This window comes from Cajanus cajan, chromosome 3, assembly GCF_000230855.2.
Source record: "Cajanus cajan strain Asha chromosome 3, NIPB_CcT2T_4, whole genome shotgun sequence".
NCBI lineage: Eukaryota > Viridiplantae > Streptophyta > Magnoliopsida > Fabales > Fabaceae > Cajanus > Cajanus cajan.
In genome coordinates this window covers 36119261-36263439 of record NC_138519.1, presented here as the reverse complement: position 1 = coordinate 36263439, position 144179 = coordinate 36119261, and the positions used below count along the sequence as shown (strand labels likewise).

Here is a 144179-nt window from a genome sequence, read left to right as displayed (position 1 = left end):
TCAATACGGCCCGTACTGAAATCAATACGCCCGTATTGACACTTCAATACACCCGCAGCGAACTCAATACGGGCGCATTGAAATTTCTGAATTTCAATACGGCCGTATTGAAACTCAATACGACCGTATTGAAGTTCAAAAATTTCAATACGGCCGTATTGCTCCTGTAGGCCGTATTGCGCCTATTCCCTATAAATATGACGTCAATTGGACGTCATTCCACACTTTTTCACTCAGTTTTGACTCCCTCCTTGAGTATTCTGGGGTTTTTGAGCAGTGTTCTGCCCTAGAAATCTCTCTGGGAGTCGATCCGACGAAGTTCTGGAATTCCGAGCACTTAGCTTGGAGATTCGAACCTAGTCGAAGGGAAATCCTCCGGATTTCCATAGTCAAAATTTTATAGGAGAGAGCGAGCGAGCTTGTAGAGCGAGGGAACGCCAAAAAGCTTCCCAGTTTTACTCAATATATAAAAGCACGCTTCAAGAGGTTTCTTCTTAAATCCTTCCTTTTACTGCTTTCTGTGTGCATATTTAAACTGTCATCATGTAGATAGTTAATTTATAATCGCTTATAATAAATAGGGGTAATTTAGTAATTTTACGCTATTATTATAGAAATAATCTGTCATAGGGAACCCGAAAGGGGCGCTGTGGGGTGCTAACACCTTCCCCACGCGTAACCGACTCCCTTACCCAACTCTGGTTGTAATGGCCAAAGTTGATTTATAAAATCAATTGCCTTATCCCTTTTTCCAATGTTTTGAGTAAAACATTGGTGGCGACTCCACGAACCCTCCTTTTGCGAAAACCACTAATCCATGGAGGGTCCCGCTTGGGATTAACATGGATTGGTGAGCCTTTTAATAAAATTGCTCGTTTGACGAGGTCTCAGTTTGAGAATAAGTCATTCTAAGCAATCCATATTTTAAAACAAAAGAGTCCAACCATCCTTCGCGAATGCCGAAAGCCCGCTTCGGGCCGGTGGCGACAGATGGCGACTCCACTGGGGAAGCCTCGAGAGTCAGTCCCATTTAGTGATGGATTATTTTCAAAATAAATAGTCTAAAATTACTTCACTACCCCTTATTTGTATGATAACATGATTTATTATATGGCTTTAATAACTGTTGTTTGTTTAATTTCCGCAATTGTTTGAAATACAAACTGTACACAAACCTTTGCACACAACAGTTCCCTCTATACCCGGGGGCATGAGTGGTAATCCATAGGGAGTGGATGTTAGTACGGCCGGTTGATGGGTTTATAGGAGCCTATGAGACCGTTGTCGGAAAGCATCACTCAAGGTGATAACCATGAACTCGAGTCCGACAGTGCGTTGGAGCTTTCCATCGGCTTACGACAAGAGGAATTGGGTCCCTATAATGGGGGCACCTTGGGGGCCTCAGACCGGTGAGAACAGTTAGAACCACCTTGAATATGCACTTTTCTGCAGGATACCCCTACCTCGTGATTCGCTCGTGACTGTTCGTGGATGAGTGAATTGTTTGTGCATTCGTTATGTGACATTGTATGAGCATACATTTGCATTCTTTAAACAAACAACATTCCTATTCTATTAAAATAAGAATAAATAGAAATAAGGATCTTCTAGTACATGGTGTTAACATCTACCTTCATTGCATTCATATAGGTAGTTTCCCTTTTCACCCAAAAAATACAAAAAAAGATACAAAATATTCAAAGGAAAAATATGTATTTACCCAAACCAAGCAATATCATGCATCATCTTAGGAAAATCCTAAAAACATGATAATGCTTAGTTCAATAAACACAATGCATGCATATTCAACATCATCATCTCATGCATATAGATCATGGAGGGATCTAAGAATCATTCATTTCATACATCCCTCCTAGTAATTCAATAATAAACATAAATAAAAAGAAAGGATTAAATCGATGCGTATGTTCAAAAATGGATCGCACGCCGTTCTTCATCAAGTGTAAGCCAACAACCGCGCCAAGCGAGCGCACATCAACTCCGTTGTTGGTAATCAAGACGAATAAAGGGGAAGGTCCGACACCATTAAGGATCACCGCTCCAAGACCTTTCCCCTACGAATCAAATAAGGCTGTGCCGTGGATATACGACATCCACTCTTCTGCCGACAGCGATATCTCCAACATCGCTGGACTTGGGGGCATGACTAGGAGTGGCAGGATCTACACTCCCGAAGATCTTCATGATAAAACCCCCAAGAATAAAGAAAAAGAAGAAAAGAAAACCGAGGAAAAAGAATCCGAGGAGGAGACAGACGAGCTGTTAAAGTTTATCCGACAGAGCGAGTACTCCATCGTGGATCAACTTCATAGGACGCCAGCAAAGATTACGCTGTTGTCGTTGATCCTAAGTTCCGAACCGCATCGGCAAGCTCTGTCGAAAGTCTTGAACGAGGCATACGTGTCGCACACTATCTCCCAAGACGAGTTTGAGGGGATTGTTAGTCACATCAAGGCTAATGATCACCTCACCTTCATCGATGAAGAAATCCCCGCCGAGGGATCAAACCACAACAAGCCCTTGCACATCTCTACAAAGTGCAAGGAGTAGCACATCGTTAAAGTCTTGGTAGGTAATGGATCTTCCTTGAAAGTGATGCCAAAAAGAACGCTCAAGCAATTGGCAATCAAGGGAGTCCAAACGCGCCCGAGCAACATGATCGTTCGAGCTTTCGACGGTTCTAAAAGAGAAGTAGTGGGAGAAATCAATCTTCCAATCCAAATTGGACCCACTATCTTCAACGTCGAATTTCAAGTGATGGATATCACTCCCGCATACAGCTGTCTCCTCGGCCGACCTTGGATTCATGATGCGAAAGCTGTACCCTCTACGCTCCACCAGAAAGTCAAATCCATTGTGGGTGACAAGCTGGTGACTGTACAAAATGAAGATGATATACTCATCAGTAAGCCATCCGCCATACTCTATGTGGATGCAGCAGAGGAAGCTCTAGAAACCGCTTTCCAAGCATTGGAAATTGCCAATGTTGAAACGTTTCCCCGAGAAATGAAGAAGGTAGCCCATATGCTCACCAAAAATGGATACTTGCCGTGACAAGGATTAGGCAAGGACTCCCAAGGAATCCCGGAGCTACCCATTATCAAGGATAATCCGGGGAAACAAGGGTTAGGATACAACCCTAACAAAGATCAAAGAACGAAGAGGAATCAAGATCCTTCTCGACGTTCTTTAAGCCAGATCTTTAGGAAGGCCGGTTCACAAGCGTCAAGGCCGGTCGTCGTCGTCAAAATGTCCTTCTCCTTCCGATAGGGATGTATAGACTCAGTGACTATTAGAGATCACTCCTCGGGGACAGCCCGACCCCCGAGCCTCGATAGGGCACATGTTTCCGCTGCGATTATAATAAAATCATTCTTCATTAATTCTTTATTGCTTCTTTTCTTGCTTGCAATAAAATTCTAGACCACATTATTTTAACCCTGTTTGAATAAGCATAAATGAGGTTAAAATCATCTTGATAACAATAAACCCGCATCATTTTTATGTGGAAATGTGCATGACAGCTTGGAGCACCTTTTCTTGGCATCAATAAGTGCCATCATGGATAAAAGAAATCCTAAAGATAATAAGCTCGGCAGGAAACCCAAAAAGGGGATTGCGCAAAAATAAGAGCAAAAGACCCGCTAGGAATCCCACAAAAGGGTGACCTAGGCAAAAGTTAGGGTTACAAAATGAAGACAAAAACCCGCTAGGAATCCCACGAAAAGGGTGACCTAGGCAAAAATTAGGGTTACAAAATAATGAACAAAAACAAAAGCCCGCTAAGACATCACAAATGGGTGTTTTAGGCAAAAGTTAGGGCCGTCAAAAAAGAAAAAAACAGAATAAATCCATGATGGTACCATCAATTGAATTCAACAAAGGGGCTCAAGAAAAGCTATCCAAGTTGTCAAAGCACAATCATTAATAACAAAGATGTGCTTAACCTCATAAGTGTTTAAACAAACAAACCTAAACACAATAAGCCTACCTTGGCCATCCATGCTTACAAAAACAATTTTTCAAAAATAAAATAATCCCCTCTAAAACACAAACTTTTGAAAATATATCCTTTCCTTCTTTTCTCTCTTGTCCCAACGATTTTTGAATAATCTAGTGGAAACATGGAGATATAGTGGTCAATAGGAGGGTTGACACATCTTCTAAAGAAAGGGAAGGATCATTTGGTTGATGACACCAAATCTCAAATATAATACGCATCATTCCTCGGTTACAGAAGTCGGCAGCGCACAGTCCGTCTGGAGGAATGGCAAAATCTAAACACAAAAACGCATCGGTTAATTCTTTTGAAAAAAGAATCAAATAGAATAAGGTGCATCATACTGCATACATGCATACAGATGATAGGTGTACTGGAAGATCACTTATTCTCTGTTTATTGAAAAAAACAAAAAAATAATAAAAAATATAAATTTCAGAAAAAACAATGCGCCTGTACCATGTTCAGTACACCCGTACTAAAATCAGGGTTATGAACAAAATTTTCAACTCAACATGGGCGTACTGAAATGGATGCGGCCGTATTGGCCATAAAGAAATTTTCAAAGACCTCGTCATGAGGCAACTACATAAAAAAAAATAATAAAATAGGAAAAATTGCTTGTGTATGACAGCAGCAAACAAAATGCAAAGATTCAGAAAATCAACAGCGTCATACAAAATAATTGAGCCTGGAGAGGCTTGCCGAAAGAATACTCTCAAAATAACTGAGCCTGGAGAGGCTTGCCGAAAGAATACTCTCAAAATAACTGAGCCTGGAGAGGCTTGCCGAAAGAATACTCTCAAAATAACTGAGCCTGGAGAGGCTTGCCGAAAGAATACTCTCAGAATAACTGAGCCTGGAGAGGCTCGCCGAAATAATACTCTCTCAAAATAACTGAGCCTGGAGAGGCTCGCCGAAATAATACTCCTTCAGAATAACTGAGCCTGGAGAGGCTCGCCGAAATAATACTCTCTCATAATAACTGAATTTAATTTCTTTAGCACTTTTAATTTCTGTACAGCAAAAGCCAAAAACATAAAAAGGCAAAATACAGAAAAAGCCAAATCAGAAGAAAAGGCAAAATAAAGAAAAAGCCGAAAATAAAAAAGGCAAGGATATAGAAAATCCAACAAACAGTTTGTATAGAATAACTAAGCCTGGAGAGGCTTACCAAAATAATACTCCACATCCTCCACAGTATGCAGAATAACTGAGCCTGAAGAGGCTCGCAGAAATAATACCCCCCAGAGGGAACCTCAACTCATGCTCTTGGATTCAAAATCCCCAGCAAGAGCTATCAAGCAAGATCGTCAAAATCCCCAATGGAAGTACGATCTCCCAAGTAATATATCCAAGTCAAAGGACTTCAGACTTCCTTAGTGGAAAGTAGCTCTCCGACTCAAGCATTGAGTGAGGCTAAGCCTGTAGAGGCTTCCTAAATAATACTCTCCCGATCAGACAGAATAATTGAGCCTGGAGAGGCTCGCAGAAATAATACTCCCTTCAGAATAACTGAGCCTGGAGAGGCTCGCAGAAAGAATACTCCCTCAGAATAATTGAGCCTGGAGAGGCTCGCAGAAATAATACTCCTTCAGAATAATTGAGCCTGGAGAGGCTCGCAGAAGGAATACTCCCTCAGAATAATTGAGCCTGGAGAGGCTCGCAGAAACAATACTCTTCCTTCAGAATAGTTGAGCCTAGAAAGGCTCGATTCCCCAGAGATATCTCAAGCTTACACTCACGGGCCAAATTCCCCAGTGAAAGCTATCAGAATGCGATCAGCGAAATCCCCAAAGGAGGCCTGATCATCCAAGAAAAATGTCTAAGGACTTTAAACTTCCCCAATGGAGGATAGCTTTCCAACTCAAAAGCGATGAGTGAAGCTAAGCCTGAAGAGGCTTTCTAAATAATACTCTGGGATACATAAGATCCCTCATTCCCCAATCGCCTACTCAGAGGCATCCCTGCAAAAAGAGAAAAATCAAAAATATCAATAACCATTCCCCAAGCGGAATTTGGCACTCAGCCGAACACTGAACTTCAAATCCTCAGTCGCCTACTCAAGAGGCACCCCTTCAAAAAGAGAAAAAATCGAAAAGATCAATAATCATTCCCCAAGCGAAATCCGGCTCTCAGCCTATCATTGAACATCAAGATGATCTGCCTAACAGAAGAGGCCAATCACAACCAATGACAAAATCCCCTGGCGGATAACAGCCTACACAGAGGCAACAAAACCCAAAAATTAAAAAGAGTTACCCGAATAAGGATAACCGGGATACTCCACCTACGTCAAAAGGACGTCAGCCAAACATAAGGCATTGCTCAACTCAGAGAGAAAGAGCATCTGTGTCTATACCCCAAGGAGTCAGAAATTCCCCAAGGGTACCAACAATGCAATGCAAGTTGGGGCACAGGAACCTGTGAATGACTGCACACCCCCTAGACGGATCCCTGCGTTATCCAGCCCTCAGTGGCACAAAAATCAAAAACAATCGTCGAAGCAGCATCGTGGACTGTGGAGACAAAATCAACATCCAGAATCCCCAGCGGATAACAGCCTACACAGAGGCAGCAAAAAAAATCAGAAAATCAAAAAGAGTTACCCGAACAAGGATAACCGGGATACTCCACCAACGTCGAAAGGACGTCAGCCAAACATAAGGCATCGCTCAACTCAAAGAGAGAGCATCTGTGTCCATACCCCAAGGATTCAGAAATTCCTCATGGGTACCAACAATGCAAGGCAAGTTGGGGCACAGGAACCTATGAATGACTGCACATCCCCTAGACGGATCCCTGCGTTATCCAGCCCTCAGCGGCACAAAATCAGAAAAAACTGTCGAAGCAGCATAGTGGATTGTGGAGACAAAAATCATCTCAAAACCCTGGAGAGGGTAAACTCGCATTGCCGAAGTGATCAGAAGACACGGACGCAGTCCCTGGAGAGGGTAAACTCAGCTGCCGATGTTAAGACGCAGTCCCTGGAGAGGGTAAACTCAGTTGCCGATGTTAAGGCGCAGTCCCTGGAGAGGGTACACTCAGCTGCCGATGTTAAGACGCAGTCCCTGGAGAGGATAAACTCAGTTGCCGATGTTAAGGCGCAGTCCCTGGAGAGGGTACACTCAGCTGCCGATGTTAAGACGCAGTCCCTGGAGAGGGTAAACTCAGCTGCCGATGTTAAGACGCAGTCCCTGGAGAGGTAAACTCAGCTGCCGATGTTAAGACGCAGTCCCTGGAGAGGGTAAACTCAGTTGCCGATGTTAAGGCGCAGTCCCTGGAGAGGGCAAACTCAACTGGCAAATGTTAAGCGGCAGAGCCTGGAGAGGCAGTACTCAATCATCAGGGTGATGTTAACACACTGGTGTCTAGCTTCCGGCTCGGGCGTCGAGTGAGGCTAGGTCTGGAGAGACGGTACTCAACCATCAGCGTCATCAGAGGTGCGTTGATGTCCAACTTCCGGCTCGGGCGTCGAGTGAAGTTGACCCTGGAGAGGGTAAACTCAGCTACCGAGGATGTCAGAAGCGCCGAGGTATGCACCCACCTGGAGAGGCTACTCAACAATTTTCCGCCGGAAGACATTACAAGTCAGAAGGTCGGCACATCACCCGGACAATTGGGTCAACTCCTTTACTTATCAGCCGGTACACCAAAAGGCCGTCCGACTAAGTAAAGGGGGGGCAGCTGTAGACCCCTAAAATTGTCCGGGTCGGAAATAAAGCTTGAAGACTCTCGAAGACTGAAGGAAAATCAGCCAGAAGGACTCCTGGAAGGCCCTAGGAGGGTTCTCTGTAGGTCTAGAGGTCTTAGAATAGCTCAAAATAAGGAAGTGGAGGGAATGAAGCCCAATACGGCCGTACTGAACTTAATACGGCCGTATTGAATCTTCAATACGGCCGCAGTGAACTCAATACGGCGTATTGAAGTTTCTGAAACTTCAATACGGCCCGTACTGAAATCAATACGCCCGTATTGACACTTCAATACACCCGCAGCGAACTCAATACGGGCGCATTGAAATTTCTGAATTTCAATACGGCCGTATTGAAACTCAATACGACCGTATTGAAGTTCAAAAATTTCAATACGGCCGTATTGCTCCTGTAGGCCGTATTGCGCCTATTCCCTATAAATATGACGTCAATTGGACGTCATTCCACACTTTTTCACTCAGTTTTGACTCCCTCCTTGAGTATTCTGGGGTTTTTGAGCAGTGTTCTGCCCTAGAAATCTCTCTGGGAGTCGATCCGATGAAGTTCTGGAATTCCGAGCACTTAGCTTGGAGATTCGAACCTAGTCGAAGGGAAATCCTCCGGATTTCCATAGTCAAAATTTTATAGGAGAGAGCGAGCGAGCTTGTAGAGCGAGGGAACGCCAAAAAGCTTCCCAGTTTTACTCAATATATAAAAGCACGCTTCAAGAGGTTTCTTCTTAAATCCTTCCTTTTACTGCTTTCTGTGTGCATATTTAAACTGTCATCATGTAGATAGTTAATTTATAATCTCTTATAATAAATAGGGGTAATTTAGTAATTTTACGCTATTATTTTAGAAATAATCTGTCATAGGGAACCCGAAAGGGGCGCTGTGGGGTGCTAACACCTTCCCCACGCGTAACCGACTCCCTTACCCAACTCTGGTTGTAATGGCCAAAGTTGATTTATAAAATCAATTGCCTTATCCCTTTTTCCAATGTTTTGAGTAAAACATTGGTGGCGACTCCACGAACCCTCCTTTTGCGAAAACCACTAATCCATGGAGGGTCCCGCTTGGGATTAACATGGATTGGTGAGCCTTTTAATAAAATTGCTCGTTTGACGAGGTCTCAGTTTGAGAATAAGTCATTCTAAGCAATCCATATTTTAAAACAAAAGAGTCCAACCATCCTTCGCGAATGCCGAAAGCCCGCTTCGGGCCGGTGGCGACAGGGCTTAGTTTGGACTTCCTTTGACTAGGGAATATATCTTTTCTCAAGTGAAGCCAAACCCAATCCCCAACTTCAAAGGTTACCTTTTTCCTCCCTTTGTTGTTGTACTTGGCATATTTTTTAGTTTGTTTTTCAATTTGGCTCTTGACTTTTTCATGATATTTTCTTATAAATTCAGCCCTATATACTCCTTTTTTTGTGGTACAAGGAAGTAGTATTAGGGAGTGGGATCAAGTCAAGAAGGGTAAGGGGATTAAAGCCATATACAACCTCAAAAGGAGATAGGTTAGTAGTCTTGCGGACTACTCTATTATATGCAAACTCTATGTGGGGGAGGCATTCATCCCAAATTTTCTTGTTCCCTTTCAAAATGACCCTTGACAATGTGGATAAGGAACCTATTCATTACTTCAGTTTGCCCATCGGTTTGTGGGTGGCAAGTAGTGGAATAAACAAGCTTTGTTCCTAGTTTTTCCCAAAGAATTTTCCAAAAGTGACTAAGGAACTTAGCATCCCTATCTGACACAATAGTCTTGGATAACCCATGCAAACGGACCACCTCTTTAAAGTAAAGTTTAGCAATATAACTAGCATCATTTACTTTGTGGCATGGTATAAAATGAGCCATTTTGTTAAAACGATCCACAACCACAAAGATTTGGGTCGTTGCGAGACCAAGCACAAAATCCATACTAATGTCAACCCAAGGGGAGCTAGATATAGGAAGAGGGGTGTAGAGTCCATGAGGCATTACTCTTGATTTTACTTAAAGGCAAGTGATACACTTAGAGCAATGCCTTTGAACGTCCACTCTCATGTGTGGCCAATAAAATTTAGATTTCAAAAGACTCAGGGTTTTATCAACCCCAAAAATGGCCCATGAGACCTCCCTCATGACTTTCCTTAACCAAAAGCTTTCTAATGGATCCTTGGGGTATACAAAGTCTTCCCATTTTAAAAGGTACCCTTCAAGAAGATAAAACCCATCAAAAGGCTTTTGGAGGCATTTGGTGAAGGTGGATTGGAAATCTTGATCATCCTCATACAACTCCTTTATATTATCAAAACCAAGAATTTGAGACCCCAAGGAAAAGAGTAATGAGTGCCTTCTAGATAAAGAATCCACCACCACATTATTCTTTTCCTTCTTATATTTGATAATATAAGGGAATTGCTCAAGATATTCGACCCACTTGGCATGTATTTTGTTTAACTTCCATTGCCCTTTAATGTACTTAAGTGACTCATGATCGATGTGTATGATAAATTCCCTAGTCACTAAGTAATGCTCCCAAACTTGGAGGGCTCTAATAAGGGCATAAAGCTCCTTGTCATAGGTGGGATAATTCAAGGTGGCCCCATGAAGTTTTTCACTAAAGTAAGCAATGGGGTGGCCTCCTTGTAGTAACACGACACCTATGCCAAAACCGGATGCATTGCATTCTAGCTCAAAGGTTTGAGCAAAGTTTAGAAGGGCTAGAATGGGTGCACTGATGAGCTTTCCCTTAAGATCATTGAAAGCTTTTTCTTGGGCTTCACCCCAAATGAAAAGAACATCCTTCTTAACAAGCTCATTAAGAGGGGATCCAAGTGTGGATAATTCTTTGACAAATCTTCTATAGAAGCTTGGTAAACCATGGAATCTCCTCACATCTCCCAAACTTTTTGGGGTGGGCCAATCTTAGATGGCTTTTATTTTCTCGGGGTCAACTTGCACTCCGTCTTTGCGAACTATAAAGCTTAAAAAGTTCACATTCTCTTTACAAAAGGTGCATTTCTCCAAGTTGGTATAGAGGTGGTTGTCCCTAAGAATTAGTAAGACTTCTCTTAGATTTCCAAGATGCTTATCTAAGGATTTGCTAAAAACTAGAATGTTAATAAAATAAACAACTACAAATTTCCCTATGTAATCCCTAAGTACATGATTTATTAGATGCATGAAGGTGCTAAGGGCATTGGTGAGACCAAAAGGCATCACTAACCATTCATACAAACCAAACTTGGTTTTAAAAGCGGTTTTCCATTCATCACCCTCTTTGATTCTAATTTGGTGATAACCACTCTTAAGATCAATTTTGGAGAATATGATGGCCCCATGTAGTTCATCCAACATATCATCTAGCCAAGGGATTAGTGCCTATATTTTATGGTAATGTTATTGATGGCTCGACAATCTGTGCACATCCTCCATTTTCCATCCTTCTTAGGCACCAAAAGAACTGGGATGACACAAGGACTAAGGCTCTTTTGAACCCATCCCTTTTTCAAAAATACCTCAACTTGAGTTTCTATCTCTTTTTTTTCTTAGGGATTAGTCCTATAGGCGAGCCTATTTGGTAGACTTGCTCCCGGAATGAGGTCTATTTGATGCTCTATTCCTCTTAAAGGCGGAAGTCCACTTGGAACCTCTTGAGGAAATAGATCATCAAATTCTTTGAAAAATATTTGGACCTCTTGAGGTAGAGACTCAAGTTCATGGCTAGTAGTAGTGAGTTTCTCTTTCAAACAAAGAAGGTATAAAGGTTTTTCAAGCAAGAGTGTTTTATTAATATCATTTTTGAGAGATAAGTGACTCTTGTGAACAACTTTTTTAGAGGGAACACTTGCCTCTAAACTTGATACCTTTTTTTTCCCTTTCTTTAGTCCATGAAGGATGACCTTTTTTTTTCATTTTTTGATTTTTGCTTTTGTTTTCTTTATTTTTCCTCTTCTTCTCTTTTAGCCTTCATTTTGATTTGATCCTTACTCACTTGAGAAGGTGATAGAGGACACAAAATGATTTTTTTTCCCAAGTGTTGGAAACTTATCTTATTGGTGAGGCCATCATGGATGGTTTTTTTTTTATTTTTATTTATTTATCAAATTGCTAAGGCCTCCCAAGCAAAACATGACTAGCCTCCAATGACACTATATCACACAAAACTTCATCCTTATATTTGCCAATGGAGATTGGTATGTTTGCTTGTTGGTTGACTACAATTGCTCCTCTCCTTCCATGGTTGTAAATGAAGTGTTAAAGGGAGACACCTTGCCCATGATCTAGGCTCACCAAAGGTTAGACAAAGGATAGTTTATGGTGGACAATGGGTGATAGGCGTGAAATGGGTGTAGGGTGGCGGAAGTGTTTGGGTTATGGTGTAGGGTTGCTCAAGGTTGGCTCACTCCAAGTGTAGATGGAGGCCACTATAGGTTTCCTACTCTCCAAGGGTGGAGATAGGAGGGGGTTAGACGAATCCAACCTAGTGACTAAGGAAGAGATGTTGAGGCATAAAATGCTCACTCAAAATCTATATAATCCAAAGTATTTACAAGGTGTGGAGCATTGGGTATTTATAGGAGGGGAGGCATCTAGGGTTGCATTTGGAGTAGGCAAATGCACTCCAAATGAAATGCAAATGAACCCTAGATGCAACTTGGTGGCCAAGGATGGAATCTTTGGGTTTAGATTGGCTATATATAGGTGCATGATAAGACCATGCAACCTTTTCCCTCCACTTGGGCTTAAGCCTTTCTAACACCAAAAATAGACCCAATGACACCAAAAACATGCGTCACCCTCTAATTAACACCCTAGCCCAAAATTAAAATCCCTAATCATCTAGAGCACCCCATAATACAAGGGTAAAATGGGAAATACAAAAGAAAATAAATTCTATGTCCTAAACACCCCAAGGGTAAAATTGGCAAATAAAATAAACCCTATACTAATGAGGCTTAGGATAGTACTAATACTCTATGATCATGAGGAGAGTGTCCCTTGGTGTGTGAACTCCCTCCTCCTCTTCAACTCTCCTAGCCATGAACCAAGTGATGGGGCCCACATGTGTATTCAAGGATGGTCCTCCATCATCCCCTCCTTCTTGAGAAGCATCTGTCCTCAGATTAGAATCTTCATCCAAATCCTCAGCTCCTAAAAATGGTGTGAGATCACAAACATTAAAAGATGATCTAGTGCCATATTAAGAAGGAAGGTCTAATTTATATGCATTGTCATTTATTCTATGAAGGACTTGCAATGGTCCATCTCCCCTAGGGTTTAGTTTTGACATCCTTTGAGTGGGAAATCTATCCTTCCTCAAATGAAGCCAAACCCAATCCCTAACTTCAAAAGTGATTTTCTTTCTTCCTTTGTTGTTGTATTTGGCATATTTTTGTGTTTGTTTTTCAATTTGACTCTTGATCTTTTCATGATATTTCTTAATAAAATCCGCCCTAGATACTCCTTCTTTGTGAAACAAGGAAGGGGTATTAGGAAGGGGTAATAGATCAAGAGGAGTTATTGGGTTAAAGCCATAGACAACTTCAAAGGGTGAAAGATTAGTAGTCTTATGGACTACTCTATTGTATGCAAATTCTAGATGGGGGAGACAATCATCCCATGTTTTCTTATTGCCTTTGAGGAGTACCCTTAACAAAGTGGATAGGGATCTATTTACTACTTCGGTTTGACCATCGTTTTGAGGATGACAAGTAGTAAAATAGAGAAGCTTTCTTCCTAGTTTTTCCCATAGGACCTTCCAAAAGTGGCTAAGGAACTTAGCATCCCTATCGGACAATTGTTTTGGGTAGACCATGCAAACGGACCACTTCCCTAAAGAAAAGTTTAGCTATATAGCTAGCATCATCCACTTTGTGGCATGGTATAAAATGAGCCATTTTGCTAAAACGGTCCACTACCATAAAGATGGAGTCAAATCTCCTTTGAGTCCTTGGAAGTCCAAGCACAAAGTCCATACTAATATCCACCCAAGGGGAGCTAGCTATAGGAAGGGGGGTATAGAGTCCATGAGGCATTACTCTTGATTTAGCCTTTAAACAAGTAATGCACTTAGAGCAATGCCTTTGGACATCTATTCTCATGTGTGGCCAATAAAATTTAGCCTTTAAAAAACTTAGGGTTTTGTCAACCCCAAAATGGCTTGTGAGACCTCCTTCATGACTCTCTTTGACCAAAAGCTTTATAATGGATCCTTGGGGTATGCAAAGTTTTCCCATTCTAAAAAGATACCCCTCAAGAAGATAGAATCCATCAAAAGGCTTTTGGAGACATTTGGCATAAGTGGCTTGGAAGTCTAAATCAAGCTCATACAATTCCTTTACATCATCAAAGCCAAGTATTTGTGTTCCTAAGGTGGAGAGTAAGGTATGCCTCCTTGAAAGAGCGTCGGCTACCACATTGCTCTTTCCCTTCTTATATTTGATGATGTAGGGGAATTGTTCAAGATATTCCACCCACTTTGCATGCCTTTTATTCAACTTACCTTGCCCTCTAAGATACTTGAGTGACTCATGATCGGTGCGAATAACAAATTCTTTAGTCACTAAGTAGTGCTCCCAAACTTGTAGAGCTCTTGTGAGGGCATAGAGTTCCTTGTCATAGGTGGGATAATTCAAGGTGCCCCCATGGAGTTTTTCACTAAAGTAAGCAATGGGGTGACCTCCTTGAAGTAACACAGCACCTATGCCTAGACCGGATGCATCACATTCTAGCTCAAAGGTTTGATCAAAATTTGGTAGAGCTAGAATGGGTCCATTGGTGAGTTTCTCTTTTAGGTTTTTGAAAGCTTGTTCTTGGGCTTCACCCCAAAGGAATGGTACATCCTTCTTAACAAGCTCATTAAGAGGGGATGCAAGTGTGGAGAAGTCTTTTACAAACCTTCTATAGAAGCTAGCTAGGCCATGAAAACTTCTAACTTCTCCAACACTTTTTGGGGTGGGCCATTCTTGGATAGCCCTTATTTTCTCGGAGTCAACTTGTACTCCCTCTTTGCCAACAATGAAGCCCAAAAAATTTACTTGTTCTTGACAAAAAGTACATTTTTCAAGGTTGGCATGTAGACCCCTAAAATTGTCCAGGTCAGAAATAAGACTCGAAGACTATCAAAGATCAATGGAAAGTCAGCCAGAAGGACTCCCAGAAGACCATAGGATGACTATCTGTAGGTTTAGAGGTCTTAGAGTAGCTAAAAATAAGAAAGTGAGAGGAGTGGAGCTCAATACGGCCTCTTTGGAGCTCAGTACGGCCCGTATTGCATTTTTGAACTGCAATACGGCCGTACTGAAACCAATACGGCCGTATTGATGTTTTTGAAATTCAATACGGCCGTATTGAATTCAATACGGCCGTATTGAATTCAATACGGCCGTATTGAAGTTCAAAACTTCAATACGGGCCGTATTGACACCAGGGGCCGTACTGCGCCTCACCTCTATAAATAAGACGTCATTTGGACGTCATTGGACACTTTTTCACACTTCTTGGACTCTCTCCTTGAGTATTCTGGGGTTTTTGAGCAGTGTTCTGCCCTAGGAATCTCTCCGAGAGCCGATCCGACGAAGTTCTTGAGTTTTGAGCATTTAGCTTGAGAATTTGAACTAGTCGAAGGGAAATCTTTTTGATTTCCATAGTAAAGATTAATTTTTAGGGAAGGAGCGAGCGAGCGTGTAGTGGGAGGGAGCGCCAAAAAGCCTCCTAACATCTGTTTAGATATATAAAAGCACGCTTCAAGAGGTTTTTCTTAAAATCCCTTCTTTTATTGCTTTCTGATTGTCGCATATTTAATATTGTCATCATGTAGATATTTAATTTATAATCGTTTCTAATAAATAGGGGTAATTTAGTAATTTTACACTGTTATTTATAAAATAATCCGTCATAGGGAACCCTAATGGGGCGTTGTGGGGTGCTAACACCTTCCCCGCACGTAACCGACTCCCTTACGCAACTCTGGTTGTAATGGCCAAGGTTGATTTATAAAATCAATTGCCTTAAATCTTTTTCCAATGTTTTGAGTAAAACATTGGTGGCGACTCCAAGAACCCTACCTTTTGCGAAAACCACTAATCCATGGAGGGTCTCACTTGAGATTAACATGGATTGGTGAATCATTTAATAAAATTGTTAGCTCGACAAGGTCTCAGTTTGAGAATAAGTCGTTCTAGCAATCCACCATTTTCAAAACTTAAAAAGAGTCCGACCATCGTCGCGAATGCCAAGGTCCGTTTCGGCGGGTGGCGACAGATGGCGACTTCACTGGGGAAGCCTCGAGAGTCAATCCCATTTAGTGATGGATTATTTCCAAAATAATAGTTTAAAATTACTTTATTACCCCTCACTTGTATGATAACATGCTTTATCTATTTGGCTTTAAATAACTGTTGTATGTTTAAATTCTCGCAATTGTTTGAAATAAAAACTGCACACAAACCTTTGCACACAACAGTTCCCTCTATACCCGGGGGCATGAGTGGAAAGCCATAGGGAGTGGATGTTAGTACGGCCGGTTGTTGAATGGGTCTATAGGTGCCCGTAGACCGTTGTCGGAAAACATCACTCAAGGTGATAACCATGAACTCAAGTCCGACAGTGCGTTGGAACTTTCCATCGACTTACGATGAGAGGAATTGGGTCCCTATAATGGGGGCACCTTGGGGGCCTCAGACCAGTGAGAACAGTTAGAACCTCCTTGAATATGCACTTTTCTGCAGGATACCCCTACCTCGTGATTCGCTCGTGACTGTTCGTGGATGAGTGAATTGTTTGTGCATTGTTTATGTGACATTGTTTGAGCATACATTGCATTCTTTAAACATATAACATTCCCTTTTAAAATAAAAATAAATAGGAATAAGAATCTTCCATTACATGGTGTTAACATCTACCTTCATCACATTCATATAGGTAGTTTCCCTTTTCACCCAAAAATACAAAAAATAATAAATACAAAATACCCAAAGAAAAAAAATAAAGAAAAATGATATTTATCCAAAACCAAGCAATATCATGCATCATCTCAGGAGCATCCCGAAAACATGATAATGCTTAGTTGAATAAACACAATGCATGCATATTCAACGTCATCATCTCATATCATGCATTCTTATCAAAGATCATGGAGGGATCTAGGTTTACATTTCATACATCCCTCCTAGTAATTCATTAATAATAGTAATAAAAAGAAGGGATTAAGCGATGCGTATGTTCAAAGAATGGATCGCACGCCATTTGTTATTAAGTGTAAGCCAACAACCGCGCCAAGCGAACGCACATCAACTCCGTTGTTGGTAATCAAGACGAATAAAGGGGAAGGTCCGACACCGTTAAGGATCACTGCTCCAAGACCTTTCCCCTACGAATCGAATAAGGCTGTGCCATGGATATACGACATCCATTCTTCTGCCGACAGCGATATCTCTAACATCGCTGGACTTGGGGGCATGACTAGGAGTGGCAGGATCTACACTCCCGAAGATCTTCATGACAAAGCTCCCAAGAATAAAGGAAAAGAAAAGGAGAAAATCGAGGAAAATAAAGAATCCGAGGAGGAGACTGACGAGCTGTTAAAGTATATCCGACAGAGCGAGTACTCCATCGTGGATCAACTTCATAGGACGCCCGCAAAGATTACCCTATTGTCGTTGATCCTAAGCTCCGAACCGCATCGGCAAGCTCTGTTGAAAGTCTTGAACGAGGCATATGTGTCGCACACTATCTCCCAAGACAAGTTTGAGGCGATTGTTAGTCACATCAAGGCTAATGATCACCTCACTTTCACCGATGAAGAAATCCCCGCTGAGGGACCGAACCACAACAAGCCCTTGCACATCTCTGTAAAGTGCAAGGAATACCACATCGCTAAAGTCTTGGTGGATAATGGATCTTCCTTGAATGTGATGCCAAAAAGAACGTTCGATCAAATGGCAATCAAGGGAGTCCAAATGCGCCCGAGCAACATGATCGTTCGAGCTTTCGACGGTTCTAAAAGAGAAGTGGTGGGAGAAGTCAATCTCCCAATCCAAATTGGACCCACCATCTTCAACGTTGAATTTCAAGTGATGGACATTACTCCCGCATACAGCTGTCTCTTCGGCCGACCTTGGATTCATGATGCGAAAGCTGTTCCTTCTACGCTCCACCAGAAAGTCAAATTCATAGTGGGTGACAAGCCGGTGGCTGTACAAGCTGAAGATGACATACTCATCAGTAAGCCATCCACCATACCTTACGTGGATGCAGCAGAGGAAGCTTTAGAAACCGCCTTCCAAGCATTGGAGATTGCCAATGTCGAAACATTTCCCCGAGAAATGAAAAAGGTAGCCTCCATGCTCACCAAGAACGGATACTTGCCAGGACAAGGACTTGGCAAGGATTCCCAAGGAATTCCCGAGCTACCCGTTATCAAGGATAATCCGGGGAAACAAGGGTTAGGATACAACCCTATTAAAGATCAAAGGACGAAGAGGAACCAAGATCCTCCTCGACGTTCTTTAAGCCAGATCTTTAGGAAGGCCGGTTCACAAGCGTCAAGGCCGGTCGTCGTCATCAAGTGCTCTTCTCCTTCCCATAGGGATGTATAGACCTGATGACTATTAGAGATCACTCCTCGGGGACAGCCCGACCCCCGAGCCTCGATAGGGCACATGTTTCCATTATGATTATAATAAAATCATTCTTTATTATTTCTTATTGCTTCTTTTCTTGCTTGCAATAAATTTCTAGACCACATTATTTTAACCCTGTTTGAATAAGCATGAATGAGGTTAAAATTTTCTTAATAACAATAAACCCGCATCATTTTTATGTGGAAGTGTGTATGACAACTTGGAGCACCTTTCCTTGGCCTCGACAAGTGCCATCATGGATAAAAAAAGAAATCCTAAAAACAAAAAGCTCGGCAGGAAACCCAAAAAGGGGGCTGCGCAAAAATAAGAGCAAAGAACCCGCTAGGAATCCCACAAAAGGGTGACCTAGGCAAAAATTAGGGTTGCAAAAATGAACAAAAACAAAAGTCCGCTAAAACGCCACAAAAGGGTGTTTTAGGCAAAAATAAGGACAATCAAAAAACAAAAGAAATCCATGATGGTACCATGAGCCGAATTCAAAAAAAGGTTCAAGGGAAGCTATCTAAGTTGTCAAAATCACAACGTCAATAAACAAAGATTTTCTTAACTTCATAAGTGTTTAATCAAACAAGCCTAAACACATAAGCCTACCTTGGCCAACCATTCTTACAAAAACCATTTTTGAAAAAATAAATCCCCTCTAAAACACAAACTTCAGAACAAAAATATCTTTCCTTTCTTTTCTCTCTTGTCCCAAACGATTTTAGGATAATCTAGTGGAAACATGGAGATATAGTGGTCAATAGGAGGGTTGACATGTCTTCTAAAGGAAGGGGAGGATCATTGGGTTGATGACGCCCATCTCAATATAACACGCATCATTCCTCGGTTACAGAAATCGGCATCGCACAGTCCGTCTAGAGGAATGGCAAGATTCAAACAAAGAAACGCATCGGTTAATTCTTTTGAAAAAATAAATCAAATAGAATTAGGTGCATCATACCGCATACATGCTTACAGATGATAGGTGTACTGGAAGATCACTTATTTTCTGTTTATTGAAAAAAACAAACAAAATAACAAAAAAAAACAAAAAAAACAAAAAAACAAAAACACAAAAAATATAAACTTCAGAAAAAATAATGCGCTCGTACCATGTTCAGTACACCCGTACTAAAATCAGGGTTATGAACAAATTTTCAACTCAATACGGGCGTACCGAAATGAATACGGCAGCATTGGCCATAACATCCACACCAATACGGGCGTATTGAATTCAATACGGCCCGTATTGGCCCATTCTCATTCATCACAACATCTTCATTCCTCTGCATACTTCATCTATGAATGTGTTTGAGATCCCTCCAACAGAAAAAGCCGAAAAAAACGACAAAAAAGGCAAAAATTCAGAAAATCCAACAAATGTACAGAATAACTGAGCCTGGAGAGGCTTGCCGAAATAATACTCCCCAAGAGACATCTCAGCTTGCATTCTTGGGCTGAACAGAAAATCAACAAATTATACAGAATAACTGAGCCTGGAGAGGCTTGCCGAAATAATACTCCCGCATCATACAGAATAACTGAGCCTGGAGAGGCTTGCCGAAATAATACTCCCCCATCGTACAGAATAACTGAGCCTGGAGAGGCTTGCCGAAATAATACTCCCCAAGAGACATTTCCGCTTGCACTCTTGGGCTGAACAAAAAACGTACAGAATAACTGAGCCTGGAGAGGCTTGCCGAAATAATACTCCCTCATCACACAGAATAATTGAGCCTGGAGAGGCTTGCCGAAATAATACTCCCACAGAATAATTGAGCCTGGAGAGGCTTGCCGAAATAATACTCCCCAGAGACTTCTCAGCTCACACTCTTGGACCAAATCCCCAGTAAGAGCTATCAAAGCAAGATCAATAAAATCCCCCAATGGAAGCAATGATCATCCAAACGAAATATCCGAGTCAAAGGACTCAGACTTCCTCAGTGGAAGATAGCTTTCCAACTCAAGCGAAGAGTGAAGCTAAGCCTGCAGAGGCTTTCTAAATAATACTCTGGGATACATAAGATCTTCAATCCCCATTCGCCTACTCAGAGGCACCCCTTCAAAAAGCAAAAAATCAAAAACATCAATAATCATTCCCCAAGCGGAATCCGGCACTCAGCCGAACACCAAACATCAAGATAATTCGCCTACTCAGAGGCACTCCTTCAAAAAGAGAAAATCCAAAAAAGATCAATAATCATTCCCCAAGTGGAATTCGGCATTCAGCCAATCATTGAACGTCAAGATGATCCGCCTAACAGAAGAGGCTAATCAAAATTAATGACAGAATCCCCCAGCGGATAACAGCCTACGCAGAGGCAACAAAACCAAGAAAATCAAAAGAGTCACCCGAATAAGGATAACCAGGATACTCCACCAACGTCGAAAGGACGACAGCCAATCATAAGGCATCGCTCACCTCAGAAGGAGCATCTTTGTGTCTGCACCCCCAAGGAAACATAATTTCCCAGTGGACACCAACTACACAATGGAAAGTTGGGACACAAGAACCTATGAGTAACTGCACATCCCCTAGACGGATCCCTGCGTTATCCAGCCCTCAGCGGCATCAAAATAAAAAACAACCGTCGAAGCAGCATCGTGGACTGTGGAGACAAAATCATACCACAGAATCCCCCAGTGGATAACAGCCTACACAGAGGCAATAAAACCAGAAAATCAAAAAGAGTCACCCGAATAAAGATAACCGGGATACTCCACCAACGTCGAAAGGACGTCAGCCAATCATAAGGCATCGCTCACATCAGAACGAGCATCTTCGTGTCTGCATCCCCAAGGAATCAGAAATTTCCCAGTGGGTACCAACTACGCAATGGAAAGTTGGGACACAAGAACTTATGAAATAACTGCACATCCCCTAGACGGATCCCTGCGTTATCCAGCCCTCAGCGGCATCAAAATCAAAAAACAATCGTCGAAGCAGCATCGTGGACTGTGGAGACAAAATCATCGCAAATCCCTGGAGAGGGCAAACTCACGTTACCAAAGTGACCAGAAGCACCGAGGTACGCAGCTTCCGGCTCGGGCGTCGAGTGAAGCTGACCCTGGAGAGGGCAAACTCATGCTACCGAGGTCGTCAGAAACGCCGAGGTATGCAACGAGCCTGGAGAGGCGACGACTAATACTCACCATACCCCGTCGTCAGAAATACAGAGGTATGCAACTTCCAGCTCGGGCGTCGAGTGAAGTTGACCCTGGAGAGGGCAAACTCACATTACCAAAGTGACCAGAAGCACCGAGGTACGCAGCTTCCGGCTCGGGCGTCGAGTGAAGCTGACCCTGGAGAGGGCAAACTCATGCTACCGAGGTTGTCAGAAACACCGAGGTATGCAACGAGCCTGGAGAGGCGACGACTAATACTCACACTACCCCGTCGTCAGAAACACGGAGGTAGGCAACTTCCAGCTCGGGCGTCGAGTGAAGTTGAGCCTGGAGAGGCGGTACTCAGCTACCAAGGTTGTCAGAAACACCGAGGTATGCAACGAGCCTGGAGAGGCGACGACCAATACTCAACCTGGAGAGGCTACTCAACAATTTTCCACCGGAAGACACTACAAGTCGGAAGGGTGGCTTATTCCCCGGACAATTGGGTCAACTCCTTTACTTGTCAACCGGTACACTAAAAAGCCGTTTGACTAAGAAAAGGGGGGGCAGCTGTAGACCCCTAAAATTGTCCGGGTCAGAAATAAGACTCGAAGACTATCAAAGATCAATGGAAAGTCAGCCAGAAGGACTCCCAGAAGACCATAGGATGACTATCTGTAGGTTTAGAGGTCTTAGAGTAGCTAAAAATAAGAAAGTGAGAGGAGTGGAGCTCAATACGGCCTCTTTGGAGCTCAGTACGGCCCGTATTGCATTTTTGAACTGCAATACGGCCGTACTGAAACCAATACGGCCGTATTGATGTTTTTGAAATTCAATACGGTCGTATTGAATTCAATACGACCGTATTGAAGTTCAAAACTTCAATACGGGCCGTATTGACACCAGGGGCCGTACTGCGCCTCACCTCTATAAATAAGACGTCATTTGGACGTCATTGGACACTTTTTCACACTTCTTGGACTCTCTCCTTGAGTATTCTGGGGTTTTTGAGCAGTGTTCTGCCCTAGGAATCTCTCCGAGAGCCGATCCAACGAAATTCTTGAGTTCTGAGCATTTAGCTTGAGAATTCGAACTAGTCGAAGGGAAATCTTTTTGATTTCCATAGTAAAGATTAATTTTTAGGGAAGGAGCGAGCGAGCGTGTAGTGGGAGGGAGCGCCAAAAAGCCTCCTAACATCTGTTTAGATATATAAAAGCACGTTTCAAGAGGTTTTTCTTAAAATCCCTTCTTTTATTGCTTTCTGATTGTCGCATATTTAATATTGTCATCATGTAGATATTTAATTTATAATCGTTTCTAATAAATAGGGGTAATTTAGTAATTTTACACTGTTATTTATAAAATAATCCGTCATAGGGAACCCTAATGGGGAGTTGTGGGGTGCTAACACCTTCCCCGCACGTAACCGACTCCCTTACCCAACTCTGGTTGTAATGGCCAAGGTTGATTTATAAAATCAATTGCCTTAAATCTTTTTCCAATGTTTTGAGTAAAACATTGGTGGCGACTCCAAGAACCCTACCTTTTGCGAAAACCACTAATCCATGGAGGGTCTCGCTTGAGATTAACATGGATTGGTGAATCATTTAATAAAATTGTTAGCTCGACAAGGTCTCAGTTTGAGAATAAGTCGTTCTAGCAATCGACCATTTTCAAAACTTAAAAAGAGTCCGACCATCGTCGCGAATGCCAAGGTCCGTTTCGGCGGGTGGCGACATGGCATAGAGATGGTTGACTCTAAGAATTATTAGAACTTGCCTTAGATGTCCAAAATGTTCATCTAAGGTCTTACTATATACAAGGATGTCATCAAAGTAGACAACCACAAATTTTCCTATGTAATCCCTAAGAATATGATTCATTAGGCGCATGAAAGTACTAGGGGCATTAGTGAGGCCAAAAGGCGTCACTAACCACTCATATAAACCAAATTTGGTCTTAAAAGCGGTTTTCCACACATCACCCTCTTTGATTCGAATTTGGTGATAACCACTTTTAAGGTCAATCTTGGAAAATATGATGGCCCCATGCAATTCATCTAACATATCATCTAGCCTAGGGATTGGGTGCCTATATTTCATTGTGATGTTATTGATGACTCTACAATCAGTGCACATCCTCCATTTGCCATCTTTCTTAGGCACCAAGAGAACGGGGACGACACAAGGGCTAAGGCTCTTTTGAACCCAACCCTTCTTCAACAAGTCATCAACTTGAGCTTCTATCTCTTTGGTTTCTTGAGGGTTAGTCCTATAGGCGGGCCTATTAGGAAGACTAGAACCCGGTATGAGGTCTATTTGATGTTCTATTCATCTTAAGGGTGGAAGTCCACTTGGAACTTCTTGAGGAAATAGGTCATCAAACTCCTTTAAAAGTTTTTGAACTTCATGAGGTAGAGACTCAAGCTCAGTGGCAGCAAGTGTCTCTTTGAAATAGAGAAGGTACAAAGGTTGTTCAATCAAAAGTGCTTTTTTGATGTCATTTTTAAGGGATAGAGCACTTTTGTGAACAACTTCTTTAGAGGGGACACTTGCCTCTAAAATTGGCACCATCTCTTCCCCTTCTTTATTATTTGGGGAGAGGTCTTTTTTTTCTTTCCTTTGTTTTCTACTTTTTTTTTCTTCTCCCTCTCTTTTGACTTTCATTTTGAGTTGGTCCTCACACACTTGAGAAGGTGATAGAGGACACAACACAATATTTTTACCTAAGTGATGGAAACTTATTTTGTTGGTTAGGCTATCATGAATAGTCTTTTTATCAAATTGCCAAGGCCTTCCAAGTAGAATATGACTAGCATCCAATGGCACTATATCACATAAAACTTCATCTTGGTATTTGCCAATGGAGATAGGTATATTCACTTGTTGATCAACTACAATACCTCCCTCCTCATTGATCCATTGTAATTTGTAAGGTTTTGGATGAGGTATAGTAGTTAAAGCTAGCTTATCCACTAATCTAGTGCTACAAAAATTGCAACTAGATCCACTATCCACAATGAGAGAACAAGTGTTTTCTAAAACCTTGCACCTTGTATGAAACAAGTTCTCTCTTTGGGATTGATCTAGGTCAGTAGATTGGTTTCCAAGAAGCCTTCTAACCATTAACAAGTCTCCTTCACAAGGGTAGATTTCTTCCTCGGACTCTAAGATTCCTTCTTCATCACTTGAAGAAGAAGAAGTAGCTTCATCAAGGCTACTATAGTGGTCTTGGCCCTTTAAAATCATGGTTTTCTTTGTTGGGCATTGAGAGGCAATGTGCCCTCGACCAAGGCACTTGAAGCACTTGATGTCACTTGTCTTAGTTTCTTTGGAAAGTTTTCTTTGAGAGGTTTCCTTTTCTTTTTCTTTAGGAAAAGAGTTGGAAGAGGGACCCTCCTTCTTGAAACTCTTGGAATAAGATGGAGTGGAGTCTTTTCTAAACGTTTTCCTTTTGAGTTGGTGCTCCACTCTAGAACAAAGTTGAACAAGTTCATTCAAATCTCTATATGGTAAGAGTTCAACTTTGTCTCTTATTTCAAGGTTAAGACCACTTTGGAATCTTGAGATGGTAGTCCTCTCTTCTTCCCTTATCCCAGCCCTCATCATGAGTAACTCCATAGATTGCCTATATTCTTCCACACTAGATGACCCTTGTTTCAATCTTTGTAGCTTGTCCATAAGCTCACGATCATAGTATGGAGGAATATGCCTCCTTCTCAAGGCACTACGGAGCTCATTCCAATATTGAATTGGAGGCTCATGGTTTATTCTTCTATCTTTTTCTAAGGAGGTCCACCAATACATGGCATGCCCTTGGAAGCTAAGGGTTGCCAAAGAAACCTTTCTCTCTTCACTCACTCCATGGAAAGCAAATAATTTCTCTACTTTCATTTCCCAATCCAAATAAGTTTCAACATTGTCTTTGCCATGGAATGGGGGAAGAGTGATGTTGGGTTCCCTATTGGAAGACTCCCTATGTCTATGGTGCCTTGGGGGTCTTTGGTAGTAATCATCATTGTGATGACTACTATAGAAGATATCACTTGGAGGTTGGGTATGATGCCCTTCCTCCTCATGAACACTTGAATGAAACATATGCCCCTTGCCTTTTGAGGATTTAGGAGAAGTGACTCTTGGTTTTGAACCACTAGCCTCTCCTCCCACAACTAGTCTTTCAAGCAACCTTTTTATTTCCTCATTATTTTTTTCAAACTCTTTTTCTTTTCTTCTCAACTCTTCCTCTCTTTTTATATTTTCCTCTTCTTTTTTTCTTAGGTACTCTTTTAGTTGCCTAAGTTCATCCTTAACACTAGACCTAGTACTACAAGAGTTATGACCATGTACACTAGAATGATCACTCATCTTTGATAAAAAAAAAAGGTTTTCACAAAGTTGTTTTCAAAAAGGTTTGAAAAAGTTTTCACAAAGAGTGAGTGATAAAAGGTTTTCAAAAAGGTTTTCAAGGTGCAAGATAGGTAGGAAAAGGCCTAAGTGTACAAAGTGAACTATCAAAGGGAGGTGGACTACTAGGAATCACTTAAAAACCAAGCCTTTTCAAGTAAAAATCACAAAGCCTTTTCCACTTTTCTCACAAAACAAGTTGGCACAACAATAAAGTGTGTGTGTGCACGTTACCCCTAGTAGGCAAAAGCAAGCCTTCTAAACGTAATTGGAAGCAAAGTTAAAACCCTAACAATTATACTACCAAAAACTATAAAACATGCAAAAGGAAAGCACTTAAAACATACTCTAGTCGAAGTCCTAGGTGAAGGTTTTCTAATCACCTTCAACTACACGAACTAAAACCAAAGTGAAGAGGTTTAGAAATGGCCAATTACAAACCAAAAAATGAATGAAACCAAGGCCCAAAACACAAGAGGCCGAAAAGGAAAAACAAGTAAAAATATGAAAAGCCAAAAAAATTCTAGGTCTTCAACTCCTCCACTTGGGTCCCTTCACAATGAGAAAACTTGTTAGTCCTCTCCAAGTGTTTAAACACTCCTTTTGTGTGGTTTAAATCCCTCCAAAGGCTAGGTTTGGATTCGGTTCACTCCTCCACTCAAATCCACCAAAGGTGTGCTAGTTTGCTAGATAGGTTCTTCACCTACAAACAAAATGAAACCAACCCAAGAGCAAGAGTCCAAGAAAATAAAAACTGAAAATGCACAATTTGGGGAAGGCTAAACTCAGAGAGAATTGATGGAGACAAAACAAAAGAGGCCAAAGAAAAGACAAACTAAAATTAAGACTCAATAAAAAGGAAGCACACAAAAGAGTAATCCTAGAATGACACTAGAATGGATTAGTGTTTAGTCCACTTGCTTAAGTCTTTTAAGTGATTCGGTCCAGCCACTCTTAAGGTCTCAAAATAGGGTCAAAATGTCACAAGTCCAACTCCCAAATGCTTAGGTAAAGGTCCAAGTCCACAAGTCTAGCAACAAGTCCTTTTTGGTCCAAAATGTTTTTTTTGATACTTTTTTTTTGTTCTATTTTCACGTCAATTTTTTTTTTGATGTTCCTTGGGTCCAATTTCTTTTCTTTAATGTTCAGCCCATTGTTGCTTAGGTTTTGCACTTGTGGGTGGGAAAAAAATTAGGTCAAATTTAGGAGAAATAGAAAGGAGACAAGTGGCGTATTTTTAGAGGTGTTTAGGGTATCTTTTGAGTGGAAAATGATTTGTACTATCTAGTACAAGTTGTTTTGCACAATTTTTTCAGCACACCTCTTAGATTCTTTTAGGGTTATTAAGCATCAAATAAAGACCATAACAAGTGGAATGCAAGGGAAAAGTGGACAGCAATTTATATGCATGTGCAAGGAAGCATTTTACACATGGAAACTCAAAAAAAATTCAAGGAACATGCTAGAACTAAGTAGCATGCATGAATGACTCCTAGATGGTAGCTAGATGTCACGCCCACTACATATCATGCAATATGGTATTTTTGGTTCATGTATTCATGCAAAGGTGTTTGGCACATACATGGAATTTTTTTTTTGTAGACAAAATATAGGAAACATAAAATATGACAAAACTTAGGTGGATTAAAAAATTAAAAGCATGTTCATATGAGATTCAACCTAAAAAAATAGAAAAGCATGGCAACACCTAACAATGGCAACCTATAATATTGAAGGAAGGTTCACAAGGAACAAGAATATGAACCACAAGCATTCGGCCACACACAAAGAAAGACAAAGACCGAATGGAAGACACAAAGCTAGAGGTTACCCTTGATGAACCTTGGGCTCTAGATACCACTTGATGGAGTCCCTCCTTCCATGGTTGTAAATGAAGTGTTGAAGGGAGAGACACCTTGCCCATGATCTAGGCTCACCAAAGGTTAGACCAAGGATAGTTTATGGTGGACAATGGGTGATAGGCGTGAAATGGGTGTAGGGTGGCGGAAGTGTTTGGGTTATGGTGTAGGGTTGCTCAAGGTTGGCTCACTCCAAGTGTAAGTGGAGGCCACTCTAGTTTTCCTACTCTCCAAGGGTGGAGATAGGAGGGGGTTAGACGAATCCAACATAGTGACTAAGGAAGAGATGTTGAGGCAGAAAATGCTCACTAAAAATCTATATAATCCAAAGTATTTACAAGGTGTGGAGCATTGGGTATTTATAGGAGGGGAGGCATCTAGGGTTGCATTTGGAGTAGGAAAATGCACTCCAAATGAAATGCAAATGAACCCTAGATGCAACTTGGTGGCCAAGGATGGAATCTTTGGGTTTAGATTGGCTATATCTAGGTGCATGATAAGACCATGCAACGTTTGCCCTCCACTTGGGCCTAAGCCTTTCTAACACCAAAAATAGACCCAATGACACCAAAAACATGCGTCACCCTCTAATTAACACCCTAGCCCAAAATTAAAATCCCTAATCATCTAGAGCACCCCATAATACAAGGGTAAAATGAGACATACAAAAGAAAATAAATTCTAAGTCCTAAACACCCCAAGGGTAAAATTGGCAAATAAAATAAACCCTATACTAATGAGGCTTAGGAGAGTACTAATACTCTATGATAATGAGGAGAGTGTCCCTTGGTGTGTGAACTCCTTCCTCCTCTTCAACTCTCCTAGCCATGGACCTAGTGATGGGGCCCACATGTGTCTTCAAGGATGGTCCTCCATCAACACCAAATTGGAGCTTGAAGATTTTCTTTGTTCCTTTATTCCTTTCTTTTTGCTCCAATTTGTGTTGTTTTGATTGGGCCACTTGTATCTTGGTCCTTATTCATTCAACTGGGTTGTAATCGGCCTCTTAAAATAATTAGTTTTAGTATTAGTTTCGTTTAGTACTTGTGGAAGTGTCTTGAAAACCCCCAAGGTCACTTCAAGCTTCCACCCTAGGACCACCGACTAGTATACGCTTTATTGCTTTCCTTTAATTGTTTTATTTGTTAGCATAATTCCTTAGGTTGTTGTATGTTCATTTAGAGGCTTCCAAATTTTCCTACTAGGGGTCCAAACACACACTCACTCTTGTTGTGCTAAATTATTTTGTGAGAAAAGTGAAAAGGGGCTTAGTGATTTCTACTTGGAAAGGCTTGGTTTTTAAGAGATTCTTTGTAGTCTACCTCCCTTGATAGTTCACTTTGTGCACTTAGGCCTCCTATCACTATTCTTGCACTCAAAAATCTTTTGTGAAAACCTTTTATCACTCACTCTTTGTGAAAATATTTTCAAGAAACTCTTTGTGAAAACTTTTCTTGATCAAATATAAGTGATCATTCAAGTGTACTTGGTCAAAATGCCCATAGTAGTAGACATAGTCTTAGGAATACATAAAAAGAAAAGAAGAAGAAAGTAAAAAAAATAAAAAAAAATAAAAAGGAAGAATATAAGAGAAAAGTGATAGAAAATGAGAAAAACAATAAGGAAATAAAAGAGATGCTTGCAAAGCTAGTCATGGGGGGAGAAGTTGGGGGATCCAAATCAAGGGTTCCCCCAACTAGGTCCAACAAAGGAAACGGGGTAAGAATCCCTAGAAGTGAAACTGAGGGTAGTCAACACCCTACAAACCCCCCAAGTGATAGGCATTATAGTAGTCATCACAATGATGATTACTATTAAAGGCCATCAAGAACACAAAGACCAAGAAAGTCTTCCAATAAGGAACTCAACATTACTCTTCCCCCATTTCATGGCAAATACAATGTTGAAACATATTTAGATTGGGAAATGAAAGTTGAACAACTTTTTTCTTTCCATGGAATAAGTGAAGAGAAAAAGGTTTCCTTGGCAATCCTTAGCTTCCAAGGGCATGCTATGTATTGGTGGACCTCCTTGAAAAAAGAAAGAAGATTGCATCATGAGCCCCCAATACAATATTGGAATGAACTCCATAGTGCCTTAAGAAGGAGGCATATTCCCCCATACTATGACCGTGAGCTTATGGATAAGCTTCAAATGTTGAAACAAGGGTTATCTAGTATGGAGGAATATAGGCAACAAATGGAGTTACTTACGATTGTCGCCACCGGCCCGAAACGGGGCTTTCGGCATTCGCGAAGGATGGTTGGACTCGTTTATTTGTTTAAAAAAATGTGGATTGCTAGAATGACTTATTCTCAAACTGAGACCTCATCAAACGAGCAATTTTATTAAAAGGCTCACCAATCCATATTAATCCCAAGCGGGACCCTCCATGGATTAGTGGTTTTCGCAAAAGGAGGGTTCGTGGAGTCGCCACCAATGTTTTACTCAAAACATTGGAAAAAGGGATAAGGCAATTGATTTAAAAATCAACTTTGGCCACTACAACCAGAGTTGGGTAAGGGAGTCGGTTACGCGTGGGGAAGGTGTTAGCACCCCACGGCGCCCCTTTCGGGTTCCCTATGACAGATTATTTTTAAAAGAACAATATAAAATTACTAAATTACCCCTATTTATTCTAAGCAATTATAAATTGACTATCTACATGATGACAGTTTAAATATGCACACAGAAAGCAGTAAAAGGACGGATTGAAGGGAAACCTCTTGAAGCGTGCTTTTATATATTGCAAAGAACTGGGAAGCGTTTTGGCGTTCCCTCGCTCTACAAGCCCGCTCCTCGCTCTCCTAGAACAAAATTTTAACTAAGGGAATCAAAAAGATTTCCCCTCGACTAGGTTCGATCCTCAAGCAAAATGACTCGGGGCTCAAAAACTTCGTCGGATCAACTCTCCCAGTGATTTCTAGGGCAGAACACTGCTCAAAAACCCCAGAATACTCAAGGAGAGGGTTGAAACTGAGTGAAAAAGTGTGGAATGACGTCCAATTGACGTCATATTTATAGGGAATAGGCGCAATACGGCCTACAGGGGCAATACGGCCGTATTGAAATTTTTGAACTTCAATACGGTCGTATTGAAGTTCAATACGGTCGTATTGAAGTTCAGAAATTTCAATACGCCCGTATTGAGTTCGCTGCGGTTGTATTGAAGTGTCAATACGGTCGTACTGACTTCAGTACGGCCGTATTGAAGCTTCAATACGGCCGTATTAAATTCAGTACGGCCGTATTGGGCTTTTTCCCTCCACTTCTTTATTTTGAGCTATTCTAAGACCTCTAGACCTACAGAGAACCCTCCTAGGGCCTTCGAGGAGTCCTTCTGGCTGATTATCCTTCAGTCTTCGAGAGTCTTCAAGCTTTATTTCCGACCCGGACAATTTTAGGGGTCTACAGCTGCCCCCCCTTTACTTAGTCGGACGGCCTCTTGGTGTATCGGCTGACAAGTAAAGGAGTTGACCCAATTGTCCGGGTATTGTGCCGACCTTCTGACTTGTAGCGTCTTCCGGTGGAAAAATGTTGAGTAGCCTCTCCAGGTGGGTGCATACCTCGGCGCTTCTGACATCCTCGGTAGCTGAGTTTATCTTCTCCAAGGTCAACTTCACTCGACGCCCGAGCCGGAAGTTGGACATCAACGCGCCTCTGATGACGCTGATGGTTGAGTACCCGCCTTTCCAGGCTTAGCTTCACTCTTTGTTTGAGCCGGAAGCTAAGTACCTTTGTGACGACGGTGAACGGTGTGAGTTTCGCCTCTCCAGGCTTAGTCTCGCTCTTTGTTCGAGCCGGAAACCAAGCACCTTTATGACGACGGTGAGCAGTGTGAGCTTTGCCTCTCCAGGCCTTGCTTTGCTTGTTGCCCAAGCTGGAAGCTGTAAGTACCGTCTCTCCAGGCTTAACTTCACTCTTTGTTCGAGCCGGAAGCTAAGTACCCTTGTGACAACGGTAAGCAGTGTGAGTTTTGCCTCTCCAGGCCTTGCTTTGCTTGTTGCCCAAGCTGGAAGCTGTAAGTACCGTCTCTCCGGGCTTAGCTTCACTCTTCGTTCGAGCCGGAAGCTAAGTACCCTTGTGACAACGGTAAGCGGTGAGTACCCCTTTTCCAGAGATAGCTTCGCTCATTGCCCGAGCCGGAAGCTGCATACCTCCGTGTTTGTGACGACGGGGTAGCGTGAATATCTCCTTTCCAGGGATTTGTGATGATTTTGTCTCCACAGTCCACGATGCTGTTTTGACGGTTGTTTTTCGATTTTTGTGCCACTGAGGGCTGGATAACGCAGGGATCCGTCTAGGGGATGTGCAGTTACTCATAGGTTTTTTGTGTCCCAACTTTCCATTGCGTAGTTGGTGCCCACTGGGGAATTTCTGATTCCTTTGGGGTGTAGACACAAAGATGCTCTTTCTGATGTGAGCGGTGCCTTATGATTGGCTGACGTCCTTTCGACGTTGGTGGAGTATCCCGGTTATCCTTGTTCGGGTGTCTCTTTTGGTTTTTTGATTTTGCTGCCTCTGTGTAGGCTGTTATCCACTGGGGGATTTTGTCGTTGATTTTGATTAGCCTCTTCTGTTAGGCGTATCAGCTTGACGTTCAATGATTGGCTGAGAGCCAGATTCCACTTGGGGAATGGTTATTGATTTTTTTTATTATTATTATTTTTTTTTCTGCAGGGATGCCTCTTGAGTAGGCGACTGGGGATTTGGGGATCTTATGTATCCCAGAGTATTATTTAGGAAGCCTCTACAGGCTTAGCCTCACTCGACACTTGAGTTGGAGAGCTATCTTCGCTGAGGAAGTTTAAATCCTTTGACTTGGATATTCTGCTTGGGTGATCGTACTTCCATTGGGAATGTCGTCGATCTTGCTTTGATAGCTCTTGCTGGGGATTTTGAGTCCAAGAGCGTGAGTTGAGGTTTCTCTGGGGAGTATTATTTCTGCGAGCCTCTCCAGGCTCAATTATTCTGAGATGTGGGGGATGAGGAGTATTGTTTCGGCAAGCCTCTCCAGGCTCAGTTATTCTGTGCAAACTGATTGTTGGATTTTCTGAATCTTTGTATTTTGCTTGCTGCTGTCATACACAAGCAATTTTCTATTTTTCTATTTTATGCAGTTGCCTCATGATAAGGTCTTTGAATGTGCAACTAATGTGTGTGTGATGCACAAATGCAATTCAATTTTTTATTTTTGTTCATTTATTTAGAAAAGTGAGTGGCTCTCCCTATCCTCTTCTTCTTGGAGGACTTTCTGTCATTGACGCGAGGGAGTATTTTTGTGAGCCTTTATGCAGGAGATTATGGATTTTACGGGAACCCCTCCAATTTTCTTTTATTGGCCGATTATTAAGAGTTTCGTACAATTTTTAGAAACATCAATTTAAAGGCATAATCACATGGTCAAGAGAGAAAAGAAACAAATGGATATTTTATTGATATTCACAAATGTTTATACAGAAAGATTTACAAAAGGAATTTCTGAAGAATGGCTGGCCAAGGTAGGCTATACATTTTTGGCTTAAACAATTATATCTGTAATTGTCGCTTTTCTCGTTCCCCTAATCGTTTTGGGTGAGATGCCTGAGCCAGGAGTGTAGATACTGCAAGACGCTTGCTTCTAGAAGATTATCACTTGAACCGCCTTTCGGTTTTCGGTTCAAGTGATCGTTGCTTGCTTCACTTTTTGCGTCTTATTCTTTTGCCCCTAATTTTTGCCTAGGACGTGTCCTAGCGGGGATAATTTTGCCTTTGTTTTGCCTAGTACCCTTGTACTGGCGGGCTTTTTGTCTTGCCCTAACTTTTGCCTAGGATGCCCTTTTTGGGTTTTCATCCCAGCGGGCTGATGCAAGCAACGTCTTCAAGCATAATACTTTTTTACCACGTCAGCGTTGACTGGGTATCGAAGTTCTTCTCCGTCCATGTCTGTGAGAATCAATGCTCCTCCGGAGAAAGCTCGCTTGACTACATATGGTCCTTCGTAATTTGGGGCCCACTTTCCGATTTTGTCCTTTTGAGCTGGTAGCAATTTCTTCATCACTAGCTCTCCCTCATGGTAGATTCGAGGATGGACTTTTTTGTCGAAAGCCTTTTTGATCTTCCTTTGGTAGGCTTGACCATGGCATATGGCGTTCAGTCGTTTTTCTTCGATAAGGTTCAATTGGTTGTATCGACTTTGAACCCATTCTGCCTCGGAAAGTTTTGCTTCCATGATTACTCTCAGAGACGGTATCTCGACTTCAACCGGCAGAACTGCCTCCATTCCATAAACAAGGGAGAATGGAGTAGCTCCTGTGGATGTACGTACTGAAGTCCTATAACCATGGAGAGCGAAGGGTAGCATCTCATGCCAGTCTTTGAATGAGACAACCATCTTTTGTACTATCTTCTTGATATTCTTATTGGCTGCCTCGACTGCCCCATTCATCTTTGGTCGATATGGGGAAGAGTTATGGTGCTGAATTTTGAACTCTTTGCACAGCTCTTCCACCATCTTATTGTTCAAATTGGATCCATTATCAGTGATGATTTTATCAGGAATACCGTATCTGCATATGATATTCTTTCTGATGAAGGATGTTACCACCTTTCGGGTCACATGAGCATACGATGCCGCTTCTACCCATTTGGTGAAATAGTCAATGGCCACAAGGATGAACCTATGTCCATTGGATGCCTTTGGCTCGATGGGTCCAATAACATCCATGCCCCACATTGCAAATGGCCATGGTGAAGCCAGAACATTGAGTGGCGTTGGTGGGACATGAATATTGTCGGCATATGCTTGACACTTGTGGCATTTCCGGACGTATTGGTAACAATCCTTTTCAAGGGTCGACCAATAATATCCTGCTCTGAGGATTTTCTTAGCCATTGCAGGCCCGGGAATATGGGTACCGAAAACCCCCTCATGTATTTCTTTGATTACATTTTGAGCTTCGACTTGGTCTATACATCTCAACAAGACCGAGTCATAATTCTTTTTGTAGAGGGTTTCTCCAATCAACAGAAATCCCATGGCCCTTCTTCGGATATGCTTTTTATCATTATCACTGGCCATATCAGGATATTCCCCTTTCGACAGATATTGTTTGATATCATGGAACCATGGATGATCGTCAACAGCTTCATCTATCAGTAGGCAGAACGCTTGCTTATCATGCCGCCGGATATTGATGATGGGCATTTCATGCTCCTTATCCAAGGCGAACATCGATGATAGTGTAGCAAGGGCGTCAGCAAACTGATTCTCCTCCCTTGGAATGTATTCAAAGATGACACTTTGGAAGAATTGTGTCAAATCTTTGATATGCTCAACATATGGTATCAGTTTAGGATTTCGGACTTCCCAGTCACCTCGCAGTTGGTGAATGACTAAAGCCGAATCCCCAAATACTTTGAGCTTTAGGATACCATTGTTGATTGCTGCTTGGATTCCTAACGCGCAAGCTTCGTATTCGGCCATGTTATTTGTACAGTCGAAGTTGAGTCTCGCCGTCAGGGGGATATACTTTCCTTGTGGGGAGATTAGTACTGTTCCAATCCCCTGTCCAAGCATGTTGGAGGCTCCATCAAAGTACATGGTCCACGTATCATCCTTAGGATCTTCATGTTGTATACTCATTATATGCTCATCGGGGAAATCATCCTGAAGGGATTGATAGTCATTGGTCGGCCCGTGTGCTAGGTAATCAGCTAAGGTACTACCCTTGATGGCTTTTTGTGTGACATGTATGATGTCAAATTCTGATAATTGCACTTGCCATCGGGCAATCTTCCCAGTGATTATTGGTTTGTCGAACACGTACTTAATTGGGTCCATTTTGGAGACCAACCAAGTAGTATGCCTTATCATGTACTGCCTGAGCCTTTGTGTTGCCCACGCTAACGCAAAGCAAGTCTTTTCTAATGGCGTGTAGCGGGTTTCATAATCAAGGAACTTTTTGCTCAGGTAGTAGATGGCTTGTTCTTTCTTTCCAGTTTCGTCCTGTTGCCCTAGCACGGCTCCCATGGACTCATCAAGCACTGTCAGATAGAGGATTAATGGCCTTCCCTCGACAGGTGGTACCAATATTGGTGGATTGGCCAAGCACTGTTTGACCTTGTCAAAAGCTCGTTGACAATTCTCATCCCAAGTTTCGGAATGATTCTTGCGCAACAGCTTGAATATTGGTTTGCACGTGTCAGTCAACTGTGCGATGAACCTTGCGACGTAGTTCACCCTGCCGAGGAATCCTCTAATTTCTTTCTCAGTTTTAGGAGGAGGCATTTCCATTATTGCCTTTACTTTATCGGGGTCCACCTCTATGCCTTTTTCACTGACGATGAACCCAAGAAGCTTACCCGACCGAACTCCGAAAGTACACTTAGCCGGGTTTAGCTTAAGCTGATACTTACGAAGCCGATTGAATAATTTTCTCAAATATTGGATGTGGTCCATTTCATCTTTTGACTTTGCGATCATGTCATCCACGTATACTTCAATTTCTTTGTGGATCATATCGTGGAATAGAGTCACCATCGCTCGTTGGTAGGTGGCACCCGCATTTTTAAGTCCAAAAGGCATCACCCTGTAGCAGAAAGTTCCCCAGGGTGTAATGAAAGAAGTTTTCTCGCGGTCTTCTATATTCATCTTGATTTGATTATACCCCGAGTATCCATCCATAAAGGAATAGAGTGTGTTTGTGGCGGTGTGATCCACGAGTGTATCAATATGTGGCAAGGGAAAATCGTCCTTTGGACTGGCACGATTCAAATCCCTATAATCAACACACACTCTAACCTTCCCATTCTTTTTGACGACTGGCACAATGTTAGCCAGCCATTCGGGATACTGGGATACAACCAAGAATCCCGCGTCCAATTGTTTTTCCACCTCCTCCTTAATTTTTAAGGACCATTCGGGCTTGATTCGTCGAAGCTTTTGCTTAATAGGTCGAAACCCCTCTTTTAAGGGCAACTTGTGTTTGACAATGTTGGAGTCCAACCCGGGCATATCATGGTACGACCATGCAAATACGTCCTTGTATTCCCTCAATAATTGAATTAATTGCGTTTTTATTCCATCACTGATACGGGTCCCAATATTGACCTCTTTCAATTCTTGACCCTGCCCCAAATTCACGGTCTCCAATTCTTCTTGATTCGGTTGGAGTAGACGAGCTTCTTGATCTAGCAGTCTTTGCAGATCCGGAGAGATGGTCTCCTCGTCACTGTCCAACTCAACCCATTCACCCTCGGCTTTCGGATCCCGGTCAGAGCGAGCAATCACAGACATAATTATTTATTGGTTCTGTTTAGGTTTAGAGTTTATTAATATAAATGAGAGAGAGAGAATAGAACAAAAATGCGAGAATAATGTGTGAAAAATGCCTTTTTATTGATATATGAGTGTAAAACTGTACAAAACCCTTTATTTACATGAAAAGGTCCTCATGATCTCGGGTACTGATCATGAGTCCCTAAAAGAAAAAATGTGGAGGGGCCCTATCATGGCTTGCCCTTCTCTCTACTCCTGCTGCGGTAGAGGATTCTTGCTCACGTCGGGCGCCGTCGAATCGAAAGTGACCCATCCAGCATCGATAAGGTCTTGGACCTTATACTTGAGAGTTCGGCAGTTCTCCGTTGAATGCCCCTGTGCCCCCGAATGGTATAGACATTTGTCTTGTGGATTGTACCAATCGGGGTAGGGTGGATTCACCTTCTTTGGTGGAATGTAAGCTATAAGACGCGCCTCTACTAGCTTCGGCAGGAGATCGCTGTAAGTGGTCGGAAGTCTATCAAACTTCTTCACAGAGTTGTTTTGCGATTTGCCTGACTTCGAAGCGGAAGAAGACGGAGCAATGGTTACAGCGTTGACTCCTCCTTCTTTCTTCTTCCCAAAGGCCTTCTTAGCTTCATATGATTGGGAAGGCTTAGCCAGCTTCCCACTTTTAAGTCCTTGTTCCACCCTTTCTCCTATGGTGATGATGTCCGAGAAGAGTGTCGTTGTGTTCCCTATCATTTTATCGTAATAGGGACCAGTCAACGAGTTGATGAATAAGGACACCGTCTCCTTATCCGACAGCGGGGGCTCTATCTGTGCCGCCAACTCCCTCCAACGTTGGGCGTACGCCTTGAAGGATTCATCGTTCTTTTTACTCAAGGCTTGAAGATCAGACCTATCGGGTGTTAGGTCGATGTTGTATTTGTAGCGCTTGAGGAAGGCGTCGGCCAACTGCCTCCATGTGTGTACTAGATTTCCATCTAGCTGCATATACCAGTTGAGTGCAGTTTCAGCTAAGCTCTCTTGAAAGCAGTGGATCAAGAGCTTTTCATTTGTGGCATATGCAGCCATCTTGCGACAGTACATGGTGAGATGACTTTTGGGGCAAGTCGATCCCACATACTTTGGGAAATCCGGCACTTTAAATTTAGGAGGGAATTGAATGTCCCTCACTAAACACATGTCGGCGGCATCCTTAACGTCAAAGTCATGCCCCTCCATAGCCCTTAGCCGATCCTCGAGGGCATGGAATTGTTCCTTTGAGACCTCGGGCTCTTTTATTATAATTCCTGCCCCAAGGGGTACGGCGTTTGGAGGATCTTTTTCATGCTCTTCCTCCTCTCCCTCATGATGGGACCCATGATCACTATGATGAGAATCATGGATGTTGTGATGACGCATGAGTTCCATCATTTGCGCCATCTGCTCTTTAAGCTGTGAAAGCTCGGTTGTGAGCTTCTTGTTTTGCTCCTCCAATGCTTCCATTTTCTTGATTTTCCGTGCGCGCGTAAGGACAGAGAGATGACCAGCCACTTTCTAAAATGAATGTTTAGTTAGTTTATTTTATGGAATGAATACACTCTTTAACATGAGCTTGATAAACCTCCATCTTTAAGGCGCTGCCTTTTTAAGACGGAATTTTACCACCCTTCTTTATCTATGATTTCTCCCCAACGGAGAATCTCTATAGTCATGGGTCTCTTTCACTCATGTCAAGAGGTATTGGTGATCCTAAAATGTATGTTTTCATGAGGATGCATGATGTCTTATTGGTAATGATGTACATGCTCCTCACTTTTATTATATTTTCACACATGGTCTTTCCTCTCATGTCATGGTTTTTTATGCATGGGGATTATTTTTAGACCTTATCACGAGGTTATTTATTAATGCACAAACAATTGCACATAAGCATTTACACAAACAATTCACTCATCCGCGAACAGTCACGAGCGAATCACGAGGTAGGGGTCTCCTGCAGAAAAGTGCATATTCAAGGAGGATCTAACTGTTCTCACTTGGTCAAAGGCCCCCAAGGTGCCCCCATTATAGGGACCCAATTCCTCTCGTCGTGGGTCGATGGAAAGTTCCAATGCACCGTCGGACTTAAGTTCATGGTTATCACCTTGAGTGATGCTTTCCGACAACGGTCTACGGGCACCTATAGACCCATTCGACAACCGGCCGTACTAACATCCACTCCCTATGGTTAATCACTCATGCCCCCGGGTATAGAGGGAACCGTTGTGTGCAAAGGTTCGTGTGCAGTTTTTATTTCAAACAATTGCGTAAATTTAAAAATACAACAGTTATTAAAGCCATATAATAAAACATATTATCATACAAGCCAAGGGGTAATGAAGTAATTTTAACTTTTATTTATTAAAAATAATCTGTCACTAAATGGGACTGACTCTCGAGACTTCCCCAGTGGAGTCGCCATCTGTCGCCACCGGCCCGAAACGGGGCTTTCGGCATTCGCGAAGGATGGTTGGACTCGTTTATTTGTTTAAAAAAATGTGGATTGCTAGAATGACTTATTCTCAAACTGAGACCTCATCAAACGAGCAATTTTATTAAAAGGCTCACCAATCCATATTAATCCCAAGCGGGACCCTCCATGGATTAGTGGTTTTCGCAAAAGGAGGGTTCGTGGAGTCGCCACCAATGTTTTACTCAAAACATTGGAAAAAGGGATAAGGCAATTGATTTAAAAATCAACTTTGGCCACTACAACCAGAGTTGGGTAAGGGAGTCGGTTACGCGTGGGGAAGGTGTTAGCACCCCACGGCGCCCCTTTCGGGTTCCCTATGACAGATTATTTTTAAAAGAACAATATAAAATTACTAAATTACCCCTATTTATTCTAAGCAATTATAAATTGACTATCTACATGATGACAGTTTAAATATGCACACAGAAAGCAGTAAAAGGAAGGATTGAAGGGAAACCTCTTGAAGCGTGCTTTTATATATTGCAAAGAACTGGGAAGCGTTTTGGCGTTCCCTCGCTCTACAAGCCCGCTCCTCGCTCTCCTAGAACAAAATTTTAACTAAGGGAATCAAAAAGATTTCCCCTCGACTAGGTTCGATCCTCAAGCAAAATGACTCGGGGCTCAAAAACTTCGTCGGATCAACTCTCCCAGTGATTTCTAGGGCAGAACACTGCTCAAAAACCCCAGAATACTCAAGGAGAGGGTTGAAACTGAGTGAAAAAGTGTGGAATGACGTCCAATTGACGTCATATTTATAGGGAATAGGCGCAATACGGCCTACAGGGGCAATACGGCCGTATTGAAATTTTTGAACTTCAATACGGTCGTATTGAAGTTCAATACGGTCGTATTGAAGTTCAGAAATTTCAATACGCCCGTATTGAGTTCGCTGCGGTTGTATTGAAGTGTCAATACGGTCGTACTGACTTCAGTACGGCCGTATTGAAGCTTCAATACGGCCGTATTAAATTCAGTACGGCCGTATTGGGCTTTTTCCCTCCACTTCTTTATTTTGAGCTATTCTAAGACCTCTAGACCTACAGAGAACCCTCCTAGGGCCTTCGAGGAGTCCTTCTGGCTGATTATCCTTCAGTCTTCGAGAGTCTTCAAGCTTTATTTCCGACCCGGACAATTTTAGGGGTCTACAACGATGAGGGCTAGAATAAGGGAAGAAAAAAGGACCACCATTTCTAGATTTCAAAGTGGTCTTAATCTTGAAATAAGAGACAAAGTTGAACTTTTACCTTATAGAGATTTAAATGAACTTGTTCAACTTTATTCAAGAGTGGAGCATCAACTCAAAAGGAAAAGTTTTAGAAAAGACTCCACTCCCTCTTATTCCAAGAATTTCAAGGAGGTATCCTCTTCCAAACCTTATTTCAAAGAAAAATAAAAAGAACAAGAAAAAGAAAAATCTTCTCTTAAAGCTCCTTCTAAAGAATTTGTCAAGTGACATCAAGTGCTTTAAGTGTCTTGGAAGGGGACATATTTCTTCTCAATACCCCACAAAGAAAACCATGATTTTAAGAGGCCAAAACCACTATAGTAGCCTTAATGTAGCTATTTCTTCTTCATCGACTTCAAGTAGTCAGGATGAAGCCATAGATATGGATGAAGAAATCTTACCTTGTAGCGAGACTTACTCGTGGTTAGGAGGCTTCTTAACAACCAAACTAGTGATATTGACTAATATCAAAGGGAGAACTTATTTCACACAAGATGCAAGGTTTTAGAAAATACTTGTTCTCTCATTGTAGATAGTGGGTCTAGTTGCAATTGTTGTAGCACTAGATTGGTTGAAAAGTTAGCCTTAACTACAATACCTCATCCTAGACCTTATAAATTGCAATGGATTAAGCAATTTTTGTAAGGTGGAATGTGTCTTGTACCATGTACTAATTTGGTGCAAATTTTTTCAGCAAACATACACACATTCTTAGCAGATTTTTTAGCACCAAAACACTACTTGGTTGTCATTCAAAGGACAAGGGATGATCATGTAATGATGAGCATGTAGGAGTGGCTAACCATGCATGTATAGGAGACAAATCCACATGGAATTCAATAAACTTTTGGAACATATCATTAACTAAATAACATGCATGAGTGACCTCTAAGAAACATGCAAATTTTGGCCAGCCACCTAGAAGGGAAAACATGCATCATTAATTTCCATGATACATGCATCAAGTGAAGGTATTATGCACATATTTTGTATTTGGGTGAAAAGGTGAGGGGAAACACAAACTTTAGACAAAACTTGAACAAATAAGGATTAAAAGGGGTTCATAAAGTGTTCATCATGTTCTTGAAAGAAAATTTCCAGCAAAGATGATAATGAAGAAAAACACACAAGAACCTATTTTAAAGGAAACTTAGAGCACAACATGGAAGGCTCATGAACCAACAATCAACCACTCAACAAGAAGAAAATATTTTAAGAAATATTTGAGAGGATAACATCAAAACATATGATAATACATAGACATGACAAGAAACTTTTAAAAGACACAAAAGAGAAAAGACAAGTTACCCTTGAAGACAACCATGGCTCTTGATACCACATGATGGAACCAACTTCTCCATGAGGGCTAGTGGTTGATTCTTTCTCTTCTCCAAGGTTGATATGACATGAATGGTGATCTCTTCAAGGGAATGGAAGTGGTGGAGATGATGTCTAGGGAGGTGGAGTATGACGCTAAAAATAGAGGAGAGGAAGGGGAGGTGTTTGGTGATGTAGCTCCTTTAGGCTGGCTCACTTCACTTAGGATGATGAAGGCCAACCAAGGAAGACCCAAGCTCACTCAAGGAAGAGAGTAGAGGATAGGGGGCCGTGGAGTTCCTAGGGGGCTAAGGAAAGAATAAAGAGGCACAAGGCTCACTCAATATCATTAATTTCCAAAGTGGCTACATGGTGGGTAACCTAGAGTACTTGTTGAGAAAGAAAGGAATCTAGGGTTTCTTGGGAGCATTTGGCTGAAAATTCCAAGTCCAAATGCACCCTAGATGAGCCCTAAATGTAGACCAAATGAAATGGCTCTCATTTTTCCTAAAAGACTAAAGTACCCTTAGGTTTAGAAAAAGAAAGAAATGGACTATGACCTTATAAAATAAGGTTTAAGTCCTAAAATAAATCCTAGGACTAATTTTGCCCCATAATACAAAGGCTAAATAAAAATACAAAATAAAATACTAATATCTAATGTGCCCCAAAATACAAGGGCAAAATAGGAAAAAAAAGCAACAAACTAAGGAGAGGGCTCAAAATGCACACACATGATGATCATGGCTTTTGGTGTGGTGCGCTCTTCATCTTCCTCTACTCTCCTAGCCATGGACCTTGTGATAGGCCCTATATGATGCTTTAAGGATGGTCCTCCATCAATTTCATAGGCTGGTGAATAGTGCTAAATAGTGCATAAGTTTTCCAATTAATTGAGATTTTTGGTTTTGATAGCTAGACTTGTTATTTTTGCTTCAAATTTTGTGTGAACACTTCTTTCAACCTATATTTTGTGTAAAAAATCTCAGAGGCACTTATAGTGGTCCTGATTTGACAAAAAATTTTGAAACTAGTTTTCAATAAAACTTTAAACTACCATAACTTTTGTTCTGGTTATCAGAATTGGACATATTATATATGCTTTTTGGGGTAGGAAAATGAGATCTATCCCAGTTAGATTTTCAAAAAAAGTTCATTTACTATTTTTTTTTCTAATTTGGAAGTTTTATTTCCCTATTTTTTCAAACTTTTCATAAGTTTTTCATATAGTTAGACTTGGAATTTTGCATTGAAATTTTTTGCGGTAGTTTTTAATGATTTTAGCATGATATTGGTGAATTAGTTTTGATGTTTTCTAAGTTGTCATGGAAATTCCCATTTTACCCCTATTTTTCACGTATCCTATTGCATGTGTTACATGTAGTGCATGACTAGGAGCAATCCAGGCTTTTTGCATCCATTTGACCCTGAGATTGATAGGACATTCCATAGACTACTTAGAGAACATATAATTCAACCTTTACATAGTGATAGTCATAGTGATAGTGTGAGTGTTGCATCAGAAGTTGATTCAGTTCAAACAGAAAACATGGGTGAGCAACCTTATAATGAACCTCGTGATTTAACATAGGAGAGTTTGTGCATTCAATATCTTGAGGAGGATGTTCCTTTTGTGCTTAAAATTGGACTGATCCATTTGTTGCCCAAGTTTCATGGTCATGCAGGTGAGGATCCACATAAACATCTAAAGGAGTTCCACATTGTCTGTTCTACCATGAAGCCTCTTGATGTTCAAGAGGACCACATTTACTTGAAGGCATTTCCAGATTCTCTAGAGGGATTTGCTAAAGAATGGTTGTATTATTTAGCTCCTAGGTCCATCACCAACTGGGATGATCTTAAAAGAATGTTTCTAGAGAAATTCTTCCCTGCCTCGAGGACCACTACAATCAGAAAAGATATACCAGGGATCAAGAAACTTGGTAGAGAGACCTTGTATGAGTACTGGGAGAGATTCAAGAAATTGTGTGCAAGTTGTCCTCACCACCAGATTTCTAAGCAGGTGTTGTTGCAATATTTTTATGAGGGGTTGAATAACATGGAGAGGAGTATGATAGATGCTGCAAGTGGTGGAGCAGTTGGTGACATGACCCTAGCTGAAGCTAGGCACTTGATAGAAAAGATGGCTTTCAATTCTCAATAATTCAGGGCCAAAAATGACAATTCAATTGTCATTAGAGGAGTTCATGATGTGGCCACTGATGCAAATAGAAAGCTGGAGAGTAAACTTGATGCATTGGTGAACCTAGTGACTTAACCGCTGCAAATTAAAAGTCAACATCTATAGCAAGGGTTTGCGACATTTGTTCTTCAAAAAATCATCATACAAATTTTTTCCCTTCTTTGCAACAGTCTGGAGTAAATGAACAACCAGAGGCCTATGTTGCAAATATTTCCAACAAACCTCTTGTCCAGCAAGAACAATAGTAGAGTTATGATTTTTCCAACAACAGGTACAATCTAGGTTGGAGGAATCACCCCAATATTTGATGGTCCAACTAGCATCAACAACAACTATCTCCTCTCTTCCATAACAATGTTGGTCCCAGTAGATATGTGCCTCCACCTGTCCAACAACAGCAACAAAGACAACATGATGTTCATGCACCTCCACCAGCTCAACCTTCTACTTCTGAGCCTTCATTGGAGGAGTTGGTGAGGCAAATGACCATTCAGAACATGCAATTTCAACAAGAGACTAGAGCCTCCATTTAGAGTTTGACAAATCAGATGGGTTAGATGGCCACTCAACTCAGTATGGCAAACAAATTGACGTACTAGTATCTGCAGCTTCACCTGCACATGAGCCTACACTTGAGAAAGAGGCCCCTGCAGGTAGTAGTTGAAAATCTAATTCAAGTGGACCTTCTTCCAGTGCACATAGTGGCAACTTGCAGCCTCCTATCCCTTTTCCATTTCCACCAAAACTAATTCCAAGAAAAACGATGGAAGAGGTGGATAATGAGATATTGGAGACCTTCAGGAAGGTGGAGGTGAACATACCTCTACTGGATGCCATCAAGCAAACTCCCAAATATGCTAAGTTCCTGAAGGAGTTATGCACCCACAAGAGGAAGCTAAAGCATGGGTAGAAATGTTTCAGCATTTATAGGTAAATCTGTTCCACACATTCCTGAAAAATGTAATGACCCAGGTACATTCTGTACACCTTGCGTTATTGGTAACAGTAAATTTGAAAATTCCATGCTTGATTTAGAAGCTTTAATTAATGTCATGTGTCTATTCATTTTTAAATCTTTGTCTCTTGCATGTCTACAACCTACGGGTGTGGTCATTCAGTTGGCCAATAGAAGTGTTGCCCACTATCGTAACCCAAAAATTTCCGATCTTGCAACTAATGGTTTAGATATCCTTTTTAAGTTCTCATCAATTAAGGAACGCCCAGACACCAGACTAATCCTTAATTAATGGTTTTTGAAAATAAGTTCATGGAGTCGCCACCAATGTTTTACTCAAAACATTGGAAAAGGAAAAGATTTTTAAAAGTCCAATAATGGCCTTGATAACCAGAATTGGGTTCGGGGGTCGGTTACGTGTAGGGAAGGTATTAAGCACCCCTACAACGCCCTAAATTGGTACCCTATGATGAAGATAACATAACAAGAATTAATAGTTTAAATATTTAATCCCCTTTATTAATGATTGTTTACATGAAAAATAAATTACACGGTGAACCCCTAAGATATCTACATAATTACGTTTATTATAGTAATAAATAAAATAAAAGAAGAGAAAGATAGAACAAGAGATTGATGAGTAATACCTCGTAACAAGCTTTATTAGATCTTCAACTATGGAGATTTTAGGTTCTTTGTGGAAACCTTTCACACTACAATGCCTCACAAAATCTCAAGAAATACAAAAGAGATGGAGAAAGAGAAAAAAAAGAGAAATTTCGTGCTCTAAGGAGTCTGGACGAAATTTTTGAGGTCCCTGAACTGTTGGCTGAGATTTTCTATTTATAAGCATCAGATGTGGGCCGGAATGGCCCGTTCTGGATTCGGAACGGCCCGTTCCAGATCCGAACGTTATGCTGTATATTTGTACCTAGAACGGCCTGTTCTGAAATCAGAACGGCCCGTTCCGGTGAACCAGAAAGGCCCGTTCTGATTTCAGACCGGCCCGTTCCGAGGTACAGATTTTAGACCATTTATTTAGTTTGGAACGGCCCGTTCTAGTCTAGAACGGCCCGTTCCAGATAACAATTTTTAGGCCATTGAGAAGCCTTGGAACGGCCCGTTCCAATTCGAGAACAGCCCGTTCCGGACTTGAGAACGGCCCGTTCCGGGCCACTAAAAAAAGTTAATTTGGGTTTTTGGGCCCTTTGATGTCCTATCTTGTTTGTATGCCCCCTGGACGAAATTGGGTGTCTACAGCTGCCCCTCTTTACTTGTCCTTTGGAATAACTGTGTTGTTTTTCCAAAGGCAAGTAAAGACGTAGACATTTCGTCCGGGTCTTCTCTTTGTCTCTTTGGTGTTGGTGCTTCTGCACTGTTTCCCTTAGATAGGTGCATTTGTTCGTATCCTCACCTTTTATAGCAGCCGTGTACTCTATTGGGTAACAAGGCTGACAAACTGTACACCTGGTCTTTAGTCTTCGAGTAGAAGCTGCATTTTCTCTTTTGTGATAATGTTCCTTTATTTGTTGCTTGTTGAAGAGGGAGTATATTCTGAGCTCAGCCTCTCCAGGCTGGACTGATATTTAGGGCTTCAGCCGGCCCACTGATGGAAGCTCGACGACAATCCCGATTTTGACTTCGAGGAACTCGGCGGTACCCTCGTTGTCGTCCACTGATTTGAGAGGCTCGACGACGGCTCTCAACCAAGTTGGGCTGATTTTAAGGCTTCAACCGACCTACAGTGGGAGCTCGGCGGCATCCCAATTTTGACTTCGAGGAACTCGGCGGTACCCTCGTTGTCGTTCACTGATTTGAGAGGCTTGACGGTGACTGTAGACCCTTAAAATTGTCCGGGTCGAAAATAAAGCTTGAAGACTCTTGAGGACTGAAGGAAAGTCAGCCAGAAGGACTCATGGAAGGCCCTAGGAGGATTCTCTGTAGGTCTAGAGGTCTTGTAATAGCTCAAAATAAGGAAGTGGAGGGAATGAAGCCCAATACGGCCTCCCAAAAGTTCAGTACGGCCGTATTGAACATTTTGAACTACAATACGGCCGCACTGAACCCAATACGGCCGTATTGAGGTTTCTTGAACTTCAATACGGTCGCACTGAACTCAATACGGCTGTATTGAGGTTTCTTGAACTTCAATACGGCCGTATTGTAGTTCAAAACTTCAATACGGGCCGTATTGACTCCAGGGCCCGTATTGCGCCTGTTCCCTATAAATAAGACGTCATTTGGACGTCATTCAACACTTTTACACTGAGTTTTAACCCTCTTCTTGAGTATTCTAGGTTTTTTTGAGTAGTGCTCTGCCTAGAAATCACTCGGAGAGTTGATCCGACAAAGTTCTCGAGTTCTGAGCTTTTTTGCTTGAGTCTCGAACTGAGTCGAAGGGAAATCCTCCGGATTTCCATAGTTAAAATTTTCTAGGAGGGAGCGAGCGGGCTTGTAGAGCGAGGGAACGCCAAAAAGCTTCCCAGTTTTACTTGAATATAAAAGCACGCTTCAAAGGTTTCTTCTTAAGACCTTCCTTTTACTGCTTTCTGTGTGTATATTTAACTGTCATCATGTAGATAGTTAAGTTATAATTGTTTAGAATAAATAGGGGTAATTTAGTAATTTCGCACTATTATTTTTAGAAATAATCTGTCATAGGGAACCCGAAAGGGGCGCTGTGGGGTGCTAACACCTTCCCCACGCGTAACCGACTCCCTTACCCGACTCTGGTTGTCATGGCCGAAGTCGATTTTTGAATCGATTGCCTTAAACTTCTTTTTCCAATGTTTTGAGTAAAACATTGGTGGCGACTCCATGAACCCTTCCTTTTTATGAAAACCGCTAATCCATGGAGGGTCCCGCTTGGGATTAACATGGATTGGTGAGCCTTTTAATAAAATTGCTCGTTTGACAAGGTCTCAGTTTGAGAATAAGTCATTCTAGCAATCCATATTTTTAAACAAATAAAAGAGTCCAACCATCCTTCGCGAATGCCGAAAGCCTGTTTCGGGCCGGTGGCGACAGATGGCGACTCCACTGGGGAAGCCTCGAGAGTCAGTCCCATTTAGTGACAGATTATTTTTAACAAATAATAGTTTAAAATTACTTCATTACCCCTTGCTTGTATGATAACATGTTTATCTATTTGGCTTTAATAATTGTTGTATGTTTAAATTCTCGCAATTGTTTGAAATAAAAACTGTACACAAACCTTTGCACACAACAGTTCCCTCTATACCCGGGGGCATGAGTGGAAAGCCATAGGGAGTGGATGTTAGTACGGCCGGTTGTCGAATGGGTCTATAGGTGCCCGTAGACCGTTGTCGGAAAACATCACTCAAGGTGATAACCATGAACTCAAGTCCGACAGTGCGTTGGAACTTTCCATCGACTTACGACGAGAGGAATTGGGTCCCTATAATGGGGGCACCTTGGGGGCCTCAGACCATTGAGAACAGTTAGAACCTCCTTGAATATGCACTTTTCTGCAGGATACCCCTACCTCGTGATTCGCTCGTGACTGTTCGTGGATGAGTGAATTGTTTGTGTATAGGTTTATGTGATATTGTTTGTACATTAATAATAAACCTCGTGATAAGGTCTAAAGAATAATCCCCATGCATGAAAAAACCATGACATGAGAGGAAAGACCATGTGCGAAAATATAATAAAAGTGAGGAGCATGTGCATCATTACCAATAAGACATCATGCATCCTCATAAACCATGCATTTTAGGTTCACCAATACCTCTTGACATGAGTAAAAGAGACCCATAATTATCGAGATTCTCCGTTGAGGAGAGATCATAAGTCAAGGAGGGTGGTAACACTCTGTTTTAAAAAGGCAGCGCCTTAAAAATGGAGGGTTATCAAGCTCATGTCAAGAGCGTATTCATTCCATAAAATAAACTAATTAAGCATTCATTTTAGAAAGTGGCTGGTCATCTCTCTGTCCTCACACGCGCGCAGAAAATCAAGAAGATGGAAGCGCTGGAGGACCAAAATAAGAAGCTCACAACCGAGCTTTGATAGCTTAAAGAGCAAATGGCGCAAATGATGGAACTCATGCGTCAACATAACTTCCATGGATCAAGCCACAGTGACCATGGGTCCCATCATGAGGAAGAGGAGGTGCATGAAGAAGAACCTCCGCACGCCATACCTATTGGGGCTGGAATTATGATTAAAGAGCCCGAAGTTTCAAAGGAACAATTCCACGCCCTAGAGGATCGGCTAAGGGCTATGGAGGGGCATGATTTCGATATTAAAGATGCCGCCGACATGTGCTTAGTGAGGGATATTCAATTTCCTCCTAAATTTAAAGTGCCAGATTTCTCGAGATACGTGGGATCGACTTGCCCCAAGAGTCATCTCACCATGTACTGCCGAAAGATGGCTGCATATCCCACAAACGAAAAGCTCTTGATCCACTGCTTCCAAGAGAGCTTGGCTGATACCGCGCTCAACTGGTATATGCAGCTAGATGGAAATCTAGTACACACATGGAGGCAGTTGGCCGACGCCTTCCTCAAGCGCTACAAATACAACATCGACCTAACACCTGATAGGTCAGATCTTCAAGCCTTGAGTAAGAAAAATGATGAATCTTTCAAGGCGTACGCCCAACGATGGAGGGAGTTGGCGGCACAAATAGAGCCCCCGCTGTCGGATAAGGAGACGGTGTCCCTATTCATAAACTCGTTGACCGGTCCCTATTATGACAAGATGATAGGGAACACGACAACACTCTTCTCGGACATCATCACCATTGGCGAAAGAGTGGAACAAGGGCTGAAAAGTGGGAAGCTAGCTGGGCTTTCCCAATCATTTGAAGCCAAGAAGACCTACGGGAAGAAGAAGGAGGGAGGAGTCAATGCCGTAAATATTTCTTCATCTTCTTCCACTTCGAAGTCAGGAAAGTCGCAATTCACCCCTGTGAAGAAGTTTGATAAACTTCCGACCACCTACAGCGATCTCCTGCCGAAGCTAGTAGAAGCCAAACTTCTAGCTTACGTTCCACTAAAGAAGATTGATCCACCTCACCCCTATTGGTACAAACCGCAAGACAAATGTCTATACCATTCGGGGGCATCGGGGCATTCAACGGAGAAATGAAGAGCTCTCAAAAATAAGGTCCAAGACCTTATCGATGCAGGGTGGATCACTTTTGATTCAACAGCGCCCGACGTGAGCAAGAATCCTCTACCAAAGCAGGAGTAGAGAGAAGAACAAGCCACGATAGGGCCCCTTCATATTTCTCTTTTAGGGACTCATGATCAGTACCCAAGATCATGAGAACCTTTTCATGTAAATAAGGGTTTTTGTACAGTTTTACATACATATATCAATAAAGAGGCATATTTCACACATTATTCTCTTTTTATTCTTTTCTCTCTTTCCCCATTAACATTAATAAATTCTAAACCTAAACAGAACCAATAAAATAATTATGTCTGTAATTGTTCGCTCTGACCGGGATCCAAAAGTGAATGGGTTGAGTTGGAGAGTGATGAGGAGACCATCTCTCCGGATCTGCAAAGACTGCTAAAACGAGAAGCTCGCTTACTCCAACTCGTCAAGAGAAATTGGAGACTGTGAATTTGGGGCATGGCCGAGAGATAAAAGAGGTCAACACTGGGACCCTTATCAGTGATGAAATAAGGACACATGTTTCCACTATGATTATAATAAAATCATTCTTTCTCATTGCTTCTTTTCTTGCTTATAATAAAATTCTAAACCACATTTTTTAACCCTGTTTGAATAAACATGAATGAGGTTAAAATCATCTTAATAATAATAAACCCACATCATTTTTATGTGGAAATGTGTGTGACAACTTGGAGCACCTCCCCTTGGCCTCGACAAGTGCCATCATGGATAAAAAGAAATCCTAAAAACAAAAAAGCTCGGCAGGAAACTCAAAAAAGGGGACTGCGCAAAAATAAGAGCAAAAGACCCGCTAGGAATCCCACGAAAGGGTGACCTAGGCAAAAGTTAGGGTTACAAAAAATAAACAAAAATAAAGGTCCGCTAAAACGCCACAAAAGGGTGTTTTAGGCAAAAATAAGGACAATCAAAAAACAAAATAAATCCATGATGGTACCATGAACCGAATTCAAAAAGAAAGGTTCAAGGGAAGTTATCTAAGTTGTCAAATCACAACGTCAATAAACAAAGATTTTCTTAACTTCATAAGTGTTTAATCAAACAAGCCTAAACACATAAGCCTACCTTGGCCAAACGTTCTTACAAAAACCATTTTTGAAAAATAAATCCCCTCTAAAACACAAACTTCAGAATAAAAAATATCTTTCCCTTTCTTTTCTCTCTTGTCCCAAAAGATTTTAGAATAATCTAGTGGAAGCATGGAGAAATAAATCTAATCTGAACAACCAAATGGTGGAAGAACTGTGCCAAGAATTCAAAGATCCAACACAACTCTTCCCCATATCGGCCAAAGATGAATGGGGCAATCGAGACAACCAATAAGAGCATCAAGAAAATAGAGCAAAAGATGGTTGTCTCATTTAAAGACTGACACGAGATATTACCCTTTGCTCTTCATGGTTATAGGACTTCAGGAGGCAGTTCTACCCGTCGAAGTCGAAAAACCTTATATAAGGGTGATCATGGAAGCAAAACTTTCCGAGGCAGAAAGGGTTCAAAAGCCGATACGACCAGTTGAACCTTATCCAAGAGAAACGGCTGAACGCCATATGCCATGGTCAAGCCTATCAGAGGAAGATCAAAAAGGCTCTTGACAAGAAAGTCCACCCTCGAGTCTACCATGAGGGAGAGTTGGTAATGAAGAAATTACTACCAACTCAAAAGGACAAAATCGGAAAGTGGGCCCCAAATCACGAAGGACCGTATGTGGCAAAGCGAGCTTTCTCAAAAGGAGCATTAATCCTCATAGACATGGATGGAGAAGAACTTCGATACCCAGTCAACACTGACGTGGTAAAGAAGTACTATGCTTGAAGACGTTGCTTGCATAGGCCCGCTAGGATGAAAACCCAAAAAGGGCATCCTAAGCAAAAGTTAGGGCAAAATAAAAAGCCTGCCAGTACAAGGGTACTAGGCAAAACAAAGGCAAAAATTATCCCCGCTAGGATACGTCCTAGGCAAAAGTTAGGGGCAAAAGAATAAGATGTAAAAACAAAGCAAGCAACGATCGCTTGAATCGAAAACCGAAAGGCGGTTCAAGTGGTTATCTTCTAGAAGCAAGCGTCTTGCAGCATCTACACTCCTGGCTCAGGCCGAAGCAATTAGGGGAACGTAAAGAGCAACAATTACAGATATAATTGTTAAGCCCAATGTATATAGCCTACCCTGGCCAGCCATTCTTCAGAAATTTCCTTCTGTATATCTTTCTGTAAAAAAAAAAAAAAAAACATTTGTGAATATTAATAAAATATCCATTCATTTCTTTTCTCTCTTGACCATGTGATTTTGCCTTTAAATTGGTATTTCTAAAAATTGTACGAAATTCCATTAATAATCGGTCAATAAAAGAAAATTGGAGGGGTTCCTGTAAAATCCATAATCTCCTGCATAAAGGCTCACAAAAATACTCCCTCGCGTCAATGACAGAAAGTCCTCCAAGAAGAAGAGGATAGGGAGAGCCACTCACTTTTCTAAATAAATGAACAAAAATAAAAAATTATATTGCATTTGTGCATCACACACACATTAGTTGCACATTCAAAGACCTTATCATGAGGCAACCGCATAAAATAGAAAAATAGAAAATTGCTTGTGTATGACAGCAGCAAGCAAAATACAAAGATTCAGAAAATCAACAGCATCATACAGAATAACTGAGCCTGGAGAGGCTTGCCGAAAGAATACTCTCAAAATAACTGAGCCTGGAGAGGCTCGCCGAAATAATACTCGTACAGAATAATTGAGCCTGGAGAGGCTTGCCGAAACAATACTCCCACAGAATAATTGAGCCTGGAGAGGCTTGCCGAAATAATACTCCTACAAAATAACTGAGCCTGGAGAGGCTTGCCGAAATAATACTCTCTCATAATAACTGAATTTAATTTCTTTAGCACTTTTAATTTCTGTACAGCAAAAGCCAAAAACATAAAAAAGGCAAAATACAGAAAAAGCCAAATCAGAAGAAAAGGCAAAATACAGAAAAAGCCGAAAATAAAAAAGGCAAGGATATAGAAAATCCAACAAACAATTTGTACCGAATAACTAAGCCTGGAGAGGCTTACCAAAATAATACTCCACATCCTCCACAGTATGCAGAATAACTGAGCCTGGAGAGGCTTGCAGAAATAATACTCCCCAGAGGGAACCTCAGCTCAAGCTCACGGAAAAATCCCCAGCGAGAGCTATCAAAGCAAAATCGACGCAATCCCCAATGGAAGTGCGATCATCCAAACAGTATATACAAGTCAAAGGACTTAACACTTCCTCAGTGAAGATAGCTCTCCAACTCAAGTGTTGAGTGAGGCTAAGCCTGCAGAGGCTTCCTAAATAATACTCTGGGATACATAAGATCCCTCATTCCCCAATCGCCTACTCAGAGGCACTCCTTCAAAAAGGAAAACCCAAAAAAAGAAAAAAAATCAATAACAATTCCCCAAGTGGAATTTGGCTTTTTAGCCAATCATTGAACGTCGAGCTGATACGCCTAACAGAAGAGGCTAATCAAAATCAACGACAGAATCCCCAGCGGATAACAGCCTACACAGAGGCAGCAAAAATCAGAAAATCAAAAAGAGATACCCGAATAAGGATGAACCGGGATACTCCACCAACGTCAAAGGACGTCAGCCAAACATAAGGCATCGCTCAATTCAAGAAGAGCATCTGTGTCTACACCCCAAGGAAACAGAAATTCCTCAATGGGTACCAACAATGCAATGCAAGTTGGGGCACAGGAACCTATGAATGACTGCACATCCCCTAGACGGATCCCTGCGTTATCCAGCCCTCAGTGGCACCAAAATCAAACCGTCGAAGCAGCATCATGGACTGTGGAGACAAAAATCATCTCAAATCCCTGGAGAGGGCAAACTCACATTGCCAATGTCGTCAAGAACACGGAGGCAGACCCTGGAGAGGGCAAACTCACCCTGGAGAGGGCAAGACTCACGCACAAGTCTGGAGAGGCGACGACTAATACTCACCCCGGAGAGGGCAAACTCACCCTGGAGAGGGCAAACTCACCCTGGAGAGGGCAAGACTCACGCACAAGTCTGGAGAGGCGACGATTAATACTCACCCCGGAGAGGGCAAACTCACCCTGGAGAGGGCAAACTCACCCTGGAGAGGGCAAGACTCACGCACAAGTCTGGAGAGGCGACGACTAATACTCACCCCGGAGAGGGCAAACTCACCCTGGAGAGGGCAAACTCACCCTGGAGAGGGCAAGACTCACGCACAAGTCTGGAGAGGCGACGACTAATACTCACCCCGGAGAGGGCAAACTCACCCTGGAGAGGGCAAACTCACCCTGGAGAGGGCAAGACTCACGCACAAGTCTGGAGAGGCGACGACTAATACTCACCCCGGAGAGGGCAAACTCACCCTGGAGAGGGCAAACTCACCCTGGAGAGGGCAAGACTCACGCACAAGTCTGGAGAGGCGACGATTAATACTCACCCCGGAGAGGGCAAACTCACCCTGGAGAGGGCAAACTCACCCTGGAGAGGGCAAGACTCACGCACGAGCCTGGAGAGGCGACGACTAATACTCACCCCGGAGAGGGCAAACTCACCCTGGAGAGGGCAAACTCACCCTGGAGAGGGCAAGACTCACGCACAAGTCTGGAGAGGCGACGATTAATACTCACCCCGGAGAGGGCAAACTCACCCTGGAGAGGGCAAACTCACCCTGGAGAGGGCAAGACTCACGCACAAGTCTGGAGAGGGCAAGACTCACGCTACCAAAGTGACTAGAACCGCGGAGGTATGCACCAACCTGGAGAGGCTACTCAACAATTTTCCCACCTGAAGACACTACAAGTCGGAAGGATGGCACATCACCCGGACAATTGGGTCAACTCCTTTACTTGTCAGCCGGTACACCAAAAGACCGTTTGACTAAGTAAAGGGGGGGCAGCTGTAGACCCCTAAAATTGTCCGGGTCGGAAATAAAGCTTGAAGACTCTCGAAGACTGAAGGAAGATCAGCCAGAAGGACTCCTGGAAGGCCCTAGGAGGGTTCTCTGTAGGTCTAGAGGTCTTAGAATAGCTCAAAATAAGGAAGTGGAGGGAATGAAGCCCAATACGGCCGTACTGAACTTAATACGGCCGTATTGAAGCTTCAATACGGCCGCAGTGAACTCAATACGGCGTATTGAAGTTTCTGAAACTTCAATACGGCCGTACTGAAATCAATACGGCCGTATTGAAGCTTCAATACAGTCGTATTGAACTCAATACGGCCGTATTGAAATTTCTGAATTTCAATACGGCCGTATTGAACTCAATACGGCCGTATTGAAATTCAAAAATTTCAATACGGCCGTATTGCTTCTGTAGGCCGTATTGCGCCTATTCCCTATAAATATGACGTCAATTGGACGTCATTCCACACTTTCACACTCAGTTTTGACTCCCTCCTTGAGTATTCTGGGGTTTTTGAGCAGTGTTCTGCCCTAGAAATCTCTCTGGGAGTCGATCCGACGAAGTTCTGGAATTCCGAGCACTTAGCTTGGAGATTCGAACCTAGTCGAAGGGAAATCCTCCAGATTTCCGTAGTCAAAAGTTTTTAGGAAGGAGCGAGCGAGCTTGTAGAGCGAAGGAACGCCAAAAAGCTTCCCAGTTTTACGAAATATATAAAAGCACGCTTCAAAGGTTTCTTCTTAAATCCTTCCTTTTACTGCTTTCTGTGTGCATATTAAATTGTCATCATGTAGATAGTTAATTTATAATTGCTTAGAATAAATAGGGGTAATTTAGTAATTTTGTACTATTATTTTCAGAAATAATCTGTCATAGGGAACCCGAAAGGGGCGCTGTGGGGTGCTAACACCTTCCCCACGCGTAACCGACTCCCTTACCCAACTCTGGTTGTAACGGCCAAAGTTGATTTATAAAATCAATTGCCTTATCCCTTTTTCCAATGTTTTGAGTAAAACATTGGTGGCGACTCCACGAACCCTCCTTTTGCGAAAACCACTAATCCATGGAGGGTCCCGCTTGGGATTAATATGGATTGGTGAATCATTTAATAAAATTGCTCGTTTGACAAGGTCTCAGTTTGAGAATACGTCATTCTAGCAATCCATATTTTTAAACAATTAAACGAGTCCAACCATCCTTCGCGAATGCCGAAAGCCCGTTTGGGCCGGTGGCGACACCTCCTATAAAATTTTAACTATGGAAATCCGGAGGATTTCCCTTCGACTAGGTTCGAGACTCAAGCAAATGGCTCGTGACTCAAGAACTTCGTCGGATCAACTCTCCGAGTGATTTCTAGGCAGAGCACTGCTCAAAAAAACCCAGAATACTCAAGAAGAGGGTTAAAACTGTGTATGAAAGTGTGAAATGACGTCCCATTGACGTCATATTTATAGGGAAGAGGCTCAATACAGTTTATGAGGGTCAATACGGTCAACATTGAAATTTTGAACTAATACGGCCGTATTGAATTCAATACGGCCGTATTGAAGTTCAAAAAACCTCAATACGGCCGTATTGAAGTTCAGTGCGGCCGTATTGAAGTTCAGTGCAGCCGTATTGAATTCAATGTAGCCGTATTGAAGTCCAGAAACTTCAATACGGCCGTATTGAGTTCAGTGCGGCCGTATTGAAGTTCAAAATGTTCAATACGGCCGTACTGAACCTCTGGGAGGCCGTATTGGGCTTCATTCCTCCCACTTTTCTTATTTTAGCTATCCTAAGACCTCTAAACCTATAGAGAACCCTCCTTGGGCCTTCTGGAAGTCCTTCTGGCTGATTTTCCTTCAGTCTTCGAGAGTCTTCAAGCTTTATTCCCGACCCGGACAATTTTAGGGGTCTACAGCTGCCCCCCCTTTACTTAGTCGGACGGCCTTTTGGTGTACCGGCTGACAAGTAAAGGAGTTGACCCAATTGTCCGGGTGATGTGCCAACCTTCTGACTTGTAGCGTCTTCCGGTGGAAAATTGTTGAGTAGCCTCTCCAGGTTGTTGCATACCTCGGCGCTTCTGACAACCTCGGTAGCTAAGTTTACCCTTTCCAGGGTCAACTTCACTCGACGCCCGAGCCGGAAGTTGAACACCAACGTGTCTCTGACGACGCTGATGGTTGAGTACTGTCTCTCCAGACCTTGAGTACTGTCTCTCCAGACTTTGAGTATCGTCTCTCCAGGCTCTGCTTCGGTTGTTTCTAACGACCTAGGCAGCTAAGTTTACCCTCTCCAGGGTCAACTTCACTCGACGCCCGAGCCAGAAGTTGAACACCAACGTGCCTTTGACGACTCTGATGGTTGAGTACCCGCCTCTCCAGGCCCTGCCTCTTAACATGAGGTAGTTGAGTATCGCCTCTCCAGGCCCTGCCTCTTAACATTCAGCAGTTGAGTATTGCCTCTCCAGGCCCTGCCTCTTAACATTCAGCAGTTGAGTACCGCCTCTCCAGGCCCTGCCTCTTAACATTCAGCAGTTGAGTATCGCCTCTCCAGGCCCTGCCTCTTAACATTCAGCAGTTGAGTATTGCCTCTCCAGGCCCTGCCTCTTAACATTCAGCAGTTGAGTACCGCCTCTCCAGGCCCTGCCTCTTAACATTCAGCAGTTGAGTATCGCCTCTCCAGGCCCTGCCTCTTAACATTCGGCAGTGTGAGTTTACCCTCTCCAGGGTCTGCGTCTTAACATTCGGCAGTTGAGTTTACCCTCTCCAGGGTCTGCGTCTTAACATTCGGCAGTTGAGTTTTACCCTCTCCAGGGTCTGCGTCTTAACATTCGGCAGTTGAGTTTACCCTCTCCAGGGTCTGCGTCTTAACATTCGGCAGTTGAGTTTACCCTCTCCAGGGTCTGCGTCTTAACACTCGGCAGTTGAGTTTACCCTCTCCAGGGTCTGCGTCTTAACATTCGGCAGTTGAGTTTACCCTCTCCAGGGTCTGCGTCTTAACATTCGGCAGTTGAGTTTACCCTCTCCAGGGTCTGCGTCTTAACATTCGGCAGTTGAGTTTACCCTCTCCAGGGTCTGCGTCTTAACATTCGGCAGTTGAGTTTACCCTCTCCAGGGTCTGCGTCTTAACATTCGGCAGTTGAGTTTGCCCTCTCCAGGGTCTGCGTCCGTGTCTTCTGATCACTTCGGCAATGTAATTTTACCCTTTCCAGGGATTTGAGATGATTTTTTTTGTCTCCACAGTCCACGATGCTGCTTCGACGGTTTTTCTGATTTTGTGCCACTGAGGGCTGGATAACGCAGGGATCCGTCTAGGGGATGTGTAGTCATTCATAGGTTCCTGTGCCCCAACTTGCATTGCATTGTTGGTACCCATGGGGAATTTCTGACTCCTTGGGGTGTAGACACAGATGCTCTCTCTCTGAGTTGAGCGATGCCTTATGTTTGGCTGACGTCCTTTTGACGTAGGTGGAGTATCCCGGTTGTCCTTATTCGGGCGACTCTTTTTGTTTTCCTGGTTTTGTTGCCTCTGTGTAGGCTATTATCCGCTGGGGATTTTGTCATTGATTTTGATTAGCCTCTTCTGTTAGGCAGATCATCTTGACGCTTGATGTTTGGCTGAAAAGCCAGATTCCGCTTGGGGAATTGTTATTGATCTTTTGGATTTTTGCTTTTTGTAGGAATGCCTCTGAGTAGGCGAGTGGGGATTTATAGTTTATATATCCCAGAGTATTATTTAGAAAGCCTCTTCAGGCTTAGCTTCACTCATCGCTTGAGTTGGAAAGCTACCTTCCACTGAGGAAGTCTAAGTCTTTTGACTAGATATACTGCTTGGGTGATCGTGCTTCCATTGGGAATTTTGTCGATCTTGCTTTGATAGCTTTCACTGGGGAATTTGGCCCGTGAGTGGAAGCTGAGATATCTCTGGGGAGTATTATTTCGGCGAGCCTCTCCAGGCTCAATTATTCTGATAGAGTATTATTTAGGCGAGCCTCTCCAGGCTCGGTTATTCTGAGAGAGTATTATTTCGGCGAGCCTCTCCAGGCTCAATTATTCTGTACGATGAGTTGCTTTTCTTGTTCAGCCTAAGAATGCAAGCTGAGATGTCTTTTGGTGAGTATTATTTTGGCAAGCCTCTCCAGGCTCAGTTTTGTTGGATTTTCTGTATTTTGCCTTTTTTGCTGGTTTCGGCTTTTTCTGTATTTTTTTTGTTGATTTTGGCTTTTTCTGTATTTTTGCCTTTTTGTTGGTTTTGGCTTTTTCTGTACAGAAATGTCTCTGAGGAGTATTATTTTGGCAAGCCTCTTCAGGCTCAGTTATTCTGAGAGAGTATTATTTCGGCGAGCCTCTCCAGGCTCAATTATTCTGTGAGAGTATTATTTCGGCGAGCCTCTCCAGGCTCAGTTATTTCTGAGAGAGTATTATTTCGGCGAGCCTCTCCAGGCTCAATTATTCTGTGAGAGTATTATTTCGGCGAGCCTCTCCAGGCTCAGTTATTTCTGAGAGAGTATTTTTTCAGCAAGCCTCTCCAGGCTCAATTATTCTGTACAAACTGAGGAGTATTGTTTGTATCCTTGCCTTTTTTCGTTTTTGGCTTCTGTCATACACAAGCAATTTTCTATTTTTCTATTTTATGCAATTGCCTCATGATAAGGTCTTTGAATGTGCAACTAATGTGTGTGATGTACAAATGCAAGTTTTATTATTTAATGTTTTTAGAAAAATGAATGGCTCTCCCTATCCTCCTTTTCTTGGAGGAATTTCTGTCATCGACGTGAGGGAATATTTTTGTGAGCCTTTTATGCAGGAGATTATGGATTTTATAGGAACCCCTCCAATTTTCTTTATTGACCGAATATTAAGGAATTTCATACAATTTTTTTAGAAATACCAATTTTAGAGGCATAATCACATGGTCAAGAGAGAAGAGAAAATGAATAGATATTTTATTGATATTCACAAGTGTTTTTACAGAAAGATATACAGAAGGAATTTCTGAAGAATGGTTGGCCAGGGTAGGCTATATACATTTTTGGCTTAAACAATTATATCTGTAATTGTCACTCTTCCCGTTCCCTTAATCGCTTCGGGTGAGATGCCTGAGCCAGGAGTGTAGATGCTGCAAGACGCTCGCTTCTAGAAGATAATCACTTGAACCGCCTTTCGGTTTTCGATTCAAGTGACCGTTGCTTGCTTATCTTATACATCTTATTCTTTTGCCCCTAACTTTTGCCTAGGACGTATCCTAGCGGGGATAATTTTGCCTTTATTTTGCCTAGTACCCTTGTACTGGCGGGCTTTTTATTTTGCCCTAACTTTTGCCTAGGACGCCCTTCTTGGGTTTTCATCCTAGCGGGCCTATGCAAGCAACATCTTCAAGCATAGTACTTCTTTACCATGTCAGTGTTGACTGGGTATCGAAGTTCTTCTCCATCCATGTCTGTGAGGATCAATGCTCCTCCTGAGAAGGCTCGTTTTTCCACGTATGGTCCTCCGTGATTTGGGGCATACTTTCCGATTTTGTCCTTTTGAGTTGGTAGCAATTTCTTCATTACCAACTCTCCCTCATGGTAGACTCGAGGGTGGACTTTCTTGTCAAAAGCCTTTTTTGATCTTCTTCTGATAGGCTTGACCATGGCATATGGCGTTCAGCCGTTTTTCTTCAATGAGGTTCAACTGGTCATACCGGCCTTGAACCCATTCTGCTTCGGAAAGTTTTGCTTCCATGATTACCCTTAGGGAAGGTATTTCGACTTCGACGGGTAGAACTGCCTTCATCCCATAGACGAGGGAGAATGGAGTAGCTCCTGTAGATGTGCGTACTGAAGTCCTATAACCATGAAGAGCGAAGGGTAACATCTCGTGCCAGTCTTTAAATGAGGCAACCATCATTTGCCCTATTTTCTTGATGTTATTATTGGTTACCTCGACTGCCCCATTCATCTTTGGCCGATATGGGGAAGAATTATGGTGTTGGATCTCGAAATCTTGGCACAGTTCTTCCACCATTTTGTTGTTCAGATTAGATCCATTATCAGTGATGATTTATTTCTCCATGCTTCCACTAGATTATTCTAAAATTATTTGGGACAAGAGAGAAAAGAAAGGAAAGATATTTTTTGTTCTGAAGTTTGTGTTTTAGAGGGGATTTATTTTTCAAAAATGGTTTTTGTAAGAATGGATGGCCAAGGTAGGCTTATGTGTTTAGGCTTATTTGATTAAACATTTATGAAGTTAAAAAAAATTCGTGTTGTGATTCGACAATTTGGATAGCTTCCCTTGAACCTTTCTTTTTGAATTCGGTTCATGGTACCATCATGGATTTCTTTTGTTTTTTGATTGTCCTTATTTTTTGCCTAAAACACCCTTTTGTGGCGTTTTAGCGGACCTTTGTTTTTGTTTATTTTTGTAACCTTAACTTTTGCCTAGGTCACCCTTTCGTGGGATTCCTAGCGGGTCTTTTGCTCTTATTTTTGCGCAGTCCCCTTTTTGAGTTTTCTGCCGAGCTTCTTTTATTTTAAAGGATTTATTTTTATCCATGATGGCACTTGTCAAGGCCAAGGGAAGGTGCTCCAAGTTGTCACACACCTCCACATGAAAAATGATGTGGGTTTATTATTATTAAGATGATTTTAACCTCATTCATGTTTATTCAAACAGGGTTAAAAATGATGCGGTTTAGAATTTTATTATAAGCAAGAAAAGAAGCAATGAAGAATGATTTTATTATAATCATAGCGGAAACATGTGTCCTTATTTCATCACTGATATGGGTCCCAATGTTGACCTTTTATATCTTTCGGCCATGCCCCAAATTCACAGTCTCTAATTTCTCTTAACGAGCTTCTTAATGTAGCAATCTTTGCAGATCCGGAGAAATGGTCTCCTCATCACTGTCCAACTCAACCCATTTATCCTCAACTTTCGGATCCCGGTCAGAGCGAACAATTACAGACACAATTATTTTATTGGTTCTGTTTAGGTTTAGAATTATTAATGTTAATGGGGAAAGAGAGAAAAGAACAAGAAAGAGAGAAATGTGAAAAATGCCTCTTTATTGATATGTATTAAAACTGTACAAAAACCCTTATTTACATGAAAAGGTTCTCATGATCTCGGGTACTGATCATGAGTCCCTAAAAGATAAATATGAAGGGGCCCTATCGTGGCTTGTTCTTCTCTCTAATCCTGCTTTGGCCGAGGATTCTTGCTCACGTCGGGCGCTGTCGAATCGAAGGTGACCCATCCGGCATCAATAAGGTCTTGGACCTTATATTTGAGAGCTAGGCATTTCTCTGTTGAATGCCCTGGTGCCCCCGAATGGTATAAACATTTGTCTTGCGGTTTGTACCAATAGGGATGAGGTGGGTCAACCTTCTTTAGTGGAACGTAAGCTAGAAGACGTGCTTCCACTAGCTTCGGCAGGAGGTCGCTATATGTGGTCGGAAGTTTATCAAACTTCTTCACAGGGTTGAATTGCGACTTTCCTGACTTCGAAGTGGAAGAAGATGAGGAAATGGTTATGGCGCTGACTCTTCTCTCCTTCTTCTTCCCAAAGGTCTTCTTAGCTTTAAATGATTGGGAATGTTCAGCTAGCTTCCCACTTTTCAGCTCTTGTTCCACTCTTCCTCCAACATGATGGGACTCATGGTCATTGTGCTCAGCCCCGTGTATGTTGTGGTGACGCATGAGTTCCATCATTTGCGCCATTTGCTCCTTGAGCTGTGAGAGCTCGGCTGTAAGCTTCTTAATTTGTTCCTCCAATGCGTCCATCTTCTTGATTTTCTGCGCGCGAGTGAGGACAGAGAGATGACCAGCCACTTTCTAAAAATGAATATTTAATCTAATTAATTTATGGGATGAATACGCTCTTGACATGAGCTTGATAACCCTCCATTTTTAAGGTGCTGCCCTTTTAAAATGGAATGTTACCACCCTCCTTGACTTATGATCTCTCCTTAACGGAGAATCTCAATAGTTATGGGTCTCTTTTACTCATGTCAAGAGGTATTGGTGAACCTAGAATGCATGGTTTATGAGGATGCATGATATCTTATTGGTAATGATGCACATGCTCCTCACTTTTATTATATTTTCACACATTGGTTTTTCCTCTCATGTCATGACATTTTCATGCATGGGGATTATTCTTTAGACCTTATCACGAGGTTATTTATTAATGCACAGACAATTGCACATAAGCATTTACACAAACAATTCACTCATCCACGAACAGTCACGAGCGAATCACGAGGTAGGGGTATCCTGCAGAAAAGTGCATATTCAAGGTGGTTCTAACTGTTCTCACCGGTCTGAGGCCCCCAAGGTGCCCCCATTATAGGGACCCAATTCCTCTCGTCGTAAGTCGATGGAAAGCTCCAACGCACTGTCGGACTCGAGTTCATGGTTATCACCTTGAATGATGCTTTCCGACAACGGTCTACGGGCACCTATAGACCCATTCGACAACCGGCCGTACTAACATCCACTCCCTATGGCTTACCACTCATGCCCCCGGGTATAGAGGGAACTGTTGTGTGCAAAGGTTTGTGTGCAGTTCATATTTCAAACAATTGCGGAAAATTAAACATACAATAATTATTAAAGCCAAATAGATAAACATGTTATCATACAAGCAAGGGGTAATAAAGTAATTTTAACTATTATTTGTTAAAAATAATCTGTCACTAAATGGGACTGACTCTCGAGGCTTCCCCAGTGGAGTCGCCATCTGTCGCCACCGGCCCGAAACGGGCTTTCGGCATTCGCGAAGGATGGTTGGACTCTTTTATTTGTTTGAAAATATGGATTGCTAGAATGACTTATTCTCAAACTGAGACCTTGTCAGACGAGCAATTTTATTAAAAGGCTCACCAATCCATGTTAATCCCAAGCGGGACCCTCCATAGATTAGTGGTTTTCATAAAAAGGAAGGGTTCATGGAGTCGCCACCAATGTTTTACTCAAAACATTGGAAAAAGAAGTTTAAGGCAATCGATTCAAAAATCGACTTCGGCCATTACAACCAGAGTCGGGTAAGGGAGTCGGTTACGCGTGGGGAAGGTGTTAGCACCCCACAGCGCCCCTTTCGGGTTCCCTATGACAGATTATTTAAAAATAATAGTGCAAAATTACTAAATTACCCCTATTTATTCTAAGCAATTATAAATTAACTATCTACATGATGACAGTTTAAATATGTACACACAGAAAGCGGTAAAAGAAGGGACTTTAAAGATATAAACCTTTGAAGCGTGCTTTCTTATATATCTTGACAGAAATTGGGAAGCGTTTTGGCGTTCCCTCCCTCTACAAGACCGCTCGCTCCCTCCTATAAAATTTTAACTATGGAAATCCGGAGGATTTCCCTTCGACTAGGTTCGAGACTCAAGCAAATGGCTCGTGACTCAAGAACTTCGTCGGATCAACTCTCCGAGTGATTTCTAGGCAGAGCACTGCTCAAAAAAAACCCAGAATACTCAAGAAGAGGGTTAAAACTGTGTATGAAAGTGTGAAATGACGTCCCATTGACGTCATATTTATAGGGAAGAGGCTCAATACGGTTTATGAGGGTCAATACGGTCAACATTGAAATTTTGAACTAATACGGCCGTATTGAATTCAATACGGCCGTATTGAAGTTCAAAAAACCTCAATACGGCCGTATTGAAGTTCAGTGCGGCCGTATTGAAGTTCAGTGCAGCCGTATTGAATTCAATGCAGCCGTATTGAAGTCCAGAAACTTCAATACGGCCGTATTGTGTTCAGTGCGGCCGTATTGAAGTTCAAAATGTTCAATACGGCCGTACTGAACCTCTGGGAGGCCGTATTGGGCTTCATTCCTCCCACTTTTCTTATTTTAGCTATCCTAAGACCTCTAAACCTATAGAGAACCCTCCTTGGGCCTTCTGGAAGTCCTTCTGGCTGATTTTCCTTCAGTCTTCGAGAGTCTTCAAGCTTTATTCCCGACCCGGACAATTTTAGGGGTCTACAGGTGCTAACTCCTTCCCCACGCGTAACCGACTCCCTTACCCGACTCTGGTTGTCATGGCCGAAGTCGATTTTTGAATCGATTGCCTTAAACTTCTTTTTCCAATGTTTTGAGTAAAACATTGGTGGCGACTCCATGAACCCTTCCTTTTTATGAAAACCGCTAATCCATGGAGGGTCCCGCTTGGGATTAACATGGATTGGTGAGCCTTTTAATAAAATTGCTTGTTTGACAAGGTCTCAGTTTAAGAATAAGTCATTCTAGCAATCCATATTTTTAAACAAATAAAAGAGTCCAACCATCCTTCGCGAATGCCGAAAGCCCGTTTCGGGCCGGTGGCGACAGTGACTCTCGATCAAGCTTGGCTGATTTTAAGGCTTCAACCGACCTACGGTGGGAGCTCGGCGGCATCCCAATTTCAACTTCGAGGAACTCGGCGGTACCCTCATTGTCATTCATTGATTTGAGCGGCTCGATGGCGGCTCTTAATCAAGCTTGGTTGATTTTAAGGCTTCAACCGACCTACGACGGGAGCTCGGCGGCATCCCGATTTCGACTTCGAGGAACTCGGTGGTACCCTCGTTGTCATTCATTGATTTGAGCGGCTCGTTGGCGGCTCTTAATCAAGCTTGGTTGATTTTAAGGCTTCAACCGACCTACAGTGGGAGCTTGGCGGCATCCCGATTTCGACTTCGAGGAACTCGGCGGTACCCTCGTTGTCATCCATTGATTTGAGCAGCTCGATGGCGGCTCTTGATCAAGCTTGGCTGATTTTATGGCTTCAAGCGACCTACGGTGGGAGCTCGGCGACTTCCCAGTTTCAACTTTGAGGAACTCGATGGTACCCTCGTTGTCATTCATTGATTTGAGCGGCTCGGCGGCGGCTCTCGACTTGGATGATTGTTGATGTCCTTTGAGGTTTGGATGATTGTTGATGTTCTTTAAAGGAGGACCTTTGAAATCTTGGGTGGATACTCGATAGTGATCCTTTTTCGATTTAAGGTACTCGACGGTACCCTCGTTGTTGAGTTGTGATGGAAAATGCCCCAAGGAGGATGGGCAAGATGTACTTGATGTGCCCCTGTGTTGATGGGCGATAGATGGGTGATAGGGATTCTGGTGTTTCCCCTGCCATGTGAGTATTGTGATGCCTCTCCAGGCGTCTTCTTGTTGTAGGTTTTTTTCATTTCTTTGTTTAGCTTCGGCTTTTTCACATTTGAAGCTTGCCTTTTTCTGCTATTTTTTTTAAATGCTTCGACTTTTTAACATGTATGAAGCTTGCCTTTTTTCTGTTTTATCTTTTGTTATCATCAATGGTGGAGGGATCCCATCCTATGATGATGTTATTTGCTTAATATTTATTGACGAGTATTATTTTGGAAGCCACTTCTGGCTTTGGTAAGGAAACCATTCCTAGTCTTGGCATTCTCTTGAATCATCCTTCATTCAGTTGAGGAGTAAGGCGTGATGGCCTCTTCATGCTTGTGGACTTGATTATTCTTCCTCGTCCGGTTCTATCCTGTCTTGTTGTTGACATGTCTTTTGTTTCTTGGTGGCTATATGAAACCACTTATATGGAATGCCCTTGTTGGGGCTATGCTTTTTGACATGATCTTGGCTTTAAGGCACTGTCTAGTTATTGATCCTTTTTATGAGTGCTTTAGCCTCTTCATTCCTATGACAAGGGATGGATAGACACACACAAAGAATGCAAGAATGCAAAAAGAAAATGCAAAGCAGGAATGGATTGGATTTTTTTCAAATTTTTTTTTTTTTGAACTTATACCCTTTTGTGCACACTTATGCCCTATGCATGCTATGCAATGATGCCTCTATGCTAATGCTTAAATGCAGATTGATTTTACTTTCAAGAAATTAATCTATGCACATTAATCAATGACATGGATTGTTAGCCTTTAGCCGTGTCGAATTCATTTCAAGTGTTGCTTCCTGAACTTGAGGTTTGTTTAGTTCAGCCCTCTCGCTTGTACTGGATATGATATGATAGCCCTTGGATCAGGTGTACCTAGACTCTGTTCTAGGACACCTCCATCTTTTCCTTGTGAGTGTTCACTGTGCATACTCCGTGTATCTCTAAAATTTATCTTAATGCCATATAGGTCAAGAGGAAAGAGAGGAAGAAGATATATACATATATTTTTTTGCAGAAGTTTTGTTAGAAAGGATTTTGCAAAAATGGTTTTTAGAAGAATGGCTGGCCGAGGTAGGCTAGTGGTTTAGGCTGATGAACAAGCACGTTCAAAGTGAGGAAATCATTTTCTGCAATAGCTCATTATTTCCTTCAAAATTAAGAAACGACTTGGGATTGCATATTGATTAAATGATCTTCTCGAGTCGCCTTTCGATTTTCAGCTCGGGATGCTGCTTTGTCCTAACTTTTGCCCAGGCTACTTGAGGTGTGTTCCCTAGCGGACATTTTCTTTTTGATCCTCACTTTTGCCTAGGCTAACCTTTTGTTTGTGGGTCTCCTAGCGGACCTTGCCCTAATTTTTGCGCTGCCCCTCAGTGAGTTTCTTGTGGGGTTTTTGTCTTTGCAGCATTTATGATCATTTTTCATTCCTTCATTAAAGGGGGATGCCCCTTGCACTGATTTCATTTGGACTTTTATCCACGAGTCATGCCCAATTTGATTGATCTTTAGGTGTTTTTTATTGCATATTAAGCCATTGTTTCTGATGACGTCCTTATTTCAAATGCACTTGTTCATTTAAGGTTTGTTGACGAGGCTTAGAGTAGATAAAAGGGAGAAGAGAAATGAAGTAGAAAAGTGTATGGCATTAAAATAGAATTGTCAATTTACATGTGCCCATTTAATGTAGCTTGAGGGCCCGGGCATTCCCCAAGTTCGTGATTCGTACACAAAGAAAAAGAAGAAGGTTGCCCCTTAGAGAGGCTTAGGTCATCTAACTGTAGAGCTAGTCCTCCACTTGCTTGGATGTGGCGCTTCAGAAGATTTCGTGTAGAGGGAGGGCCTTTGGCTTCTTCTCTCATGAAGGTTTTCTTAACCCGTATCTTTCCTGAGATGTAGGAATGGGTAGAAGCGATGATAGAGCTTTCTATGAAATCTGAAGAGGAACATTCAAGCTGTCTCTCGATTTTCAGCTCGAACAAACATTGCCTTTTTTTTTTGCCTAGAACACCCTTTGCAGGTTTTCATTCTAGCAGCTTCTTAACAAGCAATGCTTCTCTCTTGTTGAAATCAACTTTTGAGAAAGCTCTAATCGTTTTGCCTTAGTGTTTGAGAGATTCGTCATCCTCAGGTTCTCTTTATTAGCTTGCAACTCGTTAAGAGTGTGGATCCATCCATTCCCTTTGGATTTCACGGTTGCACGACACGGCTTTATCCTCTTAGGGTAAGAGTTGGCGTCTTAATGATTGTGGAGTTCTTTACCCTTAACTCTTTATGCATGGCTTGTTTCCATTACTTCCGATTAACCCACATAGGTTAATTTCCCTTTTTATTCTTATTTATTCTTTTACAAGGAGGGATATGTTCTAAATGAATGTAATGTAGAATGTAGAGAAAGTTGAGAATAATAAATATCAGTCTCATTGATTTGTTTATTTGTGAATGCTCAAATAGATTTCAACAGTATTAAGTGAGAATATATATTAGATTCTAAGAAGACTTACTTCAACAAACATATCAAAGCAAGGGCCCAACCATAGTATTTTTTAAAAAAATTGATTTGGGCTTTTTCTTTATAAAGCAGATACTGTCGTATATTAGAGCATTCACTTTTCTTAACTTTCTACACATACGACAACCTAATCCTCCTTAGCTAATAAGATAAAATGAATGAAATTAATGAGCTAATCTAGAATGCATGTCCTTTTTTTTGCCGAATCTTTATCATGTTTCTATTATCTAATGGGGAATGATGCATGGTAAAGATGAGACTACCTATATTGATTTTTATTGATTCTTTTTTTTTTACAAAAAGGAAACTACCTATATGATGTTAATGGAATGCTGACTTAAGAATGTACAAAGGGGTATAAAATTTTATTATTATTTTTTTATATTATTTGTTTGCCCATTTTAAAATTCCAATCCACTCTTATTAGAACAAAATAATACAAACAAATGCACACACATATGCTCAATCAACGTACACCCACGAACGATCATGATCAAATCCTTGGTCTGTGGTCCCTGTCAAGAAAAGTGCTTTGTATAGGATGGTTCTAATCTCACTGGTCTTTAAGGCCCCCAAGGTGCCCCCATTATAGGGACCCAGTATCTCTATCACCGTCACCTGGCAAACTCTAAGGTCTGTCGCAGTATTTCAGGCTAGAGCAACCGGTTATCACCTTGAGTGTGATTTCCGACAAGGCTTGCAGGCTCCAAGGCCAAACTTGGGCCGGTCGTACGTCAACCACTCCCTATGTTTAATACCCTCATGCCCCCGGGTGTAGGGGGAACTATTGTGTGCAAAGGTTTGTGTACAATTTTATTTCAAACAGGTGCAGAATTTAAATAAGCAAACAAATATCAAAGCCAAATAAAGAAAACAAACAAGGTAAAGGGGAAAAATATTTAAATTATTATTATTTTTATTTTATTAACTTCATCAATTAAATGGGCCTGACCCTCTTTAAACATCCCCAGTGGAGTCGCCATCTGTCGCAACCCGAAAATTTTCGATCTTGCGACTAATGGTGTAGACATCCTTTTTAAGTTCTCATCAATTAAGGAACGCCCGGACACCAGACTAATCCTTAATTAATGGGTTTTGAGTCGCCACCAATGTTTTACTCAAAACATTGGAAAAAGAAAAGATTTTTAAAAGTCCAATAATGTCCTTGATAACCAGAATTGGGTTCGGGGGTCGGTTACGTGTAGGGAAGGTATTAAGCACCCCTACAACGCCCTAAATTGGTACCCTATGATGAAGATAACATAACAAGAATTAATAGTTTAAATATTTAATCCCCTTTATTAATGATTATTTACATGAAAATTAAATTACACGGTGAACCCCTAAGATATCTACATAATTACGTTTATTATAGTAATAAATAAAATAAAAGAAGAGAAAGATAGAACAAGAGATTGATGAGTAATACCTCGTAACAAGCTTTATTAGATCTTCAACTATGGAGGTTTTAGGTGCTTTGTGGCAACCTTTCACACTACAATGCCTCACAAAATCTCAAGAAATACAAAAGAGAGGGAGAGAGAGAAAAAAGAGAGAAATTTCGTGCTCTAAGGAGTCTGGACGAATTTTTTGAGGTCCCTGAACTGTTGGCCAACATTTTCTATTTATAAGCATCAGATGTGGGCCGGAATGGCTCGTTCTGGATTCGGAACGACCCGTTCCGGATCCGAACGTTATGTTGTATATTTGTACCTAGAACGACTTATTCTGAAATCAGAACGGCCCGTTTCGATGAACCAGAATGGCCCGTTCTGATTTCAGAATGGCCCGTTCTGGGGTACAGATCTTAGACCATTTGTTTAGTTTGGAACGGCCTGTTCTAGTCTAGAACGGCCCGTTCCAGATAACAATTTTTAGGCCATTGAGAAGCCTTGGAACAGCCCGTTCCAATTCGAGAACAGCCCGTTCCAGACTTGGGAACGGCCCGTTCCGGGCCACTAAAAAAAGTTAATTTGGGTTTTTTGGCCCTCTGATGTCCTATCTTGTTTGTATGCCCCCCCGAACGAAATTGGGTGTCTACACCCACCCCACAGGTTTTGTAGAGGATGTCTTAGTTTAGGTTGGTGAACTTATTTTTCCCATTGATTTCTATGTTCTTGATATAAAGGAGGGATTCTCCCATGGTTCTGTCCCAATCATTCTTGGTAGACCATTTTTGGAAATAGCCCAAACCAAGATTGATGTTTATGTTGGCACCTTGTCTATGGAATTTGGCGATATTGTTGTACATTTTAATATTTGGGATTCCATGAAATTTCCTTCTAAAGCTCATTCTATATTTCATGTTGAATTGATCGATGATTTAGTTGATGAGGACATTCATGATTTTTATTCTTCTCATGCTAAGAATCATTCATTTTTATTTGATTTGTATAGCTTCCTTTCATGCATTATGTTTGAATCTGAATCTAAATCTAAATCTGATCAAGAGGAGAGGATGTTGCATATGCTTAGGAAGCACAAGAAGGCGATTGGTTGGACCTTGGCAAACATTCCTGGCATTAGCCCATCCATGTCCATGCACAAGATACTAAACCAGTGAGACAACCTCAGAGGAGACTTAACCCGGTGATTTTGGACGTTGAAAAGAAAGAGGTGACCAAGCTTCTACAAGCTGGGATCATCTATCCTATTTTAGACAGTTAGTAGGTGAGTCTAGTCTAGGTAGTCCCCAAGAAGACACGCCTCACTATTGTTAAGAATGAGAGAGATGAACTCATACCCACCAGAGTGAAAAATAGTTGGAGAGTCTGTATTGACTACCGGAGGCTTATCAACCAACAAGGAAAGATCATTTTTCTCTGCCCTTCATTGATTAGATGCTTGAGTGTCTGGCAAATAAATCTCATTACTATTTTCTTGATGGTTTCTCTGGTTATTTTCAAATTCACATTGCTCTTGAGGATTAGGAAAAAACCACATTCACCTGCCCCTTTGGCACTTTTGCCTATAGGAGGATGCCCTTTGGCCTATGTAATTCCCCTAGCATATTCCAACTGTGCATGCTTAGTATTTTTAGTGATTTTCTTGAAAATTGCATATAGGTGTTTATGGATGATTTTACTGTTTAAGTTTCCTCTTTTGATGCATGTTTGGATAGTTTGGATAGAGTTTTGAATAGATGCATTGAGGCTAACCTTGTTCTAAATTTTGAAAAATGTCATGTTAGAGCATGGTATAGTTTTAGGGCATATCATTTTTAGTAGGGGCATTGAGGTATACCTTGCAAAAATATCTGTTATTGCACAATTCCTTACCCCTCTTGTGTGCGAGAGGTGTGATCTTTTCTTGGCCATGCAGGTTTCTACAGGCGCTTCATTAAGGACTTTAGCAAGAAATTCCTTCCACTATCTAGCTTGCTGTAGAATGGTATTGAGTTTAATTTTGATGAAAGGTGTAAGTAGGAGTTTGATTGCCACAAGAGAGCCTTGACCACCACTCCTATCATTCAGGCACCAGACTAGACAGTTCCCTTTGAGTTGATGTTCGACGCTTCAAATTATGCACTTGGGGGTGTCTTAGCATAGAGGGTTGATAAATTGCCCAGGGTGATATACTATGCTTCCAGGACATTAGATGCTACTCAACAAAATTTCACGACCACGAAAAAAGAATTTTTAGCTACTATTTTTGCACTTGATATATTTTAGTCATATTTGCTTGGTTCTCGTGTTGTTGTTTTTATAGATCATGCAGCTTTAAAGTACCTATTGAAGAAGGCTGATTCAAAGCCTAGGTTGATAAGATGGATGCTTTAGCTTCAAGAGTTTAACTTGGACATCTGTGACAAGAACGGAGCACAAAACTTGGTGGCATACCATCTTAGAAGGATTGAAAGAGCTGAGGATGAGAAGACCTTGCCCATCCATGATGATTTTCATGATGAACATTTGTTAATTTTTTCGGTTCCTTCCCCCACCCCTTGGTTTGCAAACATTGTGAATTATTTAGTTGCTTATGTTTTTTATCCTTTGGCATCTAGAGCTCAAATTGATAAAATTAAGAGTGATGCTAAACTTGATGTTTGGGATGACCCATATTTGTGGAAGTTGTGCAATGATCAGGTAACTAGGAGATGCATTTTGGACCATGAGATTGACTCGATCCTGCAGTTCTGTCATTCTTCTGCACCTAGAGGTCATCTTGGCATTTAGAGGACAACTCGCAAGGTGCTTGGCTATGGTTTTTTCTAGCTCACCATCTTCAGAGATGCGTGGAAGATTTACAGCACTTGTGAGTAGTGTTAGAGAGCAGGATGATCCTTTTCATGGAGACAGTAGATGCCTCAGCAACCTATGTTGTTCTGTGAGGTCTTTGATGTCTAGGGTATAGATTTCATGGGTCCTTTTCCTATTTCTTTTGGTTTTTCGTATATTCTCCTGGCTATTGATTATGTTTCAAAATGGGTGGAAGCCAAAGCCACCCGAACAAATGATGCTCGAGTTGTTTTGGATTTTGTTAGATCTAACATATTTTGTAGGTTTGGAGTACTTAGAGTTATTTTTAGTGATCAAGGCACCCTTTTTTGTAACAGATCCATGCAGGCATTGCTCAGGAAGTATGGGGTTGTTCATAGAATCTCTACACCCTACCACCCCCAAACTAATGGGAAGGCCGAGATTTCAAATAGGGAGATCAAGAGGATGTTGGAGAAAATTGTGTAGCCTAATCAGAAAGATTGGAGTAGCAGGCTGGAAGGTGCTCTTTGGGCGCATAGAACTACTTACAAAGCAAAGCACCCATAGAGATGTCTCCTTATCGGGTTGTCTTTGTCAAAGCATGTCATCTACCTGTGGAGATAGAGCACCGAGCCTACTAGGCTGTGAAGACCTGCAACTCCTCTATTAATTAGGCTGGAGAGGAAAGAAAGTTCCAACTGAGTGAGCTTGATGAGATCCGCTTGGAAGCCTATGAGAACTCTAAGTTCTACAAGGAGAAAACCAAGAAGTTCCATGATAGTTTGATAGCTAGAAAGGACTTCATGGTTGGGAAAAAAGTTTTATTGTATAATTAAAGACTTGGTCTCATGGATGGTAAGTTGCGTTCCAAGTGGATTGGACATTTTGTTGTTAGTAACATTTTTCCTTATGGTACAGTTGAGATCAAAAGTGAATCCACAGACAAGAGCTTCAAAGTTAATGGGCACCATCTAAAGCCTTTCCTCAGCAACCCTTCCTTGTTGAATATAGTTGTAGAGGAGATGTCTCTGCTCGACCTCACTTCTCTCTCACCATGACTTAAGGAGTTTTCTTTCCCTCTCTTCTTCTTTACTTTTATTGCACATGTCCAATTCTATTGATTGTTCTGATTGCTCTGATCTTATGTGTGTGCCACATTGGGACAATGTGTGATTTCAGTGTGGGGGGGAGACTATTTTGGTTATCTGTTTTTCGGGATCATTTGTTATTTTCGGTTTAGGTTTTATGTACAGTTTTGCATGTTTCTCTTTGATTTCTTGGTTTCGATAGTCTGTAGGCACTTATTTCACTCTTGGATATGAGTTGCTTGATGTTCAATGGATTGAAATCCCTATCTTTCTCTGCTTGAAAAGTTGATTATGAGGTTTCAGAGGTTGATTTGAATGTGACAGATTTACCCTATGTGAGGTTTTGACCCTTTCTCTATTCTTTCATGTGTGTTTTGCCTCTTGATTGCTTGCACAATATCCTTGGCTTGACTCTATTTGATATTTCTTAGTCCACATGCATGTTTGGAAAGGATTAAGGCGTTTTGATTCTGACAAGCCTCTGCCAAATAAGCCTACCTTGAATTAACTCCTCTAATAACCCCTGCTGAGCCTGTTTCCCTTTCTTTGTTTGAAGCTCATTACAAGCCTTAAGTGAAAAACCATGATTACCTTAACCTTAGGGAGTTTTGGAGCTTTGGAATTATTTTGGGAATAAGTTATTGAATAAGTGTGGGGGTGTGTGTATGCTTCATTGGATGATGTATATTGGCTAGTTGGTTCTTTATGCTGTACATTTTACTTCTCTACCTCTGTTATCTCAGTATCTTATCATATCTTAGTTTTTCATGTTGTATTGTTCTCAATTTTTTGTGTTGTATTTTTCACACACTTTTCTTCAAAAAAAAAAAGAAAGAAAAAAAAGAAAAAGAAGAAAAAGAAAAAGAGAAGTTGTTTGAGGCAAGTAAAAGAGGATTAATTGTAGAGCTTATTAGAGGTTTCTAGGTTTGCTTCTTATGCTTATTTTTAACTTATTCCCCATTGCTCCTCTAGTTCCTCTGGTTTGTAGTTACTTATCCCATATATTTTCCTTTACCCTATCCTTGGCCTCATTACAACCCTGAAAAAACCTTTTGATCTTTGTGTGCGTGTGTGTCAGGTGTTGATATTAAAGGCTTGCCAAGTCTATCAGTTGCTTGTTTTTCATGAGTGCTTTGAGAGTATACAGTAGCCTAAACACTTGAGAGATACAGTGATACAGTGCATATCTTGTGAGGCTCTTTTGCTTTTGATTCACCTCTTAAAATAACTAATTTTCTTGCCATGTTTTGAAATACTTAGATGATGTCCATAGGTATCTGGTTTCTTTGACTCTTTTTGTGTTAGATGTTGTCTATTCCTCTCTTTTCCCAGGATTCATTAAGGAGTATGTAGCCCTGTCTGTTTGTATGTTGTTATTTTTGTTTTTGTTTTTCTCCCTTATGTGGCTCTCTTTGTTGTTCTGGATTTTTCCCAGGAGTGCAAAAGGATAAGTGTGGGAGAATTTGATGAGTCATTATTTCCCCTTATTTGTTTATCTTTTTGTACTTATTTTAATTGTTGATTTGGGCTTAATCACTTATTAATTGCATAGTTTGCACCTCCACCAGCTCAACCTTCTACTTTTGAGCCTTCATTGGAGGAGTTGGTGAGGCAGATGACCATTCAGAACATGCAATTTTAGCAAGAGTCCATAGCCTCTATTCAAAGCTTGACAAATCAGATGGGGAAGATGGCCCCTCAACTTAATCAGGCACAGTCTCAGAATTCAGATAAATTTTTTTCAAAAACTTTGCAAAATCCAAAGAATATGAGTGCCATCACCTTGGGGTCTGGCAAACATATTGACATACCTGCACCAGTACCAACACCTGTACCTGCACCAGTACTAGTCCCTGCACCTAAGCCTACACTTGAAAAAGAGGCCCTACAGGTGGTAGCAGAAAATCTCATTCAGGTGGACCTTATTCCAGTGCACATAGTGGCAACTTGTAGCCCCCTATCCCTCTTCCATTTCAACCAAAATTAATTCCAAGCAAAAAGATGGAAGAGGTGGATAAGGAGATATTGGAGACCTTCAGGAAGGTGGAGGTGAACATACCTCTGCTGGATGCCATCAAGCGAATTCCCAGGTATGCTAAGTTCCTGAAGGAGTTGTGCACCACAAGAGGAAGCTGAAGGGTAATGAGCTAATCAGTATAGGCAGAAATGTCTCAGCACTTATAGGTAAATTTGTTCTACATATTCCTGAAAAATGTAAGAACCCATGTACATTCTGTATACCTTGCATTATTGGTAACAATAAATTGGAAAATTCCATGCTTGATTTATGAGCTTCAGTTAATGTCATGCCTCTGTCTATTTTTAAATATCTATCTCTTGGACCTCTACAACCTACGGGCATGGTCATTTAGTTGGCTAATAGGAGTGTTGCCCACCCCACAGGTTTTGTAGAGGATGTCTTGGTTCAGATTGGTGAACTTATTTTTCCCGCAGATTTTTAATATGAAGGAGGGATTCTCCCATGGTTCTGTCCCAATCATTCTAGGCAGACCATTTTTTAAAATAGCCCAGACCAAGATTGATGTTTATGCTGGCACCATGTTTATGGAATTTGGTGACATTATTGTTCATTTCAATATTCTAGATGCCATGAAATTTCCTTCTGAAGATTATTCTCATTCTATTTTTCGTGCTAAATTGATTGATGATTTAGTTGATGAGAACATTCATGATTTTGATTCTTTTCATGATAAGAAACATTCTTTTTTATTTGATTTGTATAATTTTCTTTCATGCATTAAATCTGAATATGAATTTGGAAGTGATTTTGATTGTGATGATGCATCTAGATTTGATACTTTGGGTGTTGTACCTCTTGATCTTGATTTTATAGAGTCAAAATGCACTAACCATATTGCAGGAAGTACAAAAGAATCTGACTTGCAGGTAGAGGTATAGGCTACGGAACCCCTTCTTCCTTCTCTAGTTCCTTCTGATGTTCAGACAGCACCCACAGTAAAGTTGAAGCTTCTTCTAGAGAACCTTAAGTATGCTTACTTGGAGGACTATGAAAGATTTCCTGTGATCATTTCTACATTCCTTGATGTTGATCAAGAGGATAGGTTCTTGCATGTGCTTTGGAAGCACAAGAAGGCAATTGGTTGGACCCTGGCAAACATTCCTGGTATTAGCTCATCCACATGCATGCACAAATACTATTGGATGATGAAGCTAAACTAATGAGACAGCCACAGAGGAGACATAACCCAGTGATTATAGACGTGGTAAAGAAGGAGATGACCAAGCTTCTGCAGGCTGGGATCATCTAACCCATTTTTGATAATCAGTGGGTGAGTCTAGTCCAGGTGGTCCCCAAGAAGACAGGCCTCACTGTTGTTAAGAATGAGAGGGATGAGCTCATACCCACTAAAGTGCAAAACAGTTGGAGAGTCTGTATTGACTACTGGAGGCTCAACCAAGCAACAAGGAAGGATCATTTTCCTCTACCCTTCATTGATTAGATGTAGAGTGTTTAGAAGGTAAATCTCATTACTATTTTCTGGATGGCTTCTCTGGTTATTTTCAAATTCATATTGCTCCTGAGGATCAGGAAAAGACCACATTCACCTACCCCTTTGGCACTTTTGCCAATAGGAGGATGCCCTTTGGCCTATGCAATGCCCTTGGCACCACTCCTATCATTTAGGCACCAAAGCGGACAATTCCCTTTTAGCTGATGTGCGATGCTTCAAATTATGCACTGGGGCTGTCTTAGCTCAAAGGGTTGACAAATTACCTAGGGTGATATACTATGCTTCCAGGATGTTAGATCCTGCTTAAGAAAATTACACAACCACGAAAAAATAATTTTTAGCTATTATTTTTGCACTTGATAAATTTTGGTCATATTTGCTTCGTTCTCGTGTTGTTGTTTTTACAGATCATGCAGCTCTAAAGTACCTACAAAAGAAGGCTGATTCAAATCCTAGGCTGATCAAATGGATGCTCTAGCTTCAAGAGTTTGACTTGGACATCCATGATAGGAACGAAGCACAGAACTTGGTGGTAGACCATCTTAGCTAGATTGAAAGAGTTGAGGATTAGAAGACCTTGTTAAGTCAGACAAAGATGAAAGCAATACCCAGCAAGGTTTTGAATGAGACAAATATAATACATATTGTTATTACTGTCGCCACCGGCCCGAAACGGGCTTTCGGCATTCGCGAGGGATGGTTGGACTCTTTTATTTGTTTAAAAATATGGATTGCTAGAATGACTTATTCTCAAACTGAGACCTTGTCAAACGAGCAATTTTATTAAAAGGCTCACCAATCCATGTTAATCCCAAGCGGGACCCTCCATAGATTAGCGGTTTTCATAAAAAGGAAGGGTTCGTGGAGTCGCCACCAATGTTTTACTCAAAACATTGGAAAAAGAAGTTTAAGGCAATCGATTCAAAAATCGACTTCGGCCATGACAACCAGAGTCGGGTAAGGGAGTCAGTTACGCGTGGGGAAGGTGTTAGCACCCCACAGCGCCCCTTTCGGGTTCCCTATGACAGATTATTTCTAAAATAATAGTGCAAAATTACTAAATTACCCCTATTTATTCTAAGCAATTATAAATTAACTATCTACATGATGACAGTTTAATATGCACACAGAAAGCGGTAAAAGAAGGGATTTTTAGAAAAGAAACCTCTTGAAGCGTGCTTTTTATATATCAAGTAAAACTGGGAAGCTTTTTGGCGTTCCCTCGCTCTACAAGCCCGCTCCCTCCTTCCTAAAAATAATTTTTGACTATGGAAATCTGGAGGATTTCCCTTCGACTAAGTTCGAATCTCCAAGCTAAATGCTCGGAATTCCAGAACTTCGTCGGATCGACTCCCAGAGAGATTTCTAGGGCAGAACACTGCTCAAAAACCCCATAATACTCAAGGAGGGAGTCAAAACTGTGTGGAAAAGTGTGAAATGACGTCCCATTGACGTCATATTTATAGGGAAGAGGCTCAATACGGTTTATGAGGGTCAATACGGTCAACATTGAAATTTTGAACTAATACGGCCGTATTGAATTCAATACGGCCGTATTGAAGTTCAAAAAACCTCAATACGGCCGTATTGAAGTTCAGTGCGGCCGTATTGAAGTTCAGTGCAGCCGTATTGAATTCAATGCAGCCGTATTGAAGTCCAGAAACTTCAATACGGCCGTATTGAGTTCAGTGCGGCCGTATTGAAGTTCAAAATGTTCAATACGGCCGTACTGAAACTCTGGGAGGCCGTATTGGGCTTCTTTCCTCCCACTTTTCTTATTTTAGCTATCCTAAGACCTCTAGACCTATAGAGAACCCTCCTTGGGCCTTCTGGAAGTCCTTCTGGCTGATCTTCCTTCAGTCTTCGAGAGTCTTCAAGCTTTATTTCCGACCCGGACAATTTTAGGGGTCTACAGTTGCCCCCCCTTTACTTAGTCGGACGGCCTTTTGGTGTATCGGCTGACAAGTAAAGGAGTTGACCCAATTGTCCGGGTGATGTGCCAACCTTCTGACTTGTAGTGTCTTCCGGTGGAAAATTGTTGAGTAGCCTCTCCAGGTTTTGTGCATACCTCGGTGCTCTGGACATCTGGGTAGCGTGAGTTTTGCCTCTCCAGGCTTGTGCATACCTCGGTGCTCTGGACATCTGGGTAGCTGAGTATTGCCTCTCCAGGCTTGTGCATACCTCGGTGCTCTGGACATCTGGGTAGCTGAGTATTGCCTCTCCAGGCTTGTGCATACCTCGGTGCTCTGGACATCTGGGTAGCTGAGTATTGCCTCTCCAGGCTTGTGCATACCTCGGTGCTCTGGACATCTGGGTAGCTGAGTATTGCCTCTCCAGGCTTGTGCATACCTCGGTGCTCTGGACATCTGGGTAGCTAAGTATTGCCTCTCCAGGCTTTGTGCATACCTCGGTGCTCTGGACATCTGGGTAGCTAAGTATTGCCTCTCCAGGCTTGTGCATACCTCGGTGCTCTGGACATCTGGGTAGCTAAGTATTGCCTCTCCAGGCTTTGTGCATACCTCGGTGCTCTGGACATCTGGGTAGCGTTAGTTTGCCCTCTCCAGGGATTTGTGATAGTTTTGTCTCCACAGTCCACGATGCTGCTTCGACGGTTGTTTTTGATTTTGGTGCCGCTGAGGGATGGATAACGCAGGGATCCGTCTAGGGGATGTGCAGTTACTCATAGGTTCTTGTGTCCCAATTTTGCATTGCGTAATTGGTGCCCATTGAGGAATTTCTGTTTCCTTGGGGTGTAGACACAAAGATGCTCTTTCTGAGATGAGCGGTGCCTTATGGTTGGCTGACGTCCTTTTGACGGTGGTGGAGTATCCCGGTTATCCTTATTCGGGCGACTCTTTTTGTTTTTCTGGTTTTGTTGCCTCTGTGTAGGCTATTATCCGCTGGGGATTTTGTCATTGATTTTGTCTCCACAGTCCACGATGCTGCTTCGACGGTTGTTTTTTATTTTGATGCCGCTGAGGGCTAGATAACGCAGGGATCCGTCTAGGGGATGTGCAGTTACTCATAGGTTCCTGTGTCCCAACTTTCCATTGCGTAGTTGGTACCCATTGGGGAATTTCTGATTCCTTAGGGTGCAGACACAAAGATGCTCTTTCTGATGTGAGCGATGCCTTATGATTGGCTGACGTCCTTTCGACGTTGGTGGAGTATCCCGGTTATCCTTATTCGGGTATCTCTTTTGATTTTCTGATTTTTGTAGCCTCTGTGTAGGCTGTTATCCGCTGGGGATTCTGGATGTTGATTTTGATTAGCCTCTTCTGTTAGGCATATCATCTTGATGTTCAATGATTGGCTGAAAAGCCAAATTCCGCTTGGGGAATTGTTATTGATCTTTTGGATTTTTTTTTTTTTTTTTTTTTTTTTTTGAAAGAGTGCCTCTGAGTAGGCGAATTATCTTGATGTTTGGTGTTCGGCTGAGTGCCGGATTCCGCTTGGGGAATGATTATTTGTCTTTTGTGATTTTTCTTGAGGGGGTGCCTCTGAGTAGGCGAGTGGGGATTTAAAGTTTATTTATCCCAGAGTATTATTTAGAAAGCCTCTTCAGGCTTAACTTCACTCATTGCTTGAGTTGGAAAGCTACCTTCCACTGAGGAAGTTTAAGTCCTTTCGACTTGGATATTCTGTTTAGATGATCAAGCCTCCCTTGGGGAATTTTGCTGATCTTGGTTTGATAGCTTTCACTGGGGAATTTGGCCCGTGAGTGGAAGTTGAGGTTTCTCTAGGGAGTATTATTTCTGCGAGCCTCTCCAGGCTCAGTTATTCTGAGAGAGTATTATTTCGGCGAGCCTCTCCAGGCTCAATTATTCTGTGAGAGTATTATTTCGGCGAGCCTCTCCAGGCTCAGTTATTTCTGAGAGAGTATTATTTTGGCAAGCCTCTCCAGGCTCGGTTATTTTGTGGGAGTATTTTTCAGCAAGCCTCTCCAGGCTCAATTATTCTGTGGGAGTATTATTTCGGCAAGCCTCTCCAGGCTCAGTTATTCTGTGGGAGTATTGTTTCGGCAAGCCTTTCCAGGCTCAGTTATTCTGTGGGAGTATTGTTTCGGCAAGCCTCTCTAGGCTCAGTTATTCTGCATGAGTATTGTTTCGGCAAGCCTCTCCAGGCTCAGTTATTCTGTATGAGTATTGTTTCGGCAAGCCTCTCCAGGCTCAGTTATTCTGTACGAGGCGATCGATTTTCTAAATCTTTTGCCTTTTTTGTCGTTTTTGGCTTTTTCTGTATTTTTTGCCTTTTTTGTCATTTTTTTTTTGGCTTTTTCTGTATTTTTGCCTTTTCTGTTGATTTGCGGCTTTTTCTGTTGACCGCTGCCATACACAAGCAATTTTTCCTATTTTCTATTTTATGCAATTGCCTCATGATAAGGTTTTTGAATGTGCAACTAATGTGTGTGATGCACAAATGCAAGTTTTATTATTTAATGTTTTTAGAAAAATGAATGGCTCTCCCTATCCTCCTTTTCTTGGAGGAATTTCTGTCATCGACGTGAGGGAATATTTTTGTGAGCCTTTTATGCAGGAGATTATGGATTTTATAGGAACCCCTCCAATTTTCTTTATTGACCGATTATTAAGAGAGTTTCGTACAATTTTTGAAACATCAATTTAGAGGCATAATCACATGGTCAAGAGAGAAAAGAAACAAATGGATATTTTATTTGATATTCAAAAATGTTTTTACAGAAAGATTTGCAAAGGGAATTTCTGAAGAATGGCTGGCCAAGGTGGGCTATTTATACATTTGGCTTAAACAATCATATCTGTAATTGTCGCTCTTCCCGTTCCCCTAGCTGCTTCGGGTGAGATGCCTGAGCCAGGAGTGTAGATGCTGCAAGACGCTTGCTTCTAGAAGATTATCACTTGAACCGCCTTTCGGTTTTCGATTCAAGTGATCGTTGCTTGCTTTGTTTTTACATCTTATTCTTTTGCCCCTAACTTTTGCCTAGGACGTATCCTAGCGGGGATAATTTTGCCTTTGTTTTGCCTAGTACCCTTGTACTGGCGGGCTTTTCGTTTTGCCCTAACTTTTGCCTAGGATGCCCTTTTTGGGTTTTCATCCTAGCGGGCCTATGCAAGCAACGTCTTCAAGCATAGTACTTCTTTACCACGTCAGCGTTGACTGGGTATCGAAGTTCTTTTCCATCCATGTCTGTGAGGATCAGTGCTCCTCTTGAGAAGGCTCGTTTTACTACGTATGGTCCTCCGTGATTTGGGGCACACTTTCCGATTTTGTCCTTTTGAGTCGGTAGCAATTCCTTCATTACCAACTCTCCCTCATGGTAGACTCGAGGGTGGACTTTCTTGTCAAAAGCCTTTTTTGATCTTCCTCTGATAGGCTTGACCATGGCATATGGCGTTCAGCCGTTTTTCTTCAATGAGGTTCAACTGGTCATACCGGCTTTGAACCCATTCTGCTTCGGAAAGTTTTGCTTCCATGATTACCCTTAGGGAAGGTATTTCGACTTCGACGGGTAGCACTGCCTCCATCCCATAGACGAGGGAGAATGGAGTAGCTCTTGTAGATGTGCGTACAGAAGTCCTATAACCATGGAAAGCGAAGGGTAACATCTCGTGCCAGTCCTTAAATGAGACAACCATCTTTTGCACTATTTTCTTGATGCTCTTATTGGTTGCCTCGACTGCCCCATTCATCTTTGGCCGATATGGGGAAGAGTTATGGTGTTGGATCTTGAATTCTTGGCACAGTTCTTCCACCATTTTTTTGTTCAGATTAGATCCATTATCAGTGATGATTTATTTCTCCGTGCTTCCACTAGATTATCCTAAAATCTTTTGGGACAAGAGAAAAGAAAAGAAAGATATTTTTGTTCTGAAGTTTGTGTTTTAGAGGGGATTTATTTTTCAAAAATGGTTTTTGTAAGAATGGATGGCCAAGGTAGGCTTATGTGTTTAGGCTTGTTTGATTAAACACTTATGAAGTTAAAAAAAAGTCGTGTTGTGATTCGACAACTGGGATAGCTTCCCTTGAACCTTTCTTTTTGAATTCGGTTCATGGTACCATCATGGATTTATTCTGTTTTTCGATTGCCCTAACTTTTGCCTAAAACACCCATTTGTGGAGTTTTAGCGGGCTTTTGTTTTTGTTTATTTTTGTAACCCTAACTTTTGCCTAGGTCACCCTTTCGTGGGATTCCTAGCGGGTCTTTTGCTCTTATTTTTGCGCAGTCCCCTCTTTGAGTTTCCTGCCGAGCTTCTTTTATTTTGAAAGATTTCTTTTTACCCATGATGGCACTTGTCAAGGCCAAGGGAAGGTGCTCCAAGTTGTCACACACACCTCCACATAAAAATGATGTGGGTTTATTATTATTAAGATGATTTTAACCTCATCCATGTTTATTCAAACAGGGTTAAAAATAATGTGGTTTAGAATTTTATTATAAGCAAGAAAAGAAGCAATGAGAAATGATTTTATTATAATCATAGCGGAAACATGTGTCCTTATTTCATCACTGATATGGGTCCCAATGTTGACCTCTTATATCTCTCGGCCATGCCCCAAATTCACAGTCTCCAATTTCTCTTGACGAGTTGGAGTAGGCGAGCTTCTCGTTCTAGCAGTCTTTGCAGATCCGGAGAAATGGTCTCCTCATCACTGTCCAACTCAACCCATTTATCCTCAACTTTCGGATCCCGGTCAAAGCGAACAATTACAGACATAATTATTTTATTGGTTCTGTTTAGGTTTAGAATTATTAATATTGATGAGAGAGAGAGAATAGAACAAAATGAGAGAATAATGTATGAAAAATGCCTCTTTATTGATATATGTATGTAAAACTGTACAAAACCCTTATTTACATGAAAAGGTCCTCATGATCTCGGGTACTGATCATGAGTCCCTAAAAGAAAAATATGGAGGGGCCCTATCATGGCTTGCCCTTCTCTCTACTCCTGTTTTGGCAGAGGGTTCTTGCTCACGTCGGGCGCTGTCGAATCGAAGGTGACCCACCCAACATCAATAAGGTCTTGGACCTTATATTTGAGAACTCTGCAGTTCTCCGTTGAGTGCCCCGGTGCCCCCGAATGGTATAGACATTTATCTTGTGGATTGTACCAATCGGGGTAGGGTGGATCCATTTTCTTTGGTGGAACATAAGCTAGAAGACGTGCTTCCACTAGCTTCGGCAGGAGGTCGCTATATGTGGTCGGAAGTTTATCAAACTTCCTCACAGGGTTGTATTGCGACTTTCCCGGCTTCGAAGTGGAAGAAGATGAGGAAATATTTATGGCGTTGACTCCTCCCTCTTTTTTCTTCCCGAAGGCCTTCTTAGCTTCATATGATTGGGAAGGCTTAGCCAGCTTCCCACTTTTAAGTCCTTGTTCCACTCTCTCCCCAATGGTGATGATGTCCGAGAAGAGTGTTGTCGTATTCCCTATCATTTTGTCATAATAGGGACCGGTCAACGAGTTTATGAATAAGGACACCGTCTCCTTATCCGACAGCGGGGGCTCTATCTGTGCCGCCAACTCCCTCCATCGTTGGGCGTACGCCTTGAAAGATTCATCATTTTTCTTACTCAAGGCTTGAAGATCTGACCTATCGGGTGTTAGGTCGATGTTGTATTTATAGCGCTTGAGAAAGGCGTCGGCCAACTGCCTCCATGTGTGTACTAGATTTCCATCTAGCTGCATATACCAGTTGAGCGCGGTATCAGCCAAGCTCTCTTGGAAGCAGTGGATCAAGAGCTTTTCGTTTGTGGCATATGCAGCCATTTTGCGACAGTACATGGTGAGATGACTCTTAGGGCAAGTCGATCCCACATACTTTGGGAAATCCGGCACTTTAAATTTAGGAGGGAATTGGATGTCCCTCACTAAACACATGTCGGCGGCATCTTTGATGTCAAAATCATGCCCCTCCATAGCCCTTAGCCGATCCTCTAAGGCGTGGAATTGTTCCTTTGAAACTTCGGGCTCTTTAATCACAATTCCAGCCCCAATAGGTATGGCGTGTGGAGGCTCTTCCTCGTGTTCTTCTTCCTCTCCATGATGGGACTCATGGTCATTGTGGTGTGATCCATGCACATTGTGGTGACGCATGAGCTCCATCATTTGCGCCATCTGTTCTTTGAGCTGAGAGAGCTCGGTTGTGAGCTTCTTATTTTGCTCTTCTAGCGCTTCCATTTTCTTGATTTTCTGCGCGCGCGTGAGGACAGAGAGATGACCAGCCACTTTCTAAAATGAATGTTTATTCTAATTAGCTTATTTATGATATGAATACACTCTTGATGTGAGCTTGATAATCTTTCATCTTTGAGGCGCTGCCTTTTTAAGATGAAAGTTTATCACCCTCCCTAGCCTATTATCTCTCCACAACGGAGAATCTCAATAGTCACGGGTCTCTTTCACTCACATCGAGAGGGTATTAGTGAACCTATAAATGATGATGGGGATGCATGAGGTATTATTGATAATGATGCCTATGCTCCTTACTTTTATTATATTTTCACACATTGGTTTTTCCTCTCATGTCATGACATTTTCATGCATGGGGATTTATTCTTTGACCTTATCACGGGGTTATTTATTAATGCATAAACAATTGCACATAAGCATTTACACAAACAATTCACTCATCCACGAACAGTCACGAGCGAATCACGAGGTAGGGGTATCCTGTAGAAAAGTGCATATTCAAGGTGGTTCTAACTGTTCTCACCGGTCTGAGGCCCCCAAGGTGCCCCCATTATAGGGACCCAATTCCTCTCGTCGTAAGTCGATGGAAAGCTCCAACGCACTGTCGGACTCGAGTTCATGGTTATCACCTTGAGTGATGCTTTCCGACAACGGTCTACGGGCACCTATAGACCCTTTCGACAACCGGCCGTACTAACATCCACTCCCTATGGCTTTCCACTCATGCCCCCGGGTATAGAGGGAACTGTTGTGTGCAAAGGTTTGTGTGCAATTTATATTTCAAACAATTGCAGAAAATTTAAACAAACAACAGTTATTTAAAGTCAACTAGATAAAACATATTATCATACAAGCAAAGGGGTAATGAAGTAATTTTAACTATTATTTGTTAAAAATAATCTGTCACTAAATGGGACTGACTCTCGAGGCTTCCCCAGCAGAGTCGCCATCTGTCGCCACCGGCCCGAAACGGGCTTTCGGCATTCGCGAGGGATGGTTGGACTCTTTTATTTGTTTAAAAATATGGATTGCTAGAATGACTTATTCTCAAACTGAGACCTTGTCAAACGAGCAATTTTATTAAAAGGCTCACCAATCCATGTTAATCCCAAGCGGGACCCTCCATAGATTAGCGGTTTTCATAAAAAGGAAGGGTTCGTGGAGTCGCCACCAATGTTTTACTCAAAACATTGGAAAAAGAAGTTTAAGGCAATCGATTCAAAAATCGACTTCGGCCATGACAACCAGAGTCGGGTAAGGGAGTCGGTTACGCGTGGGGAAGGTGTTAGCACCCCACAGCGCCCCTTTCGGGTTCCCTATGACAGATTATTTCTAAAATAATAGTGCAAAATTACTAAATTACCCCTATTTATTCTAAGCAATTATAAATTAACTATCTACATGATGACAGTTTAATATGCACACAGAAAGCGGTAAAAGAAGGGATTTTTAGAAAAGAAACCTCTTGAAGCGTGCTTTTTATATATCAAGTAAAACTGGGAAGCTTTTTGGCGTTCCCTCGCTCTACAAGCCCGCTCCCTCCTTCCTAAAAATAATTTTTGACTATGGAAATCCGGAGGATTTCCCTTCGACTAAGTTCGAATCTCCAAGCTAAATGCTCGGAATTCCAGAACTTCGTCGGATCGACTCCCAGAGAGATTTCTAGGGCAGAACACTGCTCAAAAACCCCAGAATACTCAAGGAGGGAGTCAAAACTGTGTGGAAAAGTGTGAAATGACGTCCCATTGACGTCATATTTATAGGGAAGAGGCTCAATACGGTTTATGAGGGTCAATACGGTCAACATTGAAATTTTGAACTAATACGGCCGTATTGAATTCAATACGGCCGTATTGAAGTTCAAAAAACCTCAATACGGCCGTATTGAAGTTCAGTGCGGCCGTATTGAAGTTCAGTGCAGCCGTATTGAATTCAATGCAGCCGTATTGAAGTCCAGAAACTTCAATACGGCCGTATTGAGTTCAGTGCGGCCGTATTGAAGTTCAAAATGTTCAATACGGCCGTACTGAAACTCTGGGAGGCCGTATTAGGCTTCTTTCCTCCCACTTTTCTTATTTTAGCTATCCTAAGACCTCTAGACCTATAGAGAACCCTCCTTGGGCCTTCTGGAAGTCCTTCTGGCTGATCTTCCTTCAGTCTTCGAGAGTCTTCAAGCTTTATTTCCGACCCGGACAATTTTAGGGGTCTACAATTACTAACAAGTATGTTAGTGTTTCAGATATAAGTACAGGTAAACTACTGAATAAAGAATATACATCCATACTAGAATCAAGGAGATATGAAGCAAGCATTTGGATAAAGGCTGAGCAAAAGAAGGAACTACATCAGACAAAGACACCCACAGACCCAAACATAAATGAAATAAATGACAAGAGCACGAGCAACCAAGATGAAGGGAAAAAGCTAACATGACGACAAATGAGGAGATCAAACTATCAAATGGAATCAAGCCCAGCACAAGAAGTAAAATAATGAAGCCTCAGATGATACAAGACCATGGACGATGGGAAAAACTAAGTTAAAGCACCATAGACAGAGTCAAGTATCTACTGCAGCCAATCAGAAGGAGACTCGAATACACAGACGAAGATGATGGAAGCTGGATTGCGTCCGAAGAAACAACGAGACAAACTACCTAACATCCACACTCTTAGAAGAACATATGAAGTCATTAAAGTATAAGAAGGAAGATAAAACAAATGGAAGAACGCTTATCCATAAATCAGAACAACGTGTGTCAGAGCAAGTACACCTACCATCAGGGAAAAGACAACACCTTTGTTGCAACAGTACCAAGAAAGTACAAAAGATCTCAAAAAGTGTAGATTCAACTAGCAAACATTAAATGCTAAGTTAGAAGCATTAAATGTCATAGACAAAGTCTTCTCACAGACGGAAGAGAACTATCATCAGATTGAGACACTGAAATATAAGACGAAGCCTATATGGAATAATCAAGGCAAGACATGAACCAGAAAAGTTGAGACAGATGAAGCAAGTGATGTGGGAAACCAAACGTCAAGAAGAAAAAAATTGGAACACGAATATGCGCCAAATGATCATAAAATACTCAGACAGAGACGTGTCTAGTACAACTATCATAAAGTGAAAATCAGACGAGACATATGTCTAAGATCAAAAGAAAGTCAACCATGCATCAGACGAAGGATAACACAGACTGAGAGACACTCCAGATGGAAATAATGTTTGTCTACTCACATTGTTAATCAGACCAAAGAAAAGTTCAAGCACTGAACTCAAACGTTGAGGCAAAAGTCAAGATTGAAATGCACAAGACCAATAAACGAAGATGAAGACTGCCACGCAAGCAAATAAAGAATCACGCCTCAATAAACAAGACAAAATGGCATCTATGAACATACCAAAGCTTTTGATAGCATCCTTCCTTGCATTGATGGAAGAGATGAGGATCAATGGCCAAGGACACCTTTGACTCCTTGGAACAAGCTCTTCAAGGGCATCTTTAAGGGAGGATTAAGCGGAAATAGAGAGTGGGGTGAAGGCCTTTGATGAAAGGTTTGAGAGGGACTCTAGGTTTGGCTCACTCCAAGGTAGTTGAAGGCCATTTCTAGGGTTTTTCTCTCAAGGTGGAGATAGGAATGGTGGTGGCCGAAATTAGCCAAGGGTGACTAAGGATGATATAAAGGCACAAAGGCTGTCTCTATATTCAATATCCAAAGTATCTACAAGGTGTGGTGCCTTGGGTATTTACAGGAGTGAGAGGCATCTAGGGTTGCATTTAGGGTGCCTTGGCCGAAATTAACCTTGCCAAATGCACACCAAATGAAACTTAATTAACCCTAGATGCAACTTGGTAGCCAAGGATGGAATCTTTGGGTTTAGTTAGGCCACATCTAGGTGCATGATAAGACCATGCAACCTTTGCCCTCCACTTGGGCCTAAGCCTTTCTAAGTCCAAAAATAGGTCCAAATCTACCAAAAAATGCGTCACCCTTCTAATTAAAACCCTAGCCCAAAAATTAAAACCCTATTATCTAAAGCACCCCATAATACAATGGTAAAATGGGAAATATAAAAGAAAATAATTCCTATGACTAAGATACCCCAAAATACAAGGGTAAATTGGAAATACAAATAAAATAAATTCTATGACTAAAATACCCCAAAGTACAAGTATAAAATTGGAATAAAGCAATCAAATTCTTTGTTACTCAAATTGGGCCTAGGAGATGGATGCATACATGATATCTCTTTTATCTTCCTCCATTCTGTTGAAGATTGAAGAATCTACATCTGGAAGATGTTCCCTAGAAGTTTTAGTTTTGATGTTTTGCTCATGTTGCTTTTTATTTTAAGCCTATGTCAAAAGGATAATGTATTGATTGTTTAAAAGATTAGGCTTGTATGTGTTTGTTTGTTATGTGTTAAAAATTAGTAATTAACATGAAGGTGAAAATATCATAATACTCATTTTTTCTTATTTCATTCATTGTTGAGAACATGAAGTATTAATTTACTGAGTGTTTGAGACTTTAAATGAAAACTTGAAAACATCAGAAATTTTCTGAGTTAAGGAATAGATTACCTGAACTGGTAATAGATTACCTGACTCATGTTGAAAAACTGATTGATACTGGAATAATCGATTACCATGTGTGGTAATAGATTACCAAACTGATTCTGATGATTTCAAGAGGAAAAATGATCGTGTTAATCGATTATCTCTTTAAAGTAATCGATTACCTCTGTTCCAAATGTGAGTTTTGTGTTATTTTGGCATCGTGTTAATCGGTTACCATGTTAGGTAATAGATTAAAACAGGAGCTGAAATAATTAGTTCCGTTATTCTAACTCGTGGTAATAGATTACCATCACAGGTAATAGATTATCTCCGTTATGAATATAACTGAAATAACTGTTTCCTTGCACATGAAAATTGTCTTTAAATAAGATTAAAACTGAAGCTTTTAAAAGAGAATTTTCACACACGGAAAAAAGAGAAATACTTACACGAACAAGAGAGACTTTTTTTTAGAATACACATTACTGCAAAAGAGAAAAAGATTTTCTGAAAAAGAAAGAAAGAACATATCTGCTGAAAATCAACTTTTGGAAAAAGAAGTGTGCAAGATCAATTCAAGAAGATGAAGTTCATATAGAAAATTCATTCTAAACTGGTTTACGTTGTTGAAGATCATATCTACACGAACAGGTGTACTCGTTTCTGATCTTTTGTTATTGTTTGAATGGTTTTAACTCTTGAGATTAGAGAATCTCTGGAAGAGTTGTGTAAAGAGAAATCTTGAGATAGGTTTTTCTCAAGTAGGATATTGTGGGATCAATATTCTTGGGTTATATGTTTCTTGTGGAGTCAAGAAATGGTTTGTTAATCTTGTGGGTGTCAAGATTTGCTTGTTAAATCCATTGATTGGATATTGCTTGTGCAGGGTGCATGTAAAGAATATCAATAGTGGATTTGACTGGATTTAGAGGTGTATCTAAATCTGAAACTGGATGTAGGCCTTTGGATGGCTGAACCAGTATATATCTTGGTGCATGATTTTCTTAACTCTTACACTCTTTACATTCTGTATAAGTTTCTTGATTAATGTTGTATGAAGAAAAACATTATCTGCAGAAACTGAACTTTAAAGATTCTTGGTAATTGATAAATTCAATCTTTACATATCTTGTATTAATTGTGTTATTCAAATCTTGTTGGATAAGTTGTGCATATATAACTCTGAATTACTTTTTATGTTTAAAGGTTTGTTTTAAATCAAGATTTGTTTGGTAAAGATTTAGAAAGCAAACAAGAAAAGGAAAACTAACATAGAATCTATTCAACCCCCCTTCTAGATTCTAACCGTAGGGACCAACAATTGGTACCAGAGTTGTATCTTGTAAAACATTCAAGACTAGATCTTTAGAAAGGTTAGATGGCTGGTAATCAATTACCGTTTGCTGAAGGTGCTTCTATAAACAGACCCCCATTGTTTTGTGGAGATAACTATCCCTTTTGGAAAGTTAGAATGAAAATTTTCATGGAATCTGTTCATAGAAATATTTGGCAGGCTGTAATCACAGATTACAAAATACCCACTAAGATAGAGGGAGGAAAAGAAATTGAGAAACCATATGATAGCTGGGATCAAAGTGAAATTAGAAGAGCAGAGAATGATGCAAAAGCTTTAAATATCATACATTCTGCACTAAATTCTGATGAATTTTTTAGAATTTCAGCTTGTTCTACAGCAAAGGAAGCTTGGGATTTAATCCAAGTAACACATGAAGGAACTCCAGAAGTGAGAAGAGCTAGAAAGAACACACTCATTCAGGAATATTAAACCTTCAGAATGAATCAAGGTGAAACTGTCATGGATATGCAAAAGAGGTTCATTCACATAATAAATCACCTAAAAGGATTAGGGAAAGACTTCGTGGAAGAAGAAGTAAATGTCAAAATCCTGAAGTCACTAAACAGAAGATGGCAACCAACTGTCACAGCAATTACAGAGTCAAAGAACTTAGCTCAGATGACAAGTGCTGAGTTATTTGGAAAGCTAAGAGAATATGAGATGGATCTGTCAAGGATTGCTGATGAAGAACAAAAAGATAAAAAGGCAAAAGGTCTGGCCTTAAAGGTAAAAGAATCCTCAAGTGATGAAGAGGATAGCAGCAATGAAAGTTCTGAACAAGAAGAATTAAATCTAATGGTGAAGAATTTCAGAAAATTCATGAGAAGGAAGAACAACAATAAGAGATTCTCCAGTCAGAAGAAATCCTTCAAGAAGAATGAAAACTCATCTCCAAAGTTCAAATGTTTTGAATGTGGAAAAGCTGGACACATGAGAGCTGACTGTCCAAGCCTGAAAAAGAATGAGGAGACGAAACAAAAGTTCAGATCAAAGAAAAAGAAAGCATACATAGCATGGGAAGAGAATGCCTCAACAACTTCAAGTGATAGTGATGAGGATCAGGAAGCAAATCTCTGTCTCATGACCAAACATAATTCAGATTATGAGGTATATGATTCTGACTCATCTATTGACTCGTATGATGAATTGCAAAATGCATTTGCTGAACTGTATGCTGAAGCAAAGAAATTAGAAAAATCAAATAATGTTTACAAAAAGAAAATGACACACATGAGAGATAAAATTTCTGATTTAGAGAATGATAACAGGAAACTACTTTCAGATATCTCTAAACTAAAGTCACCATGTGAGAACTGTGAAACATTGTATGCTGCATTAAAAGCAAAGGATAAAGAAAAACAGAATGTTAATGTTATGAAATCCATTAATTCCCACTCATGTAACTATTGTATGAAATCTGGTCATAACTACTACAGATGCATGATAAGGAAATTTGGCATTCCTAGTGGAAAATATAAATGGATTAAGAAATTAGATTATGTACTCACTGATTCTCCAGGACCCAAGATCCATTGGGTACCAAAATCAAATTGAATAACTTGTGTTGCAGGTGTGCTTGAGAGCAAAGCAATCAATGTGGTACTTAGACAGCGGCTGCTCAAGACACATGACAGGAGATAAAAGCAAATTTATCTCATTACAGGAAAAAGAATGAGGATCTGTAACATATGGAGATAACAACAAAGGCAGAATACTAGGCTCAGGCAGTGTTGGTAACAATTCCAATACTCTCATTGAAAATGTCCTGTATGTAGAAGGTCTCAAATATAACCTGCTTAGTATTAGCCAGCTTTGTGACAAAAATTACAATGTCTCTTTTAATAATCAATGCTGTATGGTTTGTGATAAGGAATCAAATGAAGTCCTGCTTATAGGAAAAAGAGTCAATAACATATACATCTTAGACTTAGAGCATTCATCATCCAATTCTTGTCTCACATCACATGATAATATAACATGGTTATGGCATAGACGCATTGCACATATAAATGCAGATCAGTTAAATAGACTTGCATCTAAAGATCTTGTTAGTGGTCTTCCAAAGATCAAGTTCTCTAAACAAGGACTTTGTGATGCATGTCAAAAGGGAAAGCAGACTAGAGCTTCTTTTAAATCAAAGAAAGTTATGTCAACCTCTAGACCGCTGGAACTTTTGCACATGGATCTCTTTGGACCATCAAGAACCAAAAGTCTAGGTGGAAACACTTATGCTTTAGTTCTCATTGATGACTACTCCAGATTCACATGGGTTGCATTTATATCCCATAAAGACAATGCTTTTAAAGCCTTTAGAATCATTTCAAAAAGAATTCAGAATGAAAAGGACTTGAAAATTAAATCTTTGCGAAGTGATCATGGTGGTGAATTTCAAAATGAATCTTTTCAAACTTTTTGTGAAGAAAATGGTATTAATCACAATTTTTCTGTCCCTAGAACCCCTCAACAAAATGGAGTTGTAGAGAGGAAAAATAGATCTCTAATAGAGCTAGCAAGAGCCATGTTAAATGAAAATGGTTTACCAAAATACTTTTGGGCTGATGCAGTAAGCACTGCATGCTATGTTCTAAATAGAATCTTGATTAGACCTATTTTAAAGAAAACACCATATGAGCTTTACAAAGGAAGAAAGCCTGACATTTCACATTTTAAAGTGTTTGGCTGTAAGTGTTTTGTTCTGAATAATGGAAAAGACACTCTTGGAAAATTTGATGCTAAGGCTGATGAAGGAGTTTTTATTGGATATTCTGCAATTAGCAAAGCATATAGAGTCTTTAACAAAAGTACCTTATCTGTTGAAGAATCTATACATGTTACTTTTGATGAAACTAACATCCTTGAAAAAGGAAAATCTCTTAATGATGAAGATGAGATAGGTGACAGTATTACACAAGAAGAAGAAAAACTGGAACTACAGCAGAAAACACCATCTGAAGACACGTCACTACCCAAAGAATGGAGGAAACCCAAAGATCTATCTCTGGATAACATTCTTGGAGATATAAATAAGGGAGTTTCTACTAGACACTCTTTTAATCTTCTAAGTGATGATATGGCATTTGTTTCTCAAATTGAACCATTATGTGTGGAACATGCATTAAAAGATGAATTCTGGATAATGGCCATGCATGATGAACTGAATCAATTCAAAAGAAATGATGTTTGGATTTTAGTTCCTTTCAATAAGAATATGAATATCATTGGTACAAAATGGGTTTTCAGAAACAAACTAAATGAAGAAGGTGTTATAGTTAAAAATAAAGCTAGATTAGTAGCCAAAGGATACAATCAACAGGAAGGTATAGACTTTGGTGAAACATATGCTCCAGTTGCTAGATTAGAAGCTGTTAGGCTTTTACTTGCATTTGCTTGTGTGTTTGATTTCAAACTATATTAAATGGATGTGAAAAGTGCATTTTTAAATGGTTTAATTGATGAAGAAGTTTATGTAGCTCAACCACCTGGTTTTGTTGACTGCAAATTACCTAAGCATGTTTACAAGCTCAAGAAAGCTTTGTATGGACTGAAACAAGCTCCAAGGAAATGGTATGAAAGGCTGAGTAAGTTTCAACTAACTCATGACTTTCAAAGAGGTAATGTTGATAAAACTCTTTTCATAAAGAGAAAATCAAAAGATATTCTGCTGATTCAGATTTATGTTGATGATATAATATTTGGATCAACTAACCAATCTCTTTGTGGAGAATTTGTTTCCAATATGCAGAAGGAGTTTGATATGTCTATGATGGGAGAATTAAGCTTCTTCCTAGGACTACAAGTCAAACAAATGGAAAATGGAATTTTTCTACATCAAACTAAATATAGCAAAGAACTGTTAAAGAAATTTGATATGGAGAATTGTAAGATATCAAATACTCCTATGTCTACTAATTGTTATCTAGATAGTGATATTGCAGGAAAAGATGTTGAAGAATCAATGTATAGAGGGATCATTGGATCTCTTCTGTATCTAACAGCTAGCAGACCTGACATCATGTACAGTGTATGTGTATGTGCTAGATTCCAATCAAAACCAAAGGAATCACATCTGAAGGCTGTAAAGAAAATACTGAAGTATTTGAAAGGCACAATCAATGTTGGATTGTGGTATCCTAAAGGTACTTCTCCATCTTTAACTGGTTACTCTGACTCCGATTTTGCTGGTTGTAAATTGGATAGGAAAAGTACAAGTGGAACGTGCCACACGTTTGGAGAATGTCTCATATCGTGGCAGAGCAAGAAACAAGCTTGTGTAGCACTCTCAACTGCTGAAGTTGAGTATATAGCTGCTGGAAGCTGCTGTGCTCAGTCAATTTGGTTTAAACATCAACTTCAAGACTTTGGATTGAAGATTGATCACATACCACTGAAGTGTGACAACACAAGTGCAATTAACATTTCAAGGAATCCTATTCTACACTCAAGAACTAAGCACATTGAAGTTAGACATCACTTTATCAGAGATCATGTAGAGAAAGGAGACTGTGACATCAAATTCATAATGTCAGAAGATCAACTTGCTGACATCTTTACAAAGCCTCTACCAAAGGAAAGATTTTTCAAGCTAAGAACCAATCTTGGTATCATTAGTGAGTTCAATCTATCCTAAATCTCATAATTAAAGTATGATTGTGTGAATATGCATGAAATTGCTAAGCACTTATAGGTTTAAACTTGATGTATGTGCACTCATAATAGGAAATCACACAAAACACAGTATGCCCTGTATCTGCACACATTTCTCTGTGATAATCGATTACCTATCGGGTTAATCGATTACCATTGGAAGAAATGAAGAAATTGCTGAAAAATCAACAGCAGTAATCGATTATCAATTTTCAGTAATCGACTACCTCTGCTACTTTGATGCAATTTCTGATGCATACCCACTGTGATAATCGATTACCATGCGGGTTAATCGATTACCACTCACTCACTTGCATAATTACCCTGTTTCAGTTGCGAGATAATCGATTACCAACTGGGTTAATCGATTACCTGACGCGAACCCCTGTGTTTTTTTTTAGTACTCAAAAACCCTCTTTAAATCTGTTTCGAATTCAAATTAATTCAAAACTCTCTCCATTTTTGCTTCAAACTAAAACGAACGAAACCCCTGGTTCCCTTTTCTATCTCAAAATCTCTTTCAAAACCTAACCCTAAGCCCCATTCATGGAAAGTCTTGGCAAAGGAAAGCGTGTAAAGCACAAAGCCAACAGAGATTACCCTCGTCCTACTACTCAAGGTCAAGGTACATCTAAAAAGAAGAAACAAGAGTCCTCTCGTCCAGAACCTGAAGAAGAATATTCTCATTCGTGGTTCACAAGGAAGTCTCAAGAGGAAACTTTCAATGAGTCTTTTGCTTGCAAAGACATTGTGGCTCCAAAGGTACTCTACTCGTCTTGGCTTATAGAGCAAGGTTTTACATTTCCTACTCTGTTATCTTGTCAAGGAGTTAGCAAATTTGTTGGGTTAAGTGGACTGTACTACCCTGATCTTGTTAGGGTCTTTTACTCAAATTTGGGAAGAGATGAAAATGGTGCTTTGGTTTCAGAAGTTAAAGGAATAAAAGTTACTCTATCTGCTGATGTATTTTTGAAGATTGGTGGATTAACCAGAAATGGTATTAAACCTACCTTCAATGAATTAAAGATGAAAAATTTCTCAATAGGTAAAGATACGTTTTTTATGAGTATGCTGAGGGATGTTTCAGCCTGGGAGGCTAATAAAGAATACAAAAGAAAAGAAAAGAGGAAAATTACATATAATGCTGGAGGTCTACGAGTGGAAGATAGACTCCTACATTATGTAATTGTTTGGATTCTGGCAGCAAGGGGGAGCAATCACGCACAAATCAGTGAAGAAGATATGGCACTGCTCGCAGCTTTTAAGAACAACATTCAAGTTGATTGGGTATATGTGGTAGAAGACATAATGCTAAAGACAAGGAGGTTAATGGACTGCAAGTGTCCATATGCTGTGTTCATAAGCAAGGTATTGGTGTTCTATAAAGTTCCCTTAACTGGTGAAGCAAGAGAGGTCACCAGAGATGTTCATGATATCAAGGATAGAGCTCTGAAAATGATGAAGCTAGTGAAAACAGATGCTGGTTGGATAGCAAAGGAAGATGTTCCTACTGCTGAGACTATAGAGCCGTCTCAACCTGAAGTTCAAACTGAAGAAGAGGAAGGAGCTGAAGAGCCCAAGCCTCTTTCTACTTTTGAGCTATCTGTTCTGGCAAAGCTAGATGACATCAGAGAAACTCAGAGAAGAGATTATCAAGAGCTGAAGGCTTGTCTTGAATCTATATCTGAACGACTGGATGCGATGAACATACCCTACCCTGAAGAAATTTAGTTATGCATTACATTTTAGGCACTGCATTTTAATTTGTTCTGCATAAATACTTTGATTTATATTTCAGACTTAAAGTTTGTAATAGTTGTAGTATTTGTATGCTTCTGAACATTTTTAATGCTTATATGATGAAAGTCTTATTAAGTGCTTGTTGTTTTTGTTGCATAAGTATCATGTTATTTCTCTGTTTACTCTGTTTTTTTTTGGTTTGGTTAAGCCAAACAGGGGGAGAAATTCATGAGAAACTGATTAAATGTTTATATGGTTGTTTATGTATTGTATAAGAAAGAAATGGAAATAGAACTGCATAATGCTTTGTATGGAAGTTTTTGTTCTAGACATATGCAGGTTCAAATTCAAGTTCAAATTTCAAACAAACAAGTGAAACAAAACAACATGATGATTGTGAAAGTCAACATGAAGAGTTTGGCTCATCAAAACCAAAAAGGGGGAGATTGTTGAAGATTGAAGAATCTACATCTGGAAGATGTTCCCTAGAAGTTTTAGTTTTGATGTTTTGCTCATGTTGCTTTTTATTTTAAGCCTATGTCAAAAGGATAATGTATTGATTGTTTAAAAGATTAGGCTTGTATGTGTTTGTTTGTTATGTGTTAAAAATTAGTAATTAACATGAAGGTGAAAATATCATAATACTCATTTTTTCTTATTTCATTCATTGTTGAGAACATGAAGTATTAATTTACTGAGTGTTTGAGACTTTAAATGAAAACTTGAAAACATCAGAAATTTTCTGAGTTAAGGAATAGATTACCTGAACTGGTAATAGATTACCTGACTCATGTTGAAAAACTGATTGATACTGGAATAATCGATTACCATGTGTGGTAATAGATTACCAAACTGATTCTGATGATTTCAAGAGGAAAAAGGATCGTGTTAATCGATTATCTCTTTAAAGTAATCGATTACCTCTGTTCCAAATGTGAGTTTTGTGTTATTTTGGCATCGTGTTAATCGGTTACCATGTTAGGTAATAGATTAAAACAGGAGCTGAAATAATTAGTTCAGTTATTCTAACTCGTGGTAATAGATTACCATCACAGGTAATAGATTATCTCCGTTATGAATATAACTGAAATAACTGTTTCCTTGCACATGAAAATTGTCTTTAAATAAGATTAAAACTGAAGCTTTTAAAAGAGAATTTTCACACACGGAAAAAAGAGAAATACTTACACGAACAAGAGAGACTTTTTTTTAGAATACACATTACTGCAAAAGAGAAAAAGATTTTCTGAAAAAGAAAGAAAGAACATATCTGCTGAAAATCAACTTTTGGAAAAAGAAGTGTGCAAGATCAATTCAAGAAGATGAAGTTCATATAGAAAATTCATTCTAAACTGGTTTACGTTGTTGAAGATCATATCTACACGAACAGGTGTACTCGTTTCTGATCTTTTGTTATTGTTTGAATGGTTTTAACTCTTGAGATTAGAGAATCTCTGGAAGAGTTGTGTAAAGAGAAATCTTGAGATAGGTTTTTCTCAAGTAGGATATTGTGGGATCAATATTCTTGGGTTATATGTTTCTTGTGGAGTCAAGAAATGGTTTGTTAATCTTGTGGGTGTCAAGATTTGCTTGTTAAATTCATTGATTGGATATTGCTTGTGCAGGGTGCATGTAAAGAATATCAATAGTGGATTTGACTGGATTTAGAGGTGTATCTAAATCTGAAACTGGATGTAGGCCTTTGGATGGCTGAACCAGTATATATCTTGGTGCATGATTTTCTTAACTCTTACACTCTTTACATTCTGTATAAGTTTCTTGATTAATGTTGTATGAAGAAAAACATTATCTGCAGAAACTGAACTTTAAAGATTCTTGGTAATTGATAAATTCAATCTTTACATATCTTGTATTAATTGTGTTATTCAAATCTTGTTGGATAAGCTGTGCATATATAACTCTGAATTACTTTTTATGTTTAAAGGTTTGTTTTAAATCAAGATTTGTTTGGTAAAGATTTAGAAAGCAAACAAGAAAAGGAAAACTAACATAGAATCTATTCAACCCCCCCTTCTAGATTCTAACCGTAGGGACCAACACATTCTCCTAGCCATGATCCATGTGATGGGTCTCACATGAAGTACCAAGGATGGTCCTCCATCAGCTTTCAACGTAAAATGCATATGAAGGAACAAAAGAAAAGAGAAACATGCAAAAGCAGATCATGCATGGGTCAGAAAAAGTGATTACTTTTCCAGAAAAGGACAATGACTATTGTAGACCCCTAAAATTGTCCGGGTCAGAAATAAGACTCGAAGACTATCAAAGATCAATGGAAAGTCAGCCAGAAGGACTCCCAGAAGACCATAGGATGACTATCTGTAGGTTTAGAGGTCTTAGAGTAGCTAAAAATAAGAATGTGAGAGGAGTGGAGCTCAATACGGCCTCTTTGGAGCTCAGTACGGCCCGTATTGCATTTTTGAACTGCAATACGGCCGTACTGAAACCAATACGGCCGTATTGATGTTTTTGAAATTCAATACGGCCGTATTGAAGTTCAAAACTTCAATACGGGCCGTATTGACACCAGGGGCCGTACTGCGCCTCACCTCTATAAATAAGACGTCATTTGGACGTCATTTGACACTTTTTCACACTTCTTGGACTCTCTCCTTGAGTATTCTGGGGTTTTTGAGCAGTGTTCTGCCCTAGGAATCTCTCCGAGAGCCGATCCGACGAAGTTCTTGAGTTCTGAGCATTTAGCTTGAGAATTCGAACTAGTCGAAGGGAAATCTTTTTGATTTCCATAGTAAAGATTAATTTTTAGGGAAGGAGCGAGCGAGCGTGTAGTGGGAGGGAGCACCAAAAAGCCTCCTAGACTTCATTGAAATATATAAAAGCACGCTTCAAAGGTTTCTTTTCTAAAATCCCTTCTTTTACTGCTTTCTGATTGTTGCATATTTTAAATTGTCATCATGTAGATATTTAATTTATAATCGCTTATAATAAATAGGGGTAATTTAGTAATTTTACACTGTTATTTATAAAATAATCCGTCATAGGGAACCCTAATGGGGCGTTGTGGGGTGCTAACACCTTCCCCGCACGTAACCGACTCCCTTACCCAACTCTGGTTGTAATGGCCAAGGTTGATTTATAAAATCAATTGCCTTAAATCTTTTTCCAATGTTTCGAGTAAAACATTGGTGGCGACTCCAAGAACCCTACCTTTTACGAAAACCACTAATCTATGGAGGGTCCCGCTTGGGATTAACATGGATTAGTGAATCATTTAATAAAATTGTTAGCTCGACAAGGTCTCAATTTGAGAATAAGTCGTTCTAGCAATTCACCATTTTTCAAAACTTAAAAAGAGTCCGACCATCGTCGCGAATGCCAAGGTCCGTTTCGGCGGGTGGCGACAGATGGCGACTCCACTGGGGAAGCCTTGAGAGTCAGTCCCATTTAGTGATGGATTGTTTCTAAAAATAATAGTTTAAAATTACTTCATTACCCCTTACTTGTATGATAACATGCTTTATCTATTTGGCTTTAATAACTGTTGTATTTTTAAATTCTCGCAATTGTTTGAAATACAAACTGCACACGAACCTTTGCACACAACAGTTCCCTCTATACCCGGGGGCATGAGTGGTAAGCCATAGGGAGTTGATGTTAGTACGGCCGGTTGTCGAATGGGTCTATAGGTGCCCGTAGACCGTTGTCGGAAAACATCACTCAAGGTGATAACCATGAACTTGAGTCCGACAGTTCGTTGGAGCTTTCCATCGACTTACGACGAGAGGAATTGGGTCCCTATAATGGGGGCACCTTGGGGGCCTCAGACCGGTGAGAACAGTTAGAACCACCTTGAATATGCACTTTTCTGCAGGATACCCCTACCTCGTGATTCGCTCGTGACTGTTCGTGGATGAGTGAATTGTTTGTGTATAAGTTTATGTGATATTGTTTGTGCATTAATAAAACCTCGTGATAAGGTCTAAAGAATAATCCTCATGCATGAAAATACCATGACATGAGAGGAAAGACCATGTGTGAAAATATAATAAAAGTAAGGAGCATGTGCATCATTACCAATAAGACATCATGCATCCTCATAAACCATGCATTTTAGGTTCACCAATACCTCTTGACATGAGTAAAAGAGACCCATAATTATCGAGATTCTCCGTTGGGGAGGGATCATAAGTCAAGGAGGGTGGTAACACTCTGTTTTAAAAAGGCAGCGCCTTAAAAATGGAGGGTTATCAAGCTCATGTCAAGAGCGTATTCATTCCATAAAATAAACTAATTAAGCATTCATTTTAGAAAGTGGCTGGTCATCTCTCTGTCCTCACACGCGCGCAGAAAATCAAGAAGATGGAAGCGCTGGAGGACCAAAATAAGAAGCTTACAGCCGAGCTCTCGCAGCTCAAAGAACAAATGGCGCAAATGATGGAGCTCATGCGTCATCATAATGTACATGGGTCTCACCACAGTGACCATGAGTCCCATCATCATGAGGAGTAGGAGCACGAGGAAGAACCTCCACGAGCTGTACCCCTTGGGGCGGGGATCATGATTAAAGAGCCCGAGGTTTCAAAGGAACAATTCCATGCTCTTGAGGATCGGCTAAGGGCTATGGAGGGGCATGTTGGAGGAAGAGTGGAACAAGGGCTGAAAAGTGGGAAGCTAGTTAAACCTTCCCAATCATTTAAAGCTAAGAAGACCTTCGGGAAGAAGAAGGAGGGAGGAGTCAATGCTGTAAATGTTTCTTTATCTTCTTCCACTTCGAAGTCAGGAAAGTCGCAATACAACCCTGTGAAGAAGTTTGATAAACTTCCGACCACATATAGCGACCTCCTGCCGAAGCTAGTAGAAGCACGTCTTCTAGCTTGCATTCCACTAAGGAAGATTGATCCACCTCATCCCGATTGGTACAAACCACAAGACAAATGTCTATACCATTCGGGGGCATCGGGGCATTCAACGGAGAAATGTAGAGCTCTCAAAAATAATGTCCAAGACCTTATCGATGCCGGATGGATCACCTTTGATTCGATAGCGCCCGACATAAGTAAGAATCCTCGGCCAAAGCAGGAATAGAGAGAAGAACAAGCCATGATAGGGCCCCTCCACATTTTTCTTTTCTTTTGGGACTCATGATCAGTACCCGAGATCATGAGATCCTCTTCATGTAAATAAAGGTTGTTTTTGTACAGTTTTTATACATATCAATAAAGAGGCATTTTTCACACATCATTCTCTCATTTGTTCTTTTCCCTCTTTCTCTCATTGTCGCCACCGGCCCGAAACGGGCTTTCGGCATTCGCGAAGGATGGTTGGACTCTTTTATTTGTTTAAAAATATGGATTGCTAGAATGACTTATTCTCAAACTGAGACCTTGTCAAACGAGCAATTTTATTAAAAGGCTCACCAATCCATGTTAATCCCAAGCGGGACCCTCCATGGATTAGCGGTTTTCATAAAAAGGAAGGGTTCATGGAGTCGCCACCAATGTTTTACTCAAAACATTGGAAAAAGAGGTTTAAGGCAATCGATTCAAAAATCGACTTCGGCCATTACAACCAGAGTCGGGTAAGGGAGTCGGTTACGCGTGGGGAAGGTGTTAGCACCCCACAGCGCCCCTTTCGGGTTCCCTATGACAGCTTATTTAAAAATAATAGTGCGAAATTACTAAATTACCCCTATTTATTCTAAGCAATTATAAATTAACTATCTACATGATGACAGTTTAAATATGTACACACAGAAAGCGGTAAAAGAAGGGACTTTAAAGAGATAGACCTTTGAAGCGTGCTTTCTTATATATCTTGACAGAAATTGGGAAGCGTTTTGGCGTTCCCTCGCTCTACAAGCCCGCTCGCTCCCTCCTATAAAATTTTAACTATGGAAATCCGGAGGATTTCCCTTCGACTAGGTTCGAATCTCCAAGCTAAATGCTCGGAATTCCAGAACTTCGTCGGATCGACTCCCAGAGAGATTTCTAAGCCAGAACACTGCTCAAAAACCCCAGAATACTCAAGGAGGGAGTCAAAACTCAGTGTAAAAGTGTGAAATGACGTCCCATTGACGTCATATTTATAGGGATGAGGCTCAATACGGTTTATGAGGGTCAATACGGTCCGTATTGAAGTTTTGAACTACAATACGGCTGTATTGAATTCAATACGGCCGTATTGAAGTTCAAAAACCTCAATACGGCCGTATTGAAGTTCAGTGCAGCCGTATTGAGTTCAAAAACCTCAATACGGCCGTATTGAAGTTCAGTGCAGCCGTATTGAGTTCAATGCAGCCGTATTGAAGCTCAGAAACTTCAATACGGCCGTATTGAACTTCTGGGAGGCCGTATTGGGCTTCATTCCCTCCACTTTCTTATTTTTTGCTACTCTAAGACCTCTAAACCTACAGATTGTCATCCAAGGGTCTTCCAGGGTCTTCCAGGAGTCCTTCCGGGTGACTTTCCTTTGATCTTCGAGAGTCTTCGAGTCTTATTTCCGACCCGGACAATTTTAGGGGTCTACAGCTGCCCCCCCTTTACTTAGTCGGACGGCCTTTTAGTGTACCGGCTGACAAGTAAAGGAGTTGACCCAATTGTCCGGGTGATGTGCCAACCTTCTGACTTGTAGCGTCTTCCGGTGGAAAATTGTTGAGTAGCCTCTCCAGGTTGTTGCATACCTTGGCGCTTCTGACAACCTCGGTAGCTAAGTTTACCCTCTCCAGGGTCAACTTCACTCGACGCCCGAGCCGGAAGTTGAACACCAACGTGCCTCTGACGACGCTGATGGTTGAGTACCGCCTCTCCAGGCCTAGCCTCACTCGACGCCCGAGCCGGAAGCTAGACACCAGTGTTAACATCACCGATGATTGAGTACTGCCTCTCCAGGCTCTGCTTCGGTTGTTTCTGACGACCTAGGCAGATAAGTTTACCCTCTCCAGGGTCAACTTCACTCGACGCCCGAGCTGGAAGTTGAACACCAACGTGCCTCTGACGACGCTGATGGTTGAGTACCGCCTCTCCAGGCCTAGCCTCACTCGACGCCCGAGCCGGAAGCTAGACACCAGTGTTAACATCACTGATGATTGAGTACCGCCTCTCCAGGCTCTGCTTCGGTTGTTTCTGACGACCTAGGCAGCTAAGTTTACCCTCTCCAGGGTCAACTTCACTCGACGCCCGAGCCGGAAGTTGAACACCAACGTGCCTTTGACGACGCTGATGGTTGAGTACCGCCTCTCCAGGCCCTGCCTCTTAACATGAGGTAGTTGAGTATCGCCTCTCCAGGCCCTGCCTCTTAACATTCAGCAGTTGAGTATTGCCTCTCCAGGCCCTGCCTCTTAACATTCAGCAGTTGAGTATTGCCTCTCCAGGCCCTGCCTCTTAACATTCAGCAGTTGAGTACCGCCTCTCCAGGCCCTGCCTCTTAACATTCGGCAGTTGAGTATCGCCTCTCCAGGCCCTGCCTCTTAACATTCGGCAGTGTGAGTTTACCCTCTCCAGGGTTTTGAGATGATTTTTGTCTCCACAGTCCACGATGCTGCTTCGACGGTTTTTCTGATTTTGTGCCGCTGAGGGCTGGATAACGCAGGGATCCGTCTAGGGGATGTGCAGTCATTCATAGGTTCCTGTGCCCCAACTTGCATTGCATTGTTGGTACCCATGGGGAATTTCTGACTCCTTGGGGTGTAGACACAGATGCTCTCTCTCTGAGTTGAGCGGTGCCTTATGTTTAGCTGACGTCCTTTGACGTTGTGGAGTATCCCGGTTATCTTTATTCGGGTGTCTCTCTTTGATTTTTCTGATTTTTGTAGCCTCTGTGTAGGCTATTATCCACTGAGGGTATTCTGGATGTTGATTTTGATTTTGTCTCCACAGTCCACGATGCTGCTTTGACGATTATTTTTGTGCCACTGAGGGCTGGATAACGCAGGGATCCGTCTAGGGGATGTGCAGTCATTCATAGGTTCCTGTGCCCCAACTTGCATTGCATTGTTGGTACCCATGGGGAATTTCTGACTCCTTGGGGTGTAGACACAGATGCTCTCTCTCTGAGTTGAGCGGTGCCTTATGATTGGCTGACGTCCTTTCGACGATGGTGGAGTATCCCGGTTATCCTTATTCGGGTGACTCTTTTTGTTTTTCTGGTTTTGTCGCCTCTGTGTAGGCTGTTATCCGCTGGGGGATTTTGTCATTGATTGTGATTAGCCTCTTCTGTTAGGCAGATCATCTTGACGCTTGATGTTTGGCCAACAGCCGGATTCCACTTGGGGAATGATTATTGATCTTTTGATTTTTTTCCTTTTTGTAGGAATGCCTCTTGAGTAGGCGACTGGGGATTTGGGGATCTTATGTATCCCAGAGTATTATTTAGAAAGCCTCTTCAGGCTTAGCTTCACTCATCGCTTGAGTTGGAAAGCTACCTTCCACTGAGGAAGTCTAAGTCTTTTGACTAGATATACTGCTTGGGTGATCGTGCTTCCATTGGGAATTTTGTCGATCTTGCTTTGATAGCTTTCACTGGGGAATTTGGCCCGTGAGTGGAAGCTGAGATATCTCTGGGGAGTATTATTTCGGCGAGCCTCTCCAGGCTCAATTATTCTGATAGAGTATTATTTAGGCGAGCCTCTCCAGGCTCAGTTATTCTGAGAGAGTATTATTTCGGCGAGCCTCTCCAGGCTCAATTATTCTGTACGATAAGTTGCTTTTCTTGTTCAGCCTAAGAATGCAAGCTGAGATGTCTTTTGGTGAGTATTATTTTGGCAAGCCTCTCCAGGCTCAGTTTTGTTGGATTTTCTGTATTTTGCCTTTTTTGCTGGTTTCGGCTTTTTCTGTATTTTTTTTGTTGATTTTGGCTTTTTCTGTATTTTTGCCTTTTTGTTGGTTTTGGCTTTTTCTGTACAGAAATGTCTCTGAGGAGTATTATTTTGGCAAGCCTCTTCAGGCTCAGTTATTCTGAGAGAGTATTATTTCGGCGAGCCTCTCCAGGCTCAATTATTCTGTGAGAGTATTATTTCGGCGAGCCTCTCCAGGCTCAGTTATTTCTGAGAGAGTATTATTTCGGCAAGCCTCTCCAGGCTCGGTTATTCTGAGGAAGTATTTTTTCAGCAAGCCTCTCCAGGCTCAATTATTCTGTACAAACTGAGGAGTATTGTTTGTATCCTTGCCTTTTTTCGTTTTTGGCTTCTGTCATACACAAGCAATTTTCTATTTTTCTATTTTATGCAATTGCCTCATGATAAGGTCTTTGAATGTGCAACTAATGTGTGTGATGTACAAATGCAAGTTTTATTATTTAATGTTTTTAGAAAAATGAATGGCTCTCCCTATCCTCCTTTTCTTGGAGGAATTTCTGTCATCGACGTGAGGGAATATTTTTGTGAGCCTTTTATGCAGGAGATTATGGATTTTATAGGAACCCCTCCAATTTTCTTTATTGACCGAATATTAAGGAATTTCATACAATTTTTTTAGAAATACCAATTTTAGAGGCATAATCACATGGTCAAGAGAGAAGAGAAAATGAATAGATATTTTATTGATATTCACAAGTGTTTTTACAGAAAGATATACAGAAGGAATTTCTGAAGAATGGTTGGCCAGGGTAGGCTATATACATTTTTGGCTTAAACAATTATATCTGTAATTGTCACTCTTCCCGTTCCCTTAATCGCTTCGGGTGAGATGCCTGAGCCAGGAGTGTAGATGCTGCAAGACGCTCGCTTCTAGAAGATAATCACTTGAACCGCCTTTCGGTTTTCGATTCAAGTGACCGTTGCTTGCTTATCTTATACATCTTATTCTTTTGCCCCTAACTTTTGCCTAGGACGTATCCTAGCGGGGATAATTTTGCCTTTATTTTGCCTAGTACCCTTGTACTGGCGGGCTTTTTATTTTGCCCTAACTTTTGCCTAGGACGCCCTTCTTGGGTTTTCATCCTAGCGGGCCTATGCAAGCAACATCTTCAAGCATAGTACTTCTTTACCATGTCAGTGTTGACTGGGTATCGAAGTTCTTCTCCATCCATGTCTGTGAGGATCAATGCTCCTCCTGAGAAGGCTCGTTTTTCCACGTATGGTCCTCCGTGATTTGGGGCATACTTTCCGATTTTGTCCTTTTGAGTTGGTAGCAATTTCTTCATTACCAACTCTCCCTCATGGTAGACTCGAGGGTGGACTTTCTTGTCAAAAGCCTTTTTTGATCTTCTTCTGATAGGCTTGACCATGGCATATGGCGTTCAGCCGTTTTTCTTCAATGAGGTTCAACTGGTCATACCGGCCTTGAACCCATTCTGCTTCGGAAAGTTTTGCTTCCATGATTACCCTTAGGGAAGGTATTTCAACTTCGACGGGTAGAACTGCCTTCATCCCATAGACGAGGGAGAATGGAGTAGCTCCTGTAGATGTGCGTACTGAAGTCCTATAACCATGAAGAGCGAAGGGTAACATCTCGTGCCAGTCTTTAAATGAGGCAACCATCATTTGCCCTATTTTCTTGATGTTCTTATTGGTTACCTCGACTGCCCCATTCATCTTTGGCCGATATGGGGAAGAATTATGGTGTTGGATCTCGAAATCTTGCCACAGTTCTTCCACCATTTTGTTGTTCAGATTAGATCCATTATCAGTGATGATTTATTTCTTCATGCTTCCACTAGATTATTCTAAAATTATTTGGGACAAGAGAGAAAAGAAAGGAAAGATATTTTTTGTTCTGAAGTTTGTGTTTTAGAGGGGATTTATTTTTCAAAAATGGTTTTTGTAAGAATGGATGGCCAAGGTAGGCTTATGTGTTTAGGCTTATTTGATTAAACATTTATGAAGTTAAAAAAAAAAAAGTCGTGTTGTGATTCGACAATTTGGATAGCTTCCCTTGAACCTTTCTTTTTGAATTCGGTTCATGGTACCATCATGGATTTCTTTTGTTTTTTGATTGTCCTTATTTTTTGCCTAAAACACCCTTTTGTGGCGTTTTAGCAGACCTTTGTTTTTGTTTATTTTTGTAACCTTAACTTTTGCCTAGGTCACCCTTTCGTGGGATTCCTAGCGGGTCTTTTGCTCTTATTTTTGCGCAGTCCCCTTTTTGAGTTTTCTGCCGAGCTTCTTTTATTTTAAAGGATTTATTTTTATCCATGATGGCACTTGTCAAGGCCAAGGGAAGGTGCTCCAAGTTGTCACACACCTCCACATGAAAAATGATGTGGGTTTATTATTATTAAGATGATTTTAACCTCATTCATGTTTATTCAAACAGGGTTAAAAATGATGCGGTTTAGAATTTTATTATAAGCAAGAAAAGAAGCAATGAAGAATGATTTTATTATAATCATAGCGGAAACATGTGTCCTTATTTCATCACTGATATGGGTCCCAATGTTGACCTTTTATATCTTTCGGCCATGCCCCAAATTCACAGTCTCTAATTTCTCTTAACGAGCTTCTTAATGTAGCAATCTTTGCAGATCCGGAGAAATGGTCTCCTCATCACTGTCCAACTCAACCCATTTATCCTCAACTTTCGGATCCCGGTCAGAGCGAACAATTACAGACACAATTATTTTATTGGTTCTGTTTAGGTTTAGAATTATTAATGTTAATGGGGAAAGAGAGAAAAGAACAAGAAATAGAGAAATGTGAAAAATGCCTCTTTATTGATATGTATTAAAACTGTACAAAAACCCTTATTTACATGAAAAGGTTCTCATGATCTCGGGTATTGATCATGAGTCCCTAAAAGAAAAATATGAAGGGGCCCTATCGTGGCTTGTTCTTCTCTCTAATCCTGCTTTGGCCGAGGATTCTTGCTCACGTCGGGCGCTGTCGAATCGAAGGTGACCCATCCGGCATCAATAAGGTCTTGGACCTTATATTTGAGAGCTAGGCATTTCTCTGTTGAATGCCCTGGTGCCCCCGAATGGTATAAACATTTGTCTTGCGGTTTGTACCAATAGGGATGAGGTGGGTCAACCTTCTTTAGTGGAACGTAAGCTAGAAGACGTGCTTCCACTAGCTTCGGCAGGAGGTCGCTATATGTGGTCGGAAGTTTATCAAACTTCTTCACAGGGTTGAATTGCGACTTTCCTGACTTCGAAGTGGAAGAAGATGAGGAAATGGTTATGGCGCTGACTCTTCTCTCCTTCTTCTTCCCAAAGGTCTTCTTAGCTTTAAATGATTGGGAATGTTCAGCTAGCTTCCCACTTTTCAGCTCTTGTTCCACTCTTCCTCCAACATGATGGGACTCATGGTCATTGTGCTCAGCCCCGTGTATGTTGTGGTGACGCATGAGTTCCATCATTTGCGCCATTTGCTCCTTGAGCTGTGAGAGCTCGGCTGTAAGCTTCTTAATTTGTTCCTCCAATGCGTCCATCTTCTTGATTTTCTGCGCGCGAGTGAGGACAGAGAGATGACCAGCCACTTTCTAAAAATGAATATTTAATCTAATTAATTTATGGGATGAATACGCTCTTGACATGAGCTTGATAACCCTCCATTTTTAAGGTGCTGCCCTTTTAAAATGGAATGTTACCACCCTCCTTGACTTATGATCTCTCCTTAACGGAGAATCTCAATAGTTATGGGTCTCTTCTACTCATGTCAAGAGGTATTGGTTAACCTAGAATGCATGGTTTATGAGGATGCATGATATCTTATTGGTAATGATGCACATGCTCCTCACTTTTATTATATTTTCACACATTGGTTTTTCCTCTCATGTCATGACATTTTCATGCATGGGGATTATTCTTTGACCTTATCACGAGGTTATTTATTAATGCACAAACAATTGCACATAAGCATTTACACAAACAATTCACTCATCCACGAACAGTCACGAGCGAATCACGAGGTAGGGGTATCCTGCAGAAAGGTGCATATTCAAGGTGGTTCTAACTGTTCTCACCGGTCTGAGGCCCCCAAGGTGCCCCCATTATAGGGACCCAATTCCTCTCGTCGTAAGCCGATGGAAAGCTCCAACGCACTGTCGGACTCGAGTTCATGGTTATCACCTTGAGTGATGCTTTCCGACAACGGTCTACGGGCACCTATAGACCCATTCGACAACCGGCCGTACTAACATCCACTCCCTATGGCTTACCTTCAGTTTTTATTTCAAACAATTGCAGAAAATTAAACAAACAACAGTTATTAAAGCCATATAAATAAACATGTTATCATACAAGCAAGGGGTAATGAAGTAATTTTAACTATTATTTGTTAAAAATAATCTGTCACTAAATGGGACTGACTCTCGAGGCTTCCCCAGCGGAGTCGCCATCTGTCGCCACCGGCCCGAAACAGGCTTTCGGCATTCGCGAAGGATGGTTGGACTCTTTTATTTGTTTAAAAATATGGATTGCTAGAATGACTTATTCTCAAACTGAGACCTTGTCAAACGAGCAATTTTATTAAAAGGCTCACCAATCCATGTTAATCCCAAGCGGGACCCTCCATGGATTAGCGGTTTTCATAAAAAGGAAGGGTTCATGGAGTCGCCACCAATGTTTTACTCAAAACATTGGAAAAAGAGGTTTAAGGCAATCGATTCAAAAATCGACTTCGGCCATTACAACCAGAGTCGGGTAAGGGAGTCGGTTACGCGTGGGGAAGGTGTTAGCACCCCACAGCGCCCCTTTCGGGTTCCCTATGACAGCTTATTTAAAAATAATAGTGCGAAATTACTAAATTACCCCTATTTATTCTAAGCAATTATAAATTAACTATCTACGCTGTAGACCCCTAAAATTGTCCGGGTCGGAAATAAAGCTTGAAGACTCTCGAAGACTGAAGGAAGATCAGCCAGAAGGACTCCTGGAAGGCCCTAGGAGGGTTCTCTGTAGGTCTAGAGGTCTTAGAATAGCTTAAAATAAGGAAGTGGAAGGAATGAAGCCCAATACGGCCGTACTAAACTTAATACGGCCGTATTGAAGCTTCAATATGGCCGCAGTGAACTCAATACGGCGTATTGAAGTTTCTGAACTTCAATACGGCCGTACTGAAATCAATACGGCCGTATTGAAGCTTCAATACAGCCGCAGTGAACTCAATACGGCCATATTGAAATTTCTGAGCTTCAATACGGCCGTATTGAACTCAATACGGCCGTATTGAAGTTCAAAAATTTCAATACGGCCGTATTGATTCTGTAGCCCGTATTGGGCCTGTTCCCTATAAATATGACGTCAATTGGACGTCATTTCACACTTTTGAACATAGTTTCAACCCTCTCCTTGAGTATTCTGGGGTTTTTGAGCAGTGTTCTGCCCTAGAAATCACTCGGAGAGTTGATCCGACGAAGTTCTTGAGCCCCGAGCCATTTTGCTTGAGGATCGAACCTAGTCGAAGGGAAATCCTCCGGATTTCCATAGTTAAAATTTTATAGGAGGGAGCGAGCGGGCTTGTAGAGCGAGGGAACGCCAAAAAGCTTCCCAGTTTTACGAAATATATAAAAGCACGCTTCAAAGGTTTTCTTCTTCAAATCCTTCCTTTTACTGCTTTCTGTTTGTATATTTAACTGTCATCATGTAGATAGTTAATTTATAATCGCTTATAATAAATAGGGGTAATTTAGTAATTTTACGCTGTTATTTTAGAAATAATCTGTCATGGGGAACCCGAAAGGGGCGTTGTGGGGTGCTAACACCTTCCCCACACGTAACCGACTCCCTTACCCAACTCTGGTTGTAATGGCCGAAGTTGATTTATAAAATCAATTGCCTTATCCCTTTTTCCAATGTTTTGAGTAAAACATTGGTGGCGACTCCACGAACCCTTTTACTACGAAAACCACTAATCCATGAAGGGTCCCGCTTGGGATTAACATGGATTGGTGAGACATTTAATAAATAAATTAGATAAGTTCGACAAGGTCTCAGTTTGAGAATAAGTCGTTCTAATAATCCAATACATTTTCAAAACTAAAATAAAAGAGAGCTCGACCGTCTTCGCGACCGCCGAGGCCCGTTTGGGCCGGTGGCGACAGATGGCGACTCCACTGGGGAAGCTTCGAGAGTCAGTCCCATTTAGTGACAGATTATTTTAACAAATAATAGTTAAAATTACTTCATTACCCCTTGTTTGTATGAACATGCTCTATTTATATGGCTTTAATAACTGTTGTATTTTTAAATTTACGCAATTGTTTGAAAATAAAAACTGCACACAAACCTTTGCACACAACAGTTCCCTCTATACCCGGGGGCATGAGTGATTAACCATAGGGAGTGGATGTTAGTACGGCCGGTTGTCGAATGGGTCTATAGGTGCCCGTAGACCGTTGTCGGAAAACATCACTCAAGGTGATAACCATGAACTTGAGTCCGACGGTGTGTTGGAGCTTTCCATCGACCTACGATGAGAGGAATTGGGTCCCTATAATGGGGGCACCTTGGGGGCCTCAGACCGGTGAGAACAGTTAGATCCACCTTGAATATGCACTTTTCTGCAGGATACCCCTACCTCGTGATTCGCTCGTGACTGTTCGTGGATGAGTGAATTGTTTGTGTAAATGCTTATGTGCAATTGTTTGTGCATTAATAAAAAACCTCGTGATAAGGTCTAAGAATAATACCCATGCATGAAAATACCATGACATGAGAGGAAAAACCATGTGTGAAAATATAATAAAAGTAAGGAGCATAGGCATCATTATCAATAATACCTCATGCATCCTCATCATTATTTATAGGTTCACTAATACCCTCTCGATGTGAGTGAAAGAGACCCGTGACTATTGAGATTCTCCGTTGTGGAGAAATCATAGGCTAGGGAGGGTGATAAACTTTCATCTTAAAAAGGCAGCGCCTTAAAGATGAAAGATTATCAAGCTCACATCGAGAGTGTATTCATATCATTCCATAAATTAATTAGATCAAATATTCATTTTTAGAAAGTGGCTGGTCGTCTCTCTGTCCTCACGCGCGCGCAGAAAATCAAGAAAATGGAAGCGCTGGGGGAGCAAAATAAGAAGCTCACAACCGAGCTCTCTCAGCTCAACAAGAAAATGGACGCGTTGGAGGAACGAAATAAGGAGCTTACAGCCGAGCTCTCACAGCTCAAAGAGCAAATGGCGCAAATGATGGAACTCATGCGTCACCACAACATACAAGGGGCTGAGCACAGTGACCATGAGTCCCATCATGTTGGAGGAAGAGTGGAACAAGAACTGAAAAGCGGGAAGCTAGCTAAACCTTCCCAATCATTTAAAGCTAAGAAGACCTTTGGGAAGAAGAAGGAGAGAGAAGTCAGTGCCATAACCGTCCCTTCGTCTTCTTCCACTTCGAAGTCAGGAGGATCGCAATTCAAACCTGTGAAGAAGTTTGATAAACTTCCGACCACATATAGCGACATCCTGCCGAAGCTAGTGGAAGCACGTCTTCTAGCTTACGTTCCACTAAAGAAGATTGATCCACCTCAACCCAGTTGGTACAAACCACAAGACAAATGTTTATACCATTCGGGGGCATCGGGGCATTCAACGGAGAACTGCAGAGCTCTCAAATATAAGGTCCAAGACCTTATTGATGTCGGGTGGATCACTTTTGATTCGATAGCGCCCGACGTGAGCAAGAATCCTCGGCCAAAGCAGGAGTAGAGAATGGCAAGCCACGATAGGGCCCCTTCATATTTTTCTTTTCTTTTAGGGACTCATGATCAGTACCCGAGATCATGAGAACCTTTTCATGTAAATAAGGGTTTTACAGTTTTTTTAAAAAAATCAATAAAGAGGCATTTTTCACATTACTCTCTTTTTTGTTCTTTTCTCTCTTTCCCCATTAACATTAATAAATTCTAAACCTAAACAGAACCAATAAAATAATTATGTCTGTAATTGTTCGCTCTGACCGGGATCCAAAAGTGAATGGGTTGAGTTGGAGAGTGATGAGGAGACCATCTCTCCGGATCTGCAAAGACTGCTAAAACGAGAAGCTCGCTTACTCCAACTCGTCAAGAGAAATTGGAGACTGTGAATTTGGGGCATGGCCGAGAGATAAAAGAGGTCAACATTAGGACCCATACCAGTGATGAAATAAGGACACATGTTTCCGCTATGATTATAATAAAATCATTCTTCATTGCTTCTTTTCTTGCTTATAATAAAATTCTAAACCACATCATTTTTAACCCTGTTTGAATAAACATGAATGAGGTTAAAATCATCTTAATAATAATAAACCCACATCATTTTCATGTGGAGGTGTGTGTGACGACTTGGAGCACCTTCCCTTGGCCTTGACAAGTGCTATCATGGATAAAAATAAATCCTTCAAAATAAAAGAAGCTCGGCAGGAAACCCAAAAAGGGGACTGCGCAAAAATAAGAGCAAAGAACCCGCTAGGAATCCCACGAAGGGGTGACCTAGGCAAAAATTAGGGTTACAAAATAATGAACAAAAACAAAAGTCCGCTAAAATACCACGAAAGGGTGTTTTAGGCAAAAATAAGGACAATCAAAAAACAAAAGAAATCCATGATGGTACCACGAGCCGAATTCAAGAAAGGTTCAAGGAAAGCTATCCAAGTTGTCGAATCACAACACGACTTTTTTAACTTCATAAGTGTTTAATCAAACAAGCCTAAACACATAAGCCTACCTTGGCCATCCATTCTTACAAAAACTATTTTTGAAAAATAAATCCCCTCTAAAACACAAACTTCAGAATGAAAAATATACCCTTTCCTTCTTTTCTCTCTTGTCCCAACGATTTTAGAATAATCTAGTGGAAGCATGGAGAAATAAATCATCACTGATAATGGATCTAATCTGAACAACAAAATGGTGGAAGAACTGTGCCAAGAATTCAAGATCCAACACCACAACTCTTCCCCATATCGGCCAAAGATGAATGGGGCAGTCGAGGCAACCAATAAGAACATCAAAAAATAGTGCAAAAGATGGTTGTCTCATTTAAAGACTGACACGAGATGTTACCCTTCGCTCCTCATGGCTATAGGACTTCAGTACGTCCATTTACAGGAGCCACTCCATTCTCACTCGTTTATGGGGTGGAGGCAGTTCTACCCATCGAAGTCGAGATACTCTATCTAAGGGTAATCATGGAAACAAAACTTTCCGAGGCAGAATGGGTTCAAAGCCAATATGACCAGTTGAACCCTATCAAAAAGAAACGGCTGAACGCCATATGCCATGGTCAAGCCTATCAGAGGAAGATCAAAAAGGCTTTTGACAAGAAAGTCCACCCTCGAGTCTACCATGAGGGAGAGTTGGTAATGAAGAAATTACTACCAACTCAAAAAGGGCAAAATCGGAAAGTGTGCCCCAAATCACGGAGGACCATACGTGGTAAAACGAGCCTTCTCAGGAGAAGCATTGATTCTCACAAACATGGACGGAGAAGAACTTCGATACCCAGTCAACATTGACGTGGTAAAGAAGTACTATGCTTGAAGACGTTGCTTGCATAGGCCTGCTAGGATGAAAACCCAAAAAAGGCGTCCTAGGCAAAAGTTAGGGCAAAATAAAAAGCCCGCCAGTACAAAGGTACTAGGCAAAACAACGGCAAAATTATCCCCACTAGGATACGTCCTAGGCAAAATTTAGGGGCAAAAGAATAAGATGTAAAAGCAAAGCAAGCAACGATCGCTTGAATCGAAAACCGAAAGGCGGTTCAAGTGATTATCTTCTAGAAGCAAGCGTCTTGCAGCATCTACACTCCTGGCTCAGGCCGAAGCAATTAGGGGAACGTAAAGAGCAACAATTACAGATATAATTGTTAAGCCCAATGTATATAGCCTACCCTGGCCAGCCATTCTTGAGAAACTTCCTTCTGCATATCTTTCTGTAAAAACACTTGTGAATATCAATAAAATATCCATTTGTTTCTTTTCTCTCTTGACCATGTGATTATGCCTCTAAATTGATGTTTCAAAAATTGTACGAAACTCTCTTAATAATCGGTCAAATAAAGAAAATTGGAGGGGTTCCTATAAAATCCGTAATCTCCTGCATAAAAGGCTCACAAAAATATTCCCTCACGTCGATTCCTCCAAGAAAAAGAGGATAGGGAGAGCCACTCACTTTTCTAAATAAATGAGCAAAAATAAAAACTTGCATTTGTGCATCACACACACATTAGTTGCACATTTAAAGACCTTATCATGAGGCAGTTGCATAAAATAAAAAAAAATAGAAAATTGCTTGTGTATGACAGCAGCAAACAAAATACAAAGATTCAGAAAATCAACAGCGTCATACAGAATAACTGAGCCTGGAGAGGCTTGCCGAAAGAATACTCTCAGAATAACTGAGCCTGGAGAGGCTTGCCGAAAGAATACTCTCAGAATAACTGAGCCTGGAGAGGCTTGCCGAAATAATACTCTCTCAAAATAATTGAGCCTGGAGAGGCTTGCTGAAATAATACTCTTTCAGAATAATTGAGCCTGGAGAGGCTTGCAGAAATAATACTTCCTCAGAATAACTAAGCCTGGAGAGGCTTGCAGAAATAATACTCCCCAACTGTACAGAATAAATGAGCCTGGAGAGGCTCGCAGAAATAATACTCCCCAGAGAAACTTCAGCTTAAGCTCACGGGCCAAATTCTCCAGCGAGAGCTATCAAAGCAAGATCGACATAATTCCCAATGGAAGCACGATCACTCAAGCAGTATGTCTAGTCAAAGGACTTAAAACTTCCTCAGTGGAAGATAGCTCTCCAACTCAGGCGTTGAGTGAGTCTAAGCCTGTAGAGGCTTCCTAAATAATACTCTGGGATACATAAGATCCCTAAATCCCCAATCGCCTACTCAGAGGCATCCCTGCAAAAAGAGAAAAATAAAAAATATCAATAAGTATTCCCCAAGCGGAATCTGGCACTCAGCCGAACACTGAACTTCAAATCCCCACTCGCCTACTCAGAGGCACCCCCTCAAGAAAAAATCACAAAAGACAAATAATCATTCCCCAAGCGGAATCCGGCACTCAGCCGAACACCAAACATCAAGATGATTCGCCTACTCAGAGGCACTCTTTCAAAAAAGAAAAAAATCCAAAAGATCAATAACAATTCCCCAAGCGGAATTTGGCTTTTCAGCCTACCATTGAACATCAAGATGATATGCCTAACAGAAGAGGCTAATCAAAATCAATGACAAAATCCCCAGCGGATAACAGCCTACACAGAGGCAACAAAAATCAAAAAAAAAAAAATCAAAAAAAGAGATACCCGAATAAGGATAACCGGGATACTCCACCAACGTCAAAGGACGTCAGCCAAACATAAGGCATCGCTCAAATTCAAGAAGAGCATCTGTGTCTACACCCCAAGGAAACAGAAATTCCCCATGGGTACCAACTAAGCAATGCAAGTTGGGGCACAAAAACCTATGAATGACTGCACATCCCCTAGACGGATCCCTGCGTTATCCAGCCCTCAGCGGCACAAAATCAGAAAAACCGTCGAAGCAGCATCGTGGACTGTGGAGACAAAAATCATCTCAAAGCCTAAAAGGCAACACCCAGCTACCCAGTTGTCGAGAGCACCGAGGTATGCACCAGCCTGGAGAGGCAATACTCAGCTACCCAGTTGTCGAGAGCACCGAGGTATGCACCAGCCTGGAGAGGCAATACTCAGCTGCCCAGTTGTCGAGAGCACCGAGGTATGCACCAGCCTGGAGAGGCAATACTCAGCTACCCAGTTGTCGAGAGCACCGAGGTATGCACAAGCCTGGAGAGGCAATACTCAGCTGCCCAGTTGTCGAGAGCACCGAGGTATGCACAAGCCTGAGAGGCAATACCCAGCTACCCAGTTGTCGAGAGCACCGAGGTATGCACCAGCCTGGAGAGGCAATACTTAGCTGCCCAGTTGTCGAGAGCACCGAGGTATGCACAAGCCTGGAGAGGCAATACTCAGCTACCCAGTTGTCGAGAGCACCGAGGTATGCACCAGCCTGGAGAGGCAATACTCTGCTACCCAGTTGTCGAGAGCACCGAGGTATGCACAAGCCTGGAGAGGCAATACTCAGCTGCCCAGTTGTCGAGAGCACCGAGGTATGCACAAGCCTGAGAGGCAATACCCAGCTACCCAGTTGTCGAGAGCACCGAGGTATGCAGAAGCCTGAGAGGCAATACTCTGCTACCCAGTTGTCGAGAGCACCGAGGTATGCACAAGCCTGAGAGGCAATACTCAGCTACCCAGTTGTCGAGAGCACCGAGGTATGCACAAGCCTGGAGAGGCAATACTCAGCTGCCCAGTTGTCGAGAGCACCGAGGTATGCACAGGCCTGGAGAGGCAGTACTCAGCTACCTAGTTGTCGAGAGCACCGAGGTATGCATGAGCCTAGAGAGGCGACGACTAATACTCAACCTGGAGAGGCTACTCAACAATTTTCCCACCTGAAGACACTACAAGTCGGAAGGATGGCTTATTCCCCGGACAATTGGGTCAACTCCTTTACTTGTCAGCCGGTACACCAAAAGACCGTTTGACTAAGTAAAGGGGGGGCAGCTGTAGACCCCTAAAATTGTCCGGGTCGGAAATAAAGCTTGAAGACTCTCGAAGACTGAAGGAAGATCAGCCAGAAGGACTCCTGGAAGGCCCTAGGAGGGTTCTCTGTAGGTCTAGAGGTCTTAGAATAGCTTAAAATAAGGAAGTGGAGGGAATGAAGCCCAATACGGCCGTATTAAACTTAATACGGCCGTATTGAAGCTTCAATATGGCCGCAGTGAACTCAATACGGCGTATTGAAGTTTCTGAACTTCAATACGGCCGTACTGAAATCAATACGGCCGTATTGAAGCTTCAATACAGCCGCAGTGAACTCAATACGGCCATATTGAAATTTCTGAGCTTCAATACGGCCGTATTGAAGTTCAAAAATTTCAATACGGCCGTATTGATTCTGTAGCCCGTATTGGGCCTGTTCCCTATAAATATGACGTCAATTGGACGTCATTTCACACTTTTGAACATAGTTTCAACCCTCTCCTTCAGTATTCTGGGGTTTTTGAGCAGTGTTCTGCCCTAGAAATCACTCGGAGAGTTGATCCGACGAAGTTCTTGAGCCCCGAGCCATTTTGCTTGAGGATCGAACCTAGTCGAAGGGAAATCCTCCGGATTTCCATAGTTAAAATTTTATAGGAGGGAGCGAGCGGGCTTGTAGAGCGAGGGAACGCCAAAAAGCTTCCCAGTTTTATGAAATATATAAAAGCACGCTTCAAAGGTTTTCTTCTTCAAATCCTTCCTTTTACTGCTTTCTGTTTGTATATTTAACTGTCATCATGTAGATAGTTAATTTATAATCGCTTATAATAAATAGGGGTAATTTAGTAATTTTACGCTGCTATTTTAGAAATAATCTGTCATAGGGAACCCGAAAGGGGCGTTGTGGGGTGCTAACACCTTCCCCACACGTAACCGACTCCCTTACCCAACTCTGGTTGTAATGGCCGAAGTTGATTTATAAAATCAATTGCCTTATCCCTTTTTCCAATGTTTTGAGTAAAACATTGGTGGCGACTCCACGAACCCTTTTACTACGAAAACCACTAATCCATGGAGGGTCCCGCTTGGGATTAACATGGATTGGTGAGACATTTAATAAATAAATTGGATAAGATCGACAAGGTCTCAGTTTGAGAATAAGTCATTCTAATAATCCAATACATTTTCAAAACTAAAATAAAAGAGAGCTCGACCGTCTTCGCGACCGCCGAGGCCCGTTTGGGCCGGTGGCGACATACATGATGACAGTTTAAATATGTACACACAGAAAGCGGTAAAAGAAGGGACTTTAAAGAGATAGACCTTTGAAGCGTGCTTTCTTATATATCTTGACAGAAATTGGGAAGCGTTTTGGCGTTCCCTCGCTCTACAAGCCCGCTCGCTCCCTCCTATAAAATTTTAACTATGGAAATCCGGAGGATTTCCCTTCGACTAGGTTCGAATCTCCAAGCTAAATGCTCGGAATTCCAGAACTTCGTCGGATCGACTCCCAGAGAGATTTCTAGGGCAGAACACTGCTCAAAAACCCCAGAATACTCAAGGAGGGAGTCAAAACTCAGTGTAAAAGTGTGAAATGACGTCCCATTGACGTCATATTTATAGGGATGAGGCTCAATACGGTTTATGAGGGTCAATACGGTCCGTATTGAAGTTTTGAACTACAATACGGCCGTATTGAATTCAATACGGCCGTATTGAAGTTCAAAAACCTCAATACGGCCGTATTGAAGTTCAGTGCAGCCGTATTGAGTTCAAAAACCTCAATACAGCCGTATTGAAGTTCAGTGCAGCCGTATTGAGTTCAATGCAGCCGTATTGAAGCTCAGAAACTTCAATACGGCCGTATTGAACTTCTGGGAGGCCGTATTGGGCTTCATTCCCTCCACTTTCTTATTTTTTGCTACTCTAAGACCTCTAAACCTACAGATTGTCATCCTAGGGTCTTCCAGGGTCTTCCAGGAGTCCTTCCGGGTGACTTTCCTTTGATCTTCGAGAGTCTTCGAGTCTTATTTCCGACCCCGACAATTTTAGGGGTCTACACTCATTAACATTAATAATTCTAAACCTAAACAGAACCAATAAAATAATTATGTCTGTAATTGTTTGCTCTGACCGGGATCCGGAAGTTGAGGATGAATGGGTTGAGCTGGACAGTGATGAGGAGGCCATCTCTCCGGATCTGCAAAGACTGCTAGATCAAGAAGCTCGTCTACTCCAACCGTGTCAAGAGAAATTGGAGACTGTGAATTTGGGGGCAGGGCCGAGAGATAAAAAAGGTCAACATTGGGACCCATATCAGTGATGAAATAAGGACACATGTTTCCGCTATGATTATAATAAAATCATTCTTTATTCTTTCTCATTGCTTCTTTTCTTGCTTATAATAAAATTCTAAACCACATTATTTTTAACCCTGTTTGAATAAACATGAATGAGGTTAAAATCATCTTAATAATAATAAACCCGCATCATTTTTATGTGGAAGTGTGTGTGACAACTTGGAGCACCTTCCCTTGGCCTCGACAAGTGCCATCATGGATAAAAAGAAATCCTTTAAAATAAAAGAAGCTCGGCAAGAAACCCAAAAAAGGGGCTGCGCAAAAATAAGAGCAAAAGACCCGCTAGGAATCCCACAAAAGGGTGACCTAGGCAAAAGTTAGGGTTGCAAAAATGAAAAAACAAAATCCATGATGGTACCACGAGCCGAATTCAAGAAAGGTTCAAGGGAAGCTATCTAAGTTGTCAAATCACAACGTCAATAAACAAAGATTTTCTTAACTTCATAAGTGTTTAATCAAACAAGCCTAAACACATAAGCCTACCTTGGCCAACCATTCTTACAAAAACCATTTTTGAAAAATAAATCCCCTCTAAAACACAAACTTCAGAACAAAAATATCTTTCCTTTCTTTTCTCTCTTGTCCCAAACGATTTTAGAATAATCTGGTGGAAGCATGGAGAAATAAATCATCACTGAAAATGGATCTAATCTGAATAATAAAATGGTGGAAGAACTGTGCCAAGAATTCAAGATCCAACACCACAACTCTTCCCCATATCGGCCGAAGATGAATGGGGCAGTCGAGGCAACCAATAAGAACATCAAGAAAATAGTGCAAAAGATGGTTGTCTCATTTAAAGACTGGCACGAGATGTTACCCTTCGCTCTTCATGGTTATAGGACTTCAATACGCAGTTCTACCCGTCGAGGTCGAAATACCTTCTCTAAGGGTAATCATGGAAGCAAAACTTTCCGAGGCAGAATGGGTTCAAAGCCGATACGACCAGTTGAACCTTATCTAAGAGAAACGGCTGAACGCCATATGCCGTGGTCAAGCCTATCAGAGGAAGATCAAAAAGGTTTTTGACAAGAAAGTCCATCCTCGAGTCTACTATGAGGGAGAGTTGGTAATGAAGAAGTTGCTACCCGCCCAAAAGGACTAAATCGGAAAGTGGGCCCCAAATTACGAAGGACCATACATGGTAAAACGAGCCTTCTCAGGAGGAGCATTAATCCTCACAAACATGGATGGAGAAGAACTTCGATACCCAGTCAACGCTGACGTGGTAAAGAAGTACTATGCTTGAAGACGTTGCTTGCATAGGCCCGCTAGGATGAAAACCCAAAAAGGGCGTCCTAGGCAAAAGTTAGGGCGAAATAAAAAGCCCGCCGGTACAAGGGTACTAGGCAAAACAAAGGCGAATTTATCCCCGCTAGGATACGTCCTAGGCAAAAATTAGGGGCAAAAGAATAATATACAAAAACAAAGCAAGCAACGATCACTTGAACCGAAAACCGAAAGGCGGTTCAAGTGATTATCTTCTAGAAGCAAGCGTCTTGCAGCATCTACACTCCTGGCTCAGGCATCTCACCCGAAGCAACTAGGGGAACGTAAAGAGCAACAATTACAAATATAATTGTTAAGCCCAATGTGTATAGCCTACCCTGGCCAGCCATTCTTCAGAAATTTCCTTCTGTATATCTTTCTGTAAAAACATTTGTGAATATCAATAAAATATCTATTTATTTCTCTTCTCTCTTGACCATCTGATTATGCCTCTAAATTGGTGTTTCTTAAAAATTGTATGAAATTCCTTTAATAATCGGTCAATAAAGAAAGTTGGAAGGGTTCCTATAAATCCGTAATCTCCTGCGAAAAAGGCTCACAAAAATCTTCCCTCACGTCGACGGCAGAAATTCCTCCAAGAAAAGGAGAATAGGGAGAGCCATTCATTTTTCTAAAAACATTAATAAAATAATTAAACTTGCATTTATGCATCACACACACATTAGTTACACATTCAAAAACCTTATCATGAGGCAATCGCATAAAATAGAAAAATAAAAAAATTGCTTGTGTATGACAGCAGTCAACAGAAAAAGCCAAAAAAAAAAACGACAAAAAAGGCAAAAATACAGAAAAAGTCAAAATTCGACAAAAAAGGCAAAAGATTTAGAAAATCAACCGCAACGTACAAGAATAACCGAGCCTGGAGAGGCTTGCCGAAATAATACTCTCCAAAACAACTGAGCCTGGAGAGGCTTGCCGAAATAATACTCTCTCAGAATAATTGAGCCTGGAGAGGCTTGCCGAAATAATACTCCCCAGAGATATCTCAGCTTCCACTCACGGGCCAAATTCCCCAGTGAGAGCTATCAAACCAAGATCAGCAAGATTACCCAAGGAAGGCTTGATCATCCAAACAGAATATCCAAGTCGAAAGGACTCATACTTCCTTAGTGGAGAATAGCTTTCCAACTCAAGCAATGAGTGAAGCTAAGCCTGAAGAGGCTTTCTAAATAATACTCTGGGATACATAAGAACTTCAAATCCCCAGTCCCCTACTAAGAGGCATCCCTACAAAAAGCAAAAATCAATAAACCATTCCCCAAGCGGAATCCGGCTTTAAGCCAATCACTGAACATCAAGATGATACGCCTAACAGAAGAGGCTAATCAAAATCAACGACAAAATCCCCCAGCGGATAACAGCCTACACAGAGGCAACAAAATCAGAAAATCAAAAAGAGTCACCCGAATAAGGATAACCGGGATACTCCACCAACGTCGAAAGGACGTCAGCCAAATCATAAGGCACCGCTCACATCAGAAAGAGCATCTTTGTGTCTACATCCCCAAGGAATCAGAAATTCCCCAGTGGGTACCAACTACGCAATGGAAAGTTGGGACACAAGAACTTATGAAATAACTGCACATCCCCTAGATGGATCCCTGCGTTATCCAGCCCTCAGCGGCATCAAAATCAAAAACAGTCGTCGAAGCAGCATCGTGGACTGTGGAGACAAAACTATCACAAATCCCTGGAGAGGGCAAACTCACGTTACCAAAGTGACCAGAAGCACCGAGGTACGCAGCTTCCGGCTCGGGCGTCGAGTGAAGCTGACCCTGGAGAGGGCAAACTCGTGCTACCGAGGTCGTCAGAAACGCCGAGGTATGCAACGAGCTTGGAGAGGCGACGACTAATAGTCACCATACCCCGTCGTCAGAAACACGGAGGTATGCAACTTCCAGCTCGGGCGTCGAGTGAAGTTGACTCTGGAGAGGGCAAACTCACATTACCAAAGTGACCAGAAGCACCGAGGTACGCAGCTTCCGGCTCGGGCGTCGAGTGAAGCTGACCCTGGAGAGGGCAAACTCATGCTACCGAGGTCGTCAGAAACGCCGAGGTATGCAACGAGCCTGGAGAGGCGACGACTAATACTCACACTACCCCGTCGTCAGAAACACGGAGGTAGGCAACTTCCAGCTCGGGCGTCGAGTGAAGTTGAGCCTGGAGAGGCGGTACTCAGCTACCAAGGTTGTCAGAAACACCGAGGTATGCAACGAGCCTGGAGAGGCGACGACCAATACTCAACCTGGAGAGGCTACTCAACAATTTTCCACCGGAAGACACTACAAGTCGGAAGGGTGGCTTATTCCCCGGACAATTGGGTCAACTCCTTTACTTGTCAACCGGTACACTAAAAAGCCGCTTGACTAAGAAAAGGGGGGCAGCTGTAGACCCCTAAAATTGTTCGGGTCGGAAATAAGACTCGAAGACTATCAAAGATCAATGGAAAGTCAGCCAGAAGGACTCCCAGAAGACCATAGGATGACTATCTGTAGGTTTAGAGGTCTTAGAGTAGCTAAAAATAAGAAAGTGAGAGGAGTGGAGCTCAATACGGCCTCTTTGGAGCTCAGTACGGCCCGTATTGCATTTTTGAACTGCAATACGGCCGTACTGAAACCAATACGGCCGTATTGATGTTTTTGAAATTCAATACGGCCGTATTGAATTCAATACGGCCGTATTGAAGTTCAAAACTTCAATACGGGCCGTATTGACACCAGGGGCCGTACTGCGCCTCACCTCTATAAATAAGACGTCATTTGGACGTCATTTGACACTTTTTCACACTTCTTGGACTCTCTCCTTGAGTATTCTGGGGTTTTTGAGCAGTGTTCTGCCCTAGGAATCTCTCCGAGAGCCGATCCGACGAAGTTCTTGAGTTCTGAGCATTTAGCTTGAGAATTCGAACTAGTCAAAGGGAAATCTTTTTGATTTCTATAGTAAAGATTAATTTTTAGGGAAGGAGCGAGCGAGCGTGTAGTGGGAGGGAGCGCCAAAAAGCCTCCTAGACTTCATTGAAATATATAAAAGCACGCTTCAAAGGTTTCTTTTCTAAAATCCCTTCTTTTACTGCTTTCTGATTGTTGTATATTTTAAATTGTCATCATGTAGATATTTAATTTATAATCGCTTATAATAAATAGGGGTAATTTAGTAATTTTACACTGTTATTTATAAAATAATCCGTCATAGGGAACCCTAATGGGGCGTTGTGGGGTGCTAACACCTTCCCCGCACGTAACCGACTCCTTTACCCAACTCTGGTTGTAATGGCCAAGGTTGATTTATAAAATCAATTGCCTTAAATCTTTTTCCAATGTTTCGAGTAAAACATTGGTGGCGACTCCAAGAACCCTACCTTTTACGAAAACCACTAATCTATGGAGGGTCCCGCTTGGGATTAACATGGATTAGTGAATCATTTAATAAAATTGTTAGCTCGACAAGGTCTCAATTTGAGAATAAGTCGTTCTAGCAATTCACCATTTTTCAAAACTTAAAAAGAGTCCGACCATCGTCGCGAATGCCAAGGTCCGTTTCGGCGGGTGGCGACAACTATATTGCTGCATGACTAGAAAAAGACAACTAATATCTAAGTCTCAGAGAAAGTCAAACACTGCAGCAATAGGACAGAGAAGAATACACGCAATGTCTAAGAATAGGAAGCAACATTTAATGCAAGACCAAATGAATTAAATGAAAGGATCAAACTAGTCATGAACGACTATATTAGCTTCAACGGACATATGCAACGGGCAAATTTTACAGGCCTATAAATATGTAACAACATCAAACCGAAAGAGGTTAGGCAAGAAGAAACTAAAGAATGATTATATGCCTTGCTCTGGGCTTTTTCATAAAAATAAAAAGAGTGATATCAAGCCCACGAGACAAAGATAAGAGATGAGCTTACATAGTCATATGTACAATGTAATGTTGTGTTTTTATCTCTGTAGACTAAGGTGTTCAAAAATGTTAGTGATGGACAAAACCTTAGTGAGTGTTGTAAAATTATGTATCCTCTCCATAAGAGTAACCCACACACTCAAAATCTTTGTAAAACTAAGGTAAGAAACCTTAGTCAGTGTAGATCATATATGTATCCTCTTTGTGAGAGTAACCCAATACACTCGAACCCGACTATACATTTATCAGTTGTAAAGCTTGAAGAGGCTAGGGAAAGAATACTTGTAAAGCCTGGAGGGGCTTGTCAAAGAATACTCACTACAAGCCAGAAGTGGATGATAAGAAAATACTAGCGTTGCTGAATGAAGCCGACGCGCCAGGAGTGGTCGAGAATACTTGGAGAACCAGAAGTGTTTTAAGAATACTAGCGTTGGTGAGCGAAGCCGACGGGCCAGGAATGGTCGAGAATACTTGGAGAACTAGAAGTGGTTTAAGAATACTAGAGTTGGTGAGTGAAGTTGACGGCCGAGAGTGGTCGAGAATACTTGGAGAACCAGAAGTTGTTTAAGAATACTAGCGCTGGTGAGTGAAGCTGGCGGGCTAGGAGTGGTTGAGAATACTTGGAGAACCAAAAGTGGTTTAAGAATACTAGCGCTGGTGAGTGAAGCTGGCGGGCCAGGAGTGGTCGAGAATACTTGGACCAGGAGTGGTTCTAGCCTAGTGGTTCATAATACTCACTACTAGCCTGAAGAGGCTGAGAAGAATATACTAGCGTTGATGAGTGAAGTCAATGGGCCAGAAGTGGTCAACAATACTTGTGTACTTCATTTCATATCTAGTAGAACCCTTCAAGTTGAAGGAGATTGGACGTAGCTCAGTTGAGTGAACCAGTATAAAATGATTGCATTCCTTTACTTACTTAGACGCAAATCTTCCTTATTGATGAAATCTTTGTGAAAGACTTCGTCCAACGTTTATATATCTTTAAAATAACTTTTAGACGAAGATGCTAACTTTTCTGAACAGACTTATTGCACTGAAAGTTTCATCTGCCACTTATCCTTAAACGAAACCACTTTGAAAAGGAAATGTAAGAACTTCAATTAATATCTTTATAGAACATTTTCCCTAGTGGATGATAAATCTTTTAGACGCATTGATAGTAAGTTAAGCATACTCTGGTTAACCGTCTGATATTAAAAAGTGTAGTGGACAAAGAGCGCTACTGTTGCGAAAATATTTTTTAAATACCTTTGTTTACACAAACACATATTCAACCCCCGCTTCTATGTGTATTTCTGCTAAGCTCAATTGGTGTCAGAGCTTGAATCCTTGGGTTGAGCATCTAAGAATGTAGGGGAATATGATGATCCACAAAGGACGAAGGAGTGCTGAAAAGACAGGAAGACGAACAACTGGTATAGGTAATTCTAGTATCAAAACTTTCGTCTCAACTATGCATAATAGTTATATTGTAAGTATAAATTATGATTAATAGATTAATACATTATGTGTGCTCATGCAAATTCGTCTAAAATATACTAGCATAACAAATGTAGCAAGACACTATGCCAGTCATCACTCTAAATGAGTAACAAACCACTAGGTCTGAAAATCATCACTCAATGCCACATTATTTTATGATCATCTGAGTCTTGTATTGGAAAAACACTATCAACTGTACCCCAAATTGATAATAATCTTCATTGGAAGGCGTGTCTATCATGCGTAATCAAACATTTTCCATTACTAATAGATATGTTTGTCAATCAATAGGTAGTATGACCGTCATTTTTCAACTGTTAGAAAAGACGACTCCCTTATCCCCAATAAAATGCAGCCGCACATTACTCTACACAAGGAGATAAATAAGTGCCACGTAATGTATATATTTAAAAATAATTAAGAATCTCGGGGCTCTCTCTGGCTATAAAAACACATAGAGCTTTTAGGAGCATTCGACACTAGAACTATGGTCAATCTTTCTTCCTCCCTTATTCTAGCCCTCATGAGATATAACTCCATTTTCTGTCTATACTCCTCCAGACTCATGTTCTTTTGTTGGAGTCTTTGGAGCTTATCCATAAGCTCTCTACTGTAATAAGAAGGTATGTGCCTTCTTCTCATAGCACTCCTCAAGTCATTCTAATAAGTGATTGGAGGGTCATTGTTGATGGAGTAGTTCCTTCCATGGATGATGATAGTGGTTGAAAGGAGACTCCTTGGCCTTGATCTAGGTTCACCAAGGGGTAGAAAAAGGAAGGCTTTTGTGGGACAAAAGGGAGATGGGCGTGAAAAGGAGGTGTTGGGCGGAAGTGTTTATGGAAGGCGGAAGCATATGGTGTTTGGTGCTCACAAGGTTGGCTCACTCCAAGTGTAGATGGAGGCCAATCTAGGGTTTCACTCTCCAAGGGTGGAGAATGAAGGTGGCTAGCCGAAACTAACCTAGTGACTAAGGAAGAGGATTTGAGGCACAAAAGGCTGATGTTGTGTATTTTACTCGTATTTTAGCACTTTAATTCACAAGAATTCATAGCATAATCATGCATATCTTTCATGTTTTTAATAAATTTTTATATCATTTTCCTATTTTATGCTTTTCTTGGTATGTGTTGTGTTTTCTCTGAGCAGGATCAAGATTTAAGAATTAAAGAGGAAATGCTGAGCTACAGGGAAAATCACGGCCGTGATTCTAAATCACGCCCGTGATTCACCAGAGAAAATCACGGCCGTGACTCCCAATCACACCCGTGAACGCCACTGACCCTTCATAGATGTGCTCCAGAGAAGATCACGGTCGTGATACTCAGTCACGGCCGTGATTCACTTCGCGTCCCAGCTTTTTAAGTTTTATGTTTTATTTTTATTTTATCTTTGTAATTTTTATCTTGGTAGTTTTACCTTTTTACCCTTTTAGGTTATAAATTAGATGAGGTTAGCCTAGAACGGGGATTTTTGTTTCGGGGACAGTTTTTTTTAGTTTTTGACACTTGGAGAAGGTTGGGCGCCTGCGCCATCGACTCTAAGGTTTGCTTTTCTTTTATTCTTCTTTTCTTGGAGAACTACTATGAACTCCTGTGAGTAGTTTCCCTTTTTCTGGGATCAGGGCTTAGCCTCTTAGAACCTCTTTATTAATGCATTATTCAGTTTCTTAATTTTATTCCAATTCTTGATCTGTTCTTTTATATTTTATATATGAACTTTAATATTATTGTTTTCATAATAACATTAATTAAGGATGAACTGAGAGGAGAACTTGATTATAATTATGATAAACAATTAATCTTAATTTTCATAATCATAGATAATTAGGGATGAACTGAGAGGAGAACCTAATTATCAGAACCTAAAGGAACAGACTTGAGTGTTAAATCACGAGAGTTGATTTAAGCTTTCGAGGAGCAATAGATTAACAAAGATCTTAATGGGTTTAATTGAACGTAATTACCACGAGAGTAGAGATTAATTTTAATTAAACACGTCCTCGTAGCCTGAGAAGGTGCAAGGATTAAATTAGGTTAAGACTACCTTCAAGATGGAATAGAATTAATTAATGAAAATAATAATTCAATATTGTTGGAACTCTTTGTGCGAACCCTAGATTCCCGGAAATCTCCTTATCTTATCTTAAAGTTTTATCTTATTCATTAATTGCATTACTATCTCTTTTACCATCAAATCTGATCTTATCATCTCAAAACAAAAATTCAATCTGTTTTAAAATTCAAATTAAAATACTAGTAATTCTAGGTCAAACACGTAGTCCCTGTGATTCGATATTTATTACTTGACGACAACCGTACACTTGCGGTTTTCCATACATCAAAGGCTCACTCAAATTCATATAATCCAAAGTATTTACAAGTGGTGGGGTGTTGGGTATTTATAGGAGGGGAGGCATCTAGGGTTGCATTTGGAGTGTGCATGGCCGAAATTCACAAGGCAAATGCACTCCAAATGAAATGCCAAATTAACCCTAGATGCTACTTTGTGGCCAAGGATGGAATCTATGGGTTTAGATTGGCTATATCTAGGTGCATGATAAGACCATGCAACCTTTGCCCTCCACTTGGGCCTAAGCCTTTCTAACACCAAAAATAGGTCCAAGGTCACCAAAAAATGCGTCACCTCCTAATGTTAAACCCTAGCCCAAAATTAAAAACCCTAATCATCTAAGACAACTTAGTATTGCATAATTTGTTAGATACATAGGAAAAAAAGGTGTTAAGAGGAGTTTAGAAAACTCATATAATCTAAGTTTGTCTTGTAGAGAAGTATCCAAGTTAAGTTCAAATAAATTTGAACTTCCCTCAAGAGCAAAAATAGAAAATAGGACACCATGAGATGTATCCAAGAAATCATACAAATGTAAAGTTGGGTGCTTTATGAGGACAACTAAAGTAGAAAGAGTCTTAAAGAAAGAAGGCTTATCTTCCTTGGGCACCACCAAGGAAGTAGCACAAGAAGTGGGACTAAGTGAAGTCCACTTCTTCTTCACTAAATCTTGAAGTTGAGATTCTTTTTCTTTAAAAAGGATTTGTTTTTGAATCTCCACTTCATGACTAGTGGCAACGTGAGAGAAAGAGTTAAGGTCTTGATGAATAAAGAGAGTTTCTTTTAAATCATTTTCAATGGGCAAGTGACTCTCTTCAAGCATAAGCCCTTTGGAGGAAACATTATCCTCCTTACTCTTCTCTAAGAGTGTTGGTTGTGTTTCATTTTCTAACCACTCTTGAACTTTCTTTATACTTTTATTTATTTTTTCTTTCTTTTCTCTTTTCTTTTCTTTTTCTTTTCTTTCAAGTTCTTCCTCTCTTTTTGTATTTTCTTCCTCATGCATACTCCTAGGAACTCTAACTTCTTTGTCTTTTTGATATCTAGGTGGAACAATCCTAGGGTGGGATCCACGAGTTTCTACCAACTTTGTAAGTAAATTCCTTATTTCCTTATTATTCTTTTCAAACTCTTTTTCTTTTCTTCTCAACTCTTCCTCTCTTTTTATATTTTCCTCTTCTTTTTTTCTTAGGTACTCTTTGAGTTGCCTAATTTCATCCCTAACACTAGACCTAGTACTACAAGAATTATGACCATGGACACTAGAATGATCACTCATCTTTGATCAAGAAAAGGTTTTCACAAATTGTTTTCAAAAAGGTTTGAAAAGGTTTTCACAAAGAGTGAGTGATAAAAGAGTTTTCACAAAAAGGTTTTCAAGGTGCAAGATAGGTAGGAAAAGTCCTAAGTGTACAAAAAGAACTTTCAAAGGGAGGTGGACTACAAAGAATCACTTAATAACCAAGCCTTATCTAGTAAAAATCACTAAGCCTTTTCTACTTTTCTTACAAAACAATTTGGCACAACAATAAAGTGGGTGTGTGCACGTTACCCCTAGTAGGCAAAAGCAAGCCTTCTAAACGGATTTGGAGACAAAGATTAAAGCCTAAACAATTATACTACCAAAAACTATAAAGCATGCAAAAGAAAGCACTTAAAACATATTCTAGTCGAGGTCCTAGTTGAAGGTTTTCAAATCACTGTAGACCACTAAAATTGCCCGGGTCGGAAATAAAGCTTGAAGACTCTCGAAGACTGAAGGAAGATCAGCCAGAAGGACTCCTGGAAGGCCCTAGGAGGGTTCTCTGTAGGTCTAGAGGTCTTAGAATAGCTCAAAATAAGGAAGTGGAGGGAATGAAGCCCAATACGGCTGTACTGAACTTAATACGGCCGTATTGAAGCTTCAATACGGCCGCAGTGAACTCAATACGGCGTATTGAAGTTTCTGAAACTTCAATACGGCCGTACTGAAATCAATACGGCCGTATTGAAGCTTCAATACAGCCGTATTGAACTTAATACGGCCGTATTGAAATTTCTGAATTTCAATACGGCCGTATTGAACTCAATACGGCCGTATTGAAGTTCAAAAATTTCAATACGGCCGTATTGCTTCTGTAGGCCGTATTGCGCCTATTCCCTATAAATATGACGTCAATTGGACGTCATTCCACACTTTTGCAGATAGTTTTAACCCTCTCCTTGAGTATTCTGGGGTTTTTGAGCAGTGTTCTGCCCTAGAAATCACTCAGAGAGTTGATCCGACAAAGTTCTTGAGCCCCGAGCCATTTTGCTTGAGGATCGAACCTAGTCGAAGGGAAATCCTCCGGATTTCCATAGTTAAAAGTTTTTAGGAAGGAGCGAGCGAGCTTGTAGAGCGAGGGAACGCCAAAAAGCTTCCCAGTTTTACTCAATATATAAAAGCACGCTTCAAGAGGTTTCTTCTTAAATCCTTCCTTTTACTGCTTTCTGTGTGCATATTTAAACTGTCATCATGTAGATAGTTAATTTATAATCGCTTATAATAAATAGGGGTAATTTAGTAATTTTATGCTGTTATTTTAGAAAATAATCTGTCATAGGGAACCCGAAAGGGGCGCTGTGGGGTGCTAACACCTTCCCCACGCGTAACCGACTCCCTTACCCAACTCTGGTTGTAATGGCCAAAGTTGATTTATAAAATCAATTGCCTTATCCCTTTTTCCAATGTTTTGAGTAAAACATTGGTGGCGACTCCACGAACCATCCTTTTACGAAAACCACTAATCCATGGAGGGTCCCGCTTGGGATTAATATGGATTGGTGAATCATTTAATAAAATTGCTCGTTTGACAAGGTCTCAGTTTGAGAATACGTCATTCTAGCAATCCATATTTTTAAACAAATAAACGAGTCCAACCATCCTTCGCGAATGCCGAAAGCCCGTTTCGGGCCGGTGGCGACAGATGGCGACTCCGCTGGGGAAGCCTCGAGAGTCAGTCCCATTTAGTGACAGATTATTTTTAACAAATAATAGTTAAAATTACTTCATTACCCCTTGCTTGTATGATAACATGCTTTATATATTTGGCTTTAAATAACTGTTGATTGTTTAAATTTCCGCAATTGTTTGAAATAAAAATTGCACACAAACCTTTGCACACAACAGTTCCCTCTATACCCGGGGGCATGAGTGGTAATCCATAGGGAGTGGATGTTAGTACGGCCGGTTGAATGGGTCTATAGGAGCCTACGAGACCGTTGTCGGAAAAACATCACTCAAGGTGATAACCATGAACTTAAGTCCGACAGTGCGTTGGAGCTTTCCATCGACTTACGACGAGAGGAATTGGGTCCCTATAATGGGGGCACCTTGGGGGCCTTTGACCAAGTGAGAACAGTTAGATCCTCCTTGAATATGCACTTTTCTGCAGGAGACCCCTACCTCGTGACTCGTTCGTGACTGTTCGTGGATGAGTGAATTGTTTGTGTAAATGCTTATGTGCAATTGTTTGTGCATCAATAAATAACCTCGTAATAAGGTCTAAGAATAAATCCCCATGCATGAAAATGTCATGACATGAGAGGAAAAACCAATGTGTGAAAATATAAAAGTAAGGGGCATGTGCATCATTACCAATAAGAGACCATGCATCCTCATAAAAACATACACTTTAGGGTCACCAATACCTCTTGACATGAGTGAAAGAGACCCATGACTATAGAGATTCTCCGTTGGGGAGAGATCATAGATAAAGAAGGGTGGTAAACTTCCGTCTTAAAAAGGCAGCGCCTTAAAGATGGAGGTTTATCAAGCTCATGTTAAAGAGTGTATTCATTCCATAAAATAAACTAACTAAACATTCATTTTAGAAAGTGGCTGGTCATCTCTCTGTCCTTACGCGCGCACAGAGAATCAAGAAAATGGAAGCATTGGAGGAGCAAAACAAGAAGCTCACAACCGAGCTTTCACAGCTTAAAGAGCAAATGGCGCAAATGATGGAACTCATGCGTCACCACAACGTCCATGGATCTCATCACAGTGAACATGGGTCCCATCATGAGGGAGAGGAGGAAGAGCATGAAAAAGATCCTCCACACACTGCACCCCTTGGGGCTGGAATCATGATTAAAGAGCCCGAGGTTTCAAAAGAACAATTCCACGCCCTAGAAGATCGGTTGAGGGCTATGGAGGGGCATGATTTTGACATCAAAGATGCCGCTGACATGTGCTTAGTGAGGGACATCCAATTCCCTCCTAAATTTAAAGTGCCGGATTTCCCAAAGTACGTGGGATCGACTTGCCCCAAAAGTCATCTCACCATGTACTGTCGCAAGATGGCTGCATATGCCACAAATGAAAAGCTCTTGATCCACTGCTTTCAAGAGAGCTTAGCTGAAACTGCACTCAATTGGTATATGCAGCTGGATGGAAATCAAGTGTGCACGTGGAGGCAGTTGGCCGACGCCTTTCTCAAGCGCTATAAATACAACATCGACCTAACACCCGATAGGTCTGATCTTCAAGCCTTGAGTAAAAAGAATGATGAATCTTTCAAGGCGTACGCCCAACGATGGAGGGAGTTGGCGGCACAGATAGAGCCCCCGCTATCGGATAAGGAGACGGTGTCCTTATTCATCAACTCGTTGACTGGTCCCTATTACGATAAAATGATAGGGAACACAACGACACTCTTCTCGGACATCATCACCATTGGTGAAAGAGTGGAACAAGGGCTGAAAAGTGGGAAGCTAGCTGGGCTTTCCCAATCATTTGAAGCCAAGAAGACCTACGGGAAGAAGAAGGAGGGAGGAGTCAATGCCGTAAATATTTCTTCATCTTCTTCCACTTCGAAGTCAGGAAAGTCGCAATTCACCCCTGTGAAGAAGTTTGATAAACTTCCGACCACCTACAGCGATCTCCTGCCGAAGCTAGTAGAAGCCAAACTTCTAGCTTACGTTCCACTAAAGAAGATTGATCCACCTCACCCCTATTGGTACAAACCGCAAGACAAATGTCTATACCATTCGGGGGCATCGGGGCATTCAACAGAGAAATGTAGAGCTCTCAAAAATAAGGTCCAAGACCTTATCGATGCAGGGTGGATCACTTTTGATTCAACAGCGCCCGACGTGAGCAAGAATCCTCTACCAAAGCAGGAGTAGAGAGAAGAACAAGCCACGATAGGGCCCCTTCATATTTCTCTTTTAGGGACTCATGATCAGTACCCAAGATCATGAGAACCTTTTCATGTAAATAAGGGTTTTTGTACAGTTTTACATACATATATCAATAAAGAGGCATATTTCACACATTATTCTCTTTTTATTCTTTTCTCTCTTTCCCCATTAACATTAATAAATTCTAAACCTAAACAGAACCAATAAAATAATTATGTCTGTAATTGTTCGCTCTGACCGGGATCCAAAAGTGAATGGGTTGAGTGGGAGAGTGATGAGGAGACCATCTCTCCGGATCTGCAAAGACTGCTAAAACGAGAAGCTCGCTTACTCCAACTCGTCAAGAGAAATTGGAGACTGTGAATTTGGGGCATGGCCGAGAGATAAAAGAGGTCAACACTGGGACCCTTATCAGTGATGAAATAAGGACACATGTTTCCACTATGATTATAATAAAATCATTCTTTCTCATTGCTTCTTTTCTTGCTTATAATAAAATTCTAAACCACATTTTTTAACCCTGTTTGAATAAACATGAATGAGGTTAAAATCATCTTAATAATAATAAACCCACATCATTTTTATGTGGAAATGTGTGTGACAACTTGGAGCACCTCCCCTTGGCCTCGACAAGTGCCATCATGGATAAAAAGAAATCCTAAAAACAAAAAAGCTCGGCAGGAAACCCAAAAAGGGACTGCGCAAAAATAAGAGCAAAAAACCCGCTAGGAATCCCACGAAAGGGTGACCTAGGCAAAAGTTAGGGTTGCAAAAAATGAATAAAAACAAAAGTCCGCTAAAACACCACAAAAGGGTGTTTTAGGCAAAAATAAGGACAATCAAAAAACAAAAGAAATCCATGATGGTACCATGAACCGAATTCAAAAAGAAAGGTTCAAGAGAAGCTATCCAAGTTGTCAAAATCACAACGTCAATAAACAAAGATTTTCTTAACTTCATAAGTGTTTAATCAAACAAGCCTAAACACATAAGCCCACCTTGGCCAAACATTCTTACAAAATCCATTTTTCAAAAATAAAATAATCCCCTCTAAAACACAAACTTTTGAAAATATATCCCTTCCTTCTTTTCTCTCTTGTCCCAAAAGATTTTGGAATAATCTAGTGGAAGCATGGAGAAATAAATCATCACTGAAAATGGATCTAATCTGAATAATAAAATGGTGGAAGAACTGTGCCAAGAGTTCAAGATCCAACACCGCAACTCTTCCCCATATCGGCCAAAGATGAATGGGGCAGTCGAGGCAACCAAAAAGAACATCAAGAAAATAGAGCAAAAGATGGTTGTCTCATTTAAAGACTGACACGAGATATTACCCTTTGCTCTTCATGGTTATAGGACTTCAGGAGGCAGTTCTACCCGTCGAAGTCGAAAAACCTTATATAAGGGTGATCATGGAAGCAAAACTTTCCGAGGCAGAAAGGGTTCAAAGCCGATACGACCAGTTGAACCTTATCCAAGAGAAACGGCTGAACGCCATATGCCATGGTCAAGCCTATCAAAGGAAGATCAAAAAGGCTCTTGACAAGAAAGTCCACCCTCGAGTCTACCATGAGGGAGAGTTGGTAATGAAGAAATTACTACCAACTCAAAAGGACAAAATCGGAAAGTGTGCCCCAAATCACGGAGGACCATAAGTGATAAAACGAGTCTTCTCAGCAGGAGCATTAATCCTCACAGACACGAATGGAGAAGAACTTCGATACCCAGTCAACACTGACGTGGTAAAGAAGTATTATGCTTGAAGACGTTGCTTGCATAAGCCCGCTAGGATGCAAACCCGAAAAGGGCGTCCTAGGCAAAAATTAGGGAGAAATAAAAGCCCGCCAGTACAAGGGTACTAGGCAAAACAAAGGCAAAATTATCCCCGCTAGGATACGTCCTAGGCAAAAGTTAGGGGCAAAAGAATAAGATGTAAAAGCAAAGCAAGCAACGATCTCTCGAATCGAAAACCGAAAGGCGGTTCAAGTGATCATCTTCTAGAAGCAAGCGTCTTGCAGCATCTACACTCCTGGCTCAGGCCGAAGCAATTAAGGGAACGTAAAGAGCAATAATTACAGATATAATTGTTAAGCCCAATGTATATAGCCTACCTTGGCCAGCCATTCTTCAGAAATTTCCTTCTGTATATCTTTCTGTAAAAACACTTGTGAATATCAATAAAAATATCCATTTGTTTCTTTTCTTTCTTGACCATGTGATTATGCCTCTGAATTGGTTTTTCATAAAAATTGTACGAAATTCCATTATTAATCGGTCAATAAAAGAAAATTGGAGGGGTTCCTGTAAAATCCATAATCTCCTGCATAAAGGCTCACAAAAATACTCCCTCGCGTCAATGACAGAAAGTCCTCCAAGAAGAAGAGGATAGGGAGAGCCACTCACTTTTCTAAATAAATGAACAAAAATAAAAAATTGTATTGCATTTGTGCATCACACACACATTAGTTGCACATTCAAAGACCTTATCATGAGGCAACCGCATAAAATAGAAAAATAGAAAATTGCTTGTGTATGACAGCAGCAAGCAAAATACAAAGATTCAGAAAATCAACAGCATCATACAGAATAACTGAGCCTGGAGAGGCTTGCCGAAAGAATACTCTCAAAATAACTGAGCCTGGAGAGGCTCGCCGAAACAATACTCTCTCAGAATAATTGAGCCTGGAGAGGCTTGCCGAAATAATACTCGTACAGAATAATTGAGCCTGGAGAGGCTTGCCGAAACAATACTCCCACAGAATAATTGAGCCTGGAGAGGCTTGTCGAAATAATACTCCTTCAGAATAATTGAGCCTGGAGAGGCTTGCCGAAATAATACTCCTACAAAATAACTGAGCCTGGAGAGGCTTGCCGAAATAATACTCTCTCATAATAACTGAATTTAATTTCTTTAGCACTTTTAATTTCTGTACAACAAAAGCCAAAAACATAAAAAAGGCAAAATACAGAAAAAGCCAAATCAGAAGAAAAGGCAAAATACAGAAAAAGCCGAAAATAAAAAAGGCAAGGATATAGAAAATCCAACAAACAATTTGTACCGAATAACTAAGCCTGGAGAGGCTTACCAAAATAATACTCCACATCCTCCACAGTATGCAGAATAATTGAGCCTGGAGAGGCTCGCAGAAATAATACTCCCCAGAGGGAACCTCAACTCATGCTCTTGGATTCAAAATCCCCAGCAAGAGCTATCAAGCAAGATCGTCAAAATCCCCAATGGAAGTACGATCACCCAAGCAGTATATCTAGTCAAAGGACTTAAAACTTCCTCAGTGGAAGATAGCTCTCCAACTCAAGTGTTGAGTGAGGCTAAGCCTGCAGAGGCTTCCTAAATAATACTCTGGGATACATAAGATCCCTCATTCCCCAATCGCCTACTCAGAGGCATCCCTGCAAAAAGAGAAAAATCAAAAATATCAATAAGTATTCCCCAAGCGGAATCTGGCACTCAGCCGAACACTGAACTTCAAATCCCCAGTCGCCTACACAAGAGGCACTCCTTCAAAAGGGAAAACCCAAAAAAAGAAAAAAAATCAATAACAATTCCCCAAGTGGAATTTGGCTTTTTAGCCAATCATTGAACGTCGAGCTGATACGCCTAACAGAAGAGGCTAATCAAAATCAACGACAGAATCCCCAGCGGATAACAGCCTACACAGAGGCGACAAAAATCAGAAAACCCAAAAGAGATACCCGAATAAAGATAACCGGGATACTCCACCAACGTCAAAGGACGTCAGCCAAACATAAGGCATCGCTCAATTCAAGAAGAGCATCTGTGTCTACACCCCAAGGAAACAGAAATTCCTCAATGGGTACCAACAATGTAATGCAAGTTGGGGCACAGGAACCTATGAATGACTGCACATCCCCTAGACGGATCCCTGCGTTATCCAGCCCTCAGTGGCACCAAAATCAAACCGTCGAAGCAGCATCGTGGACTGTGGAGACAAAAATCATCTCAAATCCCTGGAGAGGGCAAACTCACATTGCCAATGTCGTCAAGAACACGGAGGCAGACCCTGGAGAGGGCAAACTCACCCTGGAGAGGGAAAGACTCACGCACAAGTCTGGAGAGGCGACGACTAATACTCACCCCGGAGAGGGAAAACTCACCCTGGAGAGGGCAAACTAACCCTGGAGAGGGCAAGACTCACGCACAAGTCTGGAGAGGCGACGACTAATACTCACCCCGGAGAGGGCAAACTCACCCTGGAGAGGGCAAGACTCACGCACAAGTCTGGAGAGGCGACGACTAATACTCACCCCGGAGAGGGCAAACTCACCCTGGAGAGGGCAAGACTCACGCGCAAGTCTGGAGAGGCGACGACTAATACTCACCCCGGAGAGGGCAAACTCACCCTGGAGAGGGCAAACTCACCCTGGAGAGGGCAAGACTCACGCACGAGCCTGGAGAGGCGACGACTAATACTCACCCTAGAGAGGGCAAACTCACCCTGGAGAGGGCAAGACTCACGCTACCAAAGTGACTAGAAGCGCGGAGGTATGCACCAACCTGGAGAGGCTACTCAACAATTTTCCCACCTAAAGACACTACAAGTCGGAAGGATGGCACATTACCCGGACAATTGGGTCAACTCCTTTACTTGTCAATCGGTACACCAAAAGACCGTTTGACTAAGTAAAGGGGGGGCAGCTGTAGACCACTAAAATTGCCCGGGTCGGAAATAAAGCTTGAAGACTCTCGAAGACTGAAGGAAGATCAGCCAGAAGGACTCCTGGAAGGCCCTAGGAGGGTTCTCTGTAGGTCTAGAGGTCTTAGAATAGCTCAAAATAAGGAAGTGGAGGGAATGAAGCCCAATACGGCCGTACTGAACTTAATACGGCCGTATTGAAGCTTCAATACGGCCGCAGTGAACTCAATACGGCGTATTGAAGTTTCTGAAACTTCAATACGGCCGTACTGAAATCAATACGGCCGTATTGAAGCTTCAATACAGCCGTATTGAACTTAATACGGCCGTATTGAAATTTCTGAATTTCAATACGGCCGTATTGAACTCAATACGGCCGTATTGAAGTTCAAAAATTTCAATACGGCCGTATTGCTTCTGTAGGCCGTATTGCGCCTATTCCCTATAAATATGACGTCAATTGGACGTCATTCCACACTTTTGCAGATAGTTTTAACCCTCTCCTTGAGTATTCTGGGGTTTTTGAGCAGTGTTCTGCCCTAGAAATCACTCGGAGAGTTGATCCGACAAAGTTCTTGAGCCCCGAGCCATTTTGCTTGAGGATCGAACCTAGTCGAAGGGAAATCCTCCGGATTTCCATAGTTAAAAGTTTTTAGGAAGGAGCGAGCGAGCTTGTAGAGCGAGGGAACGCCAAAAAGCTTCCCAGTTTTACTCAATATATAAAAGCACGCTTCAAGAGGTTTCTTCTTAAATCCTTCCTTTTACTGCTTTCTGTGTGCATATTTAAACTGTCATCATGTAGATAGTTAATTTATAATCGCTTATAATAAATAGGGGTAATTTAGTAATTTTATGCTGTTATTTTAGAAAATAATCTGTCATAGGGAACCCGAAAGGGGCGCTGTGGGGTGCTAACACCTTCCCCACGCGTAACCGACTCCCTTACCCAACTCTGGTTGTAATGGCCAAAGTTGATTTATAAAATCAATTGCCTTATCCCTTTTTCCAATGTTTTGAGTAAAACATTGGTGGCGACTCCACGAACCCTCCTTTTACGAAAACCACTAATCCATGGAGGGTCTCGCTTGGGATTAATATGGATTGGTGAATCATTTAATAAAATTGCTCGTTTGACAAGGTCTCAGTTTGAGAATACGTCATTCTAGCAATCCATATTTTTAAACAAATAAACGAGTCCAACCATCCTTCGCGAATGCCGAAAGCCCGTTTCGGGCCGGTGGCGAGAATCACCTTCAACTACACGAAGCTAAACCAAAATGAAGAGGTTTAAGAATGGCCAATTACAAACCAAAAGAATTAAAACAAAGCCAAAGAACACAAGAGGCCGAAAAGAACAATTCAAGCAAAAATTATGAAAAACAAAAGTCTTGATCTTCAAACTCCTCCACTTGGGGTTCCTTCACAAAAAGCAAACTTGTTAGTCCTCTCCAAGTGTTTAACACTCCTTTTGTATGGTGGAAATCCCTCCAAAGGCTAGGTTTGGATTCGGTTCACTCCTCCACTCAAATCCACCAAAGGTGTGCTAGTTTGCTAGATAGGTTCTTCACCTACAAACAAAATGAAACCAACCCAAAGAGCAAGAGTCCAAGAAACAAAACTGAAAAGCACAATTAGGGAAGGCTAAACTCAGAGAGAATTAGTTGAGACAAAACAAAAGAGGCCAAAGAAAGACAAACTAAAATTAAGACTCAATCACAAAAAGGAAGCACACAAAAGAGTAGTCCTAGAAAGGCACTAGAATGGATTAGTGTTTTAGCTCACTTGATTAAGTCTTTTAGAGGATTCGGTCCAGCCAATATTAAGGTCCCAAAATAAGGTCAAAATGTCACAAGTCCAACTCCCAAATGCTTAGGTAAAGGGTCCAAGTCCACAAGTCTAGCAACAAGTCCTTTTTGGTCCAAAATTTTTTTGATACTTTTTTTTTTGTTCTATTTTCACATCAACTTTTTTTGAAGTTCCTTGGGTCCAATTTCTTTTCTTTAATATTCAGCCCATTATTGCTTAGGTTTTTCACTTGTGGGTGGTGAAAATTAGGTTAAATTTTAGGAGAAGGAGAGGAGGACAAGTGGCGTGATTTTAGAGGTGTTTAGGGTATCTTTTGAGTGGAAAATGATTTGTACTATCTAGTACAAGTTGTTTGCACAAAATTTTTCAGCACACCTCTTAGATTCTTTTAGGGTTTCTTTAGGCATACAATGTTGACCAAATCAAGTGAGAATGCAAGGAAAGTGGGCAGCAATTTATATGCATGTGCAAGGAAGCATTTTTACACATGGAAACTCAAAAATTCAAGGAACATGCTAGAACTAAGTAGCATGCATGAATGACTCCTAGATGGTAGCTAAATGTCACGCCCACTTAGAATGATGCATCATGGTATTTTTGTTCATGTGTTTCATGCAAGGTGTTTGGCACATACATGGAAATTATGTAGACAAAATATAGGAAACAAAAAATGACAAAACTTAGGTGGATTCAAAAATCAAAAAGCATGTTCATGGCATTTTCATATGATACTCAACCTAAAAATAGAAAAGCATGGCAACCCTAACAATGGAAACCTAAAATGTTCAAAGAAGGTTCACAAGGACAAGAATATGAACCCAAAGCATTCGGCCATTCAAAGAAAGGCAAAAGGGGAGACAAAGACCGAATAAAAAGAAGACACAAAGACAAGGAAGACAACGTTTACCCTTGATGATCCTTGGCTCTAGATACCACTTGATGGAGTAGTTCCTTCCATGGATGACGATAGTGGTTGAAAGGAGACTCCTTGCCCTTGATCTAGGTTCACCAAGGGGTAGACAAAGGAAGGCTTTTGTGGGACAAAAGGGAGATGGGCGTGAAAAGGAGGTGTTGGGCGGAAGTGTTTATGGAAGGTGGAAGCATATGGTGTTTGGTGCTCACAAGGTTGGCTCACTCCAAGTGTAGATGGAGGCCAATCTAGGGTTTCACTCTCCAAGGGTGGAGAATGAAGGTGGCTAGCCGAAACTAACCTAGTGACTAAGGAAGAGGATTTGAGGCACAAAAGGCTCACTCAAATTCCTATAATCCAAAGTATTTACAAGTGGTAGGGTGTTGGGTATTTATAGGAGGGGAGGCATCTAGGGTTGCATTTGGAGTGTGCATGGCCGAAATTCACAAGGCAAATGCACTCCAAATGAAATGCCAAATTAACCCTAGATGCTACTTGGTGGCCAAGGATGGAATCTATGGGTTTAGATTGGCTATATCTAGGTGCATGATAAGACCATGGAACCTTTGCCCTCCACTTGGGCCTAAGCCTTTCTAACACCAAAAATAGGTCCAAGGTCACCAAAAATGCGTCACCTCCTAATGTTAAACCCTAGCCCAAAATTAA

At 41.3% G+C, this 144179-nt stretch overlaps 1 protein-coding gene across 1 annotated transcript; it reads left to right on the top strand.

Moving 5' to 3' along the window:
* Positions 1-45110: 45110 nt before the first annotated feature.
* Positions 45111-73578, top strand: LOC145956265 (uncharacterized). The gene is made up of 5 exons (XM_083071836.1): positions 45111-45180; positions 46556-46605; positions 71022-71452; positions 72897-72978; positions 73240-73578. The coding sequence occupies exons 1-5, from the start codon at positions 45111-45113 to the stop codon at positions 73576-73578; spliced, it is 972 nt and encodes a 323-aa protein (XP_082927962.1).
* The last annotated feature ends 70601 nt before the right edge of the window (positions 73579-144179 follow it).

What these genes read in the sequence shown, in the direction of transcription:
- LOC145956265 (XM_083071836.1), top strand. Translation starts at nt 45,111, where the DNA reads ATGGGTAGAAATGTTTCAGCATTTATAGGTAAATCTGTTCCACACATT. An exon ending in TGAAAAATGTAATGACCCAG is followed by an intron (nt 45,181 to 46,555) that starts GTACATTCTGTA and finishes TCCCTTAGATAG; the next exon opens with GTGCATTTGTTCGTATCCTC. An exon ending in GGAAGTTGTGCAATGATCAG is followed by an intron (nt 72,979 to 73,239) that starts GTAACTAGGAGA and finishes TTTGATGTCTAG; the next exon opens with GGTATAGATTTCATGGGTCC.